Source organism: Xenopus laevis, chromosome 7L (assembly GCF_017654675.1).
Source record: "Xenopus laevis strain J_2021 chromosome 7L, Xenopus_laevis_v10.1, whole genome shotgun sequence".
Classification (NCBI taxonomy): domain Eukaryota; kingdom Metazoa; phylum Chordata; class Amphibia; order Anura; family Pipidae; genus Xenopus; species Xenopus laevis.
The window spans coordinates 135,943,129-136,087,307 of NC_054383.1; the positions used below are offsets into that span (position 1 = coordinate 135,943,129).

Genomic DNA, 144,179 nt, shown 5'->3' on the forward strand with positions numbered 1-144,179 from the left:
AACACCTCTATAATAAGAAAGGTATGACGGATACTGACTGTACACGGAGAAGTTAGGCAGTAGAGCTGTACAGACTGTACAAGGGTTGAATTCCAGCCAATTCCTGTCCGGCCTGGACCAACCCTGCACATTTTCCCACCCCCTGTGCTTTCTAGAAACTCATTCACACAGGAACAAAAGTTCTGGGTGCTATTTCCGGCCGGAAGGCTTTTAAAGGGTCCTGGCCGCGCCTTCTCTCCTACTTTTCCGCGCCCTGATTGGCTGTTGAGCCGGAATTCTCTCTCTCTCTGGTTGTGGTTCTGGCTCGCACTGTACTCGGCACGATGGCGACTGATTCCTGGGCCCTGGCGGTGGATGAGCAGGAGGCGGCGGCTGAGACGGTGAGATTGAGAGGGAGTTGAGGTTATTACTTTCCTCCTTCGGGTTTTACGTCTCCGTGCCCGGCACATGGTGCCAGGCTAATGGGCCCAAGCTCACCCGGGACACGGGAACTTTTGTTTGGGACATTTAACTATATTCTCTGTATTCTCCACTTGTGACAGCTCCTGTCATGTCTCTCCTCCTCCTAAAGCTCCTTCCTCCCTAGTCTTGCGCCCCCCCTCTGTTCTGCTCCTCTGAGGCCCTTACTTACCCCCCTCTGTTCTGCTCCTCTGAGGCCCTTACTCTCCCCCTCTGTTCTGCTCCTCTGAGGCCCTTACTCTCCCCCTGTCCCTCTGTTCTGCTCCTCTGGGGCCCTTACTCTCCCCCTGCGCCCCAGCACCCCTCTCTATTGGTAGGTTCCTCATACAGTGGCTACATTCAGGCTTTCTTTCAGCTTCCCTACCCCCTGGCACAACTTCCAGCCCATGCTCCTTACACTATACTGCACCTCGGCACAGCTCCTGCTCATATTCCCCTGGTAAAACATATTCTCCTTCCAGTAGATAAAAAAAAACAAACAAAAAAAAGAAGAATGTACCAGAAAACGCAGTTAGATAGAGAAGAATTGCGCTTAAAAAAGTAATATTTCGGGCTGATTTATTGAATATTTATGCAAAAACCCTAATAATCCCTCCTCTCCCTGAATTCCCAGGTTGTGCAAGGGAGGAGCCTGTGGCTCTCCGCTCACTGCACTGTAGGACAGGAACCAATCAGCAGCTAGCAGGACCTGATAGGGAACTGAAGCCTGTCTGTGCTTGTGTGACTGCAGGGCTGTGATTGGCTGTCCCCCTCCTACTGTGCTTCTGGCAGGGACCGTTACAACACGACCACCCCTCAAATTTAAGATATTAATTTGTATTACTGTGTAAAAGCAACACCATATATTACTTATAATTGCCTACAAGTGTTTTTTTCATTTATACTATATGTCTCCTTTAAAAGGGCCAGGAACATCCCCATTCCTTCTACGTCTGAGGGGTCGCCTGCCAAATTGTACCTCCTTTCTAGTCCTTTTGATCTCCGATCCCCCCCATCTCTTGCACTTACTGACTCTGTAGTATGTAATACAAGATTCCTTTATTTGTCAATACAGACCATATACAGTTATACATCGTATCAAAATCACTTCACTCAGCCCCCCCCCTTGTTCATTTACATAAAGAGAGCATTTGAGGATACACATAAGGTGACGGGTGCAGGGAACAGTTATTGTACAATATTATTGTGTTACACACTCTAATTGTTTGTGGGAAGAAGCTTTTGCAGTGTCTAGTAGTTTTTAGTTTGAATGCTGCGGAACCTTCTTCCAGATGGTGAGAGAGAGAACAGAATGAGACGTATGGGAGAAGTCTTTTGCTGAGAGATTTGCTCGGCGTATAATGGGTTTCCGGTAGAGTTTGGAGATGGGTGGGAGAGGTTCTCCTATGATCCTATACAAACCTGGCATTGCAGTTGGCAGTTCTCGGAGCAGTTGCAGTTGGACAGGGGAAGGTGTTTGTGTCGCTTCAAATGGCAAATATCGATCGTTTCCAGTGGAACTGTATTTAATGTAGAACATGTTGTCATGGAAACAGAATGTGATGGCACAAATGAGCCTGCTGGTCCACCAATTCTTTGCCTAATTCTAGTTTTGCTTTAGTTTCTTAAAATTGCTCGGCAATGATAGTGTGTGTTGATTTCCCGTTTGGATCACATGGGCTGGAAGGGACTGGGAACCAGTAGACTGTTGAGTCTGTACTGGGTAATAGCTGTGTGTATGGGTATCTGCATGTCTGAGGCATGGGATGCACCTAAATTATATAATGGGATGGGTAGGGGTCCCGCTGCTGCCTAAACTGCTTCAGCTCTGAGTGACAGGCAGCTCTTGGTTTTTGTTTTTTTTGGTGTGGGGGGTTCCGTTTTTTTCTGAATGAAAATACATTGTCATTTATACACTCAATAATGTTGTGTTCAGATAATTCTATTACAGTACCTCAAAACATATGAATGATTTCACTTCGTACCCAGATTGGGTCTCCTGGATTTCTCTCTGGGTGCCCATATCTGCCCCTCTTACTGATTATTATTCTTCTTCTCAGCTCGGCAAGTTAAACCTGAAAGATGAAAAAGCGGTGAAGCTAAAGCCAGAGAGCAATGGTAAGTGATTATTGTTTCATCCCAATAGATTACCAGCACATTATGTAACTGGGCTCAGCAATAATCAGTATTCAGAGCAGGATAACTATGAATCCGACCCCCTGTTAGCTTGTACTGTCCTGCACCCTGATGTTTGCAGCTTTAAAGAGTTGTAACCCAGCCGTAAACCAATCCCACGGCGCCCCCTAGTTTTCTATAGACGTTTCTGAAAACCGTAATTAGAGATGCAAGAAAATTCACCACTGAGAATTCTGCTGATCAAAAACGTCATTATAAATGCAAAAGAACTGACCAATGAGAATGCTGATTCCCAGCCCCATGTCAGGCATCTCGCTGTTATGTTACATATAGAGAGAATTAATTATTTCTTCATTATATGACACTGGAATGAGACATGGGGATAAAGGACAGACTTGTTCAGTGCTGGGAAACTGGGCTTAAAACTTCCAACTCCAGTTGCAGGAACCAAGAACATGGAGCCAGATTGATACAGATCAGCTGGGATTCTCATTGGAGGGTTTTAAATGGGTTGTTCACCTTCTAAACACATATTTTAGTTCAATTTCCCCAGAAATATTTTTTTTCCAATTCCTTTCCATTACGGTATTTATTTTTTCATAATCTAAGTGTAAAGTTGAATGTCCCTGTCTCTGGTGTTTGAGTGCCAGCTCAGTGATTCAGGTGCAGACTCTAAACTGTTAAAATTTAGCCGCATTTTGCAACATTCTCAGCAGCATCTCTGGAGTATCAGTAACTATTGTATCAAGTCTAACAGCTGCCTGTAATGAAACCCAGAGATTCTGCTCAGCAGGGACAAAGATAAGAAATGGATCAGCTAAATGTATCCATTTAGAACAGTTTACAGGGTCGGCGACCCCCCCCCTGAGCTGCCTTAGAAGGTAAGAAAATGACACTTTACACTTGAATATTAGAAAACCAGTCACACACAGAAAATAGAAAGTAATTGGAAAAAGTCTTTATATCTGGTGAACTATCTGAATCCAACGATGTGTTTCAAGATGAACAACCTCTTTAAAGCAGTCGCTGGCTGCGGAGATTTAGGGAACTTTTTTTTTTTTTTATTGTGCAATATTGCTTTAAGAATGCAACCCTGGTGTTGCTGGACTACAGCTCCCAGCATTTTTACAATTATACTTGAATACAGCTCCCAGCATGCCTCAACCTTGATTATGTTACATTATTCTGGGATTTGTAGTTCAGCAATAACAGAGTAAAGTTTGGTTGAGCAGTGCAGCAGGGTTTACTACCCCCGTTGAAATCCTCGTGCATCTAAACACCATTATATTAATGTGATTGTTGTTCCCGCCCAGGCACAGACAGTGTGGAGAATGCAGAGCAGACTGGCCGCAAAGATGGAGACAAGTCAGAAGATGATGATGATAAAGGTTAGGGGGGGAGGGATGAACCAGAGATTAAGCTACATATATTTTCTGAAATATCCAATTTATAGAAGTGTCTCGTCAAATATATAATGAGCAGGAGTGTGTCGGCTGTAATTCCTAATAACTATCTCACTGCATGGACTCAAGATTGGGTCTTTATATGCGTCAATTGCTTACTGGCCCATGGATGGAACGTAACACATTCAGAATCTCTGCTGCTTGGGTTACTTTCCGACCCCTGTAGGTTCTGTCCATGCTGAGGCTGCATATGGCTCTGTGTCGGGTTATTTACTCTTTCAGAGGCCAGTTAGGGGGAGATTTGGGGTGAGAGCTTATTTGTACCCTGGGTACCCCTGGAACTATAGCAGGGTGACACCCCAATGTTTCTATATATCTGTAACCTTGTTATGAGCTAAGGGGGCCCAGTCTGAAGGTCAGTTAGGGGGAGATTTGGGGTGAGTGTTTGTACCCTGGGTACCCCTGGAACTATAGCAGGGTGACTGTTACCCCAATGTTTCTATATATCTGTAACCTTGTTATAAGCTAAGGGGGCCCAGTCTGAAGGCCAGTTAGGGGGAGATTTGGGGTGAGTGCTTATTTGTGCCCTGGGTACCCCTGGAGCTATAGCAGGGTGACTTACACCATTGTTTCTCTAGGTGGCCCTCTTGTCAGTGCAGACATGTTGGTTATGTTTAGCTTCACCTCTGGTGGCAGGACAGAAAGGAAAGACTCTTGACCCCTCTCTTGGGACATATAGGTTGGCTCCACCTCTCATCCTCCCGTTATTGTTGCTTTCTACCTTTTTATTTTTCTTGCTAATAATACAGGTTTAAGGTACAATGGAGGCATGCAGAGCTTTCTCCCAACAAAATTGTGATTCCCCTCCTTGCTGGTATTGGCAGGAAGTGTAATGAGAGCAGAGATCATTGAGATTAGCAGATTAGGGTCAGACATACAGAGTTGCCTATACACCCTGAATACATACAGACCGTATGTTTTACATGGAGATGATACACAAGAACAAGACCAGACATAGAGCTGCCTATATATCCTGACTCTGTAGCCAGTGAAATCTACATCTGGGGACAGAGGGCCAGGCTTGCAGAGCTGTGTATATGCCCTACATTGTGCAGGGAATGAGACAGGGTGTCAGAACTGCAGTCTGGGAAAAAAGGGACCGCCATTCCCACCCCTATACTAAGTTAGGCAAACTGCCTTTCTCTTGCCTAATTGGGGGACACAGGCACCATGGGGATGAAGATCCTGCAGCTTGGAGAAGGACACTAACTTGTTAACTTTTGACTCCTCCTCCTGCTCTGGGCTTCATCCCCTGCCTCCTTCTACTATACCCAGTTTCTTTTAGTGTCCTCAGAGGAGAAGACACAGGAAAACTTGTGGCTGGAGCAGTGATCAAGGACCACGGTTAAGATCATGCCACAGATGGGGACCATTGATTACACTCACGTGTCCCACCAGCTGTTTAGGTTCCATCCTAAAAACTCTACGTGCCCAACAGCCTTTCCGCTCTACGGAGGTCTGCAGGCTTGCTCCCTTCATTCCCTGTAGCTGTGTTTCCGCTCCACGGAGGTCTGAACCAGCTTTTATAATCCATTTTCTATCACTGTACATGGATTTATGTTTATATCTACAGGGAATCCAAATAGCCAGAGGCACCCAACGGCTGGACGGATTGGGTGAGTAGTTTTGGTTCACTACTTCCGACCTACCCCCTCCCAAGGGCGCCAGCTTACTTTTCTAAGCGTTACTCACGCGGCGCCCCTTTTTTCGCTGCGTGCAGCACATAGGCGCGCACTTCCGGTTTCTCTCTGCTGGGCGCCATGCGTTGGTGACACGCAAGTCGTCACTGGCGCCAAAACTAGCGAGCACGCACTTCCGGTTCTTCGTACCTCAGCCGGCAATCTCCTGCGCTCCTCAGTCTCTCGGCGGCGGCGCTCCCACGGCAGCCACTACGGACTGGACCTACAGGTTGAGCGTTGGATAACCCTATTCTGCCGCATTTACAGGCGAGTAACTCCACCTGCTTTTATGCGCATTAGGCTGTAGAGTTTTCTTCTATGCTGCACACGTGTCTTGGGGAGTTGGGATAATCAACATCTCCCTTCTCTCTTGCAGGCTCTATTACTAAGTCCTGCGCCAGGATATCCCCTGCCCCTCCTTTTATACTTGTATACCTTAAGGAGTTTTGGCTGTATTGCCACTAAGATGGCAGACAAAACAGAGGAGCCCAGGACCTCAAAGTCCTCAGCACCTTCTCGCAAGGCTACACAAATATCTTACCTTGCATGTGCAGCGTGCAACACCAAATTTCAGAGTGTTTCGTCTGAATCTGTGTGCGCAGCGTGTAGAAACCCACCCACTCCACCTGTCGCTAACACAGCCAGCACTGCCAGCACATCTGACTCTGAATTGGTTCGTGCTCTCTCTCTCTCACTTGCTGGACTACAAAATTTATCCCGCATTCCTGAGACTTTAGATAAGGTTTTAGAGAGATTGTCTGACCCTGCAAGGTCACAAGACAGCAGACCTACTGCCTCCAAGCGTTCCATTATTTCCCCTCCAGACTCCCCTGGGGAACAGTTTAGCCCATCTGACGAAGAGGGACAAATCCCTTCAGGTGACGAGTCAGAGGATCAACCTGACCCAGATCAGGACACTCCCAGAACTCAAAGGGAGGTAGAGGGACTTATACAGGCTGTTCTTACAACGCTTAACATCGAAGACACAACTTCGACTGTGGAACCAGCTAAGAACATTTTTAAGAGACAAAAGAAAACCTCCTACATCTTCCCAGCATATGAGCAATTGGAGGAGATAGTCAAATCTCAATGGAAGACCCCCGATCACAGAGTGCAAATATCCAGGCGTTTTTCTCAAACTTATCCATTCCCACAAGATTGCATTGATCTCTGGTCATCACCTCCAGCTGTTGATCCACCAGTTTCCAGGCTATCCAAGGCCACCACTATCCCGGTGGCAGATGCTGCGTCCTTCAAGGACCCTATAGACAAGCGTCTGGAGGGATTCTGCAAGGCAACCTTTACAGCTTCCGGTATGGCTTTCAGACCGATCTTTGCTATAGCCTGGGTGGCCAAGGCAATGGAAGTCTGGGTAGAACAGACAGCTCAACTTATTGGGTCCGAAGACCCTTCTACCGACGCTCTTTTATCGCAAATAGCAGATGCCACATCTTATATCTGTGACGCCTCTTTAGATGCTGCAAAACTGGTGGCTAAGGCTTCAGCACAATCGGTAGCCGCCCGAAGATTCCTGTGGTTGAAGTCATGGTCAGCTGATCTCACTTCCAAAAGATCTCTCGTTAGTCTTCCCTTCCTGGGAAAACAACTGTTCGGAGCAGAGTTAGACAAGATTATATCACAGGCCACAGGCGGTAAGAGTACCTTGCTTCCGCAGACCAGAGCCAAGAGAACCACTTTTAAGAGAAGACCGTTTTTTCGGCCCTTTCGCCAGGGACAGCGGACGAAGCCCCCAGCAGACAAGTCCACCTCTAACTTTCGCCAACGCTACCACAACAAGCAAGGTGCCTCCTGGTCGTCCTCTAAGGGTCAGGCCAAGTCCTCCCAGGACAAGTCCGCCACGGCATGAAGGCGTACCCACCCTCGGAGGGATCCCCTTAGGCGGCCGGCTAATGTCCTTTCGAGAGGTGTGGAAAGCCCAAATAAGGGATCAGTGGGTCATTCAAGTGGTCTCTCAAGGACTGCTCATAGACTTTGTACGTCTTCCCCCCCGCAGATTTTTCGTATCCCGCCTACCCCTCAACGTTCCAAAACGGCACAAGGTCCTCTCAGTAATCCAAGACCTCTGTTCAGCAGGGACTATCCAACCGGTGCCTCCAGGGGAAAGAGGTTGGGGATACTATTCCAACCTATTCACGGTTCCCAAAAAGACGGTTCCCTGAGGCCAGTCTTAGACTTAAAGGATCTCAACCCATTCGTCAGGAAACTCCATTTCAAAATGGAATCCATACAGTCTGTCCTCGCATCCATGGAGGAAAACGAATTCATGTCAGTCATAGACGTCAAGGACGCCTACCTCCATATACCGATCCACCCCAATCACCACAGATTCCTCCGGTTTTATGTCGATGGCAACCATTGGCAGTTTGTGGCACTACCATTCGGACTTTCGTCTGCCCCCAGAACCTTCACCAAGGTGATGGCGGCGGCGCTGGAACAGCTCAGGCTCAGGGGCATCTCAGTACTACCCTACCTGGACGACCTTCTCGTAAAGGGCCCGTCTGCGGCAGTCACCCAGTCCCACACCTCGCAGACGCTCCAGGTCCTGGAAAATCTGGGTTGGATCATCAACTACAGGAAGTCCCACCTCCTTCCGACACAGACCATAGAATACTTGGGGCTGATTCTGGACTCCAAGCGAGCGACAGTCTTCCTTCCACGAGAAAAAGCCAATACCTTACAGAGCCGCATTCAGACTCTCAGAACAACCACCTCGGTTCCTCTTCGCACGGCTATGCGAACACTGGGTACAATGGTCGCCTCATTCCCGGCAATCCCATATGCTCAATTCCACACCAGACCTCTCCAACACCTGATTCTCAGGCATCAACGGCGGGACCGACGGAACTTGGACCGCCTGATTGTGATCCCAGAGAAAGTTCAGACTTCCCTGCTCTGGTGGACCCACCCTCTACGAGCCTCACAGGGAAGACCCTTCCCCAACCACGTATGGACGGTGGTCACGACGGATGCAAGCTTAACGGGGTGGGGCGGTGTACTAGGAAACAGAACAGCCCAGGGCTGCTGGAACCAGGAAGAGAGACGTCTGCAGATCAACCTGCTGGAGCTAAGAGCAATACTGTACTCACTACAACACTTCTCGCCATTCCTCCGGGGCAGGGCAGTGAGAATTCAGTCGGACAATGTGACCGCAGTGGCCTATGTGAACCACCAAGGGGGCACAAGAAGCCCTGCATCCCTACAGGAGGCCGCCAAGATCCTGTCTTGGGCGGAAAACAACATCCCAGAATTGTCAGCGGTGCACATCCCAGGGGTCGACAACTGGATGGCAGATTATCTGAGCAGGGAGACCTTAGACCACGGCGAATGGAGTCTGCACCAGGAGGTCTTTCAACTACTAGTAGACAGGTGGGGTCTCCCAGATGTGGATCTCATGGCATCCAGATGCAACCGGAAGGTGCAAAGATTCGTTGCCAGGAGCGCAGACCCGCTAGCTCACGCGACAGACGCCCTAGTAGTTCCGTGGGACTTCACCATGGCCTACGCCTTTCCCCCACTGGCTCTTCTCCCGAGACTCTTAAAGAAGATAAAGAGAGAGGGAACTCTGACCATTCTCGTGGCGCCATACTGGCCAAGAAGGTCTTGGTTCGCCGATGTGGTGGATCTGTCCATCGACGAACCGTTTCGTCTCCCGGACCGAGAGGATCTGCTGACTCAAGGGCCCATCAAACACCCGAATTCTCATCGCTGGGCTTTAACGGCGTGGCTCTTGAGACCTTAGTCCTTAAACGATCAGGGGTCCCCACGGCAGCCATCCCTACCTTGCTTCGGGCGCGAAAGCCAGTTTCTGCAAAGGTATATCATAGAGTGTGGAAAACCTTCATCGGTTGGTGCGAACGACAAGACGTCAATCCACAGAAGGCAACTGAGAGTGCCATACTCTCCTTCCTCCAAGATGGGCTCAGTAAGGGGTTAGCATTGAGCTCGCTGAAGGTGCAGGTTTCGGCCCTTTCCATTCTCTTCCAGAAGAAATTGGCGCTACGGAGCCACGTCAAGACTTTTTTGCAGGGGGCAACCAGGATCGTACCTCCTTATCGATGCCCAGTTCCCCCTTGGGATCTCAATCTGGTTCTCTCCGTCCTTCAGGAGGATCCGTACGAACCCATAGAGGCCGTGCCCCTGGCCACGCTTACTGAAAAGGTTGTCTTCCTACTAGCAATTACATCTGCGCGACGGGTTTCGGAACTGGCAGCGCTCTCTTGCAGACCTCCGTTCACCATCATCCACAAGGATAAAGTAGTACTCAGGCCCACACCCGACTTCCTTCCTAAGGTTGTCTCAGAATTTCACCTCAACCAAGACTTGGTAGTTCCTTCTCTCTGTCCGGTACCCCGGAATCCCAAGGAAGCTAAATTGAACAAGTTGGATGTGGTTCGAGCAATCAAGGCCTACTTGGAGGCTACTAAGGATATGAGGAGATCAGATTCGCTTTTTGTGCTCCCGAGTGGTCCTAAGAAGGGAACTAAAGCTTCCAAGGCTGCGGTGGCTAAGTGGATAAGATCCACCATCATCAGAGCTTATTCGGTGAAGGGCAAGGAGACTCCACTGCAGGTGAGAGCACACTCAACGAGGTCCTTGAGTACGTCCTGGGCAATTCGCCACCAAGCCTCCGTGGAGCAAGTCTGCAGAGCAGCTACTTGGGCATCTCCGCATACTTTCACGCGATTCTATAGGCTGCACACACAGGCCTCAGCCGAAGCCAGCTTCGGGAGGAAGGTGTTACAGACTGTGCTTGACTGAACACCTTTTGGGGTTAGTGTCCCGCCCTCAGGGGTTGCTTTGGGACATCCCCATGGTGCCTGTGTCCCCCAATTAGGCAAGAGAAAGAGAGATTTTTGTACTTACCGTTAAATCTTTTTCTCTTGTCCTATATTGGGGGACACAGGCCTTCCCGCCCTGTTGTACACTGCTGTGCAACGTTTTTTATTGTGTATAGTTGCTCCGCGTTGGGAGTCCTTGTTTTGAAGGTTATGAGGGGGTTGAGAGACTCCTTTTCTGTTTTGGGTTGCTTTATATCTCACTCCTCTTCGGTTTGAAACTGAGTATAGTAGAAGGAGGCAGGGGATGAAGCACAGAGCAGGAGGAGGAGTCAAAAGTTAACAAGTTAGTGTCCTTCTCCAAGCTGCAGGATCTTCATCCCCATGGTGCCTGTGTCCCCCAATATAGGACAAGAGAAAAAGATTTAACGGTAAGTACAAAAATCTCTCTTTCACAATAACCTGACCCATGACTACCTCATCCTCCTTAAAGGAACAGTTCAGTGTAAAAATAAAAACTGGGTATATGGGTTGTGCAAAATAAAAAATGTATCTAATATAGTAAGTTAGACAAAAATGTAATGTATAAAGGCTGGAGTGAGTGGATGTGTAACATAATAGCCAGAACTCTACTTCCTGCTTTTCAGCTCTCTAACTCTGAGTTAGTCAGTGACTATAAGGGGGGCCACATGGGACATAACTGTTCAGTGAGTTTCTAATTGATCCTCAGCATTCAGCTCAGATTCAAAAGCAACAGTTATGTCCCATGTGCCCCCCCCCCAAGTCTCTGATTGGTTACTGCCTGGTAACCAATCAGTGGAAAGCAAGAGAGCTGAAAAGCAGGAAGTAGTGTTCTGGCTATTATGTTACACATCCACTCACTCCAGCCTTTATACATTACATTTTTGCCTAACTAACTATATTAGATACATTTTTTATTTTGCACAGCCTGTCTATTTACCCAGTTTTTATTTTTAATTTCTTTAAAAACTAGTGAATGTAAAATTGATGAGGGGATTATTCTAAGCACTTTTGCAATGTGCATTCATTATTTATTTTTAATTCCAAGATATTAAAGGGTACATGTACTGTTAATATGAATGAATTGTTACAACAGCGCCACCTGCTGGTCATTTTCCCACCAGTCTGACCAGCAAGTAGTCAAGGAAGTTGTCAGGAGAAAGAAAGAGGCTGATGTTCTTTTGTTTAGGAAAGATGTGAGAAAGGTTTCTAATTTTATTCCTAAGCAGAAGAACATCAGCCTCTTTCTTTCTCCTGACAACTTCCTTGACTACTTGCTGGTCAGACTGGTGGGAAAATGACCAGCAGGTGGCGCTGTTGTAACAAAATTCATTCATAGTAACAGTACATGTATCCCTTAATATCTTGGAATAAAAACAAAATAAATAATGAATGTAAGTTACAAAAGTGCTTAGAATAGCCCCTTCATCAATTTTACATTCCCTTATTTTTAAGGTTTACTTATCCTTTAAAGGACAATGAGACTTTTAATACATTTTGTCTTTGTCTAATAGAGGGGCCCCTGAATGTACCTGATCAGTGAAATAATTTTTAACAAAAAACAATCCTGTCTCCCATAGTGCCCACTAGAATTTAACTCTATTTCTCCTGACCTGCTAGCGCCATGTTTGTTTCAGTGACATACTAAAGATGGCGCAGGCGAACTAAATGCGCATGCACCAACACTATCCCTGCCCCTGGATGCGAGCAGATAGAATAATAATAATAGAGGCAGAGAGATCGCAGGAGCTGCAATGAAATACACACGGATTATAATCTGTAATAAGGACTTGATTATCAGTGTGTTTTTGTTCATTAATTTCACATGTTACCAGTGAGAAGATCTGAAATGTGCATGCGCTGCCTATAACTTTACCAGTCTGCCCATGACTAACAGTCTTGGTCTTGATAAAATATTTTTTATGCTTGTGCCTTTACTTACGTTTTTTTTTTTTTTCAGTTTGGTGTACAAAAAGGTGTGGTTTTGGGGGGTCTGTAACTGTAAGGGGGTCTTGCACAGTCATATTTAGGGTAGTTTCCCATTGTACGTATGAAATTGGTTGAGCTAAATGTGGCAAATTACAATAATTTTTGGTGTTTTTGAGAAATATAAAAACCAATGTCTTTAGCGTATCTTTGCAGTATGGTAGTTTGGAGTAGAAAGACAAAATTACCCATTTTGGATTTGCCAGAATGAGTTCTTTTGAAACTATATGAACCTTTTTCAGCAGGATTCGTCCGAACCCTTCTGCCAGGCTGAGCCGAATCCTAATTTGCATATACAAATTAGACTCAGGGAGGGAAATTGCGTGACTTTGTCACAAAACAAGGAAGTAAAATGTTTTTCCCCTTCCCACCCCTAATTTGCATATGCAAATTAGGATTCGGTTCGGTATTCAGCTGAATCTTTCTTGAAGGATTCGGAGGTTCGGCTGAATCCAAAATAGTGGGTTTGGTGCATCCCTACTTTTACCACACACAACTGTTAGTGTGTTTATAAATGAGGGTAAATTTAAGCCATTAAATAAGTATGCACAAGGTAAATTTTGGGGTCTTTACATGCCATGTACTTCGATAAAGCATCAAACTGTTCATCGGAACCCAGGCATTCATGTTTAGGGTGTTTTATTTTGGCACCTAATGATGTGTAGGAGATATGATGCCGTAGACTGAAAGCTCTGAGGTCATTTTTCAAAAATTTCACAATTTTTTTTTATAAAAATCATAACTAGGAAAGAATTGCAACTTGGTAGTTTGGAGCGGAAAGATCTATTTACCCATTTGGGATTTGTCACAATCTGTTCCTTCCAGTATCTGTCGTTTTCTAGGGTAAACCTACAGTTAGTGGAATGTTTGGCCTTTGCAATCAGAAGTATTCCGTTTTCTATATTTATTTATATTTGTTGGCTGCTGTATATTTAGTTTATTCCTTCACCAGTAGGGGATTTCTAAGTTTATAGTAATTTGGTAGTGTACTGCTTGGAGTTTCTGACCTATACAAGTGAGAAATCTCCATAAAACGATATACCGTATATACTCGAGTATAAGCCGAGGTACCTAATTTTACCTCCAAAAACTGGGAAAGCTTATTGACTCGAGTATAAGCCTACGGTGAGAAATGCAGCAGCTTCTGGTAAGTTTCAATCAAAAAAATTGAGGGTTTCTGCTCCCATTGGAGGTGCCGGCGACCATTCTTGGACACTGGCGAATATTCTTGGAGACTATTCTTGGACGTCATCGACTATTCTTGGACGCCGGCGACTATTCTTAGACACCGGCGACCATTTTTGCGCTTGACCCGAGTATAAGCCGAGGTAGAGTTTTTCAGCATATTTTGGGGGCTGAAAAACTCGGCTTATACTAGAGTATATACGGTACTTGGTATTGGCACGTTCAGGAGACTTGGAACTTTCCAAATCTGCTGTTTTCTCATTCTCTGAGATATGTTTGTATTATGGAAATATGTTAGGTTTTTTTAGACACTTAGAAGCATGTATCTTTTTTCCAGTAGTGGAATTAGTCCAGAATTCTTAGGTTATTATTTTGAAAGCTTGCGTTATCCAGAAAAAAAAAACAAAGAAAAGGCCCCTATAGTGAGAGAGAGCACAAAATATTTCAAAAATGGTCTGGCGATAAAAGTACCAAATTGGCGAGCAGTGAATGGTTTGAAGAGCATTTTGCACTTAACCTAATAATGTAATTGTATCTTCTTTTAATTGCTAAAACTTCCTCCTGTTTTTCTCCCCAGAGGACACAGCTGCTCAGTCGTTGCTCAACAAACTTATTCGGAATAATCTGGTCAGCAACACCAACCAAGTGGAGGTTCTGCAACGGGATCCGAATTCTCCCCTGTACTCTGTCAAGTCGTTTGAGGAGCTGAGACTGTAAGTTCTCTTCTAAACACGGACCGTGTCAATTTCTCTCTCGCCACATCGCTTTTCTTTCCCTCCTTGTGGTGCAACGATGCTCCCACCGTAGGAGATGATGTGTGAGAGTGCACAGCACCAGGCTCTAATTACATTTCCTAGACAAATCTCTGCCTGCGTATCCACGGCAACTGCATCCAAGGAGCCCATAGTCTGAGCGCACCCCGGCACTGGCAGAGACTCTGTGTTGCTCTTTATTTCTTAGAACTGGCTGCCCTCTTATGCGGCTCTCTTGCGAGTGTGGGCGCTGGCACAGCGGAAAGCTGTCTTCACTCTGTATTTTATTTTAATTCCTGCAGACTGATCCTCTGCACCCATATCAATATATTGAAGGACATTGAATTGCAAAAAGCTAATAAAATCATGTCTTCCTGTTTACACACTGATCCTGTATAAATGAATAGCTAAGGGGGAATTTATTCTCCTCCTAAACCTCCGCATGTGATGGTCCATGTCTATATTGCATTTCTTCTGTATCTTTTTATTCCATATTCGTTCCTGCTGAGCCAGTCTCACTTGTGTCATTTCTAGGAAGCCAGAACTCCTTCAAGGTGTCTATGCCATGGGATTCAACAGGCCCTCCAAGATCCAAGAGAATGCTTTGCCGATGATGCTGGCTGAGCCGTATGTATTAAACTCACTATTGCTCTGTTGTTGGTTAGTGACTTCTCTCTACTTGGCCCCTCAGCACCACTGGGGGTGGGGAAAAGTAAGACAAGCACCTACTGATAATTAAATCTGTTGTAGCCTTAAATTCTCACCACAACTCACCCTTTATTGCATGGAAACTGTATTACAAGTAGCCAACATACAAGATGCACGGACCTACCTTATTGCCTAGCAACAGTCTTCAATTATCCACTTCGGTCTTTTTGAGACCAGAACTTTCACTAATAAAAACCTTTCTCCCTTTTTCTAGGCCTCAGAACCTCATTGCCCAGTCTCAGTCGGGTACAGGTAAAACCGCTGCCTTTGTTCTGGCCATGCTGAGTCGAGTGGATCCTGCAAATAAATATCCACAGGTGAGAAGCAGTCTCCTGGCCTTGAGGGTATTCAGTGATGGAGACTGAGGGGTGAATAATTTACAGCAAATCTAAGGCTGCCTCTGTATTCCATATTAAAGGTCAGCTTAAAGGGGAAATAAGCCCAGTGTAGGCTTATATGGCATTAGGTGAAGGTATGCACTACCACTGCTTCCTGATGCTGTAGAGGAGTCTTAAAGGGGAACTATTGCAAAAGAGATTTTTGTACTCCGTTAAATCTTTTTCACTTGTCCTATATTGGGGAACACGGGCACCGTGGGGATGAAGATCCTGCAGCTGGAGAATGGACACTAACATGTTAAATGTGACTCCTCCTCCTGCTCTGGACTTCATTCACTGCCTCCTTATTAAATTCAGTTTCTATCGAAGAAGGAGCAAAATAGGAGTACCTCAACCCCCTCAAAACTTTTTGGAAAACTTTTAAAAAAACTTATGGCTTTCTCTCAACATGGAGAAACAGAACATCATTTATTTGTGAACATCGGTGTCAATACAGGGCGGGAAGGCCTGTGTCCCCCAATATAGGACAAGAGAAAAAGATTTAACAGTGAGTACAAAAATCTTTCTCTTTCCTAATTGGAGGACACGGGCACCGTGGGGATGTCCCAAAGCTACCCAGAGGGCGGGACACTGTGACCCCAGTTGGTGTTTAACAGACTACGGCCTGTAACACCTTCCTCCCGAAGCTGGCTTCGGCTGAAGCTTGTGTGTGTAGCCTGTAGAATCGTGCTGAGACAGCGAGTGGATCGAGCTCTAACTCTTGATAGGTGGAGTTTTCCCTTTTACCGCATATGCTCGGATGATAGTGGAACGGATCCACTTGACCAACGTTGTCTTGGCTGCTCTAGTACCACGTTTTGGGCCGTTCGGAATAATGAATGGTGCATCAGTTCTCCTGATGTCCTTTTGTAGCTTGCACAAGACTTGATTGCCCGAAGCACATCCTGCTTGTGCAGTTTTGTCTCTAGAAGATTTTTGGGTTCTGGACATAGGGAAGGTACGACCATATCCTGGTTTAGGTGAAAATCCGATAACACCTTTGGTAAAAAGTCCGGAGTAGGTTGGAGGACTAACTTGTCCTTGCGAATGATGAAGGGCGACTTGCATGAAAGTGCAGCTAATTCAGAAACTCTCCAGGCTGATGGCCAGAGGAAACAGGCATGAGTCGACAGAGGAATCTCGTCTAACGGTTCATATGGGTCCACCTGTAAGGCCGGGAGTACCAGGTTAAGGTCCCAAGGTGGTACTGGGCAGCGATATGGTGGAACCAAGCGAGTTGTTCCTTGAAGGAAGGTTCTGATGTTGCTCTTCAGAGCCAGCTTCTCCTGAAGGAGAATGGACAATGCGGAAACTTGTACTATCCGAGAACTCCATGCTAAACCTTTAGTCCATCCCTCCTGAAGAAAGGCTAGGATCTCTTTCCTTTGCCCTCTGAGGGTCTGTACCTCTGCGTTCGCACCTTGAAATGAAGGTCTTCCATATTCTGTGGTAGACTTTGGCTGAAACTGGCTTGCGTGCTCGCAGCATAGTAGGAGCACCTTCCGCTGGAGCTCACAGATGTAAATTTGGGCGGGCAACTGGACCTTGGGTCACCTTGATTTATAGTTTCCCTGCTGAGATAGTCTATCCAGTTGTCTACCCCTGGGATATGTACCGCCGATAGCGCTGGCACATTGTTTTCCGCCTACTCCAGGATCACGTTTGCCTCCCTGAGGGCAGTGGGGCTTCTGGTGCCGCCTTGGTGGTTTATGCACGCTACTGCCGTTACATTGTCGGACTGGATCCATACCGCCTGCCCCCGGAGCAAGGGGGTCAAACCTTCCAGAGAGTAACAAATCGCTCTCTGTTCCAGAAGATTGATGGGAAGTCTTCTCTCCTCCTGATCCCAAAGGCCTTGGACAGTTGTTTGGCCTAGTACGCCTCCCACCCCCTTAAGCTGGCAACCATTGTGAGACCAGTCCAGAGGTGGGGAGGAAAGGGTCTTCTGTCGGCTGGGGTTGTGTCCACCAGGATAGGAAAGCTTTACCTGTTCCAGAATGGGGATCTGGCGATCGAGATCGTTCCGATCCTTGCGTTGTTGCAGCAGAATGGTGTGCTGAAGAGGTCTGGTGTGGAGCTCTGCATAAGGGATTGCTGGAAAGGATGCAACCATTGTACCCAGGGTCTGCAGGGCTGTTCAGAGAGAGAGACGCAGTTGGCACTCGTGAGCGTCCTGACCCGTCCCAGAAGGGTGTTGGACTTGTCTCTTGGGAGGAAGGCTCTCCCCTTCCTGGAGTCAAATATCAGTCCCAAGAATTCTATTGACTGAGTCGGATGGAGATGCAACTTGGTGAAGTTGATTGTCCACCCTAACTCTGTCAAGGTCTGTAGGAGCTGGGACGTATAGTGAAGACCTACCGTAGCCAACTAGCAGATCGTCCAAATAGGGGATGAGGGTGATGACCCTGATTCTTAGCTCCTCTAACGCTGCCGCCATAACCTTGGTGAAGGTGCATGGAGCCGACGACAGGCAGAAAGGGAGCACTACGAACTGCCAGTGTAGTCCGTTCAGGTGGAATCTGAGGAACCTGTGGTGGGCCGGGTGAATCGGTATGTGGAGATATGCGTCCTCGTTGTCTTCCATAGACGCTAAGACCGACTGTATTGATTCCATCTTGAAATGGCACCACCTGACAAAAGGATTGAGATCCTTTAGGTCTAAAACTGGTCTCAGGGAGCCGCGCTTTTTGGGTACCATGAAGAGGTTTAAGTAGTACCCTATTCCCCTGTCTCCTTGCGGAACTGGTTGAATTGTTCCCGCCAAGACCAGGTCTTGGAAGGCAGCGAGGAATTTGGTTTGGTGGGAGCTTAGCTTGGGCAAGCGGGATATGAAGAATCTGTGGGTGGCCTTTGAGTGAAGTCTATCAAAAGTCCTTGTGATACTCCCCTTCTTATATATATTTTTTCTTTCTGTAATAAATAAATTTTTCAAATCGGGTGTGCTATCCATTACTCTTATTTGCAGATCTATTTGGAGACCATTATGGGGAGTCACCTATGGATTAGCACCCCATAGGTTTATCTAATTGGGTGTGCGCCTTCTCTTTGTTTTGTATACTGCGCTGGTAGAGCGGGTGAGATGGGAAGACTACCTGGATAAGTGGGTAGTGTCCCTGTCGGTGGGAGTAACACAAAACCACACCACATAACACACACCTGCTGTATCTTGTGAGTGGGAAGGCTGTAGGGTAACAAAACTGAATTTAGTAGGAGGAGGCAGGGGACTAAGCCCAGAGCAGGATGAGTCACGTTTAACATGTTAGTGTCCATTCTCCAGCTGCAGGATCTTCATCCATTTAATAGTGAGCTCCAATACCTCTTCTAGGCAAAAGGAGACACCATATAATATACATTGGATGTAAGTGTCAATGATTATCTGACACCCAACTCTTGAATGAAGAAAAACAGATGCTGAGAGAGGAATAGTGAAGATAAACTTGATTATTTCAGAAACGCTACAGAATTTTTAATTCTGTTTAGAAAGTTTAGCTTATATTAAATTTTTTTGATAGTTCCCCTTTAACTATTTAGCTGATTTGATGACATCTCATTTTCAGTGCTTGTGCCTCTCTCCAACCTACGAGCTGGCTCTACAGACCGGGAAGGTCATTGAACAAATGGGGCAGTTTTCGAACATCAAATTGGCCTACGCTGTACGAGGAAAGAAGTGTGAGTATTCGTAAGCTGCCGTGGATATTAAGAGATTTGCCCAATTATTGGACCTTTCAGGATTTCTTGGCAATTGAGGCGCCTTCCTTTGGGACTACTGAACATGTAGTGGTTACAAGCAACCCTTGCACAAACACTTGAGTGGAGCTCCACCTGTTCCTGCTACCCCACATTAGGCTGCGAGTTTGCCGTAGATCACAATGAGTGGATGGGATTTATTCACCCTGATTGCACTCATCCACACACAGTTTGCATAGTGGGCAGCAACATATCTCCGAGAGAGATTTGTATTTCATCTTTCCTCTTATTCCCAAGCTGCTTGATGTTCATCTTTTGAAAGTTCACTCTGTGCTGGGGCTCCTCTCATGCGCAAGTAATTGTTTGTTTGTTTTTTGATGTCTTTACAGTGGAACGTGGGCAGAAGATTCCAGAGCATATTGTTATTGGCACGCCGGGAACTGTGCTTGACTGGTGCTCCAAACTGAGGTTTATTGATCCCAAGAAGATTAAGGTGTTTGTGCTTGATGAAGCGGACGTGATGATCGCCACTCAGGGACACCAGGATCAGAGTATCCGCATCCAGAAGTGAGTGACACACACAGCCCATTCCTAGAGTTTGTTGTACTGAAGGCTTCCAGTTTAGATTTAGTCCCTGGCTCCTTGGTTCTTCAGCACAATGCAGGAGAAGACATTGGGAGGCCCATTTATCAAAGGCAGAATATTTTTTTAAATATAATCACAATTCAACTGGGAGGTTATTAAAGAAAAAAAATTAATGTCTAATATTCTAGCGGTTCCGAAAATTCTAATCGTTTTCGATTCTTACAAATAGGGTTTTCTTCCGAAAAAATAGGAAGGCTATTAACATCTCCAAATGACCGCCGGAATTCTGCCATTGGCTGTAGGTGGTAAATATTCAAATTAGGACTGTTTCCATGGTCGAGCTGTGATACATTTCATATTTGCATTCGAATAGGGGATTAAGATTTGAATCTGTGAATTTTTAAACTCGAAAATTTTAATTTACTATTCGTCCCTTGAGAAATGTGCCCCTTAATGAGATTCTGCCTCCCAGTTGTACCCGACTGTACAATGAGCTCTTGCGCTACCAGCATGAGGCTATAGCTGAAACCATCTCCCATATCCAATCAGTCTGAAAGTGTCCCACACTCCGGTCCAGTAATCTGTGAACGAGGGGGTATTAAATCTAATATGAAAGTGTGGCCTCTCTGTGCAAATATAAAGTTTCTATGGATTCGCTGCTTTGCAGGATGCTGCCCCAGGACTGCCAGATGCTGCTTTTCTCCGCCACATTCGAAGAATCCGTGTGGAGGTTTGCACAGAAAGTGGTGCCGGAACCCAACATCATCAAACTGAAAAGGGAGGAGGAGACCCTGGACACCATCAAGCAGTACTACGTCGTGTGTAAGAAACGCGAAGATAAATTCCGAGCTTTGTGCAACATCTACGGCTCCATAACCATCGCGCAGGCCATGATCTTCTGCCATGTGAGTAAGGAGAGCGGAGCCGCAGGTTTGAGATCCTTTATATACAGCACACTGCAATTTCATAGGAGTCCACTATACCTATTGGTTAATTTTGGATTGAGGCGGGCCACCCCTCCCCCAAGCCCATAACTCAAGGCTGTCAGATTACATTGCTATCTTTTATGCTTTTTAGCTGTTACCGTAGGGTTTTTTGTTTAGCTTTCTTCTAAACAAACTGATAAAGAGGAACTTGGAACCCATCACCGTGTTTGTGCCAAGTTCTCCTACATGGTTGCCAACAATGTATCCTCCCACCACAGGAGACATTACATTATCCTGTTTACATTTAATATTGGGAGGGCCTTTATCTCTGTATAAATTGCTGTCGTACAGACCCGCAAGACTGCGTCCTGGTTGGCCGGTGAGCTGTACAAAGAAGGCCACCAGGTGGCCCTACTGAGCGGAGAGATGATGGTGGAGCAGAGGGCAGCCGTCATTGATCGATTCCGAGATGGCAAGGAGAAAGTGTTGGTTACAACCAATGTGTGCGCCAGAGGTGAGAATTTGTCATAGATTTAAATTCAAGAACCAGCAAAAGTTTTTGAATTTTTTTATTTTTTATTTTTGCATCCTGTCTTAATGAGGTCATTGGTTCGAACTGCTGCTAGGTGATGTCACTTCCATCACTCGCAAACTTTGTGCCTGATTACAAACCTCGGGCAGGGTTTACTGAACCTCCTGTTCTGTGTTTCCTCCAGGTATCGACGTGGAACAAGTGTCCGTGGTTATTAACTTCGACCTTCCCGTGGACAAGGATGGGAACCCGGATAACGAGACCTACCTTCATAGAATCGGCCGCACGGGGCGTTTCGGCAAGCGAGGACTGGCCATCAATATGGTTGACGGTGAACACAGCATGAGAATTCTGCAAAGTATCCAGCAGCACTTCAGTGAGTATTTGTCCTTTTAAATTGCTGCCTGCATATTTATGGCACCCCTGTAGAAGGGCCTGACCTGTGTGGGGTCCATTCTCCCTTCCTGTTCTAGATCTTCCTTCTTTGTATATCCCTTCCTGTTCTAGATCTTCCTTCTTTGTATATCCCTTCCTGTTCTAGATCTTCCTTCTTTGTATATCCCTTCCTGTTCTAGATCTTCCTTCTTTGTATATCCCTTCCTGTTCTCAGGTTCTGACTTCTCAGCAGACGTCTGTTATTGCTGTTTTAGTTTTTATTCCCCCCCCCTGCTCTTTTATTTATTTTTTTAACGTTTTTTTTTTTTTTTTTTTTATTTGTTGCATCTTCAACATACAAAATAAAGGATAATTTTACAATAATATTCATAGTGTACATTTAATTATTCACATGGTTTGAGAGACCCTTCACCTAAATGAGAGCCATCTCTGAATTAATGGTTTCCACAATTGAAGAACAAGCACTTGTTTTTTGTTTTATAACTCAAACAGGGGTGTGTGGGGGATTTGGGCCGTGTGGGCTTGTTAGTTCCCCCACTTTTTTAAGGGATACCAATATTTATCGGTAACAATTCCCAACATTCTTAAAGCGATATTGTCATTGGAAAAATTTTTTTTTAAAAAAATGAATCAGTTAATAGTGCTGCTCCAGCAGAATTCTGCACTGAAATCCATTTCTCAAAAGAGCAAACTGATTTTTTTATATTCAATTTTGAAATCTGACATGGGGCTAGACATATTGCCAATTTCCCAGCTGCCCCCAGTCATGTGACTTGTGCTCTGTGGGGAAATGACCAGCAGGTGGGGCTAGACATATTGTCTGTTTCATGTGACTTGTGCTCTGATAAACTTCAATCACTCTTTACTGCTGTACTGCAAGTTGGATTGATATCACCCCCTCCCTTTTTCCCCCCAGCAGCCTAACAGAACAATGGGAAGGTAACCAGATAACAGCCCCCTAACACAAGATAACAGCTGCCTGGTAGATCTAAGAACAACACTCAATAGTAAAATCCAGGTCCCACTGAGACACATTCAGTTACATTGAGAAGGAAAAACAGCAGCCTGCCAGAAAGCATTTCTCTCCTAAAGTGCAGGCACAAGTCACATGACATGGGGCAGCTGGGAAATTGACAAAATGTCTAGCCCCATGTCAGATTTCAAAATTCAATATAAAAAAATCTGTTTGCTCTTTTGAGAAATGGATTTCAGTGCAGAATTCTGCTGGAGCAGCACTATTAACTGATTCATTTTGGGAAAAAAAATGTTTTCGCATGACAGTATCCCTTTAAGGAAGGACCAAGCCAAAGCAGCAATTTACTGCAAAGTGCTTTTATTCACACAACGTATATTTTGTGTGTAGAACCTACAACCCCCCCCCCCCCCCCAAAGGGTTCTACACAAGAAACATGTAGTGTGAATAAAAGCACTTTGCAGTAACTTGCTGCTTGGGCTTGGTCCTTCCTTAATGCTATAGTTGCACTATTAACGTGTGGACGGGACGTGGAAGGAAAAGCCGTACGTACAAGTATAGCTGTGTATGGGCAAAGTTTTGTCTAAGGTAACAATTTCCAGTCTGCTTTTCTGCTAAACTATATTTTGAATCCGCACCTTTTGTTACTCATGAGTATAATGGACTACCACTGCCAGTTTTACTCAAAATACTGTCAAGGCAAGCTGGCAGTTGCGGGACCCATAAATAAAGTGCACTTTATTAATTGATTAACCTATAATTACTTGATCGTTGGTAGTTAGGGGGTCTACATCTTTTTTTTTTTTTTCTTCTTCTTCTTTGGAATCTGACTCTTACTGGTAATTACACCTCTGCATCATTCGAAAAGTGTTTTTTTTTTTTTTTAATTAATAGGGATTCCTTTTTATTACTAGATTAGGAGGTTTGGCGGTTGTGTATTTTGGGGGGCTTTTGCGTGCATGAAACAAATGTTGTTCTGCGGGGAGTAGATTTGATGTCCGTATAGTAGAACGGTTAATTCTCGGGAGTCGCATATGTACTTAACGGCCTTCTGTCCATTCGCAGGTAAAAAGATCGAACACCTCGACGCGGATGACATTGATGAAATTGAAAAAATCAGCAAGTGAAATGTATCGGCGTCTCTTTCCCTGATCTGCATCTCTGGTGTCGTCTTTCCAGAGGACTCTGGTCCTGTTCAGCCCAACGCCATCCCCACAACTCACATGAATCTCCTTTGTTTTTTTTATGGAAGCTTTTTTTTTTTTTTTTTTTTTAAAGGGGGATCTTTTTAAATCTTCAAACTGCTGCCTCTGAAAATCGGCTAAGCCAGAGTGTGGAGTTACAACTTTGCCCACAAACAAACTATTCACCCAGAGTTCTGCTGCATTGAACCCGCACCCCATTACTAAACTGGACCAGGAATGGCACCTGGATTGTCCCACTGCCCCAGATCTGTGTATCAGGCACTGGGTTGAGCAAGTATCTGATTGGACAGACGGCAGACAACGTATCGTGACTGCATCAAATGTGTTTTTTTTGGGGGGGGTAGGGATATACTAAACATTTTATCAGCGCTTCTCTTGCAGGATTAATTCTTTTTTTCCCTATTTTAATTTGTCTCCTTGAACTTTCATTTCTTTTAAGAATTCTGCTTCTAGTACAATCTGCAGAAGGTATTTTTTTTTTCTTTTTTAAATGTTATGTGCTTGGCTGGCTCCCCGGCTGGAGACTTCATGGACAGTGGCGTTGTAACGAGTGTGGCTTCTAACGAGTGTGGCTTCTCCTATTGGGGACACGGGGTGTAATGCAAAGTGTGTGTTGCAAATGGCTCCCAGGCAACTGCCGGCTGTTCATTGACAACAGTGAATGAAGGGGATGCCTCGTGAGGTGCAGTCCTGTGCTGTTTTATTGTACCTCCCACCAACATTGCTTCTTGCTGACTCTGCATTTTAACACTTGGTTTTCAATACGTTGCTTTGAAACGGAAGCACCATTTTACAGAGTAAATAAAGAAAATAAAAATGTTGATTGTTTTTTCAGATTTGCCTAAGATTTTTGGAAATGTGGACTACTTTACTTTAAAACAGCCAGGAAATCTGCACTGGAAGTGAGGCTCCTTTTTATAGGGTGTCCTGCTGCTCCTGTTCTGTATCTGCTTGTTTCAATAAAGCATCTGCGCCATAGATCACTGCATTTTGCCTTTAAACACCTCCATAGATAGAGGGAAATGTGCCCTTTATTTGCCCAGCTGCCATCTTGCATTGTACAAGGGTCTGTCAGGTGACTGGTCCTTAGGAGAGCTGACAACTCTATGACAACCAGTTGCCTATGAGTCTAATTGCTGGAAGCAAAGGTTCTGCTTTTTCCAGAGTGGACAGAGCCCCTGAGGCTTTTGAACCTCAAAATGTCAGCTCTGATGTGAGTCTTAAATACAGCAAAAGGCTGTGCCAAGTAAAGCAGAAAACTTCCATAGACTTTGCTTCTGCCCCATCGCTTCAGTGACATAGGGATTAGACCGAATCCACAATGAAAGATTTGCCAAATCCTGGGCTGAAAGGTTAAAAAATATATTTAATGTCCTTGTTTGTGTGACAGTTGCGTGGTTTTAAAGGGGAACTAACGTGGAAATGTCATATAAACCAGCATACTGAAATAAGAAACTTTCTAAATACAATCTAGAAATTCTGCATTGTTTCTGAAATAATCAAGTTTATGTTTGCTGTCCCTCTCTCAGCATCTGTTTCTCTTCATTCTGTCTTCATGCAGCAGTTGGGTGTCAGATATTCACTGACAGTTAGATCCAATATATCTTATAGGGGGGCTCCTTTTGCCTAGAAGATGTATTAGAGCTCACACTTAAAATCACCAGAAATCTTGTCTCTCTACATGCAGGATTTGTGCAAAAGGCAGTTATTTTGTTAGTGGAATCAGCTATTTGAGTGAGCTCTAATTCATCTGCTAGGAAAGGAGCCCCCCTATAAGCTATATGGTGAAGAGAAATGGATGTGGAGAGAGGAATAGTAAATATAAACTTGATTATTTCAGAAATAAAGCAGAATATTTAATTGATTCTATTTAGGAAGTTCCTTATTTCAATATGAAGAAGCTTGTATTAAATTTAAATTTTTTGTGATCATTCCTTTTAAGGATTCAGATTCGGTTTATTGAGCAAATTCAGGGGGCACTCCGGATAAATCTGAAGAACTTAATTGCAACATTAGGGTAACGGCATCGCCTTGCGCGTTTTGGGAAACACTCCCTTAATCATAGTCATGCCTATGATTAAGGGTTTGATTTCCTGTAAGGCAATGCCGTTACCCTAACGTTGCAATTAAGTTCTTCAGATTTATCCAGTGTGCCCCCTGAATTTGCTCATTGGATCTATATGACAGTCGGGACGCTGGTGGCTGAGCACACAGAGTTTGTGGAGCTGATTGGAGGGATGTGGTGGGGTGAGTCTAGAGCGGTCATATTCTAATTGACTTCAGTTTCAGTTTACCCGGCTGTTGAACTGAACCCTGAATTCAGGCCTGGACTGGGAGTCAAAATAGGCCATGTCATTCTAAGTACACAGAGGCCCAAATAGCTTTCTATGGAGCCGTACAGCAGCCCCTCTGGCATTTACCAGAACCCACAGATTGCCAGTCCGGGCCTGCCTGAATTTGTTGCAACCCTGGTTGACAGGTTGGTCTTGCGAAATGAATCACGTGACCTAATGTGTATAATAAAGATACAATTTGGTATTTATTTGAATATTTTAAGTGCAATGTTACAGGACAGGCACAAAATGTATACACGGCACAACAAATCTGCACGCTCAGGCTGGGGGGGGGCGGATCCTTGCATGAAGTACCGGCTCCCTCTTTGCAGGATCATACTGGAACAGTCCAGTAGAAAGGTTCAGGAAACTTTTTGTGGTGAAGGCATCAATTCTATTGAACCCAACCCATTAACAGCTGCCAGGCTCAAGCAGGGATCTGTTCAGTTAGAATTAGGGAAATCAATCACAGCCAGAAGGTCATACAATGAGTCCAACAGCACCGTGTGGTACCAGGTAGCCTGCCAAGCTCAACTTGGTTTTCTCTCATTAAGAAAGTTGGCAACGACCAGTAACAATCAGACAGCTGGATGCCAAGACCATCCAACCAGACTGTCACGTTGGGGTCTGAATAACTGGCAGGTAATACCAATGTCCTGAAAATGAGGCACCAACAAGAAAAATATGCATTTCAGCATGTCCCACTGGCTGCATTCAAGGATAAGTAAACCTTAAAAATAAGTAAATGTAAAATTGATGAGCGTCTATTCTAAGCACTTTTGCAATGTACATTATTTCTTTTTAATTCCAAGATATTAAAGGATACATGTACTGTTACTATGAATGAATTTTGTTACAACAGCGCCACCTGCTGGTCATTTTCCCACCAGTCTGACCAGCAAGTAGTCAAGGAAGTTGTCAGGAGAGAGAAAGAGGCTGATGTTCTTCTGCTTAGGAAAGATGTGAGAAAGGTTTCTAATTTTATTCCTAAGCAGAAGAACATCAGCCTCTTTCTTTCTCCTGACAACTTCCTTGACTACTTGCTGGTCAGACTGGTGGGGAAATGACCAGCAGGTGGCGCTGTTGTAACAAAATTCATTCATAGTAACAGTACATGTATCCCTTAATATCTTGGAATAAAAATAAATAATGAATGTACATTACAAAAGTGCTTAGAATAGCCCCCTCATCAATTTTACATTCACTTATTTTAAAGGTTACTTATCCTTTAAAAAGGGGTAACTCGTGTCTGTACTGAATGTTTGCATTTAATACTGTGTCCCTTTCTAAGCTTGTCCAGTCAGCATGGAAATGGGTTGTTATAGTTGGGGAGAAGCCTTGGGGGAAATTCTAATTGTCTGGCACTCTTGGTATAATACACTGTGTCTCAGCCCCAACAGATGCAGGAACAACACACAAATCATACACTGGCTTTTACCACTATTTCATATTGGTGGATTTAATTCATTCTCTCTCTGAATGATAATTAATCTGTTAGTACTAGCATATGTCTCAAAGGGCAAGCAAAGCCAAAGGGGAAAAAAAACAAATTATAGCCTTAGATTTATAAACCTTATTGTATCGGGGAGCTGTAACACTTCCAAAAGTGAGAGAAGTACTATGCCTCTTAAAGGGGAAGTATCATCATTTTATAAAAAATCAAAAATCTATATCGGATGTCTTTGTATCTGCCTGATCACCCTAGTTTAGCAATGTATATGTGCTACACCCCAGGTTGGGAAAAGGACGGCAAAGGTTGGGGAAGTGGGGAGGACAATTTGGAACTGTAGCTTGTGAGGAGTGTGGTGGCGCCATGCCAAGAGACTAATAAAACCAGTCTATGTCGAGTCTGTTTTTCTTACCCTTTAACTGAGACTTAATCCAGATTGACATTGGTTGTATGTGGCATGATCGGGAGAAGACTCTTAACAGACTGAAAAGGAAAGCTGTTCTTTATGTCCATCACTGGGAATCAGATTAATATAAAAGAAAATCAATTAAGCATATCAAAATACCAGTCCATACCAATTCATTGGGGGGGGCATTAATTTAAAAAAATCTGTCATGCACTAATGGTATGTAAATATTTGCTGCCACATCAATGTTTATATGTAATTAGGGGTATTTTGATACAAATACATTGTTAGGTCGCTATTCCGGGGTATTTAATAGATGCATGTTTATTACATATGGATGACACCAAAAGCGAGCCTGACCATATGGGTAATGGCACACCAATCATATTCTCCATAGATACAGGGATACCCAATCAGAGCATGATAGATCCGCTTTGAAATGTGTGACAAGAACTTAGCAGAGCTGGCAGAGCGCACGGGAGAAGTCCATAGAAACCAAGTCATTAGCTGGAATACACTATGGTCGACCCAATACAATATAAGGCAGAATATAAGATTGTACAATTAGTTAATATATTATATATAAAATTGTAGAATGTGTTATTTACACCCCGGGGTGAGCAAGGAAATGATTTGTTAAGGTAGGATTTTGAGCCCTTTGTCTTCCCATACAATCTACCTGCAGGATTCCTATTCAATTATGGGGCCGACAGAAGAATACCTGGGCACAGCGCTCGCTGGCTGGCTACCTGGGACTGAGTACCATTTGCAGTGGCATTAATATGATGCCGGTACTCACAGTGCTCTTTCCCTTTAGTCCAGTTCCATTTGGTGAATACAAAGAACAGACTTGTTAGGGATCCCACATTGCTGCAGGGTCCAGCTTAGGATGGGGAAGCTCCTCCGAGGCACTTCCATAGACTCAACACTACAATCCTTACAGGAGACACCGGTCTTCTCCTCGGCTGCAGCCAGGATAGTTAGTAGGGTGTCTGTAGGTCGGAAATATCTCTCAAACCTCTGGCCAGTGTGGGATCTAATGGCCAGCAAAAGAGGGGTTTCTTGTTCGGAGATCTCCTGTGGGTTCCCATGGATGGAAGGGTTGGAAATGCCCTGCGGCTTCTGATTCTGGGACGCCTCCCTATTATGGTCTACAGTCTGAGTTTGGTCACGATAAAATGCTTTCATTTGCCGTCCTTGTGAGTCGCCGGTCAGTCTGAGGGTGCTTGTGTGCTTGGCCAGCTCCTCATCATCTGCCCGCTCAATAGCCCCTGACATCCTGATGGAGGGTAGCACCTTATACCGGTTCAGTGAGGAGGAAGGTGGTCTGCATGGAATCTGATGCAGAAGGTCAGGAATATCTTCTGGGCTGATTCGAGAAGCAGGGCGGCTAGTAGAAACCCTCGGAGAAGGAGACGGCACATAGTTGGAATAGGCCTCAACACTTTGGGAATCATCCCTTGGGTTGGTCCGGGTACGGCCTTTGGCAGATTTAGGTCTTGTAACATGCATTCTACACAGGGGGTCTCCACTCCTGGGGATATTTATATTAGTTGAAGATAAGGCCATCTCCCTCTACATTACCTAGAAAAAACAGTACATTATAATATTAATTGCTGTCCATCACATGACATGTTTATCACCATCAACAGATCTTACTTACCCCAATAGACACGGGTATAACTGCACCTGTCTCTCTTCATGCAGGAGTCAGAATCGGATGGATAATTAAAGTGGACCCCACACATAAAAAGCTGTATAATGAAAGTCCTTTGCAAATTAAACATGGAACCCAAATTCTTTTTTTCTTTAAAATATCCATACCTTTTATAAACTCATTTAAAAGTCTCAGATGTCAATCATACATTGCCTACCCCTCGCATAGAGGCGGGGTAATTACTTACTTTTACTTTCCATTCAGTACTTCCTAGATATCACTGCACCCCTTACATTCCCTCTCCCTCCTCACGCTCTATAATTGCGTGGTATACCATGCATAGGCATTAAGCCCCCCATTCTGGAACATACACAAGATTTTGGGGTGATAAACAACTTGCTTTGTCACAAAATGGCACCTTCCTGCTCACTATGATTGTGAATTCTAAGACTGAAGGAAATACAATTGAAATACTATAGTTTAAGTAAATTTTATTTTGCTCAACTAACATGATAGAAAAGAATTTGGAATTATTTCTTAGGGTGACAGGTCCCCTTTAAGTGTAATCTATTATATTGGTCCCTTTTCCTAGAAGATGTATTAGAGCTCACTCCTTCCAAATAACAGACACAAAGAGAGACCGGTAGCTCTTGCACATCTTCTCGGTAAGCCCCTATGTTGTATTAGACATAAATGACATCATCTAACTCGGACTCCTGCATTATGAGACAAGGTTCCTGAGAGGGGACTAGAGAAGAAAGACTTAATCATTTCAGAAATTGTACAGATTTTTTAATTGATTAAATTTAAAAAGCTTAATATTTCTGTGAGATAAAGCTTAAGATAAATCTTCATTTTTTATTTTCACCATATGTCTATCTTGCATTATCTCCTGACTTTATCAGCCCACACAATATCTACTGGGAAACGTATTTTTGTAAATCAGCTGTAAATTCAGCTCCTTTACTGTATCCCACTGTTCCGCCACACTCCTACTTTTCTAGAATTGCTTCCTCTTTCATTATTTGTTATAATTCAGGCATTCTCTCCCTCCTCCCTTCTGTACATGTTAAAGGGGTTGTTCACATTTTGGTTAACTGTTAGTATGATGTAGAGAGGGATATTCCGAGACAATTTGCAATTGGTTTTCATTTTTTATTATTTGTGGTTTTTGACTTATTTAGCTTTTTATTCAGCAGCTCTCTAGTTTGCAATTTCAGCCATCTAGTTACTAGGGTCCAAATTACCCTAGTAACTATGCATTGATTTGAATAAGAGACTGGAATATGAATAGTAGAGGCCTGAATAGAAAGATAATAAAAAGTAGCAATAACAATAAGTTTGTAGCCTTACAGAGCATTTGTTTTTTAGATGGGTCAGTGACCCCCATTTGAAAGCTGGAAAGATCAAGAACTATACAAAATAAATAATGAAGACCAATTGAAAAGATGCTTAGAACTAGCCTGGTTATAACATACTAAAAGTTAACTTGAAGGTGAACCACACCTTTCCTAATATGTTTTGTTAGCTAAAATGATCTGTTATACAGATAGCTAGAATCTCAGCTGCCATAAAGCAGGACAGGACTGCTGCTTACAATGGGGATCAGATAGGATCTGTGCAGCCACTGGGACAGAATGCTCTGTTATACAGATAGCTAGAATCTCAGCTGCCATAAAGCAGGACAGGACTGCTGCTTACAATGGGGATCAGATAGGATCTGTGCAGCCACTGGGACAGAATGCTCTGTTATACAGATAGCTAGAATCTCAGCTGCCATAAAGCAGGTCAGGATTGCTGCTTACAATGGGGATCAGAAAGGATCTGTGCAGCCACTGGGACAGAATGTTCTGTTATACAGATAGCTAGAATCTCAGCTGCCATAAAGCAGGACAGGACTGCTGCTTACAATGGGGATCAGATAGGATCTGTGCAGCCACTGGGACAGAATGTTCTGTTATACAGATAGCTAGAATCTCAGCTGCCATAAAGCAGGACAGGACTGCTGCTTACAATGGGGATCAGATAGGATCTGTGCAGCCACTGGGACAGAATGCTCTGTTATACAGATAGCTAGAATCTCAGCCATAAAGCAGGGCAGGACTGCTGCTTACAATGGGGATCAGATAGGATCTGTGCAGCCACTGGGACAGAATGTTCTGTTATACAGATAGCTAGAATCTCAGCTGCCATAAAGCAGGACAGGACTGCTGCTTACAATGGGGATCAGATAGGATCTGTGCAGCCACTGGGACAGAATGTTCTGTTATATATATATATAAAATAATTTGCCGAAACTCCGCTTGCGCTCCTCTTCAGAAAAAGCGACACAGTGACGATCCAGCGCTCAATTTCTCCTCCCTGGCTATCTCCTATAAGGAAAACAGGGAGGAGAAATCGAGCACCGCACGATGGATTGCCCGATCGCTTTCTGAAGAGGAGAGCAAGTGGAGTTTCAGTAAATTATTTGTCTTGGTGGGGTTTTTTTTCCAATGTATACTAACTCATTTTAAAAAAAATGTTTTGATGTTACTAGTCCTTTAAAAGTAGCTTGCATATCTGTTAACCCCAAATGCTAACACTTTTATTGAAAGGACCAGTAACATCATCGTGCGGCACTCAATTTCTCCTCCCTGCCTTCCCTATAGGAGATAGCCAGGGAGGAGAATCGAGCGCCGTGCAACGGATCGCCCGATTGCTTTCTGAAGAGGAGCGCAAGCGGAGTTTCGTTAAGTTATTTCTTAATAAAGACTTTGCAATTTTAACGTTTAATTTGTCTTGGTGGTTTTTTTTTTATGTATAGTATACTAAAGAATTAAAAAAAATAAAAAAAAAATGTTTTATGGTACTGGTCCTTTAACACACCAGTATGTGCTGTCCCAACATGGATTCTATTGTTCTATGTAGTTTGTGTTATCAGCAGATACAGAGACATTCAGCCTCCAGGTTATTAATAAACATATTGCTTATTATTATTGAACACTAGACGGTGTTTTAACCCTTTACTTGCCTGAAAGCATAGAATATGGAACGGACATGAAAGCACCTTGCGCTGCCCGTGTGAATTCTTTGTTTCCGGGATGCGTTTTGCATTCTGTGCCATGCCCATTACGGACAAGAGATATGGCTAGCTCAAAAGGCGCTGGAGCACAAAGGGTTACGTTTACAAGAGGAAAGGGTTAATTCTGCTGCTACAGCCGTGAGTCAATCTAAGCACATGATTAGATTGTAAGAAACAAATGGCACAGTCCGGCAGATCCTCAGCTCACTCCATTCTCCTGCGGAACCTGATCTCTTACACACACACCTTGCTCTAACTTTCCCTTTACTGCTCTGGTTTCCAGCCTGAGACCGTTGGCCTATTTGTACAGGGAAATGTTACCTGCTCTCCTCGTTCCACTGCAGACAAGGGAAAGTCTGAGAATGTGAGAAATAAGGGCCCGGCTGTAACTGAGCTTCCCTCCCTCGGTTTCTATTTATTTAAATGATGAGGCCACTAAGGCTGAACATGTATTGACCTTGTGTAGCACTTACTGTGTAACCGACGTCCCTCTCAGTCTCCTCCTCCTCTAACTGAAATCTTTCCATCTTTGTATTATTAATATTTGTACAGAATGTCTGGCTCTGCTTCAAATTCCCATTCCTTCATACTGTACCCCAACTCTTATCCCCATAATGAACCCCCTTATTTCTTTCTTCACACTCTTCCCACCAGATATTTATTTTCCTCATAGTGTACCCCAACCCTGCCTTATCCTAATACTGTCCCCCCTTATTTCTTTCCTCACACTTTATCCAACCCCAGAGTTTTGCTTTTTCCTCATACTGTACCCCAACTCAGCCCTATCCCCACACTGTACCCCCTTGTTTCCTCACACTGTCCCCCACCAAAGAGTTTTGATTTTTCCTCATACTGTACCCCAATTTAGGCCTATCCCCACACTGTACCCCTTATTTCTTCCCTCACACTGTCTCCCATCACAGATATTTATGTTCCTCATACTGTACCCCAACTCTGCCCTTTCCCCACACTGTACCCCCTTATTTCTTCCCTCACACTGTCTCCCATCACACAGTTTTGCTTTTTCCTCATACTGTACCCCAACTCAGCCTTATCCTAATACTGTCCCCCCTTATTTCTTTGCTCATACTTTATCCAACCCCAGAGTTTTGCATTTTCCTCATACTGTACCCCAACTCAGCCCTATCCCCACACTGTACCCCCTTATTTCTTCCCTCACACACTTTCCATCACAGACCTTCATTTTCCCCACATTTTTCCCCCAAACTGTATCCCCCAGTTCCACTCAAACTGTGCCACCGCCTCGGTATGTGCAGGTTCCACCCCCAACTCCCTGTCCCCCGGGGCTGTCTCACCTCTTCTCCCGTTGCAGCGCCCGCCATTAGCCGCTTCTCTATCAGTTAGTAAACAACTGCGTGTCTCCCGGGGCAACCGTGCGCAGACCTTATTACGTCACCGCGTTTGAATCCCGCTGCGCGCCGGCTGGAAACTAGTTAAGCCGTATAGAAACGTCGCCAGTAGGAAGGAGTCTGCCATATTGATGGTGGGCTGGAGGAGTTCGAGCGTGGCATGCTGGGATAGTGTGAGCCGCATATTTGTATCGGTGGGAACTTTACTGGTTTCACTATAGTCCGTCAGTATTTCCCATAATGCCCTAAAAATGTGCCTTTTAGGGCCCACAGTTCTTAAAGCGACCAACTGCATGATGCACAGCATTGACTTGTCATTGACTTGCTGATGTTGGTTCAGTGAGGCCCATATAGTGGCAGCAGATTTGGGGCCCAGTCATTATTCACCTCTTGTGGCTGCAATAAATGTACAACTGGTTACAATCATCTAATGGATCTGTCACATTATACAAATGTAGGGCTGGTGCTAGAATAGTTCTTGCTGGGGGTCCAGGCGCTGGTTTAGGATGAAAGGGGATAAATATTAACTTATAGTATGTTATATAGATTGACTCATTCTAAGCAACTTTTCAATTTGTCTTCTTTATTTCTTTATCGTTTTTGAATTATTTGATTTATTCTTTCCAGCTTTCCAATGGGGGTCACTGACCCCATCTAAAAACAAATGCTCTGTAAGGCTACAACTCCTCTCACTCTATAGAACTTCTCTAGGAAAACGTATTCAGTTATTTGGACTTCAGGGCCACCTTTCTGCTGATTATACCCATATCTACATCTGTCCTTCTGTCTTTTCCCAGGGTACAAACTGCCTTTTCTGTTAACTCCTGGATGTGACAGCACCACCTGAAACTGAATCTCTCTACAACAGAATTAATTATATTTCCTCCCAACATCTTCCCCTGTAGCTCAGGTAATGACAACATTCCCCACTGTCACTCAGGTCCCACCACATCTTACAGTGTTCCACAGGTTCCACCAACATCTCCCCTTGTTCCTCAGGTCCCACCACATCTTACAGTGTTCCACAGGTTCCACCAACATCTCCCCCTGTCCCCCAGGTTCCACCACATCTTACAGTGTTCCACATGTTCCACCAACATCTCCCCTGTTCCTCAGGTTCCACCACATCTTACAGTGTCTCATAGGCTCAACCAACATCTCCCCTTGTCCCTCAGTTTCCACCACATCTTACAGTGTTCCACAGGTTCCACTAACATCTTCCCTAGTCCTTTAGGTGTCTCCAATGTCTTCCCCTGTCCCTCCGGTTCCACCACATCTTACAGTGTTCCACGGGTTCCACCAATCAAAGCCATGAGCTAAAGAAATAACAGTAGCTGGCACTGGTGAGGGTGTAGAATCACTCTGGGTAGAGATTTTGACTGGGCAAAAGGTATCAAAAAGAATTATCATTGGTGTATGCTATAAACCACCTCGTATAAGTGTCGAGTATGAAGCCCAGTTACTCTTGCAGATACAAGCGGCTTCACAGCTGGGTCATGTTGTTGCTATGGGTGACTTCAATTATCCAGACATTGACTGGGGTAATGGGGTTGCTAAGACAGAAAAAGATTAGTAAATATGCTGAATGACAACTTTTTATTCCAGCTCATTCAAGAACCTACTAAGAATAACTCTCTTTTGTACTTGTAATAACTAATAATACTGAACTCATCTCTGACATTTGTGTGGGTGAGGGGCATTTAGGGAATAGTGATCATAACATGGTCTCCTTTGAGATTCTGTTGCAGAAGCAATTCTATAAGGGACCAACTAAAACACTAAATTTCAGACGTGGAAACTGTGACAGTATAAGGGCATCTCTGCAACATATTAAGTGGGAAATGCTTTTCACAGGGTTAAACACAGAACAAAAATGGGAAGTCTTTAAAATGCTGCTAAAAAATATACGTCAGTATATTCCACTTGTAAGCAAGGAACGTCAAAACCTTTTTGGTTCAATAGAAGCGTTGGTGTTGAGGTGGGTAAGAAAAGACGTGCTTTTAAGGCTTTCAAGTTAGCTGGTACAGCCGAATCATTTATAAGGTACAAGGAGGCCAATAAATCATGCAAAGAAGCTATAAGGCAAGCTAAAATTGATAAAGAAAAGGATATTGCAGCAAGCAGTAAAAAGAATATTTATTAAATATGTTAATAGTAAAAAAATGAAGCAGGAAGGGGTGGGACCTTTACTATCAGAGGGGGGTCAGCTGGTTGATGAAAACAAAATAAAAGTGCAGATTCTGAACTCATATTTTTCATCTGTCTACACAAATGAGGAACCAGTAAGTGAAGGTTTCCTTCTTAATAGTCCCAATTCTAGTAAAACAACTAATGATGCATGGTTCACACATGAAGAAATTCAAAAGAGACTAGAACATGTTAAGATTAACAAAGGTCCAGGGCCAGATGGTATTCATCCCAGGGTAATTAGCGAGCTTAGCTCTGTGATTGCCAAACCTCTTTACTTAATTTGTCAGGATTCATTGAGATCTGGCATAGTGCAGAGAGACTAGCGAATTGCTAATGTGGTGCCTCTATTCAAAAAAGATCCCGTTCTCAGCCTTAAAACTATAGGCCAGTTAGTCTGACGTCAGTGGTAGGAAAGCTTTTCGAAGGGTTAATAAAGGATAAGATACTGGACTTCATAGCAAATCATAATACTATGAGTGTGTGCCAGCATGGTTTTATGCGTAATAGATCTTGTCAGACTAACTTAATTTCTTTTTATGAGAAGGTAAGTAGAGACCTTGATTCTGGGATGGCAGAGGATGTGATTTACTTAGACTTTGCTAAATCATTTGATACAGTGCCACACAGAAGGTTACTGGTTAAATGAAGGAATGTTGGCCTGGAACATAGTATTTGTACCTGGATAGAGAACTGGCTAAAAGATAGACTACAAAGAGTGGTGGTAAATGGAACATTTTCTAATTGGACCAGTGTTGTTAGTGGAGTACCGCAGGGCTCTGTACTAGGTCCCTTGCTTTTCAACTTGTTTATTAATGACCTGGAGGTGGCCATTGAAAGTACTGTTTCTATTTTTGCAGAGGATACTAAATTGTGCAGAACTATAGGTTCCATGCAGGATGCTGCCACTTTGCACAGTGATTTGTCTAAACTGGAAAACTGGGCAGCAAACTGGAAAATGAGGTTCAATGTTGATAAATGCAGGTTATGCACTTTGGCAAAAATAATATAAATGCAAGTTATACACTAAATGGCAATGTGTTGGGAGTTTCCTTAAATGAGAAGGATCTTGGGGTCTTTGTAGATAACAAGTTGTCTAATTCTGGGCAGTGTCATTCTGTGGCTACTAAAGCAAATAAAGTTCTTGTATAAAAAAGGGCATTAACTCAAGGGTTGAAACATAATTGTGTCTCTTTATAGGTCCCTGGTGAGGCCTCATCTGGAGTATGGGGGCAGTTTTGGACTCCAGTCCTTAAGAGGGATATAAATGAGCTGGAGAGAGTGCAGAGACTAAGTGCAACTAAACTGGTTAGAGGGAGGGAAGAGTTAAATTATGAGGGGAGACTGACAAGGTTGGGGTTGTTTTCTCTGGGGGAAAAAAGGCGCTTGTGAGGGGACATGATTAGACTTTACAAGTACATTAGAGGACATTATAGACAAATAGCAGGGGACCTTTTTACCCATAAAGAGAATCACGTACCAGAGGCCTCCCCTTCAGACTAGAGGAAAAGAAGTTTCATTTAAAGGAACAGAGTAGGGGGTTCATCACAGTGAGGACGGGGAATGCACTGCCGGGTGATGTTGTGATGCTGATTCAGTTAATGACTATAAGAGGGACTTGGATGATTTCTTGGACAGACATAATATCAAAGGCGATTGTGATACTAAGCTCTATAGTTAGTATAGATATGGGTATATAGAATTTAATTAAAAGTAGAGAGGGGTGTGTGTATGGATGCTGGGTTTTCATTTGGAGGGGTTGAACTTGATGGACTTTGTCTTTTTTCAACCCAATTTAACTATGTAACATCTTCCCCTGTTCCTCAGGTTCCACCACATTTTACAGTGTTCCATAGGTTCCACTAACATCTTCCCCTGTCCCTCGGGTTCCACCACATCTTACAGTGTCCCTCAGGTTCCATCAACATCTTCACCTGCCCCTAAGGTTCCACCACATTTTACAGTGTTCCACAAGTGTCACCAACATCTTCCTCTGTCCCTCAGGTTCCACCAACATCTTACCTTGCACCGTCATAGGAATACAGTCAGAGGGGGCCTCAAGATATGCAAAGGTCTGATTGCAGGCCATGAAAGTGGTGGCCTTGTCAGAGGAATGGGCAGGGTTTGGGTGGATTGTGAGTGTATTGAGTGTGGTGGGTGGAGATCATGGTTGTGGCCAGTAGCACAGTGCCATCCAGTTTCTTTTTTTTTTGGGCCCCATTTTCCTTAGGTGCCAGGACCCCCCCTCCCATATGAGCAGTAGAAAGGACTAACAACCCTTTAAGAATCAATACCAAGATTCTCTGTTTGCCTTTTAACTCCCCTTTAAGAGCACTTAATTGAAGGGGCCCTGGGAAATCTGCAGCAAAGTACCGACTCCCCAAACTCTGCCTTGTTGCTTATTACGCCGATCATTTACTCGTTCTTGATCTGACTTTGCTCCTGTCTTTAGACACAAGAAATGTCAAGCAATTATTGTAGATCTTTCCAGGACCTGAGTTCAGAATCTTAATTAAAGCGTAATTAACCTCTTTGTTCAGCTCACATTCACATAACGAGATACAGTTACATTGAAGGTCATTTCCCCCCAAAGGAACTGAATTCAAATCAGGTTAAACCACTTTCGTGGCCAAGAGACCTGCCGCAAATCATCCACCGTGTCCTTCTGTCCTCTGGGCCATTGCCGTCTGTTTGTTCCTATTGTGCCCCATTGGGGGAGTGGGTAAATAACACAGGAGGCCTATTTGTATAAGGCGGTATATTTAATTTCATGAGTCGGCCTGTGCTATTATGCGGGTTGGGGGAAATGGATTTTACGTTCTCCAATGCAGAGACTGCTCATTTGCACAAGTAGAACTCCATAAGTCCATAAATAAATCGGCAAGATGGCAGAATGCAGCTACATTTACGTCTCACATATAATTACGAAATAATAAAATAGTGTACTCCATGTTGCTGGATTTAAAGGGGGTGTAGAAAAAGATTTCCAAAGGGTGGGCTATTTATTAGCGATGCACCAAATCCAGTATGCGGCCTTTTTCAGCAGGATTCAGCCGAATTCAAGCGTCTGGATGAACCAAATCCAACTTCTTGAAAACATGTGAAGTTCATTTAGTAGATTTTTTTTTCCTGTATGGATCTTTTTAACCCTTCCTTGCCCTAATTTGAATATGCAAATTGAGGGTTCGGATTTGGTTTGGGATTTGACCATGACTGATTTGCGAATCCCAAAATAGTGGATTTGGGGTGCATCCCTTGTATTCATGCCCTTTAATATGTCAGTATATTTAAATAAAGTGATCATATTCACCTGTATCCCGTTGCAGTAGATTCTTGGTTAGCATTGCCGTCTCACTGTGTTGGTGTAAGGAACTTATCCTGGTGGTCTAGCGGCAGCAGGGTCCGCGCCACGTTCTCGGCGTGGACGCCGTCGCGTTGCTCCCTGCTCCATGCTGGTTCCGGTCCTCTAGGGCATGTGCGCATTATTTAAAGGTGCAGTCGCACTGGCGTGATGACGCCAGCGCGCAATTGGCGCGAAATTCATACAATTTAAAAGGGGAATTTGGTTTTTAGCAAATTGCCCGTTGTTAGGTTCAATTAGCTTGTTCCTGGGTGTTTGTTCTGTGTGATTCCTGTTTGATCTACTGTGTTTGACCCTTGCCTGCCTGCTTACTACTCTGACCTCTCCAATCCTGACCTTGCCTGCCCGAAACTACATTGTTCTCTCTCCAATCCTGACCTTACCTGTTCTCCGACTATTCTATGATCTCTAATCCTGATTCTGGCCTGTCTGACTATTCTAACCGCTTGTGCTGGCCCGGCCTGCCTGTTCCTGGTGGCTTCCTATCTTCCAGTATCCTAATGTAGACGGTTGTGCCCCATTGCCTGCCAGAACTTACGCCTTGCACCTCTCGTTAATTCCAGGTGGCATCTGAGTAAGTCAAGGTCTCCTCTCGAGGCCAAAAGCGGTCACTTAACTGGTGAAGTACGAGCCGAGACCAGGGTGCTTGGCATCTGTTCTGGTGTTGGGTGCCGACCGTGACAGTTGGGGTCCTGGGTTCAGTTCCAGCCGGGACACTATCTGCATTAAAATCTATGTTCATCCCGTGTCTTTGTGGGTTTCTCCTGCACCCCAAATACGAACAGGTTAATTGGCTCTTAATAAATCCAACCCTAGTTTGTGTGCCCCTTTCTGCACCTGGGTCCCAATACTGTAATACCGGGCTGATTCATAGCTGCAGGATATTGGGGTACATACATCATTTTAACAGAGGTCAGTGCAAGTACCCCCCTTCCAACATACCAGCGTGGAATAAATTGTGCTGACAGTAAGATATTTGTTTAAAAAGCAGAAGGATTTGCAATAAAATGCTCTTTTGTACTGACTGTTCTATCAGGGTCCAACCTCCGCATACATAAATGTCTCTTCCCGTAAGTCCCATGCGGTGGGTGGAGTGGGTTCAGCAGGTCATGACACCAGAGTTGGAAGGTTTCTTAACCCAGAAAACTGATTTTTTGCACAATAATGCAGCTGCAGTAACCACTGTCCTATGCCTCCCTCGGGGTCAAAACCTCTGTAGCAACCAGCACGCAGTATTGACTAGTCACATGTTTGAGAGCGATGGGTTACTAGACGGTGCAAACTAATCATGCAAAGACCTGAACTGTTCCAAATAATAACCCAACTGCTATAGGATCACCCGTGTCTTCAGGGCCACGTCCATTTAATGTATCAAGTCAAGAACCACAGAACTCAGTGTTCTTATATATACAGTGGTGTGAAAAACTATTTGCCCCCTTCCTGATTTCTTATTCTTTTGCATGTTTGTCACACTTAAATGTTTCTGCTCATCAAAAACTGTTAACTATTAGTCAAAGATAACATAATTGAACACAAAATGCAGTTTTTAAATGAAGGTTTACGTTATTAAGGGAGAAAAAAAACTCCAAATCTACATGGGCCTGTGTGAAAAAGTGATTGCCCCCCTTGTTAAAAAATAACTTAACTGTGGTTTATCACACCTGAGTTCAATTTCAAAGGTTATAAAGCCATTTCTAAAGCTTTGGGACTCCAGCGAACCACAGTGAGAGCCACTATCCACAAATGGCAAAAACATGGAACAGTGGTGAACCTTCCCAGGAGTGGCCGGCCGACCAAAATGACCCCAAGAGCGCAGAGACAACTCATCCGAGAGGCCACAAAAGACCCCAGGACAACATCTAAAGAACTGCAGGCCTCACTTGCCTCAATTAAGGTCAGTGTTCACGACTCCACCATAAGAAAGAGACTGGGCAAAAACGGCCTGCATGGCACATTTCCAAGGCGCAAACCACTTTTAAGCAAAAAGAACATTAAGGCTCGTCTCAATTTTGCTAAAAAACATCTCAATGATTGCCAAGACTTTTGGGAAAATACCTTGTGGACCGACGAGACAAAAGTTGAACTTTTTGGAAGGTGCGCGTCCCGTTACATCTGGCGTAAAAGTAACACAGCATTTCAGAAAAAGAACAGCATACCAACAGTAAACTATGGTGGTGGTAGTGTGATGGTCTGGGGTTGTTTTGCTGCTTCAGGACCTGGAAGACTTGCTGTGATAGATGGAACCATGAATTCTACTGTCTACCAAAAAATCCTGAAGGAGAATGTCCGGCCATTTGTTCGTCAACTCAAGCTGAAGCGATCTTGGTGCTGCAGCAGGACAATGACCCAAAACACACCAGCAAATCCACCTCTGAATGGCTGAAGAAAAACAAAATGAAGACTTTGGAGTGGCCTAGTCAAAGTCCTGACCTGAATCCTATTGAGATGTTGTGGCATGACCTTAAAAAGGCTCATGCTAGAAAACCCTCAAATAAAGCTGAATTACAACAATTCTGCAAAGATGAGTGGGCCAAAATTCCTCCAGAGCGCTGTAAAAGACTCGTTGCAAGTTATCGCAAACGCTTGATTGCAGTTATTGCTGCTAAGGGTGGCCCAACCAGTTATTAGGTTCAGGGGGCAATTACTTTTTCACACAGGTTTGGATTTCTTTTCTCCCTAAATAATAGAAACCCTCATTTAAAAACTGCATTTTGTGTTTACTTGTATCTTTGACTAATAGTTAAATGTGTTTGATGATCAGAAACATTTTGTGTGACAAACATGCAAAAGAATAAGAAATCAGGAAGGGGGCAAATAGTTTTTCACACCACTGTGTATATATATATATGTACAGTATATATTGATTTTTATCATACTGTACTGTCTAAGGCAGGAGCTCCCATACTTTACAATTGTGGGGTCTACTTTTAGTGATGCTGTCTCATTATGATTTACATCCATAAAAGCATTGTTAGCATTCTGTTCCATGGAAACTTAAATACTGATTAATGGGGAAATGTATATTGCTATATTTAACAAACATCTATTTCATATGTTACCTTAAAGGAGAACTAAACTTTAAAAATGAATGTGGCTAAAAATGCCACTTTATATAGTGAACTTATTGCACGAGGCTAAAGTTTGAGCTTGTCAATAGCAGCAATGATCCAGGACTTCAAACTTGTCACAGGGGGTCACCATCTTGGAAAGTGTCTGTGACACTCACATGCTCAGTGGGCTCTGATTGGCTGTTGAGAAGCTAAGCTTAGGGCTCGTCACTAATTATCCAGCAGAAAATGAGCTTCCCTGGCTGTAATATTAGCTGATGCTACAGGTTTGCTGATTATTCAATTCTGATGCTAATTGCACTGGTTTCTGTGCTGCCATGTAGTAATTATGTGTATTAATTACTAATCAGCCTTATATTGTGACATTTCTATTCTATGTGTACTGTATATTGTGAGTGGCTCCCTAAGCTCAGTAAGTGACAGCAGCACAGAGCATGTGAATCAGTGAATCAGCAGAAAAGAAGATGGGGAGCTACTGGGGCATCTTTGGAGACACAGATCTTTACTGCTAAAGGGCTGTGGTTGCCTTGGGCTGGTACAGAAGCACAAAACATCATGTACAACATTTCTACCTACTTCTTAGTCATTTCTTCTTCTTTATTGTAATAAATATCTGAATGAAAAGCATGAAATAGGAGGGTGTGAAATGTGGTGCTCTACCAGTCACTAATATATAACTATATCTATCTAAATACATTTTATTCTGCAAGTGTCTGAGCACTGTATTCCCAGTTCTGTTGGCTGTCTGACTATCTGACAGTTTCACTTCCTGGATTGTGCAAACAGGAAGCTAGCTGGGTGGAGACAAACATGGCTGCCCCCATGAACCACATAGTCTGTGTCAGATTTCCTCCATGTTCCTTAGTTGTGACAATTGTAACATATATACAGTATTTGTGAATGGGATGACAGGCAATAAGGTCGGCCACATGGCATAACACAAAATGTTAAAGTTAACTTTAAATTAGATTTTATTGCAGTGATTTTGCAGTTGGTCTTCTTTAAGATACTGGGTATATTGGTCTCTTTTTGCTTCCGACAGATTCTCCGAAGAACAGGGAGTGCGCCCGGCAGGTGTGTGAGTGCGACCGGGAGGCGGTGCTCTGCTTCAAGCGACACGATGATAAATACTCACAGCAGAACTCTGTGTATGGGAGGCATCAGTGTGTGGGACCCACTCCCCAGTGTTAGTGCCACGCAACCCTCATTTACTTTGGGACACACACACATTGCTTGTTATGTACTTTGTAATAAAGGAAAGTCATCTCCTCAATAAAGGAAATCATTTGTCAATTCAAATCAGGAGATGATCAAGATTTGTTACTCTGCACTCTGTCCAACTGTAATGACTTCATTGAGAAGCCCAATATACACTGCAGGAAGCCTGGGGATTGGCTGGACTCCAAACTCCATACAATCTTAACAGGTGTCACATGACCTGTGCCTTTATATGGTCACAGAACAACCCCTCAGTGACTTCTAATATCCTTATCATTTACAGTAGGGGGTACATAATCCCTTATAATACATGAGTGATACTCAGAGTTCCCTGTATAACTCAGCCTGCAGCCTTGTGCCTTTATATGGTCACAGAACAACCCCTCAGTGACTTCTAATATCCTTATCATTTACAGTAGGGGGTACATTATTCCTTATAATACATGAGTGATACTCAGAGTTCCCTGTATAACTCAGCCTGCAGCCTTGTGTCTTTATATGGTCACAGAACAACCCCTCAGTGACTTCTAATATCCTTATCATTTACAGTAGGGGGTACATTATTCCTTATAATACATGAGTGATACTCACAGTTCCCTGTATAACTCAGCCTGCAGCCTTGTGCCTTTATATGGTCACAGAACCCCTCAGTGACTTCTAATATCCTTATCATTTACAGTAGGGGGTACATTATCCCTTATAATACATGAGTGATACTCAGAGTTCCCTGTATAACTCAGCCTGCAGCCTTGTGTCTTTATATGGTCACAGAACAACCCCTCAGTGACTTCTAATATCCTTATCATTTACAGTAGGGGGTACATTATCCCTTATAATACATGAGTGATACTCAGAGTTCCCTGTATAACTCAGCCTGCAGCCTTGTGCCTTTATAAGGTCACAGAACAACCCCTCAGTGACTTCTAATATCCTTATCATTTACAGTAGGGGGTACATTATCCCTTATAATACATGAGTGATACTCAGAGTTCCCTGTATAACTCAGCCTGCAGCCTTGTGCCTTTATAAGGTCACAGAACAACCCCTCAGTGACTTCTAATATCCTTATCATTTACAGTAGGGGGTACATTATCCCTTATAATACATGAGTGATACTCAGAGTTCCCTGTATAGCTCAGCCTGCAGCCTTGTGCCTTTATAAGGTCACAGAACAACCCCTCAGTGACTTCTAATATCCTTATCATTTACAGTAGGGGGTACATTATTCCTTATAATACATGAGTGATACTCAGAGTTCCTGTATAACTCAGCCTGCAGCCTTGTGCCTTTATATGGTCACAGAACAACCCCTCAGTGACTTCTAATATCCTTATCATTTACAGTAGGGGGTACATTATCCCTTATAATACATGAGTGATACTCAGAGTTCCCTGTATAACTCAGCCTGCAGCCTTGTGCCTTTATAAGGTCACACAACAACCCCTCAGTGACTTCTAATATCCTTATCATTTACAGTAGGGGGTACATTATTCCTTATAATACATGAGTGATACTCAGAGTTCCTGTATAACTCAGCCTGCAGCCTTGTGCCTTTATATGGTCACAGAACAACCCCTCAGTGACTTCTAATATCCTTATCATTTACAGTAGGGGGTACATTATCCCTTATAATACATGAGTGATACTCAGAGTTCCCTGTATAACTCAGCCTGCAGCCTTGTGTCTTTATATGGTCACAGAACAACCCCTCAGTGACTTCTAATATCCTTATCATTTACAGTAGGGGGTACATTATCCCTTATAATACATGAGTGATACTCAGAGTTCCCTGTATAACTCAGCCTGCAGTCTTGTGCCTTTATATGGTCACAGAACAACCCCTCAGTGACTTCTAATATCCTTATCATTTACAGTAGGGGGTACATTATCCCTTATAATACATGAGTGATACTCAGAGTTCCCTGTATAACTCAGCCTGCAGCCTTGTGCCTTTATATGGTCACAGAACAACCCCTCAGTGACTTCTAATATCCTTATCATTTACAGTAGGGGGTATATTATCCCTTATAATACATGAGTGATACTCAGAGTTCCCTGTATAACTCAGCCTGCAGCCTTGTGCCTTTATATGGTCACAGAACAACCCCTCAGTGACTTCTGATATCCTTATCATTTACAGTAGGGGGTATATTATCCCTTATAATACATGAGTGATTTAATTCGATTTACAATTTACGCTTCCCATAATTTGCATAGTAAATATAGTTTGTGAAGCAAACACAGCAGTTTTACCAGCGCAGGGCAACATTGCATTATATTTTTATTACTTTAAACACTTTTATTTTTGATGTTACTATTCCCCCTCCCCAGATGAAAACTTTTGTGCCCATTCCACCTTCACTACCAGTATCTCCCAAAATGTTATCCCTCTAGAAGACTGGACTGCTGAATAAACACAGAACTCCCCACCCCCAAAACCCTGGGTTCTCCCCCTAGTGGCTAAGAAATAAACTGCACATAGAATATTTTATTGTTAATAAATGAATTTCTTGCAGGGAGATTTCTCTTCATCCCGAGGGACTTTCTTTTCATCTTCAACAAATCCTCCAACGCCTCTTCTTTCCACAATGGAACAACCCGCTTTTAGCTTTACCTTTGATTTTACACATTTTTTCTTGCCGAGCCCTGACCTTTAATTCCTCAGGGTTTATCCTCTGACAGAGGCAATTATTTCCAGCTCACAAGTTCCCAGCGAGAGTCACACTGTCTGAATCAAAGTGAGCGCCCCAGACAGCCGGAGGTCTCGTTGCTACATTATATTCAGCTTACTAATATGAGAGGAGACGGGACTGGACAATAGGGAGAGGCAACAAAAATGTCAGTGCTTTGGGGTTAATCACAAGGACAATAATATATTTGCAATAGTTCTGTTTACTCTGTCTCAGAGAAGATTTCCTATTTAAGCTCCGGAGATCCATTGTGTGCATCTATGGTCTGTCCCAAAAGTAAGGAATCCTAATGAGAGGGCGTGATATCTAATTGTCTATGTAGATTTGCACTGTTTCATTTTTGGAGTCTAATGAGCGTCAGCTTCTCAGTCAAGCAGTGTCAGCACCTCAGTAGATCTGTAGCTCATACTACTTGTAGTTCAGCAAGCAACGGCCCTGCTCTGTTTTAGGCTTTCACAATGTCTGATGGGAGATAAAAAAACATTGGTGGCAGGGGCCTAGTGAGTATTAAAATAATACATTTTTGTCTAGGGGTTTAAAAAAAACACACATTGGTGTTCAGTAGAACTGAACTCATGGCTTCAGGGTCGGCTCCTTTTGTGACTTTGGGTCTTATCTTGGCTTTGGGTCTTTTTGCAGCTTCGGAACTTCAACTTCGGCTCGTTTCGTGGCTTTGGGGCTTCAACTTCGGCTCCTTTCGTGACTTTGGGTCTTTTCGTGGCTTCGGGACTTAAAATTCGCCTCTTTTCGTGGCTTCGGGACTTTAAGTTCGGCTCCTGTCGTGAATTTGGGTCTTTTCGTGGCTTTGGGACTTCAACTTCGGCTCCTTTCGTGACTTTGGGACTTCAACTTTGGCTCTTTTCGTGGCTTCGGGTCTTTTTGCGGCTTCAACTGTGGATTTTTTTTTCGGCAGCTTCTTCGCGACTTAAGGGGAGCCCGGCAAATCCAGGAAGTGTTGCACCGCCGGGACCCCTTTCCAGCTTCAAAAACCACCGGGCCCGGGAACAGCTGTACCCCCTTGATCGCGGCCCTGCATACACTGTGAGATCCAATCATTTAGGGAGGTTGCCAAACAAGCAGATTTTTACCCAGTTTGATCACCATTGTGCTGAGCTAAATTAGGATGATCCAATAATTTGGCCCAACAATTCCAAACTAATGGGAGGACTAGGGAGGAGACTACAAATACATCAATAAAGTCCTCATCATTTCTAACCCGCCTGATGGATATGTGGCTGATTTTTGGCCAGACATTAGTTGCATGTGCCAATAGGAAGGCCTCATCCATGGGCCAATAAACTGCCTTATGGTGTTTAAATAGGCCCAGTGTGGAAATAAGGATGGCTTGATGGGAATTCTCCTTGGATGAGGCCAATGGGAGATCTCCTAGTAGCCCAGCCTGTTCCTGGCTTGTATTGCCCTGTGTATGGCCGTGTTTAAAGTTCAGCTACCAATGAGTTCTACTCAGCTCTACACAGAAAGCTGAATGGAGAAATCCCACAATTAACAACTTCTATCCCTTTTGATACTGGAGCATCATAACAGCAGCACATTAACCCTCAACGCTGCCATCTGATTGCAAAAGAAAAATAAATGTAATTTTATTTAAAAATATAATTTATTAAACCGTGTAGTGTTAAAGGAAAAGTTACCTTTAAAATAGGTGAATGTAAAACTGGTGAGGGGGTTATTCTAAGCACTTTTGCAATGTACATTCATTATTTATTTATTTTTTATTCCAAGATATTAAGGGATACATGTACTGTTACTATGAATGAATTTTGTTACAACAGCGCCACCTGCTGGTCAGTTTCCCACCAGTCTGACCAGCAAGTAGTCAAGGAAGTTGTCAGGAGAAAGAAAGAGGCTGATGTTCTTCTGCTTAGGAATAAAATTAGAAACCTTTCTCACATCTTTCCTAAGCAGAAGAACATCAGCCTCTTTCTTTCTCCTGACAACTTCCTTGACTACTTGCTGGTCAGACTGGTGGGAAACTGACCAGCAGGTGGCGCTGTTATAACAAAATTCATTCATAGTAACAGTACATGTATGCCTTAATATCTTGGAATTAACAATAAATAAATAATGAATGTATATTGCAAAATTGCTTAGAATAGACCCCTCATCAATTTTACATTCACTTATTTTTAAGGTTTACTTATCCTTTAATGCAAAGTGCAAGGCAGAGGTGCTGCGACGTCCCAGCATGCATGCCAAGTCTTGCATCGTCTCTCGGGGAGAATACTGCAGGGCGCAGGCAGGGCGCAGGCAAGGCACCGCAGGTTTGGGAAAGAGGCAGGCAAGTAATTACGCTCGCTGCAGAACAGAATTCTGAGTATGATCAGTCCAACTAAATCAAAACAGGAAAGTCCAACTGAATCTTAAATATTCAGAGCTTCAAAGGCCTTTACCATGGTGACCTGTGAGTTCTCAGCCTCTTGTCTGTTGTTTTGTGCCACTTTCCCCCGGCCCTCCTGCACCTTCTGACGGTGGCGCTCCTCCTGCCGCTTCTTCTTCTGCTGTCGCTGCTGATCTTTCCTCTGCTTGTTGCTCAGCTGAGGAATAAAATGACAGTCAGGTTTGTTGCATTCACTGTATTGAACCATGGCCGAGTTATGCTCAGCTGCTGAGGAATGCTGGGAGTTGTAGTTGGATTTAGCAGTGAGTTGGATCTGCAGGGGAAGGAATATCAGCTTGGTACATTGGGTATAAAAGGGACTTTGTATGGGTACAACAGGGCACTTTTTACTAGATGGACCCATTACAGCTTTATCCAAAACACAGAAGTGACTGAAAACAGAACAAATATGTGTGTCAGAAAAATAATAAGGCCACTGCTGGGGGGCACCAAATAAAATTCAAGGAAATCAGAAATACTAGCATTGATATCACAGAAATTTTGCATTAAAGGAGAACTAAAGAAGTAGATAGAAATGTTGTATATGATGTTTTGTGTTTCTGTACCAGCCCAAGGCAACCACAGCCCTTTAGCAGTAAAGATCTGTGTCTCCAAAGATGCCCCAGTAGCTCCCCATCTTCTTTTCTGCTGATTCACTGCACATGCTCTGTGCTGCTGTCACTTACTGAGCTTAGGGAGCCACTCACAATATACAGTACACATAGAATAGAAATGTCACAATATAAGGCTGATTAGTAATTAATACACATAATTACTACATGGCAGCACAGAAACCAGTGCAATTAGCATCAGAATTGAATAATCAGCAAACCTGTAGCATCAGCTTATATTACAGCCAGGGAAGCTCATTTTCTGCTGGATAATTAGTGACGAGCCCTAAGCTTAGCTTCTCAACAGCCAATCAGAGCCCACTGAGCATGTGAGTGTCACAGACACTTTCCAAGATGGTGACCCCCTGTGACAAGTTTGAAGTCCTGGATCATTGCTGCTATTGACAAGCTCAAACTTTAGCCTCATGCAACAAGTTCATGCCATTTTTAGCCACATTCATTTTTAGGGTTTAGTTCTCCTTTAAAGTGCATGTAAAGGGAAAAAAATAAAATCCCATTTTTACGTTCTTTAATGAAAGAAATGAAAAACCTGTCTCCAATATAATTAAAAATTCTTTAACGTTTTTATAAGAAACCTGACTGTATGCAGTGAAATTGTCCCTTCATTTACTGCTATGGATAGGAATTGTCAGACGGTCCCTAACTGCTCTGCAGGGAAACAATCATACTTATGAACAGCAGGGGGAGCCCCCGCCTTACTTCCCAGCCATGCAGAACTCAAGCAGCTTTGTTTGTTTCCTTGTAGAGCAGTCGGCGACTGTGTAGAGATTTGAATTGGATTTTATTTTTGCCTTTACATCCCCTTTACTGTTTCTAACTCCAGCTGCAGGGACAAAGATCATGGAGCCAGATTTAAACAAATAAACTGGGATTCTATTTGGAGGATTATTTTGCTGCAGCCACTGGTTCTGCAGAGTTGGAGAAAGTTTGTATTAAACAATACAAAAACTATAAAATCCACATTAGATTACATGACAACACAGGAGCCAGTGCAGTCTGTATATTCTGATTATTAATCAGTCTTGTGTATTGGCTTCTGGCAGATATTATTTAACTTGTGTTGTTTTGATCATTTATGAAGATCCCTAAGCAGCCCAGACCACACTGAGCATGTGCACAGTCTTGGTCTTGCAAAGATGTTTAACAACGTTTGGCTTGTGGTGCAGTAAGTTCACGTTTATGTTTAGTATACAAAATACAGCATTTCTAGTCTTATTCTATTTAAGACTTTACTTCCCCTTTAAGCACAAAATCCTAAGTAAATCCACCTATTGCTGCCCCAGCACAGATGGAATGTCCTGCTATTACCTTTTGTTGGTCTTTACTGGCTTTATTTTCTTGTATGCTCTTCCTGAGATCTACTCTGGTCTCTTCACTGAGGTCTGGCTTTGTATCCGCATCCCCAGTCTGCTGCTCGCACAGATCTAGGTTAGAGTTTAACATTTGTTCCGGCCCAAGACTGTCTGAATTGGCATATTCTCTGTGATCCAGAGATGCTGTTGTATAGGGACAGTTTGAGATGTTGGCAGCACAATCGTCATTATCTGTGGAAAGAAAAGGGTGTCATGTAGAATCAATGCCATAAAGCAAGACAGCACTGTGTATTTATGCTATGTAGGAAGTAGTCAATCGCATCAGTCGGAGTTGTGTTTATCATTGGCTGAGCTTAGTAGCAACTTCCTTTTAATATATAACATGTCTTATGGAAACGGTAGTATTTCAGCAGTGATATGAAGTTTATTGGATTAACAGAAAATATACACTATGGATCATAACAAAATTAGACAGGTGCATAAATTTGGGCACCCCAACAGAGATATTACATCAATACTTAGTTGAGCTCCTTTTGCAAATGTAACAGCCTCTAGACGCCTCCTATAGCCTTTGATGAGTGTCTGGATTCTGGATGTGGCTATTTTTGACCATTGCTCCATACAAAATCTCTCCAGTTCAGCAGGCCCGGATTTGCGGCAAGGCCACATAGGCCCGGGCCTAGGGCGGCACAAAATAGGGGCGGCATGCCGCCCATCCGCATTATGGGTACGTGTGCGTCCCCATTCAATTACACCAGCGTTTTTTTCGCTGGTACACTGGGAAGGGGAGGTGTAGGCGGGCGCTAGGACCGCGCGCCCGCCTGGTCAGACCGCACGGCCTAGGGCGGCCGGCAATGAAATCCGGCACTGCAGTTCAGTTCAATTTGATGGCTGCCGAGCATGGACAGTCGGCTTCAAATCATCCCATAGATTTTCCATGATATTCAAGTCGGGGGACTCCAGAATGTTGTACTTATCCCTCTGCATAAATGTCTTTGTAGATTTCCAAGTGAGTTTAGGGTCATTGTCTTGTTGGAATATCCGACCCCTGCAGGGTAACTTCAACTTTGTGACTGATGCTTGAACATTATCCTGAAGAATTTGTTGATATTGGGTTGAATTCATCTGACCCTCGACTTTGACAAGGGCCCCAGTAGTCCCTGAACTAGCCACACAGCCCCTGAACTAGCCACACAGCCCCTGAACTAGCCACACAGCCCCTGAACTAGTCACACAGCCCCACAGCATGATGGGACCTCCACCAAATGTGACAGTCGGTAGCAGGTGTTTTTCTTGGAATCTGATGTTCTTCTTCCGCCATGCAAAGTGCTTTTTGTTATGAGCAAATAACTCAATTTTTTTCTCATCAGACCAAAGCACTTTGTTCCAAAATGACTGTGACTTGTCTAAATGAGCTTTTACACACAACAAGCGACTGTGTTTGTGTTTGTGTGAGTGCAGAAAGTGCTTCTTTCTCATCCCCCTGCCATACACATGTTCTTTGAGAAAGGCCAGGCCTAAACGTCAGTCTGTAACTTCTAAAATAAATAATTTTTTCCTTTTAAGAAGTCCTGAGAGTGCGGAACTAATTGCATTTTGGTTTGGATAAATACGTGGGACACTGCACCCAGGCATGTAAACCTTTTTGTCGAGAGTGCTGGCAACATGGAGGATATATATATGTATATATATATATATATATATATATATATATATATATATATATATATTTTTTTTTTTTTTTTATATGGTCTTGGACCCCCTTGGTGACTTATAATATACTTATATTTTACAATAGGGGGTACTTTAATCTATATATATATATATATATATATATATATATATATATATATGTTCTTCCAAGGCAATGACACTTTACACAATCCCATATATAATATCTCTTTTAGACCTGAAATGCTCATCAATGTTTCCTGTAGTATGTAATATGATCTTTATATAACATAATATGTTCTTTATATAACAGACACTGGCATCAAGGGGAGACTATAGCTCAGTATCTGGCATATGTAAGCAATGTTTGTCTGTCTGTTACTGCCAGCCGCGTGCCTTTTGTGTTTAGACTGTAAGCTCCTCTGGGGCAGGGATAAACAGACTTTGTAAAGTGCAGTGTTATATATTAATGATAAATAAAGGCTAATAACAGTAGTACCTACCAAGCAGCCTCAGCTCCTCTATCTGTAATATGGAATGGATAGCGGAATCAACGTCGTAGCTCTCAGCCTCTAAGCTCTGCAGTATGAGACGGACATCCTGACAGCAGAAATTAGACTGTTAGCATCTTATTTGATTTCTAATTCCCTTATCATCCTGAACTTCTTCCCCCTCGTTTAAAGGAACAGGTTCAGTGTAAAAATAAAAACTGTGTAAATAGACAGGCAGTGCAAAATAATAAATGTTTCTAATATAGTTAGTTAGACAAAAATGTAATGTATAAAGGCTGGAGTGACTGGATGTGTAACATAATAGCCAGAACACTACTTCCTGCTTTTCAGCTCTCTAACTCTGAGTTAGTCAGTGACTATAAGGGGGGCCACATGGGACATAACTGTTCAGTGAGTTTGTAATTGATCCTCAGCATTCAGCTCAGATTCAAAAACAACAGTTATAACCTATATGCCCCTCTCAAGTCTCTGATTGGTTACTGCCTAGTAACCAATCAGTGGAAAGCAAGAGAGCTGAAAAGCAGGAAGTAGTGTTCTGACTATTATGTTACACATCCACTCACTCCAGCCTTTATATATTACATTTTTGCCTAACTAACTATATTAGATACATTTTTTATTTTGCACAGCCTATCTATTTACTTAGTTTTTATTTTTATACTGCACAATTCCATTCATGCTAATGCTCTTTAAAACAAGTATTCGCTCATGTGATTAGAGCCATGGCAGAAAGTAACACAGAAGAGGTCTCTGCCTGGCTCTAAGCAGTTTGTGGACCTTTGTAACCAGGATGGCAAGAACAATAACGGAGATTATCTGATCAGTCTATAGGTTTGAGTTTACTGAGCAAACACTGTGATCTGTGGATGTTCCGCTGTTTGTTGTTGAACCTGTTATGGGTTTCAGATAATCACTAGGCATGAGCTGTACTTTGGCACAGTCCAATCAAAGCCTCTGCCATTACATTTATCTGCTCTACATTTACACCTGATTTATGATATTGTAGCAAACATTTATTGTCATTCTCACCGCACAACCTGTGGCGTTCTGCACTTTCTGCACAGCGTCGTTGTGTAGTTCCAACCTGTCGTCCGATACATCTGGCTTCTGCCGACCCCTCTGGTTTGCTTTGTCCTTGGAAAGCATCTAAAAGAGCAAGAGGGGGAACTGGATTATACACAAGCACCTCAGCCATTTCAAACGTTTACGTATTTTATTGTGTATTCTAAGTGCCTTTTTGGGATATGTACTAGCTGGAGCCACGTCGTCTCCTCTCACTGTGTATTCGTATACTGCTGAGATGACAATAAAGTTTACTTTGACTTTGAGCCAATGATCCTTATGTTCTCCAGAGACTGATTTTTATATATAGCACCGATGCTTTTAGAGCTTTACAGGCAGATTTATAAGGGGTTGAATTGAAAATTCGTATTTCCGAGTTTTTTTTATTGCCAAAACTGTTAAATTCGACTAGGGAATTGTTAAAATTTGATTAGAGTTTTTTTAAAAATGTAATTTTCGAGATTTATCATACTCCAGCCCTTTAAGAACTCAAATTTGAATATTCGCCACCTAAAACCTGCCGAATTGCTGTTTTAGTCAGAGAGAGGTCCAGGGATCAATTTGGAGTTGTTTGCCGCCTTCCTGACATTCGAGTTTTTTTCGGAAAAAAAACTCGAATCAAGTTTGTTTTTTTTAATAAATTTCGATTGGTTGAATTTCGAGTTCATGGTTGTTTAGGGGAGTTTTAAAAAACTCCCATGAATTTGAAATTTGACCCTTGATAAATCTGCCCCATCATTACCATTAGTCCTTTCCCCATAGGAGTTAGAAATCAGGGATCTCCAGTGTTCCAGTTTTGGCTGAAAAAATCTTAGGCTGCTCCACCACCTGTTTCGTCACGAAAAATTCTAATAGCTGTAACCAACAACGGTGAAGGAAGCCTCAGAAGCAGGTCTTTGCTGCAATTAAATTTATTAAGTTGTGCCATAATTAAGTGGCACAACTTAATACATTTAATTGCAGCAAAGACCTGCTTCTGAGGCTTCCTTCACCGTTGTTGGTTATACCTTTCCCCATAGGAGCTTGCAATCTAAAGCTCTTGCAATCTAAATCCCTGGAGGGAACTCAAGAAAACACAGGGGAAACTTGCAGAATGCTGTAGGCTGCTAACTGTCAGCTACAGACTGCATGTCTCTGCCTAAAGCTGGTCTTACATATAAAGTTCTGCCTAACTAGGTCACCACATGGGTATGGGGCCAGGACTGGTAATCTGTGGGTCCTGGTAAATGTCCGAGGGACTGCTGTAAGATGCCATAGACAGGCACTTTTTATTGGGCCTCCGGGGGGTTGTTCGATCTCGGTGCACTTGAAATGCCAGGGCCTATTTTGAAACCCAGTCCAGGTCTGTATGGGCATATCATTGGCAGATAAACCATACTTGTGTGGCCCACAGCTTCATGGGGGGTCTATACATTGTAAATAATAATCCTGACAGGCCTGATACAATAGCTGAATAAGTCTGATCTCATATCAGTAGTGTAAATAGCTAAAAACAGTAAATAACCATTAAACCCTGTGCATGTCAGCTGGGGCCCACCTCTGTCTGTAGGTTTGCTGGCACCTCTGCATTGTCGTTGATTCGGCGAACGCTGTCGTAATGCTCGCCATATCGGTAAGCGATGTGCAGCTCCCGGGAATCGACCTTGTCGCTCCCTCGGATCTGAAAGGCAGAGAAACAAGTGAAATCCTCAATGATATTCTTGCCCGACGCCTGTGAATATTTTGCTTGGCAGAAATTTCAAAGTGGTTAAAAACGACAATTGTTAATGGGTGAGCAAACATTTACTTGTAGGGATGAGGCAATGAACATAATGTGGAATTGTTCTTGTTTAAATGGCCAGATTTCTGCTGCAGCCTTGTGCCTGGGAAAGCCAATAATTATAAATTAATATAGAACATTTCAGTAAAATAGAACAGCACAGCTATTCTGCCTGGGAGCCTTATTATACTGCCTTATTTAATTATCCATAGTGAGAGTGGGACCTGACATACCCCTTGTACATAAGAATTTTTTTTAGTGTGCCTTGAAGGGGAAGTAAACCCTGCTACTCTCCACTGCTCAGCCACACTTTACTCAATTGTTGCTGGACTGCATGCTGGGAGCTGTAGTCCAGCAACATCATGGTTGTATTCTTAAAGCAATATTGCACAAAAAAACTTTTCCCCAAATTTCCACAGCCAGCAATTACTTAAAAATGTAAAAAAATCCCTCCAATGAGAATCCAGCTGATCTGTATCAATCTGACTCCATGTTCTGCAACTGGAGTTGGAAGCTTTAATCCCAGTTTCCCAGCAGTGAACAAGTCTGTCCTTTATCCCCATGTCTCATTCCAGTATCATATAATGAAGAAATAAATAATTCTCTCTATATGTAAGATAACAGCAAGATGCCTGACATGGGAATCAGCATTCTTATTGGTCAGTTCTTTTGCATTTATAATGATGTTTTTGATCCGTTATTTGGGGGAAAGAGAACCATTTCCATTCTAGAGAGGTTTCATTTAAGGTAGAGTTGTGACATCCAAGTAGACATAGTGGACAGCCAGGAGGAGACCTGAGTTTAGAGTTCTGGATTAAGATCAGGAGAGAAGAGATAGATCTGAGTATCGTCAGCATAGAGGTGATACAAGTTGATTTTTTTGTTGAGGGAGGGAGTATAGAGAGAAAATAATAAGGAGCCCAGGACAGAGCCTTGAGGAACCCAAACAGAAGGAGGTAGGGGAGAAGATGATACTCCATTGTAAGAGACACTAAAGGAATGATTAGTGAGGTAAGACGAGAACCAGGACAGGGCAGTGTCACGAAGGCCAAGTGAATGGAGGGACTGGAGGAGGAGAGTATGATCCAATGTCAAATGCAGCCAAGAGATCAAGCAGTATTAGTTGCCTGACCTTTTAGTAGATCCACTGTAATGACAAAGGCCCCTGGGCACTTGGGCTTCAGATGAATGTGGTGCAAAATGAATAAAGGATGGTTTGATTGAAAACATTTACCCTCCCCCTCTGTGCAGAGAGGGCGAAATGAAGTGTTATTTTGAGCACTGACCTGCCACAAAGGATTGTTCAGTTGGTGAATGACAACGTTGACTTGATTATTCCGAGCAAAAGCCACAATAGCGTCATTTCCAGCAAACGTACCAGATTTCGCCAAGTTGGCAACTGCACAGAGAGAGAAACATTAAACAGATGCCGTGGCCCTGGAGTTCAGTAACCCGAGTCCTCTCATTAATATTACTCACCGTGCCGGTCAAAGGGCACATCATCCTCCACAAAGGGCTCAAAGTCATGCCGGTGTCTGATCATATACTCCACCGTCTCCTGCCGATGCCTTAAATGATTCCGCGAATGGCCTTCCAGTTGGTCACCAAAGGCTCGGAATAAGCAGTTCCTAAGGACAGAGAAAACGTTAATAACCGCAATATCAACGAGATTGAATGGGTAAAAATGCCACTGGCAACAGATGAAAAATCAGGGTATAATGGGAGCAATGCTTCCCCCCCCAATATGAATCTAACTAGTCCCCAACTGCAAGAATAGCAATTTCAACAAAGCCTCTAGAGGGGGCTGTTGATACTTAGGGAACAGGAAGGTGTCTATGTACATTGCTTTCCATAAAAGAGATGGGGGAGAAGAAGGGAGACTCTCGCAGCTAAAAGTAGCAAAGCAACTCCTCGTCCAACTGTCAGGACCAAAAGCTTCATTATTTATGGCGGACTGATCATCCTATAAAAGTAAATAATAGTAGGGCGTAGCCAGCCTAGTTGAATCCTGGGCTAAGAACAGTCCTCATGCAGTGCACTTCATATCTATGGGACTCAATTACACTGTCCTTTTTAATAGGTGCCCCCTGCTATCAATCACCCTGAATTGGAAGGGCAGAATAGAACCGCAGCACCCGTATTCCCACTGATTCATGGCCACACACTTTAGAGGCCTGGGAAGAAAATGCCTGTCCCAATGTAAACCCTGAGGGTATTGAATCATCTTTACACAAATGCCTTTCTAGCCCATACCTCCCAACTGTCCTGTTTTTAGAGGAACACTTCCGCTTTTGACAGCTCAAACCGCAGTCCCTCGTTTGTACTGGAAAGTCCCTATTTTCTCTGCACTGAACAGCCACCAGATGCAACTAAGATACTTTGTAACAATTTAGAGATAAGCAAATGAGTAATTGTAACAATTTAGATAAGGAGATCCCTTGGGATAAGTTAGACTCACAGCTTAAAGGGCACGTCACCTTCATTAGCAAAACTGAAATAACTGAAAAAAATGTGTTCAAACTTTCATAACCTGCCAAATTTTGTAATATGAACATGGTAATTAGGGGGGTGTGACCACAGACATGTGCGTGGTCAATTGGTGTCCCTCTTTTTATTTCCAAAATGTTGGGAGGTATTAGCCTACCCTAAAACCAGTAAATAATGGCAGGCAAAGCTCTGCTATGTCTCAATAAGGGTTCAAGAACCCAGCTTCTTAGCAAAAGAAGACGAAACGCCAGTTGCAGAGTTTCCAAGCTTGCCAATGAGAGTACCAACATGGCAGCGTCAGCAGGCAATACTATAAACTCGGCAATGAGAGTAGCAAGATGGCGGCGTCAGCAGGCAACACATTAAGCTCGGCAATGAGAGTACCAAGATGGCGGAGCGGTCTGTCAAAAACTATAGAGTATGGAGTAGTAAGATGTCTGCCTGTCCTCTCAGGCCTCTGTTACTGACCCGTCTCCTGGGACTTCCCGAACTCTGAGACCCAAAACTTGAAGCTGATTCGCGAAACTGACAAATTCCTCGGCGTCCGAGTTCTCCGCAGCCCGGTTCTTACGCTCATTAACCCATGCCCGGCGGGCAGCCCTCTCGTCTCTCTTCCGTTCTATTTCGGCTTTCTTGCCGGGCCGGCTCCGTACCACCTGCTTTCGGGACATGACTCCCTGTCTGAGGTACCGGCAGCCACTAATCAGATTAACGTACAACAGCGACCAGCACTTCCGGCATCAACTCCACCAGCCGCTGCCGGCCCCAGTCACGTGACACTAGAGCGTGCAATCATAGAGACGATAAGGAAGAGATACCAGATAAGCCACTTGTGATCTTGGAGAAGACTGTTAGACGTCATCATTCTCTCTTCCCTTATTTTCCTTCTGCCTATGGCTTGGGCACAACAATGACCCATAACTAGTAAAGAATTGTCTTTTTCCATTTACACAAGTAGGCAAATGCCCTGGTTCAGATGGTTTCACATCAAACTTTAATACAACTTTTAAAATAGCTTGAAGTAAACCTTAAAAATAAGTGAATGTAAAATTGATGAGGGGGCTATTCTAAGCACTTTTGCAATGTACATTCATTATTTATTTATTTTTAATTCCAAGATATTAAGGGATACATGTACTGTTACTATGAATGAATTTTGTTACAACAGTGCCACCTGCTGGTCATTTTCCCACCAGTCTGACCAGCAAGTAGTCAAGGAAGTTGTCAGGAGAAAGAAAGAGGCTGATGTTCTTCTGCTTAGGAAAGATGTGAGAAAGGTTTCTAATTTTATTCCTAAGCAGAAGAACATCAGCCTCTTTCTTTCTCCTGACAACTTCCTTGAGTAGATACAATTACATACGTTTACTAAATACACACATGAAACTCTGAGCTAAAATAGCCATAAATATATTTAAAGGGGAACTATCAAGAAAATGAAAATTTACTATAAGCTTCGGTAAACTGAAATGAGAAACTTTCTAAATACAATCAATTAAAAATTCTGTACTGTTTCTGAAATATAGGGATGCACTGAATCCAGGATTTGGTTTAGTATACGGCCAAAATTCGGTCATTTTTAGCAGGATTCAACTGATCCTTAAAATCATGTGAATTTTGATCACAAAACAAGGAAGTAAAAAAACATTTAGCCGCTCTCTTTTTCCCACCCCCTCAGTGATTTGCATATGCAAATTAGGGGTTGGTTCAGTATTCAGGCAAATCTTTCACAAAGGATATGTGAGTTCGGCTGAATCCAAAAAAGTGGATTCAGTGCATCCCTACTGAAATAATCAAGTTTATCTTCACTGTTCCTCTCTCAGCATCTGTTTCTCTTCATTCTCTCTTCATGCAGCAGTTGGGTGTCAGATATTCACTGACAGTTAGATCCAATATATCTTATAGGGGGGCTTCCTTTCCTAGCAGATGTATTAGAGCTCACTCATATAACTGATTCCAGTACAAACAAAATCTAACAAAATAATTGCCTTTTGCACAAATTCTGCATGTAGAGAGACAGGATTTCTGGTGATTTAATAGAGTGACCTCTAATACATCCTCTAGGCAAAAGGAGCCCCCCTATAAGATATATTGGATCTAACTGTCAGTAAATATCTGACACCCAACTGCTGCATGAAGACAGAATATAGAGAAACAGATGCTGAGAGAGGAATAGTGAAGAGAAACAGTACAGAATTTTTAATTGATTATATTTAGGCAACTACTTATTTCAGTATGATGAAGCTTACTGTATATAAAATTTTTATTTTCGCAATAGTTCCCCTTTAAAGTATAAGAGTGGATTTAATGTCAGATACAGTCATAGGCAGAGCAGATACATTTGGGCATTGAAGTCCAGATTCCCTAGAGCAGAAATGGATCATGTAGAAGAAGAATATAACCTGAATTCATCTTCATTACTGCAGTTCTTCAGTTAGGCAAGCAGAGGCCAGGGGAAAGCTTCCTCCAGGTGTCAGTCCTTGATGGAGCACAGGCTGATATTTCTAGCTATTCCTAAATAACATTTCATCTTCCTGGAGCAAACTATTACAAAAGGCAGTCCTGTAATTGACTTTACCTCATTCATGTGGTCCCTGTTCCCCGATTTTCACTAGAAGGTTTGTCCCTCAAGAACAGAACAGCTTTACGGGGCCTTGTTAATCCCCCAGACACATCCACCTGCAGAGAGAAGGCCAAAAAGGGAGTGAAGCCCCGTTCCAATCACTATATTACAGTGTGACTAGAAGTGGTCACTATCTCTAACAATCAAGTCAAAATAGGCCCTGTCATTTCAAGTACACAGTGACCCAAACAGCCCCATAAATAGTAAATGTCTATGGCATCTTACAGCAGTCCCTTTGTCCATACCTCCCAACAGTCCCTCTTTTGACAGCTCAACCCGCAGTCCCTCGTTTGTACTAGAAAGTCCCTATTTTCTCTACACTGAATAGGCAGAAAAAGAACCAATATTTCTAACTTAATTAGCTTTTGGCAGAGAGCCCAGAACAGCCACAGCTGCAGATAAGATACTTTTGTAACAATTTTGAGATAAGCAAATAAATAAAGGGATAAAAGTTCTCTTGGGAGAAGTTAAACTCACAGCTTAAAGGGCAAATCACCTTCATTAGCAAAACTGTAGAACAGAAATATGTTCAAACTTTCATAACCTGCCAAAGTTTGCTAATAGAACATGGTAATTAGGGGGTGTGGTCGCAAAAATGGGTGTGGTCAAAAGACATTTTTCTCCCTCTTTTTATTTCCAAAATGTTGGGAGGTATGCCTTTGGCATTTGCCGGAACCCACAGATTGCCAGTCCAGGCTTCATTACCAGTATCTAGGGAAATTAACTAGTAATGATTGAAAGCCATAGTTGCTATTAACCCCGTTGGGTCTGTACATAATGATAATAAAGCTGCTCATACAGCAAGAGTTACCAGTTATACACAGCTGATGGCAGTGTTACTCCACATTTCTTTTGTATATTGCCTGTTGGAGTCAGGGTTGTGCTGTATATTGTGCTGTATATATTCCATGTCAGTGTATGTTCAGCGGGTGTCAGTGTTCTACCACATTCCCACTCAATACTGCAGCTCCAACGTGTGAGTAATGTAGGATAGAGTCACTATATTGAGAATATTGCAATATATTCATAAAACGATAAAAAAGCTGAGCATGGCAGGTATATATCTACAGCTACTTGTGTTTATGTTGCCTGCCGACCTTTACCCACACCTGTTTTTTTGTTTTGGTTATTTTTTGGTCCTTAAAGAAATGAATCCTATGATTAAGGGGTGTTCCCTAAACGAATTAGGCGTCTTATGCACTCCGGCTGCTTTATAAAATGTTTTAATTTTTAACATCTAATGAAAAGTATATTTTACTCCAAGAGGCAGTGTGCCACTCTATTTTTGTTCCGAATACTTAAAGAAATGAATCTCTATGACAATTTGACATTGCTGCTATCCCGTAATACCATAGGGATAGAACAACCCACCAGGTCCCCTTCATTTCCATATCAGTCAAAGTTGACCAATCAAAAGACGACTTTCCAATCCATGTCAAAGACTGCCTGTCAACAACATAGCCCATGGCTATTATAGATTACCCCCTTCCATACAAAAGAATAGAAAGACCCACACCCATCTATCACAAGAGCTGTCAGTCACATAGCCCTTTGCCTAGACTCTATGACAATTTGACATTGGTGCTATACCGAAATAACATAGGGAGAGAACAACCCACCAAGTCTCCTTCTTTTCCATAATAGTCAAAGTTGACCAATCACGAGAGGATTTTCCAATCCATGTCAAAGACTGCCTGTTAACCACATAGCCCTTTGCCTAGACTCTATGACAATTTGACATCGCCGCTATCCCGTAATACCATAGGGAAAGAACAACCCACCAAGTCTCCTTCGTTTCCATATCAGTCAAAGTTGACCAATCACAAGAGGACTTTCCAATCCATGTCAAGGACTGCCTGTCAACAACAAAGCCTTTTGCTTAGGCTCTATGACAATTTGACATCGCTGCTATCCCGTAATACCATAGGGAGAGAACCCACCAAGTCTCCTTCATTTCCATATCAGTCAAAGCTGACCAATCAAAAGATGACTTTCCAATCCATGTCAAAGGCTGCCTGTCAACAACAAAGCCCTTTGCCTAGACTCTATGACTATTTCACATTGCCGCTATCCAGAAATACCATAGGGAGAGAACAACCCACCAAGTCTCCTCCATTTCCATATCAGTCAAAATTGACCAATCACAAGATGACTTTCCAATCCATTTCAAAGACTGCCTGTCAACCACATAGCCCTTTGCCTAGACTCTATGACAATTTAACATCGCTGCTATCCCGTAATACCATAGGGAGAGAACAACCCACCAAGTCTCCTTCATTTCCATATCAGTCAAAGTTGACCAATCACAAGAGGACTTTCCAATCCATGTCAAAGACTGCCTGTCAACAACATAGTCCTTTGCCTAGACTCTATGACAATTTGACATCGCTGATATCCCGTAATACCATAGGGAGAGAACAACCCACCAAGTCTCCTTCATTTCCATATCAGTCAAAGTTGACCAATCACAAGAGGACTTTCCAATCCATGTCAAAGACTGCCTGTCAACAACATAGCCCTTTGCCTATTATACATTACCCCCTTCCATACAAAAGAATAGGAAGATCCACACCCATCTATCACAAGAGCTGTCAGTCACCTAGCCCTTTGCCTAGACTCTATGACTATTTGACATCGCCGCTATCCCGTAACACCATAGGGAGAGAACAACCCACCAGGTCCCTTTCATTTCCATATCAGTCAAAGTTTACCAATCAAAAATCAACTTTCCAATCCATGTCAAAGACTGCCTGTCAACAACATAGCCCTTTGCCTATTATAGATTACCCCCTTCCATACAAAAGAATAGGAAGACCCACACCCATCTATCACAAGAGCTGTCAGTCACCTAGCCCTTTGCCTTGACTCTATGACAATTTGACATCGCCGCTATCCAGTAATACCATAGCGAGACAACAACCCACCAAGTCTCCTTCATTTCCATATCAGTCAAAGTTGACCAATCCATGTCGAGGACTTTCCAATCCATGTCAAAGACTGTCTGTCAACAAAGTAGCCCTTTGCCTATTATAGATTACCCCCTTCCATACAAAAGAATAGGAAGACCCACACCCATCTATCATAAGAGCTGTCAGTCACCTAGCCCTTTGCCTAGACTCTATGACAATTTGACAGCACCGCTATCCCGTAATAACATAGGGAAAGAATAACCCACCAAGTCTCCTTCATTTCCATATCAGTCAAAGTTGACCAATCACAAGAGGACTTTCCAATCCATGTCAAAGACTGCCTGTCAACCACATAGCCCTTTGCCTAGACTCTATGACAATTTGACATTGCCGCTATCCCGAAATACCATAGGGAGAGAACAACCCACCAAGTCTCCATTTCCATATCAGTCAAAGTTGACCATTCACAAGAGGTCTTTCTAATCCATGTCAAAGACTGCCTGTCAATCAAATAGCCCTTTGCCTAGACTCTATGACACTTTGACATCGCCGCTATCCCGTAATACCATAGGGAAAGAACAACCCACCAAGTCTCCTTCGTTTCCATATCAGTCAAAGTTGACCAATCAGAAGAGGACTTTTCAATCCATGTTAAAGACTGCCTGTCAACCACATAGCCCTTTGCCTAGACTATATGACAATTTGACATCGCCACTATCCCATAATACCATAGGGAGAGAACAACCCACCAGGTTTCCTTCATTTCCATATCAGTCAAAGTTGACCAATCACAAGAGGACTTTCCAATCCATGTCAAAGACTGCCTGTCAACAACTTAGCCATTTGCCTATTATAGATTACCCCCTAACATACAAAAGAATAGGAAGACCCACACCCATCTATCATACAAGCTGTCAGTCACCTAGCCCTTTGCATAGACTCTATGATGATTTGAGATCTCCCAATTTTTTCCATCATAAGATCTGACATTTCAACATATAGTCATATGTTGAGCTGTGCCACGTAAGCCTCAACTTCCCTATCCCTTAATAACATAGGGAGAGAACAACCCACCAACTCTCCTACATTTCCATATCAGTCAAAGTTGACCAATCACAAGAGGACTTTCCAATATATGTCAAAGACTGCCTGTCAACCACATAGTCCTTTGCCTAGACTCTATGACAATTTGACATTGCCGCTATCCCGAAATACCATAGGAAGAGAACAACCCACCAAGTCTCCTCCATTTCCATATCAGTCAAAGTTGACCAATCACAAGAGGACTTTCCAATATATGTCAAAGACTGCCTGTCAACCACATAGTACTTTGCCTAGACTCTATGACAATTTGACATCGCTGCTATCCCGTAATACTATTGGGAGAGAACAACCCACCAAGTCTCCTTCATTTCCATATCAGTCAAAGTTGACCAATCACAAGAGGTCTTTCTAATCCATGTCAAAGACTGCCTATCAACCACATAGCCCTTTGCCTAAGCTCTATGACAATTTAACATCGTTGCTATCCCATAATACCATAGGGAGAGAACAACCCACCAGATGTCCTTCTTTTCCATATCAGTCAAAGTTGACCAATCACAAGAGGACGTTCCAATCCATGTCAAAGACTGCCTGTCAACAACATAGCCCTTTGCCTATTATAGATTACCCCCTTCCATACAAAAGAATAAGAAGACCCACACCCATCTAACACAAAAGCTGTCAGTCACATAGCCCTTTGCATAGACTCTATGAAGATTTGAGATCTCCCAATATTTTCCATCATAAGATCTGACATTCCAACACATAGTCATGTGTTGAGCTGTGCCACGTAAGCCTCAACTTCCTTATCCCTTAATAACATAGGGAGAGAACAAACCACCAAGTCTCCTTCATTTCCATATCAGTCAAAGTGGACCAATCACAAGAGGACTTTCCAAACCACATCAAAGACTGCCTGTCAACAACATAGCCCTTTACCTAGACTCTATGACAATTTGACATTGCCGCTATCCCGTAATACCATAGGGAGAGAACAACCCACCAGGTCCCCTTCATTGCCATATCAGTCAAAGTTGACCAATCACAAGAGGATTTTCCAATCCATGTCAAAGACTGCCTGTCAACAACATAGCCCTTTGCCTAGACTATATGACAATTTGACATCACTGCCAGGGGCGATCCTGGCCCCTCCGCCGCCTGAGGCAGCAACAATTGCTGCTGCCCCCTCCCCCCCAGAAATTCGCTCTTAAAGTACCAGGAGCATCATTTTTGCTGCCCCTGGTACCTAGTGGGGCGCTGCTGCCTGAGGCGACCGCCTCAACTCGCCTCATTGGCGAAGCACCCCTGATCACTGCTATCCCCATAATACCATAGGGAAAGAACAACCCACCAAGTCTCCTTCATTACCATATCAGTCAAAGTTGACCAATCACAAGAGTACTTTCCAATCCATGTCAAAGACTGCCTGTCAACAACGTAGCCCTTTGCCTATTATAGATTACGCCATTCCATACAAAAGAATAGGAAGACCCACACCCATCTATCACAAGAGCTGTCAGTCACCTAGCCCTTTGCCTAGACTCTATGACAATTTGACATCGCTGCTATCCCGTAATACCATAGGGAGAGAACAACCCACCAGGTCTCCTTCATTTCCATATCAGTCTAAGTTAACCAATCACAAGAGTTTGAAATTACAAACTGGAGAGCTGCTGAATAAAAAGCTAAATAACTCAAACACAAATAATAAAAAATGAAAACCAACTGCAAATTGTCTCAGAATATCCCTCTCTACATCATACTAACAGTTAATTTACAGGTGAACAACCCCTTTAACCAGAGATTGTTTCCCAAACTTTTTATTATAAGATCCTTTTATTTTCGTTTGATAAGGGGACTTTTTAAAAAAGCAATGAAGAATCGAACTCCTTAAATATGAACGTCTGTAACTTGCAGGTACCGGCTCACCTGGAGGTATAGATCTGCCAATTGCACTTTTTAATATATAATAATAATTGTCCTGATCTCTTTACTATCGGCCTTATACCAACAAATACATCTCGGCCCATTCAATTGAACTGATTTCCTTGTTTTTGGAATTCAACATTCCTCTGTATTTGTATGGAGAGCTTTATGATGTGATTTCTTGAGTATCCCTTCTATTTTCCTTGGCATTTGAAGAGCTTTAAAGGGTTGTTCACCTTTAATTAACTGTTAGTATGATGTAGAGAAGGATATTCTGAGACAATTTGCAATTTTTAATTTTTTATTATTTGTGGTTTTTGAGTTATTTAGCTTTTTATTCAGCAGCTCTCCAGTTTGTAATTTCAGCCATCTGGTTGCTAGGGTCCAAATTGCCCTAGCAACCATGCCTTAATTTTAATAGGAGACTGGAATAAGGATAGGAGAGGCCTAAATAGATAAGTAATAAAAAGTAGCAATAAAAATATATTTGTAGCCTTACAGAGCATTTGTTTTTTTAGATGGGGTCAGTGACCCCCAATGAAAGCTGGAAAGAATCAGAAGAAAAACGCAAATAATTAAGAAGTATTGAAAAATAAATAATATGACCAATTGAAAAGATGGCCATTTGCTACTTTTCTGAAATAAGCATAAAACGTTATCTGTGATCTCAAAGGGGTGGTTCACCTTTAAGTTACCTTTTATTATGTTATAGAATGGCCAGTTCTAAGCAACTTTTCAATTGTCCATTATTTTTTTTTCTTTATAGTTTTGGATTTATTTGCCTTCCTTTTTGGAATCATTCTAGTTTCAAATGGGGGTCACTGACCCCATCTAAAAAACAAATGCTCTGTAAAGCTACAAATGTATTGTTATTGCTTTTTATTCCTCATCTTTCTATTCAGGCCTCTCCTATTCATTTTCCAGTCTCTTATTCAAATCAATGCATGGTTGCTAGGAGAATTTGTATCCTAGCAACCAGATGGCTGAAACTGCAAACTGGAGAGCTGCTGAATAAAAAATAACTCAAAAACCACAAATAATAAAACCAATTGCAAATTGTCTCAGATTCTCTCTCTACATCATACTAACAGATAACTCAAAGGTGAACAACCCCTTTACTTGGAATCGCCCAATTGAAATTAGTCAGGATGATGCAAAGTGTGTGATGTTTGATAAATCTGTGTTGCATGAGTAAGTAAGTAATATTGATATATAGTAAGATTACATAGTAGGGAAGATAGCTTTTTCCCAGGGCTCTTGCTGCAAATTTATATAAGTGACCATTCCTGGGATAAATGAAACATATTCAGACACGTTAATGCAGAATAAATCCACTTTTTCCCTTTATAGTGGAAGTTTATATTTAAATGAACTATTGAGGCAATCGATGATTAGGAAAATTTCCACTCCCCGCACCTCCATCCGCGAGGAGGAAAGAAGACGACAGATATTTTGCCCTTTAGCTTTTCCTGTAACTGTTTTTCCTTCTCCAGGATGTAACTACTTATATGAATCACGTCCTTCTGACCTTACTGTACATTTGCACTCGGTAATAAATAAGATTATTCACTACTGAATGATTTGTGACTTTATTCTTTTATGTTACACACACAGAGCTCTGCAGCCCTGACTCATCTCAAACCTCATTTTACCCCATCACACCTACTAATCCTTCTAATGTCTCTCTCCTCTTAGATTGTTAGCCCCTGTGGTTATTTCTCTGCAGAACTTCATCCTTGTTCCTTTTTATAAGTTACAAAGCAGTTACAATACCTTCCTGTTTTGCTACTCCTACATATAACCCTAATATATATCTTATCCTACATATAATCCTACTATAACTCTAGTCCTACATGAAACCCTACTACAACCCTACTCCTACAAATAAATGATGTACTAACAGGAATTCAGGCCCAGACTGGTAATCTGTGGGTTCTGGGAAATGGCTGCTGTAGGGTTGCCACCCGGACAGCCAGATTTTTTAAAGGGCTGTCCAGGTCAAAACTGCCTGTCGTTTTTCCAAATTAGGAAAACCAGGCAGGATTCCCTATGATTGACGAAGTGATCGACCAATCTCCGATCACCACATCATAACCCCGCCCCTGACATGTCACAGCTCTGCCCCATGATGTCACGGTCCACCCCCTGCCCGGAGTTGGGCCAAAAAGTGGCAACCATTGGATGCTGTAAGATGCCATAGACAGAATTTATAGGGCTAGTGGGTGTAGGCCTAAGTGTGGCTCACGGTCCGGGCAGGGGGCAGTGCCATGACGTCACTGGGGCGGGTCAGTGATATTGCAGACGAGGCGTGCTATGTCACCAGTGCTATGATATGGTGATCAGTGATTGGCTGATCGCCATGTCAATCAAGGGAGATCCTGCCTGGTTTTCTTGACCTATGCAACCATTCTGAAAACCGGGCTTTATGGGTCAAATCTGGACAAGTGGCAACCTTAAGTGGTGGTCTGTTTGGGCCCCTGTGAACCTGAAATGCCAGGGCCTATTTTGACTCCCAGTCCAGACCTGCAAACATTACATACTGTAGGCTTAATTAAGCTACTTTAGGAGAAATACCTCTACTCCTACTGCTACATCCTTGGGGCCCTCCTAGCTAAACTTTGGAGGAGGTAGGGGCTGCTCGGCTTCATGGTGGTTGATATTCGTGATTCCTGGACCAATTCAACATAGGATATAGACTCACCCTGGCTAAACCCCATTTATGGAGTCCCCTACCCTGGCTTACACTGCGGCTATAGTCTCAAACACACACAAGCCTGAGAGGAGCCTTAGGAGTCAATAAATTTGCCAGTATGGATTATGGGAAGAAACTGGAGAAGCCCAAGGAGAACATGCGGCAACTGAATCAACTCAGATCTAACTGTCATTCACAGAGGACTTGTGTTATTTTTCCTAGAAAAAAGTGATGCCTAGAATTGGCACTAATTACTATGACTGTAGCGCAGTGGGCTGAATGTTGTGCCAAAGAAATTAATGCTCCAGTGGACGGGATTAGAGAAACATTCCGTTCCATTACACGTAATTCCCATTCCATTAAATTTAATGAACATTTAATTTCTGAGCTGCAGCTCTCTGAACGAATGATACAATGCTTGGTGATAGTCCTCGGGCACATGTTATAGCCTGGGGCAGTTACAGGGTATTTAGGGCACGACACATGGCACACACAGAAAGGATGAAGGTTTGGCTTCTCAAATAGGAAGATATTATTATTATAATTATCAATATATTGCACACAGCACATTCAGTTGACAACCCAAGGGAGGGCTCATTTGAGGAGAGAGAAGCACCTGCCTTATGAGTAATAGAACCCTGGTAATTAGGAAGCAGACAAAGGTGCTGCTATGGGGGTAATGGATAAATCTTAATATGTTGAAGAAGCGTATAAACAACTTAATGTAAAGGCCCATTACAAACGAGATCCCATATTGGAGATAAAGCAAAACAATAAAATATTAGCAGATGAAGCATTTCATAATGGTACCATACCCAAATGTAAGGATTGAATGGACAGGAGCCAATGTGCTGTATAAATTTAAGTTTTTAAGAAGGGAAAAAATTGCACAAACCTCTGCAGAGAGATGTATCAAAGCAGCAAAACACAAGTCCAGGTTCAGGCCAAAAGTCAAGGGCAGGCGGCAGACAAACAGGTCAGGGACAGGCCAAAGGTCGGGACGGGCAGAGTACATGCAAGGTCGATAAACAAGCCGAGATTAATATCAAAGAGTACAAGGATCAGAAAGGAACTGAACAGGAACGGGGCTGGAACAAGACAAGATTACCAGAACAGGAGCAGGAACAGGATCAGGATCAGCAATTGAAACAGGATCTAGATTTCCATAAGGCTTGGAATCAGTGGTAAGGCCAACAATTCAGCTGGGAATCAGGCTTAAATAGCCCTTAAACAAGCAATTGCCCACAGCTGGGTAGAGGGTGTGGATTTGTGGAAGATGGAGGCAGTGTCATAGAGGATAATGTATTTCAGGCTGTCGCCATACTGCCCCCTGTGGCTCAAGCAGGAGGAGCAGTGCCTGGAATGTAACAGGTTCAAAACCAGGAGTTCCTAATACCAAAACTGAAAGGGACTTCCTCACTGCAGAACAGTGATTCCAAACCAGTAACTCGTGAGTAACATTTTGCCCTCCAACCCCTTGGATGTTGCTCCCAGTGGTCTCAAAGCAGGAGTTTATATTTAAATTCCAGGCTTGGAGGCAAGTTTTGGTTGAATAAAAACCAAGTGCACTGCCAAACAGAGCCTCACTGTAGGTTGACAATCCACATAGGGGCTACTAAATGGCCAATCACAGCACTTATTTGGCACCCCAAGAACATTTTTCATGCTTGTGTTGCTCCCCAACTCCTTTTACTTCTGAATGTTGCTCACGGGTTCAAAAGGTTGGGGATCCCTAATGTGGAACATCCACACACCCCGGTCCTGTACCAAAAACCGATAAATCATTGCATAACCCAACGGGTCGCCCAATCGTCCAGTCGTCTCATTAATTGGGTCAATACTTGAAATAAATGTCTTTACATCTGTAGCACAAAATGAGGGTATGGCACATAGGTATGCGGAAGGAATTTTTTAATGGAATTCTTGAATATCACTCTGTGGAATATTTATTCCACAGAGTGATATTCAAGAATTCCATTAAAAAATTCCTTCCGCATACCTATGTGCCATACCCTCATTTTCATGTGAAAAACATTTGTCTTTGGCAGCACCAGGGGACATCAATGGGGCAGCGTGAGCCCCTTTATTTGTAAATATCTTTTCTACAAATTTCAACTGAGTATTTTTCTCTTTATTATAGTTGCCCAATATCTAGTTGAGTACTGGGGGTATGTGGATGACGTATTGATCATTTGGGAGATGGCCTAGAGGAGTGTCAAGAAATGTTAATCCTGATGATCATCTAATGATTACGTTCACCTCTGAAATTACCCAGCACTCTCTCATTTTATTGGATTTGAGACTAACTCTGCCTGGGTCAGAGATATGAACATGTATTAAAAAAGATTGGACCCTTTTTCCTGTTGGACTGAATGACTATTGGAGAATTAAATGCTAACAACTTTTTCCTTCTTTTTCACATTTTGAAGCCTGCCCTAGCCTGTGTAGTATACGTGAACTATGGGTTGTAATTGACAAAAAGTGCCTATCAGATCCTATTTGGTTGGTTACATAATTTAGCTTTGTAGTGTTATTAGGTTGGCCTTTGCTCCGTGCAGTGCCTTTTTGTCAGTGCCAGTTGTGGAAAGGGACAAGTTAAATTTTTATGTAAAAGCTGCAGACCCGTTAACTAATCATCCAGATTATATGCCCCCTCAGCAGAAATATATTGATGTCTGGTACCACCCTAAGTGGACCCCCTGTGTTTGCAGGGTCCATCTGTGGTTCCTCATTCTGTATGTACCACTCACCTGCCCCTCTGTCTGGGCAGACTCCATCTGTGGTTCCTCATTCTGTATGTGCCCCTCTCCTTCCCCTCTGTCTGGGCAGGTCCATCTGTGGTTCTTCATTCTGTATGTACCACTCACCTTCCCCTCTGTCTGGGCAGACTCCATCTGTGGTTCTTCATTCTGTATGTACCCCTCACCTTCCCCTCTGTCTGGGCAGGTCCATCTGTGGTTCCTCATTCTGTATGTACCCCTCACCTTCCCCTCTGTCTGGGCAGGGTCCATCTGTGGTTCCTCATTCTGTATGTGCCCCTCACCTTCTCCTCTGTCTGGGCAGGTCCATCTGTGGTTCCTCATTCTGTATGTGCCCCTCACCTTCCCCTCTGTCTGGGCAGGTCCATCTGTGGTTCCTCATTCTGTATGTGCCCCTCACCTTCCCCTCTGTCTGCGCACGGTCCATCTGTGGTTCCTCATTCTGTATGTACCCCTCACCTTCCCCTCTGTCTGGGCAGGGTCCATCTGTGGTTCCTCATTCTGTATGTGCCACTCACCTTCCCCTCTGTCTGGGCAGGCTCCATCTGTGGTTGTTCATTCTGTATGTGCCCCTCACCTTCCCCTCTGTCTGGGCAGGGTCCATCTGTGGTTCCTCATTCTGTATGTGCCCCTCACCTTCCCCTCTGTCTGGGCAGGGTCCATCTGTGGTTCCTCATTGTGTATGTGCCCCTCACCTTCCCCTCTGTCTGGGCAGGGTCCATCTGTGGTTCCTCATTCTGTATGTGCCCCTCACCTTCCCCTCTGTCTGGGCAGGGTTCATCTGTGGTTCCTCATTGTGTATGTGCCCCTCACCTTCCCCTCTGTCTGGGCAGGGTCCATCTGTGGTTCCTCATTCTGTATGTGCCCCTCACCTTCCCCTCTGTCTGGGCAGGGTCCATCTGTGGTTCCTCATTGTGTATGTGCCCCTCACCTTCCCCTCTGTCTGGGCAGGGTCCATCTGTGGTTCCTCATTGTGTATGTGCCCCTCACCTTCCCCTCTGTCTGGGCAGGGTCCATCTGTGGTTCCTCACTCTGTATGTGCCCCTCACCTTCCCCTCTGTCTGGAAAGGTACAATTGGGTTTCTCTATTTCTATTTGATTGTTTACCTTGCCCTATGACTAGATGGGTACGTCTGTGCATTATTTAAAGCAGCATTCCAGATTTCTCACATTCACAGATAAGTCCTTATCTCCCATGATTAATATCTGTGCAATAGTTATAAAGCCTGGATAATAAATACACAGTGAGGCAGCTTTCTGTATCTTCATATCTCTTACCCCAGACTTGTACATGTTCCACCTCAGTAATTCAAACCCTTTGGGGAGTGGTAGCAGGACATTTCTATGGTTCAGTGTTGGAACATGGAACAGCAGAAAGTACCCAAAGTTCATTGAACTGTGTTATTATAGGGAACCTTCTGTAATGATAAGGTACCCCCAGAACCAAAGACCTGACCAGTGAAATCACATAATGACTGTCCCAGAGGGAAACACTCATTTAGCAGAGCCTTGAGACATAGCCAAGAGAGCGCAGGTAACAAGAAAGCAGCTAAAATTTCCATTATCACAAGCAGAGGAAGGGGGTAAAATCCAATGTTGATCTGACCCCAGACAGCCAGGCCTCAGCATTAGGAATGTTATGGCTCCCCACCAGAGATGTGATTATTTTAATGTACTGAATATCAGCCAGGCAAGCGGTACAGTACAATCTGCCAACACCACCCACAGAATGGAGCCTTCCGGTTCATTACCCGATTCCAAATTAATAAACCCTTCCTTTACTCGTGGGCACATTACACAGCTGGAATTATAGCAACGGAGCTGGGGAGAGAGAAACACATCAAGTGGCACAAACAGCAGAGACTGATTTATTGTCCACCATGCTGCTGACTCCATTTCCTATATATTCCCTTGATGAATTTAATTTCCTCATGCTGCTCTGCTGTAATAAAAATTGACCCTAGTGTCTGTGTGTGAATGGGATTCTTAGATTGTAAACTCACTGGGGCAGGGACTGATGGGAATGTGGTAGGGACCTTAGATTGTAAACTCACTGGGGCAGGGACTGATGGGAATGTGACAGGGACTTTAGATTGTAAGCTCACTGGGGCAGGGACTGATGGGAATGTGGTAGGGACCTTAGATTGTAAACTCACTGGGGCAGGGACTGATGGGAATGTGGTAGGGACCTTAGATTATAAACTCACTGGGGCAGGGACTGATGGGAATGTGATAGGGACCTTAGATTGTAAGCTCACTGGGGCATGGACTGATGGGAATGTGTTAGGGAACTTAGATTGTAAACTCAATGGGGCAGGGAATGATGGGAATGTGATAGGGACCTTAGATTGTAAGCTCACTGGGGCAGGGACTGATGGGAATGTGATAGGGACTTTAAATTGTAAGCTCACTGGGGCAGGGTGTGATGGGAATGTGATAGGGACCTTAGATTGCATATCCCATACCAATCAAAATCAAAATCAAGGACAGTTGGGAGGTATGGGTACAGAGCCCTATGGAGCTTTAGATATATCTCTGTATTTAATCAGTATCCCCCAAATCCCCAGGCCTGAGGGGACAATACAGAGGAGCAGTTAGGCCTGTGTCATAAATTCACTTCAGATCTATAATCCCAGGGACATGAACCTGCTGAAGTGGATTTGGGGATCCCAAGAATCACCCCATAAAACCAGTTCCCAGACCCCCCTTCTATATGGCCTTATTACTAATTACATAAAGCAGAAAAGGCTGGAAATGACTGAAGTTGGTAGATTTTTTTTTTAACATTTCCTGCTTGTTCACTATTTAATTGAGACCTTTGAGTAAAGGGTTGGTTCACGTTTTAGTTAAAATTGAGTATGTTATAGAAGGCCTGTTCTAAGCGACTTTTCACTTGGTCTTCATTATTTATTTTTTATTGGTTTTGACCCTTTCCAGCTTTCAAATGGGGGTCACTGACCCCATCTAAAAAAAACAAATGCTCTGTAAGGCTACAAATGTATTGTTATTGTTACTTTTTATTACTCATCTTTCTATTCAGGCCTCTCCTATTCATATTCCAGTCTCTTATTCAAATCAATGCATGGTTACTAGGGTAATTTGGACCCTAGCAACCAGATGGCTGAAATTGCAATACGTAGAGATGCTGAATAAAAAGCAAAATAACTCAAAAACCACAAATAATAAAAAAAATGACAACCAATTGCAAATTTTCTGGGAATATCACTCTCTATATCGAACTAAAAATGAATTTAAAGGTGAACATCCCTTTAACACGTCCTTTATATAGATGCTACCATCAGCCACAGGTGTTATACACAGCAGTCAGCCAATGTCATTCTCTAGGTTTCCCTGGTATGGAGACAATATTTTAGGCTGAACTGATACCCAACAATGGGTCCTAGGCAGAGGGAGGGGATGAGGTGGCCGGCCGGGTTGCCTAGGGCGCCCTGTAGGCTAATGTCAGAGGGGGGCTGCCATCAGGTGCAATATAGCAAGGATCACAATATTCCTCTATGAACTAAAGAATGCTATATTTAGACATTTCTATCTGAAGCTCTTTACTGGTGCACAAAGGACAACCTTGCCTAGTGCCTACATGAACCTAAAGGGAACATTGCCTGCAATATAATAATAGTAGTACATTCCTCTGGGAAGGCCTTGAACAAAGTTTATATACAGAGGGCCCATAGCACAAACTGTAGCAAATATAGTGTATAAACAACACTCCCATGTCTTTCCCTGACTCAGTCCCAATAGAATCTGTTAGGAGTGTCAATAATGTTTATGGAAAGGTCACTTCCATATAAATAGTTTTTTTCAGTGCTTTTTACTCTTATGAATTTTTCTTATGAAATTGCAGATTCCCGCTATTTACCAAAGCATTTTTAAGCTTTCCGTTGAGTAGTTTTAGCAAGCGCTTTTGTGGCCATAATTATTATAACTAATTAGGGAATCCTGGAAGGTTGATTTATTGTATTTATTTAATTCTTGAAAATACAGGTAAGGGACCTGTTATCCAGAATGCTCAGGACCTGGGGTTTTCCGGATAGGAGATCTTTCCGTAATTTGGATCTCAATACCTTAAGTCTACTAGAAAATTATGTATATATTAAATAAGCCCAATAGGCTAGTTTTGCTTCCAATAAGGATTAATTATATCTTAGTTGGGATCAAGTACAAGCGACTGTTTTATTATTACACAGAAAAAGGAAATCATTTTTAACATTTTTGGATTGCATAAAATGGAGACTAGGGGAGGCAGGCTTTACATAATTACATTTTTATTTGAATTTGAATTTTTTTGGAAATTGTTACCATTCTGCAACTTCAAGTTCAGTTTTAAAAAAAAATGCGAGGCCGGTTTTTGTGCCGTGATATTTCTGAATCTGGAGACATTTTTTTCCCCCAAGGGTACAGCCAGATCAAATGCAAACCCTTAAAGGTGTTGTTTATATTTTAATATTTCATGGAATGTCCTATTCATTTTTATAGTTGTAGTTTCTGCTTTCAGATGGGGGTCACTGACCCCAGCAGCCAAAAAAACTATTTATCTGCCAGGCTACAATTTTAGGGGCAGATTTATCAAGGGTCGAATTTCGAAGTAATGGGAGTTTTTTTTTAACTCCAATAACTTCAATATTCAAATTAATCTAAATGTATTTTTTGGGTGAATAGGTCAGTTTTTTTTTATTTAACTTGAATCAGAGAAAAAGAAAATAATTTTAAAAAGTTTGGATTTTTTAGATAAAATGGAGTCCATGGGAGATGGACTTATGTTTTTTTTTTACTTATTAAGCTTTTTATTTAGCAGCTCTCCAGTTTGCAGTTTCAGCAGTCTGGTTGCTAGGGTTCACATTACCCTAGCAACCATGCATTGATTTAAATCAATGGACTGGAATATGAATAGGAGAGGCCCGAATAGAAAGATAAGTAATAAAAAGTAGCAATAACAATACATTTGTAGCCTTACAGAGCATTTGTTTTTTAGATGGGGTCAGAGACCCTCCATTTGAAAGCTGGAAAGGGTCAGAAGAAAAAAGCAATAAATGTAAAAAATGAATGAAGACCAATTATGAAGTTCATTCTATAACATATTAAAAGTTAACGTAAAAGTGAACCACCCCTTAACTTAAAGGTCAACTACACCTTTAAATTAACATCACTTCTGAATTTCTATTTAGCTGAAATTACTGACTTTTTTTTTTTTGGCTTTTCATCACTTTTTATCCCGTTTCATAGCTTTTTAAGGAACTACTTTCAGTTTTTACCAATAATAATGAGTAGCAAAGCAAAAATGTTTTACAAATGAGAACATGTGCCCCCAAAATGGTTCCTATGGGTATGGGGAGAGGTGCAAGTGCAGTGGTTGTTCAGCCGTTGCATTGCGCCTGCAGATTCTCCCAATTGCATATGATGAATGCTGCACAAGTGAGGGAGGTGCATGTGTCTATGGGCGCAGGTTGCAACTACTAGTGCATATTTGGTGCAACTCGTTGTGCTGAGCACTAGGAATGTGGAGTAAGACACATGGGAGCAAATAAAAAGGTGATGTGAAACACTTTGCACCTTGATTCCCTTTGTCAGTACAAAATGTATATTGTGCTTTGGAATTCTCATGTGATCCCAGCTCTACACACGCAATCTTGCCTGTTCCTTGCAGCAAGTACAGTGGGTTATGACTCATGACTATGTGTCTTCTTGAGAATTCCACTTCAGTTATTCTGATTTATGACACGGCACTTACTGTAGGTTCATTGTTACTGACGTCCCATCCAGTTTATTGCCACTTACTGGGCAGCCCCATCCCTTACTGTAGTTAAAGTAAAAGCGCAAAGAGACAAGGGATCTTATCTAAGTGCAGTATTTAGTTATAGTTCAACATATCCCCGCATACAAAGTTACACTCACAGAATTCCCATCAGGTAGAGACTGATGGGAATGCGATAGGGACCTTGGATTGTAAACTCACTGGGGCAGGGACTGATGGGAATGTGATAGGGACCTTAGATTGTAAACTCATTGGGGAAAGGACTGATGGGAATGTGATAGGCACCTTAGATTGTAAGCTCACTGGGGCAGGGACTGATGGGAATGTGATAGGGACCTTGGATTGTAAACTCATTGGGGAAAGGACTGATGGGAATGTGACAGGCACCTTAGATTGTAAGCTCACTGGGGCAGGGACTGATGGGAATGTGATAGGGCCTTAGATTGTAAGCTCAATGGGGCAAGGACTGATGGGAATGTGATAGGTATCTTAGATTGTAAACTCACTGGGGTAAGGACTGTGACAGGGACTTTAGATTGCATATCCCATACTTGTAGTTTTCTATTTTATGCAGTCTGTAAATCTGTATTCTGACGAGGTCAATTCACAATCCTACAGAGGGGAACACTTACCTCCCAAACAAAAAAAAACCTTTCCCATGCGTATCGTGGTGAATTTTTTTTGGACTATGCCCATTTTATGGCCACACCCCCTAAATACCACATCCTTTTTAAAAAATTTGGCAGGTTATGGAAAGTTTGAACACATTGCTGTGGTTTTTGTGTTATTACAGTTTTGCTGATGAAGGTGAATTGCCCTTTAAGCTGCAAGTCATAGTTTCCCCAAGAGACCTGCTTATCTCAAATAGTAGCAATTGTTTCTCTGCTTATCTTAAATTGTTACAATTATTTCTTTGCTTATCTTAAGTAACTAAGTGCACCTGCCACATATTCTGGGCTCTCTGCCAAAAGCCAATTAAGTTTCAGAAACGTTGCGTCTTTTTCTGGCTGTTCAGGAAGTGATGTATGAAACAAGAAATCGGATTGGGATCTGCGAAATGCGTTTTATCCTTGCGCTTTTATTTTTAACTACAGATTTCTATACATTTGGAGCGGGAGTACTCCATTACCAAAAGCTGCAGAGTGGGAAGGGAATATTCTTGAAACAAACAGTGATCCCAATTAACGTCATCTTCAGGAGCGCCGCAGCAGTTAAATTGGTGTTTCCATCCCTTAGCGCTTCCAGCGTCGATTTGTGTTCAAGTAATGATACATAAACCTTTGTGTTCTTTTCAATTTACCGTTTAATCCAAAATTACCCTAAAACCCACTGTATATTGTGAATGTCTATTTAGCACAATGCACACACCTCCCAACATTCTGGAAACGGAGAAAAGAAAAATGTGCAGAATGGGTTGACCACGCCCCTTTCTGTGACCACCCCCCCTAATTACCATGTTCATTTTACAAAATTTGCCAGGTTATGAAAGTTTGAACACATGTAGTTTTTATGTTTTAATACAGTTTTACTAATGAAGGTAAATTGCCCTTTAAGCTGTGAGTCTAACTTCTCCCAAGGGACAAAACTGTTACAAATGTATATTAAGTATCTATTCTGGGCTCTCTGCCATCGGCCAATTAAGTTAGAAACATTGTATCTTTTTTGGCTGTTCAGTGCAGAGAAATCAGGACTTTCCAGTACAAACGCAGAACTGCGGGTTGAGCTGTCAAAAGCGGGACTGTCCCGCCCAAAACGGGACAGTTGGGAGGTGCAGCCAATAGCAACTATTGCTTTAAAGAGGTGGTTCACTTTTAAGTTCACTCTTAGTATGTTATAAAATGGCTAATTCTAAGCAACTTTTCAATTGGTCTTCATTTTTTCTATTTTTAGAGTCTTTGAATTCTTTTAGGGGGAAATGTAAAAACTCACGTGTCGCAATGTAATGTTCTCTGTTAGGCTTTTATTGCATTGCGAATCTTAATTGGGTATTGAGAAGCTTTGACACCTGCTCTGGAGTTTCTTTAAACTTTATCCAAAAGAAAAAAGTTTGCGATTACGAAATGTTATGACATACAAAAGCAGTTTGTTCACAAACTATGCGAGGAAGTCATTGAGGTCTTCATAATCCAAAAATGGCACAAACATGGTCGCTAACGGGCAAAAGCGTCTTTGCGGCTGTTTTTTGAGATAACAAAACATATTATACTCATTTTGTCTTCTTTCCAGCTTTCAATTGGGGGTCACTGACCCCCATCTAAAAACAAATTTCCACAAATGTATTTGTTTTATTTAAAGGGGTTGTTATGTTATATGTTATAGGCCATTTTTCAGTTGGTCTTCATCATTTATTTTTTAAAGCTTTTTATTTTTTTGCGTTTTTCTTCTGATTCTTTCCAGCTTTCATTGGGGGTCACTGACCCCATCTAAAATCAAATGCTCTGTAAGGCTACAAATGTATTGTTATTGCTACTTTTTATTCCTCATCTTTCTATTCAGGCCTCTCCTATTCATATTCCAGTCTCTTATTCAAATCAATGCATGGTTGCTAGGGGAATTTGGACCCTAGCAACCAGATGGCTGAAATTGCAAACAGGTGAGCTACTGAATAACAAGCTACGACAAACCATAAATAAGAAAAACTGCAAAATGTATGAGAATATCACTCTCTACCATCTACATCATACTAAAAGAGAATTTAAAGGTGAACAGTCCCTTTAAACAACAACCAGGGCACCTAAAGCAGTCCAGTGTGTTCCCATTTAGTAGCAACAATTTAGCTTGAATAACATTAAAGGAGAACAAAACCCCAAAAATTAAAATGGCTAGAAATGTCCTATTTTATATAGTGAACTTGTTGCACGAGGCTAAAGTTTGAGCTTGTCAATAGCAGCAATGATCCAGGACTTCAAACTTGTCACAGGGGGTCACCATCTTGGAAAGTGTCTGTGACACTCACATGCTCAGTGGGCTCTGATTGGCTGTTGAGAAGCTAAGCTTAGGGCTCGTCACTAATTATCCAGCAGAAAATGAGCTTCCCTGGCTGTAATATAAGCTGATGCTACAGGTTTGCTGATTATTCAATTCTGATGCTAATTGCACTGGTTTCTGTGCTGCCATGTAGTAATTATGTGTATTAATTACTAATCAGCCTTATATTGTGACATTTCTATTCTATGTGTACTGTATATTGTGAGTGGCTCCCTAAGCTCAGTAAGTGACAGCAGCACAGAGCATGTGAATCAGTGAATCAGCAGAAAAGAAGATGGGGAGCTACTGGGGCATCTTTGGAGACACAGATCTTTACTGCTAAAGGGCTGTGGTTGCCTTGGGCTGGTACAGAAGCACAAAACATCATGTACAACATTTCTACCTACTTCTTTAGTTAGGCTTTACTTCTCCTTTAAGCAAAAGAGTGACAGTAAAGATAAGCGAGAAATATAATTCACTATATGGCCAAAAGTATAGGGACACCTGTCTGTCCAACATCAAGGGGTTTAATATGAAGTTGCCCCTCCCTTTGCTGCTATAACTCCTCCTACTCTTCTGGGCAGGTTCCACTTGGGGGCAGATTTATTAAGGGTCGAATTTTTTCTATGGTCAAAACTCTCAAATGTGAATCCGAGTTCGAATTTCAAGATTTATTAAACTCTGGCCCTTTAAAAATGCAAATTAGACTATTCGCCACCTAAAACCTGCCGAGTTTATGTATAAGTCAATGGGAGAGGTCCAAGGACAAATTTGCTGATGTTTGTAGCCTTTATGATATTCTAGTTTTTTTTTCGGAGAAAAAACTGGAATCGAGTTTAGTCAAATTCTAATTAGATTCAAGTTTTCGAGTTGGTAAAATTTTTGCAAGTTTTATATATTCAATTTTATTAATAAATAACCCCCCAGTCGAATTTCGAGTATATTCGAATTTAATAGAGTTTAAAAAAACTCGCATGAATTCGAAATTCAACTTTTAATAAATGTGCCTCCCAGATTGTTGCTGGGAGTTGTTGCTGGGAGTTGCTTCCATTCAGCCTCAAGAGCATTAGTGAGGTTGGGCAGTGATACTGGGGATCAGACTCACAGTTGGGGTTACAATTAATTCCCCAGGGGTTCATTTCAAGGAAAACTCTTTGCACGTCTTGCCCAGGTTCGAATTAATCTCATATGCAAAAGTCCAGTAAATATCAGCAACAAGCAGGCTGATGGGTAATAGGGTTTATTACACCATATTATATTAATTAATAGAGAACCTTGTACACTATTTATTGCCCTGTTTTCTATTAGAGCAGATTTTGGCAGCAGATTTGGATAGAGAACTGTTATATTTGCATTATTAGTAAAAAGTAAGCTTAAACATTAAACTGCCCTGTGTGTGTGCCCTTTTCATCTTTGTTACCAAAGGCCTATGAGTGATTATACCAGGCCTGACTGTTCCTTCACCGGTATCTCTTATAACTCAGCCTGCAGCCTTGTGCCTTTATATGGTCACAGAACAACCCCTCAGTGACTTCTAATATCCTTATCATTTACAGTAGGGGGTACATTATCCCTTATAATACATGAGTGATACTCAGAGTTCCCTGTATAACTCAGCCTGCAGCCTTGTGCCTTTATATGGTCACAAAACCCCTCAGTGACTTCTAATATCCTTATCATTTACAGTAGGGGGTACATTATCCCTTATAATACATGAGTGATACTCAGAGTTCCCTGTATAACTCAGCCTGCAGCCTTGTGCCTTTATATGGTCACAAAACCCCTCAGTGACTTCTAATATCCTTATCATTTACAGTAGGGGGTACATTATCCCTTATAATACATGAGTGATACTCAGAGTTCCCTGTATAACTCAGCCTGCAGCCTTGTGCCCTTATATGGTCACAGAACAACCCCTCGGTGACTTCTAATATCCTTATCATTTATAGTAGGGGGTACATTATCCCTTATAATACATGAGTGATACTCAGAGTTCCCTGTATAACTCAGCCTGCAGCCTTGTGCCTTTATATGGTCACAGAACAACCCCTCAGTGACTTCTAATATCCTTATCATTTACAGTAGGGGGTACATTATCCCTTATAATACATGAGTGATACTCAGAGTTCCCTGTATAACTCAGCCTGCAGCCTTGTGCCTTTATATGGCCACAGAACAACCCCTCAGTGACTTCTAATATCCTTATCATTTACAGTAGGGGGTACATTATCCCTTATAATACATGAGTGATACTCAGAGTTCCCTGTATAACTCAGCCTGCAGCCTTGTGCCTTTATATGGTCACAGAACAACCCCTCAGTGACTTCTAATATCCTTATCATTTACAGTAGGGGGTACATTATCCCTTATAATACATGAGTGATACTCAGAGTTCCCTGTATAACTCAGCCTGCAGCCTTGTGCCTTTATATGGCCACAGAACAACCCCTCAGTGACTTCTAATATCCTTATCATTTATAGTGGGGGGTACATTATCCCTTATAATACATGAGTGATACTCAGAGTTCCCTGTATAACTCAGCCTGCAGCCTTGTGCCTTTATATGGTCACAGAACAACCCCTCAGTGACTTCTAACATCCTTATCATTTACAGTAGGGGGTACATTATCCCTTATAATACATGAGTGATACTCAGAGTTCCCTGTATAACTCAGCCTGCAGCCTTGTGCCTTTATATGGTCACATAATCCCTCAGTGACTTCTAATATCCTTATGATTTACAGTAGGGGGTACATTATCCCTTATAATACATGAGTGATACTCAGATACTCATCATTTACAGCACTTTTCTCTTTAAGCAAAGAAGCTAATAGAAGATGATGGTATCATAGTGCTCCTACCCTGGCCCTGTGCAGTTTCAATAACCAGAAGCACTGGCACAGGGATATAAAATAAGCACTTATAACGTAGCATTTGGCACCCTCAGTGATTTCACCTTTCCTTCTCATGTAACTGCAGGTTTGAGGAATTCTCAACTGGAGTGTGGGGTCTCAGAAGTGGCAGCCATGGACACCCCAGTCTCAAAACTGGTCCTGGCTTTTTTGGGTTGACCCTAACTCCAATTTGCTGAGAAGACATGGATGCATTTGCCTCACAACAGAGCTCAATGGAAATAATCAACTCTTGATACACTAAACCTTATTAGCGAAATTCTCCCAGCCAAGGTCACCCCTATTTGTATCACAGACAGGTTACCCCACCCACGGACAATATAATGCAGATAATTACTTTATTTCTATTGGTTATTTCCTGCTAAACTTAGTGCAGACAGGTGTGTGTATCTGTCTGTACATTATCTGCAGAAGCGCATGGAGATGAATTGCTCTCCTACTGTCTATATCAGTATTATCTACCTGGAAAGGAAGTGTAAAATACAGGTGAGGTGATTAGGGTTCTTCCAGTCATCTCATTCCACCTGCAGACACTGGTACATGGAACAGTTTCAGTTGGTTTACTCACCTACGTCCTTCCTCAATAAATACAAGATTTCAAAATGCCTAATATAGTGGATAACACCTGGGCAGAGAACTTCAGAAGGTTCTAGAGATACAGTTATATCAGACCTGACCCCTGCCAGATATACCACAAAACAATGCTACTTGTAGTAGGAAAGCTTATTGTCTACATTGAGGGCTTAATCAGATAAAGAAGGTAGGTAGTGCCAGAGATTGCAGGTTGCAACAAAACCCTGTCCTTACTACCTGCCCCATTGGGAAAGTAAGTGACCCCCTATGTTCTTATTTCTTCTAGTATTTAGGATGAACCATTTTGTATCATTCACCAGTGGCATAACAAAAAGGGGGAACATTCTAAGGTGCTGCTTTTGGAGGGGTGTCAGGCAGCTCAATGCATGTCCTTTCCATGCTGGGTTGCAAACCATCTACTGGGACACAGAAGACAATGGGGAACTTTTGGAGAGCAAAAAGCTAAGTACAACACCTTTATGACCTAATCACATACTGAAGAGGAATCAGAGGTGCGATATTACTTCCAATTAGGATTGCCACCTGACTGGTATTTTACCAGCCTGGCCGGTAAAAATGATGGTTGATCCCAATGTTATAAATAGGGGAAAAAAGATAAATATATAGGAAGGCCGGTATTTTTTTCCAGAAAAGGCGGCAACCAGGGGCGCTCCGCCAATGAGGCGAGTTGAGAATCTCGCCTCAGGCAGCAGCGACCCTTTAGGTACCAGGGGCGGCAAAAATGTCGCTCCTGGTACTTTAAGTGCCGAATTTCCAGTTTTCAAACAGGAGATTCGACTCTTCTAGTGCAGAGCGTATAATTGCTCTCTGCGCTAGCGTCCTGGCCGTCTCCACCGCCCGCACGGAACCCCCCTCCGGCGCAAAAAGTTGAGCGCACGGGGAGGGAGGGAGGGCGGCAGCAAGAGCAAGCTGCCTCAGGTGGCGGAGGGGTCAGGATCACCCCTGGTGGCAACCCTACTTGCAGTGGCCTTAAACACCAGTTACATCTTCATATGCGTAGGACCACCAGTTGCTACTGAAGGATCTTTCATACAAATTCTCTTACAGCTTGCAGCAAATTCACTAATTAACTCCAATATGTATGAATAGATACAGCAACCAAGGGCATAATTACAGAGGAAGCAGACCCTGCAGCTACAGGGGGCCCAGGAGATATAAGGGGCCCCATGGGTCCCTAAACAATGAGCAATTTCAACATATATTGGTAACAGGACAACCACTTGATATGTTGGAGGTCCAAAAATTAATTTGCTGTGGGGCCCAATAACATCTAGTAACACTACTAATATCTGTTTGAGATATTCATCAGTCAGGTACATGAATTGAAAAGAAAGCAGAGACTGCTGGCTGCATCTCGTATCACACTTCCTACATTAGGAGTAGTCATGGGCATAAAACTCTTATCAAACACCAGGTTAATGATTAAGCCTTGAGTGAAAATATACAATAACAGGCCAGTTAGAAGTCGTTTATTCTCAGCTGCTGCCTGTATACTCCACACAGTTCCAGAGAGAAAGAGGAAGAAGAGAATCCTCATTGAAGCTTTGTACTGACCCAATATGATGGATTCAGAAGATCCCTCTCCCATCACTGAGGAGAAATCGGTCTGTGATTGTGGCTCATCCAACATGGACTCACTCACAGTTTCCATGCAATCCACAGCTGATCCAAGCTTCATGGATCTTCCCTCTGCAAAACCAGCACATGACATTGGATCTGGTACAGAACTGAGCGGGTTAGTAGACCCAGAGAAACCACTAGCCACAAATTCTGTTGATCTGCTTCCATCTACTGATGTAGATACTGGTACATCCTATCTTACAGACATGGACTGTCCTGTCTGCTTCAGCAAGTACGATGTATACCGGATCCCCAAAGAACTGTCCTGCAAGCACACCTTCTGCATTGTCTGCTTAAAGCTACTGCTCCACCATGAGAAGGACACCTGGATGATTCCATGCCCAATTTGCAGATGCTCCACCGCTGTTTTTGGTGGGCTGATATGTACCTTGCCCAACAAAGACTCACTAATGGGCAGGTTGGAGGACTCAGGGCTTCCTCAAGCTTCTCAAGTACCCAACGTTTCTATCAACATAGAGTGTGGTTCGCACCATGCTGGGAATGAGGACAGTCATAGCAGTGTAAGAATGGCCGCCAAGAGACTCACCATCCTACTCCTAATCCTGCTGATACTCCTTATTATCATCCTACAGTTTGTGTCCACAGGGATTCTGAACTGGGTGCTTGGATTTATCCTAGGGGTGGTCGCTATCATTGCACTAGTGCTCTGCTTTGGTCCAGACTGCAAGATACAGTTACTAGCAGCAAGTGCCACCCGAGAGAAGGATAACTACACAGTGTCTGCTGTGTGACAGTCACGGATTGGGGCAGGACAATATACAGTATATATTGTTGTAGGCATCATTTTTATATGGTTCTACACTTTATTTAATATTTTTCACTTTATATATCCTTTTTAAACTCTGTTTTAAAGAATTATTGTACTGTACTTATTAACGCATCATTATGGTGGCAATAAACAGTTTGTATAAAATATGTAAAATAATAAAATGTGATTTGGCTCTTAACGTTACCCTTGAATTTGTTCAAAGCACTTGGGGTATTGTTATTTTTATGATTGAATCTGCCTGTGTACACAGGAATATTCTCTGCCTGTGCATGTGATGCTGCATCAAAGTGGATAGGTATTTTCTCTAGCCCTGTAGTAAATTAAAATAAACAGTATTTGATCCTGTACTGCCCTGGGTACCACCGGTTGTGGTGCTAAGAATATGTCTAGGATGCCTGCTGCCATAAAGCAAGACAGAGGTGCTGTTTGCCAGAAAGGTAACAGACAGGTCTCTAACAAAGAATATGGAATTATAAATCTCTTAACCATTGCTCATTGGTGGAAACTGTTAAGAATGTCAGGAATGACTTAGGAACACGTAGGTGCAGCTTGTGTTTACTCTACCCCTGCTTGGGCCAGATATAAAAAGACAGGCACCAAGTAGTAGTGAATTAATGACAGCCCCCTGCAGACACAGTTTGCATTGCAGTATTTTGTAAGCAAGAACCTTAGACACAGGGGTTCACTAAGGGCAGAGACACACGCTAGGATTCGGGGAGAATAGTCGCCCAGTGACAAATCTCCTCTTCTTTGGGGCAACTAATCTCCCCAAACTGCCTACCACCGGCTAGAATGTAAATCGCCAGCGGGATGGTAATTGGTGCACTTCGTTTTCTGAAGTCGTACTAAGTTTTCTCGTGAGGCGACTTCGGAAAATGAAGCACTCCTCCCTCCTCTTTTAATATATCCTTCTTTTTTCTTATAAATGTAGGGATGTGATCATTTAGACACCTTCACATAATATTGGTAGGCACATCCTCAGTGTTCTAGATGCCTAAATGGGTCCTTATGGGGACTTGTGACATAAGCCCGTGTTGTTCTCACAATGTACTGTAGATGGCACTGTGCTATAGTATAAAGGTCTAGGTAACCATGCGGTCTGGGTCCATTGCTTTAGCCCTTACCAAGCAGGCAGGAAGGGAATGGGTAGTGGAACCTAGGAGCTTCGGCCATAGTAAAGTGGATAGCTATACTCTTTCATAGATCAATCTAGGAGTGATAGATAGGTTATATAGTCGAGCAGCTCAAGGCTCTGAGTCAGAAGGATTAAGATCCCAGGTACTAATAACCCAGAAGTAGGGACTAAGTGCATAGACTGCATAGAATTTCCCATAGGTTCCACTTAGGGCACAGGCTGAAAGCTGGGGTACATTCTCAATTGCTGCTTAACTACTGCTGTAACTGTTCCCTTGCCAGCTGTTCTTTAGTGCTGTGATTATATGTGCTATTCCTTATGCTATATGTCCTCTGTACTCCATTGTGGACTGTGTTAAAAATAAACTAAGTTCCTGGTTAAGCATAAAACAACCTTCTTGTGCATAAGCACTTTGTTACAGTTGCACTACACCCTGCCTCCTCACCGTTGCAAGGGCTTGCACCCGAGAGAAAGGTCTCATCCATGGCACAATTATATTTGAAATAAGCTCATAAAAGAGACAGTGCCGATCAGTTTATTACAGCGCTACATAACATTTGTTTTTTATTAAGTAATTTCAGATTCCATGGTATCAAATCACATTAAAATCAGAATTATTACATATACATGTATGATATGATATCTTTTACTGCACATATATATTTGAATGTAACTGTATTAAATAAAGTCATGTACAGTAGTCCAAGTTTCGGAATCTTTTTTTGTGTATAAATTTGAGCTTTAAGATGGGTAACCTGCCACATTGGGTTGCTCATTATGTTATTAGATAACCAGGTTATACCTGCATTATAGGAACGTAAGTGTGATTAGAAAATAAACAAATTATAACAGTTTATAACAATAAATAATATTAAAATTCTGTATATGAGCTTAACCATAGTACAATATGAGTTGTTGACCAAGGCATCTAAACATTGTAGGATAAATGTGGTTTATAGTATATCCATCATGCATTCGGTTAATACCTTTATAATGACAAAGTAGTTTGGTTAACCCCTAAAGAATTGGTTTTTGATCCAAGGATCCCACACTTTTTTTTTTTTTTTAGTACACCGGTTAGTTTTTCCAATGTAAAGGTTGTGTTAATTCTCGGTTTTTTAAATCTCCCATCTGTAATCTTGGTGATAACCATGATTTTCTCTTCCTCTGTTTTAATTTATACTCCTTTGTCTGTCCCCTTCTTCTCTCCTGTTCTTTCACTTTTCCATTCCCCTTTTACAGTATCTCCATCTGTGACTTTTGGATACTCTATTCTTCCCTATCTTCTCATTGTCTCCCCTTCCTTTTACTCTCTACACTCTAACCCCTTCTCCTCTCTCCTTTAATCTCTCATCCCCTCTCCTTTCCTTTTCTCCCCCAACTGTTTGGCCTTAAGCTGGCCATAGACGCAAAGATCCGATCGTACGAATCATTGTACGATCGGACTTTCCCATCTCCCGACCTGTCACTAACCATTCAGATCAAAGTCTTACCATTCCGACCAAATAAAGTAGTTAAAGAACAGATCAGCTGATGTTCTGCCCCTGACAGCAATCGTACGATAGACAAAGCTAGTGACAGTCTCCCGGCAATACACGGCAGAGATATTACCCGCAGCCGACAGAAATTCTCTCTACTCCCTAACCCCCTTTCCCTTCTCTCCTTCTGTCTCTCATCCCCTCTCCTTTCCTTTTCTCCCCCAACTGTTTGGCCTTACTCTCCCCCATCCTCCCTCTTCTCTCCCCTTCTATATTTCTCCTCTCCCCCATTTGTCTCTCTACTCCCTAACCCCCTTTCCCTTCTCTCCTTCTGTCTCTCATCCCCTCTCCTTTCCTTTTCTCTCACAACTGTTTGGCCTTACTCTCCCCCATCCTCCCTCTTCTCTCCCCTTCTATATTTCTCCTCTCCCCCATTTGTCTCTCTACTCCCTAACCCCCTTTCCCTTCTCTCCTTCTGTCTCTCATCCCCTCTCCTTTCCTTTTCTCTCACAACTGTTTGGCCTTACTCTCCCCCATCCTCCCTCTTCTCTCCCCTTCTATATTTCTCCTCTCCCCCATTTGTCTCTCTACTCCCTAACCCCCTTTCCCTTCTCTCCTTCTGTCTCTCTTCCCCTCTCCTTTCCTTCCCTCTCCCAACTGTTTGGCCTTACTCTCCCCCATCCTCCCTCTTCTCTCCCCTTCTATATTTCTCCTCTAGCCCATTTGTCTCTCTACTCCCTAACCCCCTTTCCCTTCTCTCCTTCTGTCTCTCATCCTCTCTCCTTTCCTTTTCTCCCCCAACTGTTTGGCCTTACTCTCCCCCATCCTCCCTCTTCTCTCCCCTTCTATATTTCTCCTCTTCATTTGTCTTTCTACTCCCTTTGCCCTAAAGCCAACATATATTACAGATTCAGTAGAACTTTAATTGCAAGGGAAAGTGTCTCTGGGCAAGCTGAGAACAGTTAGGAGGCTCCTTGGATTTCTCAGGTGCTGTCCTTGGTGGTGATTGGAAATGGTAGGTACAATGCTCAGGTATTAGGCAATTGGACACTCTTTAATCGAATCAGCCCTTAGCAAATGGGGCCGCCCTCCGGCAAAAAACAAGAAGCCCCATTCTGTGGGGCTACAAAGAGTGGTGGTAAATGGAACATTTTCTAATTGGACCAGTGTTGTTAGTGGAGTACCGCAGGGCTCTGTACTAGGTCCCTTGCTTTTCAACTTGTTTATTAATGACCTGGAGGTGGCCATTGAAAGTACTGTTTCTATTTTTGCAGATGAGACTAAATTGTGCAGAACTATAGGTTCCATGCAGGATGCTGCCACTTTGCACAGTGATTTGTCTAAACTGGAAAACTGGGCAGCAAACTGGAAAATGAGGTTCAATGTTGATAAATGCAGGTTATGGGCTTTGGCAAAAATAATATAAATGCAAGTTATACACTAAATGGCAGTGTGTTGGGAGTTTCCTTAAATGAGAAGGATCTAGGGGTCTTTGTAGATAACAAGTTGTCTAATTCTGGGCAGTGTCATTCTGTGGCTACTAAAGCAAATAAAGTTCTTGTATAAAAAAGGGCATTAACTCAAGGGATGAAACATAATTGTGTCTCTTTATCGGTCCCTGGTGAGGCCTCATCTGGAGTATGGGGGCAGTTTTGGACTCCAGTCCTTAAGAGGGATATAAATGAGCTGGAGAGAGTGCAGAGACTAAGTGCAACTAAACTGGTTAGAGGGAGGGAAGAGTTAAATTATGAGGGGAGACTGACAAGGTTGGGGTTGTTTTCTCTGGGGGAAAAAAGGCGTTTGTGAGGGGACATGATTAGACTTTACAAGTACATTAGAGGACATTATAGACAAATAGCAGGGGACCTTTTTACCCATAAAGAGAATCACGTACCAGAGGCCTCCCCTTCAGACTAGAAGAAAAGAAGTTTCATTTAAAGGAACAGAGTAGGGGGTTCATCACAGTCAGGACAGTGAGGTTGGGGAATGCACTGCCGGGTGATGATTCAGTTAATGACTATAAGAGGGACTTGGATGATTTCTTGGACAGACATAATACAAAGGCTAGTGTGATACTAAACTCTATAGTTAGTATAGGTATGGGTATATAGAATTTAATTAAAAGTAGGGAGGGGTGTATGTATGGATGCTGGGTTTTCATTTGGAAGGGTTGAACTTGATGGACTTTGTCTTTTTTCAACCCAATTTAACTATGTAACTAACTATGTAACTATGTGTTGACAGGGGGAACGTGGCACCAAAATGCAAGCTTCAGCATTTTTGAACCACAGATCGTCTGTTACCACTTGTGTGTGTGCATTCAGTTGTGGGATTGTCATTCACTGGTAGGGCAAGTGGGAAGGAGCAGTGACAATACCCCCCATGTGCTTATGTGCCGGAGGCCTATTAATATAGTACCACATGTTTCACTTATCATATTGGGTTTTGTATCTTAATTCCAAGTTACAATCCACATTGTTGTAATATGTTAATTATTTCTAAAATGAATATAAAAAGGAAAATAAAAATATGTCAGCTATAACTCAGAGAACAGGCAATAATGGTCTCTGGATTCTGAAGGTCCCAATCTGCTAAATAGGAGTGTGTGTGCCCTGGGATTGTTTGATTTTACTGTGTTTATTTTTCCATGTAGTGACATATTTGCCCTTGTTCATTCAATAACATATGAACTAGGTATTTCTTTCTGAAAGTCATGGTGTTTACACAAAATAACTAAATTCACCTTGACTTCCATTCCCTTTCATTTGTTATCTGAGAAATAAGCTCAGGCCAGAGGAATTCTTTCCCCTGGTTGTTATTGTGTTTTATCTCCTAGAGAGACTGCATTACAATTTATTATATGACTAGCTTTTTGTACATAAATTATAATTATAGCATTCATGTGTGCTCGTTTTTTGGATTGTGTGGGAGGAAACCAGAGCATTTTGGCCTTTCTACTGCTGAGGAGTTCTCTGCACCTGCCTGCCAGAGGAGTTGGTTTGGGATTCTGGAATTTCTATTAGTCCTCTCTATTAGTTCTCTGCTTAGAACGAGAGCTTAGAATAAAGTACAAGAACTCTCTAGTAGTTTCTTCCTTGGCATCTATTCACCATTGATCACACAGTCATTAAGGTAGAGGCTTTGATGGACCTTGAAATGGGCAGAGATTTAATTGAAGGGGTAATGTGGTTCTGTGTAATCAAGACTAAGGATATGAGGATTGACTTAGAAGCCTTATTATAAAAGCTTAAAGGAAAACAAAGAGTAAAACACTGGGGGGGGGGGCAACATGTTGGCATAACCTCATGTACTTGCTTGTAGGGTGCATACACCTATGTTTTAAATATTTGAATTATTTTCATTAAAATGGGGTATATGGGAAATAACCTGTCCATAAATTGGAGCTTGCTGGAAAATGGGCTTCCGAATAACAGATCCTATACCTTTTTCGTAACAAAACAGTATGGGTACCAAGCATGAGTGCACAGTTAGAGAATATATTGTGCCGGGTACATACAGTAGCTGTGTGTGATGATATTGTTTATTTACAGTGCAAGATTTACAAGGACTGGAAAATGTTTCCTTTTTTTCATATTTTTAAAATGCTGGGCTTCCACATGGATGGAAATGAAGCAGTTAAACTTTATGCATTGCCATCTTTAGCCTCTCCAAACAATTAGTATTATTATTGAATTCACTACATTCCTATACTATACTTCCCTACTAGCCATGGGAATAAGCTGGGAATAAGCTGGCTAATGATTTATTTACCAGTAGGTCTTTCCAGCTGACACAAGGTCACCCATTCCAATTAGAAGAAAAGGGATTCCAGCTAAATATTGGGAAGGGGTTTGTTACAGTGAGAGCTGTGAATATGTGGAATTCTCTCCCTGAATCAGGCTGATACATTAGATAGGTACAAGGAAGGGTCGGATGCTTTATTCACCAGTAGCTCCTCCCAGCAGACAGGAGGGAGCCAATGAGATTAGAGGAGGGAAAGGGGTGTTACAGGGAGAGCTGGGAAGTGAATCAGTGGTACAGGCTGATACATTAGATAGGTACAAGGAAGGGTCGGATGCTTTATTCACCAGTAGCTCCTCCCAGCAGACAGGAGGGAGCCAATGAGATTAGAGGAGGGAGAGGGGTGTTACAGGGAGAGCTGGGAAGTGAATCAGTGGTACAGGCTGATACATTAGATAGGTACAAGGAAGGGTTGGATGCTTTATTCACCAGTAGCTCCTCCCAGCAGACAGGAGGGAGCCAATGAGATTAGAGGAGGGAGAGGGGTGTTACAGGGAGAGCTGGGAAGTGAATCAGGGGTACAGGCTGATACATTAGATAGGTATAAGAAGGGGTTGGATGGTGTTTAGCAAGTGAGGGAATACAGGGATATGGGAGATAGCTCATAGTACAAGTTGATCCAGGGACTGGTCCCATTGCATCTTGGAGTCAGGAAGGAATTTTTTCCCCTCTGAGGCTGGAGAGGCTTCAAATTGGGTTTTTGCCTTCCTCTGGATCTACTGGCAGTTAGGCAGGTTTTATATAGTCAAAAGGTTGAACTTGATGGACATGTGTCTTTTTTCAATCTTACATTATGTAGGGACCCATAGGGTTAATGTGCCCATATGGCTTTAAATCCATACTCTTCCTCGTTTTCCCTAGTTGCTGGGAAAAAGCCCATGGGGTATATTTATCAAAGAGTGAAGTTAGAGATCGCCACAGTCTTCTATCCATTCATTTCTATGGGATTTTGAAAGGTGTATTTATCAAAGGATTAACTTTCCCTTTCACCCATTGATAAGAATGACGAAGAACATGTTACTCACGAGCTACTGGTTGGGGATCACTGCCCTAGAGGGACCTGAACCTCTTGTGTTAAGCCAGGGGGAGGGACCCTGTGAATGAGGTTAGCTAGAGACACGATTAGATCTGTTATAGACTCTCTAGGAGAGTGAGACAGTGAGGGAAGAGAGAAAGAGCAGCTTTGTGCTCCATCAAGGAGGTTTAACAGGGAGAAGCTTCCCAGGCTGTAAGATTTGCCTTCAGTGAAGGGACACAGTGGATAGGGTGTGAGGCTTTAGCTTCTCCTCCCTGACCCCTCCACTGGGTGAGATCCAGACCACGTGTGAGGTACATCTGCCTGGAGGTGCTGCTTGACTACTTGACTACAATCCTCAGTTATCTCATCCACCTGCCCTAGTCTGCTGATTATATTCTGCCTGTGCCTCATATTATTGTAAGTAACCCTGGGCTCATTTTTTGTCTTCAACACATAAACTGTTTCATCTGTTTTCACTGCAAGAACCTCCCGGTGTCCATCATTTCCTATTTTATTGCACAGTAGCCTGTGGGAGTTGTAGTTATACTACACCACACCTTGAATCTTGCACTTAGCGAAGGCCCTAGCCTGAAGTGTTAGAGCCACGTGGAATCACTAGCTGGACATTAACCCCGTGTGACCTGTATAGCCCAAGTTAGCGTTACGTGACTACTATGTTACTATGTTACTACTGTATGTTACTATGAATAACTCCAGTCAAAAGACACAGAGGAGAGTATTTCTCTCAGAGATGCTACAGAGCTTCCTGGTGTCTCTATACTTATAGTATTTATATATATCATTAGCCATTACACATTATGTGGTTGGAGGAACAAATTGGCATCATTGTTTCAAGGCCAACTAAAGAGCAAAAATACAATCACTCCCACCGTGGAGCAGCTGAGCAAACGGTATAGTTGTGGCTGTGGGAGCAGGGCATGCTGGGAGTAGGTAAGTTCTCTGTCTCCGTGGCAACCCTTCGCAAAGTTCAAAGTCCACTTGCAGCTCACTACACACCTTACGTGCTGTTTGTATTCACAAAGGCTGCTTTCCTAATCTCCGCTCTTTGCGTAATCTCTGGAGCAGCAGAGGCTTTTCATTGCAGCACGTCAGTGGCTTATCAGCGGTATTCCTGAAGTGGAGCCTTCTCAGCGTAGTGAGAGAAAGAGATGGAATAGAAATAGGGTTGCCATCTTTTTTGGAAAAAATACCAGCCCTTCTATATGATCCATATACAGAGATCCCATAAAACTATGGCAGCATAGGTATTCCCTGTACTAAGCACAATTCAGCAGGAACAGTCCCCTAAGTTTGTTCATAGTCTGTACAGAGATCCCATAAAACTATGGCAGCATAGGTATTCCCTGTACTAAGCACAATTCAGCAGGAACAGTCCCCTAAGTTTGCTCATAGTCTGTACAGAGAGATCCCATAAAACTATGGCAGCATAGGTATTCCCTGTACTAAGCACAATTCAGCAGGAACAGTCCCCTAAGTTTGCTCATAGTCTGTACAGAGAGATCCCATAAAACTATGGCAGCATAGGTATTCCCTGTACTAAGCACAATTCAGCAGGAACAGTCCCCTATGTTTGCTCATAGTCTGTACAGAGAGATCCCATAAAACTATGGCAGCATAGGTATTCCCTGTACTAAGCACAATTCAGCAGGAACAGTCCCTAAGTTTGCTCATAGTCTGGACAGAGAGATCCCATAAAACTATGGCAGCATAGGTATTCCCTGTACTAAGCACAATTCAGCAGGAACAGTCCCTAAGTTTGTTCATAGTCTGTACAGAGAGATCCCATAAAACTATGGCAGCATAGGTATTCCCTGTACTAAGCACAATTCAGCAGGAACAGTCCCTAAGTTTGCTCATAGTCTGTACAGAGAGATCCCATAAAACTATGGCAGCATAGGTATTCCCTGTACTAAGCACAATTCAGCAGGAACAGTCCCTAAGTTTGCTCATAGTCTGTACAGAGAGATCCCATAAAACTATGGCAGCATAGGTATTCCCTGTACTAAGCACAATTCAGCAGGAACAGTCCCCTAAGTTTGCTCATAGTCTGTACAGAGAGATCCCATAAAACTATGGCAGCATAGGTATTCCCTGTACTAAGCACAATTCAGCAGGAACAGTCCCCTATGTTTGCTCATAGTCTGTACAGAGAGATCCCATAAAACTATGGCAGCATAGGTATTCCCTGTACTAAGCACAATTCAGCAGGAACAGTCCCTAAGTTTGCTCATAGTCTGGACAGAGAGATCCCATAAAACTATGGCAGCATAGGTATTCCCTGTACTAAGCACAATTCAGCAGGAACAGTCCCTAAGTTTGTTCATAGTCTGTACAGAGAGATCCCATAAAACTATGGCAGCATAGGTATTCCCTGTACTAAGCACAATTCAGCAGGAACAGTCCCTAAGTTTGCTCATAGTCTGTACAGAGAGATCCCATAAAACTATGGCAGCATAGGTATTCCCTGTACTAAGCACAATTCAGCAGGAACAGTCCCTAAGTTTGCTCATAGTCTGTACAGAGAGATCCCATAAAACTATGGCAGCATAGGTATTCCCTGTACTAAGCACAATTCAGCAGGAACAGTCCCCTAAGTTTGTTCATAGTCTGTACAGAGATCCCATAAAACTATGGCAGCATAGGTATTCCCTGTACTAAGCACAATTCAGTAGGAACAGTCCCTAAGTTTGCTCATAGTCTGTACAGAGAGATCCCATAAAACTATGGCAGCATAGGTATTCCCTGTACTAAGCACAATTCAGTAGGAACAGTCCCTAAGTTTGCTCATAGTCTGTACAGAGAGATCCCATAAAACTATGGCAGCATAGGTATTCCTCTGTACTAAGCACAATTAAGCAGGAACAGTCCCTAAGTTTGCTCATAGTCTGTACAGAGAGATCCCATAAAGTATGACAGCATAGGTATTGCCCTTTACTAAGAGCAGAGACTTCAGATCAATGTTCATTACATACACAGGACTTGACAAGGTTGCTGTTTGGGTCACTACCCGCTCTGCTCTGCTCAGTGACTATGTGTAAATCCATTTGTTCACAGTAGTATTAAATATCTGAAATTGCCTGGAAAATGCCAGAGTCCACTAAAAATGGTACATTTGCTGCAATTTCAGTAATTTATTCTGCTGAAGTGAACCTGAAAGTCAGTTTGCATAAGTATGTGCTGGTCCCAATCAGATGAAGGTATTAGTGGTCCTTGAGCACAGAGAATTGATTGTTAGTTGTACAGTTTTTAGCAAATCTTTGAATCTAAATAAAGTCAATGTTCTCCCCAGAAATTAAAAATGCTGGACAGGAAAACATTCAGCCAGGTGGGGGAAAAAATAAAGAAATATGTACCTCCCCAGTGTCTAAAATAATTGTTTTTACAAATAGTTGTTCAATAGGCAATGTGGGGTGGAGCGGGAATGAAACATTCCCACGCACGCGCACCAAAACGGACGCGCATCAAAACGGACACAGACACGTCAGAAAGAGTGACGAGAAGGGATTGGTCTAGGGTACGTGCCTGGCGCCCCCCAAGCTTTGCACCCCTAGGCACGTACCTACTCTGCCTACCGCTAGTTCCGGCCCTGCACAGCAGCTTGTTTATATAAACTATAGTAGTACTTATCTGTTATCTACTGTGTATCCTGTGCTTGAATGGCTGCCCCCATGGCTACACAGCAGCTTGTTTATATAAACTATAGTAGTACTTATCTGTTATCTACTGTGTATCCTGTGCTTGAATGGCTGCCCCCATGGCTACACAGCAGCTTGTTTATATAAACTATAGTAGTACTTATCTGTTATCTACTGTGTATCCTGTACTTGAATGGCTGCCCCCATGACTACACAGCAGCTTGTTTATATAAACTATAGTAGTACTTATCTGTTATCTACTGTGTGTCCTGTGCTTGAATGGCTGCCCGTATGGCTACACAGCAGCTTGTTTATATAAACTATAGTAGTGTTTCTGAAACAAATACACCAGCTTTATCAGTGCAGGGCAACACTACATTATATTTTTATTACTTTAAAGTGGACCTGTCACCCAGACACAAAAATCTGTATAATAAAAGTCCTTTTCAAATTAAACATGAAATCCAATTTCTATTTTTTATTAAAGCATTCATAGCTGCTGTAAGCTCATTTAAAAATCTCAGATGTCAATCAAATATTGTCTGCCCCTCCTCTATGCCCTGGGCATAGAGGCGGGGCAGACAATTACTTTCACTTTCCATTCAGCACTTCTTAGATGTCACTGCTCTCCCCACATTCCCCCGTTCTCTTTATCATTTAATTGTGTAGCCAGGACATGGGGATGGACATCAGGTCCCCCATTCTGGTGCACAAACAAGATTCTGAGATGATGCAAAGCTTTCCTTAAAAACAGTGTCCACAAAATGGCTGCTGCATGCTTGCTATCATTTTGAATTCCCAGACTAAAGGAAACAAGATTCAAATCATTTAAACGTGTAATTAAAGTTCATTTTGCTTGACTAATGTGATAAAATAGTATTTTGAATAATTTTTTTGGGTGACGGATCCCCTTTAAAACACTTTTATTTTTTTATGTTACTGTTCCTCTAACTACATGGCTGCTGTGGGTGGGTGGGTGCTAGTGGGAGTAATGTTGGATCACTGTGGGCTCCTGCACTTGCTTCTGTGGGATTTGTAAAGGACTATGTGAGGCCTATAGCATTTTTATTCAGTTTCAGACTTTACCCCCTCTTGCTTTTTGCGTATTTCATTGTAACACTTTTTTTCCAGGATCTGGCGTCCTTTTCTCTCCGTGACGGTGAGTTAATTTTTCCCAATGACATGGTTGAAATTTCTGACCCACAACAGTAGGTAGCCCTTCAATGTGTCAGTAACTATAGTGAAAACAATGTCACATTCCACAGCCCTAGGGATCTGTAGGTGATCTCAGAGAATGGGGAACAAACACAAATGTCAAATTGGTGTGTTTCTTTAAGTTACATTTATTCTATTAGACCCGTGCAGGACTGTACTATGGTTTTATTCATTTTTGTCATTATTAGTATTAACATGTATTTAATAATAATAAGAGACACATTAGAGAAACATTAGAGCTCAGTACCCAGGCACTATTCAACATCTGAGTTCATAAATAAGCCCTAATATGTGTAGCAATGTACATTTGTATTATTATTTGTATATCATTTGTATTATTTTGCACACCAATGCATCTTGTTGCACTTATGTGTGTTATTTTGCATAATTATGCATTGTTGTACTCCATAAAAATCTGTCAATCAAATCGGGACTCCAGCCAGGAATTGGACTATATTATGACTATTCCATGTGCCTCATGCTTTCAGCTGTATACTTATGGGAATTCAGTTATCGGAGTCTTTAGTAAAAGACTATGTTTATTTGACACAAGCTCTGTCTGATTCTGAACTCACAAAGAGTCAGAACCCTGAACAAAGGAATTATATATATATATCATTATAGACTTGGGAACGTATGACATGAGAACGTAGGGGTGTAAAGGGGACTTACTGGTGGGAGAGCATAGCGATATCTCTTCACAGCACAGATAAACAAAGAACTGTTCTTAAAGGGCAACTAAATTCTTAAATACAATAATGTTAGAAATGCTGTATTTTGTATACTAAATATAAACATGAATTTACTGCACCAGAAGCCCAATTAAACAAAAGATTTATGCTTTCAAAGTTGTCGCAGGGGGCTGTCATCTTGTAACTTTGTTAAACATCTTTGCAAGACCAAGACTGTGCACATGCTCAGTGTGGTCTGGGCTGCTTAGGGATCGTCATAAATTATCATAACAGCAAAAGTCAAAAAATATGCCTGCCAGAAGCCAATACAGCAAGACTGATTAATAATCAGAATATACAGACTGCACTGGGTCTGTAGATTCAAGTCTACACAGTTGTTACAGGGAAACAAACAAAGCTGCTCGAGTTCTGGGTAGTAAGGTGGGGGGCTTTAAGGTGTCGTTTGAAAGTATAATTGTTTCCCTGCACAGCAGTAAGGGACCGTCTGTAGTTTCCTAACTGCAGCTGTCAGAGCAAGTAAAACGAAGGGTGAATTTCACTACATACAGTCAGGTTTCTTATAAAAACGGTACACATTTTTTAATTAAAGTATATTGGAGATAGGTTTCTTTTTCGTCAATGAAAGTAATAATGGGATTTTATTTTTTTGCCTTTACATCCGCTTTAAGGTGGCCATAGAGGAAGAGATCTGCTCGTTTGGCAATGCCGGCAAATGAACGGATCTCTCCCCGATATGCCCACATTGAAGTGGGTGATATCGGGCTAATCCAATCATGGGCCCTAGATCATAATGGATCCGATACAAGTGGTCGGATCATGGGACTGCATACACTCATAGATGCGGTCGCAATCCAATGGGATTCTTTAAACTGCCCGACTTTCGGCCAGATATCGATCGGGGAATCCCGTCGGATGGCCCCACACACGGGCCAATCAGCTGCCAACTTTATTTTGCAACTGCGAGAGCTTTGTTATTCTGTTGTTCCATTCTTTTTATCTACTCTTTATAGTGTCCCCTGCTGGTTGTCTCTGTGTGTGCCAATCTCTGTGCCTGTCCTTTATATACTTCTCATCTGCCGTCTCTCAAAGAGGGAAATGAAAATCCCAAAAAGCAGACGCAATTATTTTGCCTACATGTTTAATGAGCCAGAATGGGAGCTCTCAGTATCAGCTAATGTTAAACGTCTGTGCTTGTGTCCAGGGAAAAGTCTCAGTATTAAAGCAAAAGAGGTGATGATGATGATGATGATACGCCCCCCCGATATCCCCCAATAGCTACTAACATGAACAGCATCTGTCACCGCACATACAGAGCAACCTTCCTGCAGTTATATGGGCAGCAGTTTTATACACTGGCTAACTTCACGTTTGCTACATAAAACCGTTCTATGAAGGCTCCTTGCTATACGATTTACAGTCGAAAATACTAAGATCTGAAGTGAGATGGATTTATGAATTATGCACTTGACGACTTCAGGGGTTAAATTCAGCTGCAATTTTTAAAATCAATTATTAAAATATCAAACGGATAAACCGCCAATCCATAGATCTTGAACTAATAAAGGTTTTCTTGTTAACAAGTAGGATTTAGCAACATTGTTTAGAGGAACTTAGTTTCTACCAGGAACTTTAACAAAGAATCAATTGGTTAGATATTAAGTATGTAAAACTAGACGTAATGTTTCCTGGATGAAAACAGTCACTGATTTGTGTATAGGATTTTTAACCTCTTAAACATATATAGATTGGGATATAATGAATTCATAAAGATTTATGATTGTATGAACTATTCTTGTAGTAATTACTGCCCGATATGGAATTGGTTTTAAATAATCGTGTATAAATGAACGTTTTAATTGATATGCTAATTTAATGGGAGCGAAAATTGGGGTTTAAATCCCATGCATGATCATTTGGGATGAGGTCTCTGAGGAAGTGCATTGACATGAAACGCATCAGACCTCAGACGATTGTTTGTATGTCAGATGTATAAATAAAATATATAACTTTTTAACTTGAATCCTGGACTTGGCAGTTTTCTATGGAGGTCCGGTGTGCAATGCTGTAACGATTGGTTACTGACCAGCAAGTAGTCAAGGAAGTTGTCAGGAGAAAGAAAGAAACTGCTCTGATGTTCTTCTGCTTAGGAATAAAACTAGAAACCTTTCTCACATCTTTCCTAAGCAGAAGAACATCAGCCTCTTTCTTTCTCCTGACAACTTCCTTGACTACTTGCTGGTCAGACTGGTGGGAAAATGACCAGCAGGTGGCGCTGTTGTAACAAAATTCTGTACATTGCAAAAGTGCTTAGAATAACCCCCTCATCGATTTTACATTCATTTATTTTTAAGCTTTACTTATCCTTTAAGTGCAATATTTGCTCCTGTGTTGACCCAGCCCCATACAGAGTGATAAGTGGCTCTCAAGCAGTGAGTCTTTGGTGAACCCCAAATGGAACCTTGGGGTTAACTCCCACGATGGCTTAAACCTTCTCATTGGCACAAACCATAGTTTTATTTCTCACCCTATAACAATGTTACACAGATGCACTCAGCAGCTAAAGCACTTTATCTCCATATTTCCTATACACAAAAGTAAAGTGGTAAATTAAAAGTTTTTGGGGAGCACTGTATGGAGGGAGCGCTGGTTATATTTAGTGCAGAGTATTAATGAGTACCTGTCTATGATGGCTTTATTTTTCTCTCCCACATATCTGTTTGTTCTCTTATAAAGACTATCTTGGTGCTAAACGATAGCCCGGAGGTGCCGGCCGGGGGAGTTTTATATCATAAGGTTTCATCTTGTGCCTGAGAAATTGTAGTGCTAATTGGTAGGGATGTCGCGGACTGTTCGCCTGCGAACTAATTCGCGCGAACATCGACTGTTCGCGTCCGCCGAATGTTCGCGAACGTCGCGCGACGTTCGCCAATTTGGGTTCGCCTTAGCTGGCGCTTATTTTTGACCTCTCACCCCAGAGCAGCAGATACATGGCAGCCAATCAGGAAGCTCTCCCTCCTGGACCACCCCCACACCCCCTGGACCACTCCCCTTCCATATATAAACTGAAGCCCTGCAGCGTTTTTTCATTCTGCCTGTGTGTGCTTGGAAGAGCTAGTGTAGGGAGAGAGCTGGTTAGTGATTTGAGGGACAGTTGATAGTAACTTTGCTGGCTAGTAATCTACTTGATACTGCTCTGTATTGTAGGGACAGAACTCTGCAGGGATTTGAGGGACAGTGAGTTTAGGTTAGGTAGCTTTGCTGGCTAGTAATCTACCTTCTACTGCAGTGCTCTGTATGTAGCTGCTGTGGGCAGCTGTCCTGCTGCTGATCTCTCATCTGCTGACTGCTGCCTGTAACCCAATAGTCCTTGTAAGGACTGCTTTTATTTTCTTTTTTGTTTTTTTACTTTGCTACTATAAGAGCCCAGTGCTATTAGTCTAGCTGTGTTGGGGAGTGGGACTGGTGTGCTGCTCCTCCTAGTAGTTCACCACTACCAGCACCAACCAGAGTCAAAATTGTTACAAAGTATCTTATTTGCACCTGTTAGCTGTTCTGAGCTCTTTGCCAAAAGCTAATTAAGTTAGCTGTTCAGTTCAGAGAAAAGAGGGACTTTCCAGTACAAAAGAGGGACAGGGGGTTGAGTGGTCAAAAGAGGGACAGTTGGGAGGTATGCAAGTGCCACCTAGCTGTGTGAGCTTTTTCACATTCTGTCTAAATAACAATAATAATTCTGTGTCCGTAAACATCACCTGAGTGATACAGCAGCAATAATATATTCCGTATCCACTACTGTATACGTTGCCCTTGCAGGCATTGTTTGCCCAGTCTTTAACCAAGTGCCACCTCGCTGTGTGAGCTTTTTCACATTCCGTGTCCAGAAACATCACCTGAGTGACGTAGTGTGATTTCTGCCCTTTACAGCACAAAACGCAGCGCTGTGTCAACAATGTATTTTTCAGATACATTTTTGCCCTTGATCCCCCTCTGGCATGCCACTGTCCAGGTCGTTGCACCCTTTAAACAACTTTAAAATCATTTTTCTGGCCAGAAATGTCTTTTCTAGCTTTTAAAATTCGCCTTCCAATTGAAGTCTATGGGGTTCGCGACGTTCGCGAACCGTTCGCATTTTTGACGCAAGTTCGCGAATATGTTCGCGAACATTTTTTCCGCCGTTCGCTACATCCCTACTAATTGGGATGGGTAAAGCAGAGCTGTAGGGAGTTTATTATCCAAGTCCCTCTGCCCACGTACTTATCATAGAGGCATCTGAAGAATACTGCTGTGTCTGCAGCTTCTCTTTACAATAAGGTAAAGTGTGAAGATTCTTTTTTATACCCTACTCTTTTCATGCTTGGAAACGAGGGGATCTTTGCCCATTTTGGTCACCTATGCGCGACTGAACCAATCCTGTGGCTCCCAGGCCAATGATGAAGACTTTTCAAGAGAGGACAGTATTGATGGGTCTTTGCAGCCCTCATCTGGCCGAATTTCTATATCTGCCTGGCCAATTTTTAGCCAGATAGTGAAGAGCAGACAACGGGGTTTGGAAAGACTGAATCCACTAGTTATATTAGGCCCTGTATGGGTCAGTAAAGTAAGTCAAACCTGCCTGCAATCTCCCCAACATCCAGCCCTTCTCTAGTGGTGTAACCTGAATGGACAAGGACAAAATATATTTACGAGGGGCCAGCACGTGCACGTCCTAAAGGTGGCTATACATGGGCCGATAAAAGCTGCTGACAGACAGGGACGCCCGGCTGTGCTGCACTCTTAGTTAGACGGGGCCCCCCTTAAGTGAACTGCCGCAGTCCCAAAAAGAGGCGAAGACCCGAAGCTCAGAGTACACGAAGCGCCAAATATCCAAAGCACCGAAGATGCAAAAAGACCCGAAGTTGAAGTCTTGAAGCCACGAAAGGAGCCGAAGAATCTGAAGAAGAACCTGAGGTAAGTTCCACTGAACACCAATGTGGTTCTTTTTTTATTTCATTAAACCCCCTGGCCACCAATGTTTTTTTTTAATATTCTATGGGGCCCCTGACCACCAATGTTTCTTTTTAACTTTTAAGGGGGCCCTGAACACCAATGTGTTTGTTTTTTTCAATTTATAGGGGGGGGCCTGGCCACCAATGATTTTTTTAACTTGTTGGGGGGCCCTAACCACCAATGTTTTTTTAAAAAAAACTTTTATGGGGGGCCCTGGCACCAATGTTTCTTTACTTTTAGGGGGGCCCTGACCACAGCTGATGTCTGTATGGACTTTTTACTGTGGAGTGGGCGGGATCTGGGGTGGGGCTTGGGGGCCGGGCTGGAGTGGGCGGGGACCGGGGGGACCAGAAAATTTTGCTCTACTGGGCCCTGTGATTTCTGATGGCGGCTTATTGGCCAGCGTTTGGGCCCTCTGACGGCTTTCCCAACTGATATCTATATATGTTAGAAATCCTGTAGGTTCAAGGACCGCATTGATGCATTCCCCAAGTTGTGATCCAATCGCTGGGCTCATGATCGAATCAGCCCAATATTGTCCACTCAAGGTGGGTACATCAGGGCAAGATCCACTCGTTTGGTGACCTCTCCAAACAACCGGGGCACTTTAAGGGCTTGGCCAGACACCCACTTGTTCATTTGTGGTGGGTGGTGAAGTATAAACTACAGATGGGGCTGGGGAGTGGAGCTGCCATACAGCAGACCCTGCAGACTAGGCCCCCCTGGGCTCTGCTAGTAGTTCTTGTCTCTGCTCTGCTGTCAGGGCTGTTTGGTGCCTGTGTGTGTTTGTACATGGAGCATATTCCATACATTTCAGTGGGGCTTTATATGCCTGGTAGCAAATAGATCAGTATATCTGTCGGCTGCATAGGTGAGAATTGCAGTTATAAATTATGTAAATCAATCACTTTTTTGTCCAAAAACTCTGCGGCTTCAGGCAGTCTCGCTCCACTCCAGGCCGGCTGGTTGTTGCTGTCTCAAGTCTAATGGAACTGGCTGCTCTCTATCCAAAGTGTAGCCCATAATTATAGGCATAAAAGCCTTTGATATGAGTCTATGGCACCGGCTCAGCAGCAATAAAAGAACCTGTTTGTTCCCAAGAGTTGCAACTGCTGCTCTTTATTCTTACAAATATTAATCTGCATAAGTATTAATTACCCTGGGCTTCCCTGGAGCGAGATGCAATTAAGCATGGAGGGACACTAATCAGCAGTACACACAGAAATATAACAGTTCTTTATCAGAGCAATAAATTGGATATGCCTGAGAGGAGCCGGAGAGCTGCTGTGCTATGGGGCCCCAATAAAGCTGTTATCTTGTTTACAGTAGCAACAGTTAAAATGGATTCGCACTATCATCACATTATCTTCTATAGCACAGCACTTCTTCATTCACGCGCTCCTTCAGGGCAACAGAGGTAAATACAAGCCCTTAACATGGAGACGGCATGGGCAACCAGCAATCAGACAGATCTTCTTAAAGGAACACGTCACATTGGCCCCACATACCTTACATCTGGGTGTTCAAGAGCTTAAAGGATCAGTAACACCAAAAAACTATATAAAATAAAATGTAATGTTTCCTACATTGGTGTGTTTTCTTCAGAAACACTACTATAGTTTATATAACCGTGGTGCTGTGTAGCCATGGGGGCAGCCATTCAAGCACAGGATACACAGTAGATAACAGATAAGTACTACTATAGTTTATATAAACAAGCTGCTGTGTAGCCATGGGGCAGCCATTCAAGCACAGGATACACAGTAGATAACAGATAAGTACTACTATAGTTTCTATAAACATGCTGCTGTGTAGCCATGGGGGCAGCCATTCAAGCACAGGATACACAGTAGATAACAGATAAGAACTACTATAGTTTATATAAACAAGCTGCTGTGTAGCCATGGGGCAGCCATTCAAGCACAGGATACACAGTAGATAACAGATAAGTACTACTATAGTTTCTATAAACAAGCTGCTGTGTAGCCATGGGGGCAGCCATTCAAGCACAGGATACACAGATCGTTCGATCGTACTATCTGCGCTAAATCCTTCGACTTCGATATTCGAAGTCGAAGGATTTTAGTTCCTAGTCGAATATCGAGGGTTAATTAACCCTCGATATTCGACCCTTAGTGAATCGGCCCCTTAATATGCACAATCATGCAAATTAGATTGGATCCATTCTCTAAGCTCTTATCAGTTCATCTTTTCCTCTTCACTTATTCCCAGTGCGCCTTTGGAATTAAAAATAAATAAATAATGAATGTAAATTACAAAAGTGCTTAGAATAGCCCCCCTCATCAATTTTACATTCACTTATTTTTAAGGTTTACTTATCCTTGAAGACAATTATAGGGGGTCATTGCTGTTTCATAGACAGAGACCTGCCACGTCTACCACATATTCAGCACTGAGTATGTTAGTCAGCAATGTATTAGTGAGGGGCAACAGGCACCCCCTCACCCACCCCTAACCTTTTGCCCATCATTCTGATGCTGCACTGAGTGGGCCCCTGGTCTAAGGTTTTTGGGTGGGCCCCTGGTGTCCCAGTCCGACACTGCTGCACTCAGTACCTACAGTCTGGATTTTCAATCTGGCACCGGGTGCATCATACCCTAGGGCACAAGTGCTTGTTACGTGGCTAGTAGCAGCAGGATTTTGTGCCCCTAACTGCTCTAACCCTTGTGCCCCAGAGATAAGTGTATGACCCCTGTAATGTTTCTAATATAAAAGCCCCTTGTCTGGCACACATGGATGAATGTCTGCATAGAAAATATGCACTTTTGCACAGTTCCACTGTATCATAGGTATAATAGGTATGATATGTATAATAGGTATAATAGGTATGATAGGTATTGACCGCTGCTTTCTTCCCCCACATGGCAGCAGAGGTTAAAGGAATTTTCAGTATAAAATAAAAACTGGGTTAATAGTCTGTGCAAAATAAAAAATGTTTCTATTATATTTAGTGTCAGACTGGCCCACAGGGATACCAGGAAAACTCCCGCTGGGCCCAGGTGTCAGTGGGTCTCTTGCTTCTAATCATTTGGCCTTTTTCATGGTCATTCCTTCATTTCTTTAAGGGATCAAAGAGATTTTATAATGGACAGTGTTGGACTGGGACACCAGGGGCCCACCCAAAAACCTTAGACCAGGGGCCACTCTCAATACTATTATTCTTCATCTCCACAATCAACCTCTATTCTCCTAGTCTGTTTTCCTTACATACTATAATCAATTATTCCATCTATTTAGCCTCTTTGTTCTCATAGAAATAGGGAATGATCATGAAATAGGCCAAAAGTTTATCAGCATGAGGGCCACTGATACCTGGGCCCACCGGGAGTTTTCCTGGCATCCCAGTGGGCCAGTCCGACACTGATAATGGAAGAATAGAGTATAGTATGTAAAGAAAAAACACTAGGAGAATAAAGAGGTTGAGTGAGGTTCCAATAGTTTAGAATATGGCCCCTCAGCCTCAGGTTTTCTGGTGGGCCCCTGGCATCCCAGTCCAACACTGAGTTAGTTAGGCAAAAATGTAATGTATAAAGGCTGGAGTGAGTGGATGTGTAACATAATAGCCAGAACACTACTTCCTGCTTTTCAGCTCTCTTGCTTTCCACTGATTGGTTACCAGGCAGTAACCAATTAGAGACTTGAGGGAGGCCACATGGGTCATATCTGTTGCTTTTGAATCTGAGTTGAATGCTGAGGATCAATTACAAACTCACTGAACAGTTATGTCCCATGTGGCCCCCCTTATAGTCACTGACTAACTCAGAGTTAGAGAGCTGAAAAGCAGGAAGTAATGTTCTGGCTATTATGTTACAAATCCAGTCACTCCAGTCTTTATACATTACATTTTTGCCACACTAACTATATTAGATACATTTTTTATTTTGCACAGCCTATCTATTTACCTAGTTTTTATTTTTACACTGTTCCTTTAAAATGCTCCTGTCTGGCATTAGCCTAAGTCTGAATTAGTGATGTGTGGGTTGACCAGAACTCCGTGGGGACCCATGGGTTTACTGCCAGTTGGGTGGGTTCCAGTTGAAATTTGGGTGACTTTTGTGGATAAGGGTTGTGAGAATAAGCGGGTACAGATTGGGTGCAGGTCCTACAATGGCAGTTGGTCATACACAGGCAGATTTTGTTGTGTGAAACAATTGATTTTGGGATGATCTGCTAAAATTGTCCAAACGTGGTCCGAACGATCGTATCGTTCCTATTAAATCCTCCCAATTGTCGATCGGAACAGGTTTAAAAAATTTTAATCTCGAACCATGAAATCCGTCATTGTATGAAGCGAACAAATTATCCTCCTTAAACGATCGTTCACTGTATTTGGAGGGGCAGGGCCAAACGAGGAAGTAAACAAACGACCGCTCGTTCCCATGTTTGTCAAGAAAACATACTTTCCAACTGTTCTGTTTTTAGAGGGACAGTCCCTCTTTTGACAGCTCAACCCGCAGCCCCTCATTTGTACTTGAAAGTCCCATTTTTCTCTGCACTGAACAGCCAGAAAAAGAAACAAAGTTTCTAACTTAATTGGCTTTTGACAGAGAGCCCAGAAAAGCCACAGCTGCAGATAAGATACTTTTGTAACAATTTCTAGATAAGCAAATAAGTAAGTGTAACAATATAAGATAACCGGTCAGTTGGGAAAAGTTAGACTCACAGCTTAAAGGGCAATTCACCTTCATTAGCAAAACTGTAATACTGAAAAAAAACACAGAAATATGTTCAAACTTTCATAACCTGCCAAATTTTGTAAAATGAACATGGTAATTAGGGGGTGTGGCCACAAAAATGGGTGTGGTCAGAAAATCACCCTCTTTTTATTTCCAAAGTGTTGGGAGGTATGAAGAAACTATAGCAGTCAATCCATAAATAAAGAGAAGACTTTTCTCGAAACACATTTATTTCGCTATATAAAAAACGAAAAGTGCTGAAATCACAGCAGCATATAGAAAATGTACTATGTGTAGTATTAAAAGAAAAATCACACATTGTTATGCGAATATCTTTTTAAAAAGAAAGGGTGCGTGCGCAAACATTGCAAAGTTTGTTACTGAAAAAAACGTCCTTTTTCCGGTAGCTTCATCACTTCCTGCTCCACCACAAGTAGATATCGCATCATAGATGTATAAACGCTCGTACCAGTCGACAACGATACGATGTAGGGTTGCACCTTTGCCGGTGGCTAAACCCCAACAATGGGGGCGGGGCAGATAGCATTGGGGTGGAGCAGTGATCTTGGGGTGGGCATGATGACATCAGAGGCAGGCACAATGATGTCATGGAGCTATGATGCTGGGTCTGGGTTATTACATCACTTATATGTAAATGGCTGGGTTTCTGTCTAGTTTTCACTATGTTTTAAAAGGGACAGACAGTCTATTCTGCCTGAGGAGTAAGACCAATGCTTTAACTACAGGTCTGGGATCTGTTATACAGACATCAGTTATCCAGAAAGCTCTGAAATACAGCAATGCTTTTTGATTGATTTCCTTATTTCTGTTTCTTTAATAACACAAAATTAACTGCACTTTATAATAACGAAGCCACGTCAAGGTGAGTATCTTGGTATTTAATTGGTTTTCATTTGGCCGGATTAATGTTCGGGTTACGCAAGGCTGAAAAACCGAACAGAAAGTTGAGACCAGAACCAAACCGGGGCCTGGTGCCAATGTTTTTCTTTAACTTATAGGGGGGTCCCTGGTCACCAATTATTTTTTTTAACTTTTAGGGGGGCCCTGAACACCAATGTTTTTTTAAAAAATTGTTATGGGGGGCCCTGGCGCCACAGTTTTTTTTAACTTATAAGGGGGCCCTCATCATCATTCTCTCCGTATGACCGTATGAGACACATTTATCATTGGTCGAATTTCTAATTCATGTGTTTTTTAAAAACTCCCATAAACTCCCATGAACTCGACATTCGAAATGTATTAAAAAAAAATCTAATTTTCTAAACTCAGGTGATTATGATCAACCCGAAAACTCAATTTGAATTCTAATCTAATTCGATTGGAGTTTTTTTTTTCCGAAAAAAACTCCAATGTCATGAAGGCTGCAAACAACTCCAAATTGATCCCAAGACGTCTCCCATTGACTAAAACAGCAATTCGGTGGGTTTTAGGTGGCGAATAGTCAAATTCAAGTTCTTAAAGGGCCAGTGTATGATAAATCTTGAAAATCGAATTTGAATTTTTAAAAAAACTCGATTTGAATTTTAACAATTCCCTAGTCAAATTTGACAGTTTTGGCCATAAAAAAAAAAACTTGAAAATTCAAATTTCAAATACGAATTTTCAGTTCAACCCTTGATAAATCTGCCTCTATGTGTCACATGGTATAAATGGATCTGTGAAGGCAAAAGCCTCCTAGATAGGAGGAGCATCTTATATAAGGCAAACGCAGTTACACATTACTCAGAATTACAAAAGGTTTTGTGTATATTTTTTCAGTATTTTGATGACATTGTCAGTTGCAGTTTCATATATGTCATATATTTATAGGCTTATATTTCCATACGTGCGCCATGCTCCTTTATTCAGATTTAGCTGCAGACAATTCTTGGAGGGATCTGAGTGGCACATGGCTTGTGTGGCTCACATATTCCTGCCTTCTGCTTTTAGAACCCTGTAAACATTTACTAGAGAAAAAAACATTCTCCTTCCATTCAAGCTGTTACATAAGAGAAGCCAAAAGTGTTACATAACGGGCAGAAATGTCAGAAAATGTTATTCTCGCTAATCTCTCTGGCTGGTTCAGACCCAGACTCACAACACGTGACTCATTGCCCTGGAGAGCTCCATGCCCTCAAATTAAACTGATTTATTTAAAGGATAAAGGTTTATTTGGATTGTGAGGTCCCGTAATTGGGACACTGTGGGGAGTTAAAACAGGATAATGTTCCCTTTAAGCTGCTTAAAGGAGAAGACAGCTCCTAAATTTTGGAAATGACATTGATCCCATGGTTATATTCGCTGCTCTATCCGCCCAATGCACAAGTATATTCTGGTGAATCTTTTCATTCATCCCAAGGTAATTGGAATAAAAAGTAAAACAGTAATTTGTTCTTTGGCCCAAGGGACATTCTTGACTGTAAGGGCAGTCAGGTTATGGGATTCCCTACCAAGAGAGGGGGAATGAGTGATTCATTGGTGGGGAGGAAAGGAGATCTCACCATCAGCATAGGAAGGGGTTCTTTACTGTAAGGACAGTCAGGTTATGGGATTCCCTACCAAGAGAGGGGGAATGAGTGATTCATTGGTGGGGAGGAAAGGAGATCTCACCATCAGCATAGGAAGGGCTTCTTTACTGTAAGGGCAGTCAGGTTATGGGATTCCCTACCAAGAGAGGGGGAATGAGTGATTCATTGGTGGGGAGGAAAGGAGATCTCACCATCAGCATAGGAAGGGGTTCTTTACTGTAAGGGCAGTCAGGTTATGGGATTCCCTACCAAGAGAGGGGGAATGAGTGATTCATTGGTGGGGAGGAAAGGAGATCTCACCATCAGCATAGGAAGGGGTTCTTTACTGTAAGGACAGTCAGGTTATGGGATTCCCTACCAAGAGAGGGGGAATGAGTGATTCATTGGTGGGGAGGAAATGAGATCTCACCATCAGCATAGGAAGGGGTTCTTTACTATAAGGGCAGTCAGGTTATGGGATTCCCTACCAAGAGAGGGGGAATGAGTGATTCATTGGTGGGGAGGAAAGGAGATCTCACCATCAGCATAGGAAGGGGTTCTTTACTGTAAGGGCAGTCAGGTTATGGGATTCCCTACCAAGAGAGGGGAATGAGTGATTCATTGGTGGGGAGGAAAGGAGATTTCACCATCAGCATAGGAATGGGTTCTTTACTGTAAGGGCAGTCAGGTTATGGGATTCCCTACCAAGAGAGGGGAATGAGTGATTCATTGGTGGGGAGGAAAGGAGATTTCACCATCAGCATAGGAAGGGGTTCTTTACTGTAAGGACAGTCAGGTTATGGGATTCCCTACCAAGAGAGGGGGAATGAGTGATTCATTTGTGGGGAGCAAAGCAGGAGGCAGTGAAATTTACATCCTATCAGGTAAGAGAACTCTCTGACTAGTTTGTAATACAAGAAAATTTACTGAGTCCCCGCCCACCTGGGATTTCAACTTCGGTCTTTTCGTGGCTTCGGGTCTTTTTGCTGCTTTAAGTCTTTTTGCGGCTTCGGGACTTCAACCTAGGGTCTTTTCTCGGCTTCGGCGCCGTTTCCGGCTTCGCCTCTTTTTGCGGCTTAGGCTCCGTTTGCGTTTTCGGGTCTTTTCGCTTCTTCTGGTCTATATTCGCAGCTTCAAGTCTTTTCGTGGATTCAGGACTTCAACTTCGGGACTTATGGCGGCTTTTGGGCTTTTCGCAGCTCAGCCTCTGTTTGCGGCACTCGCGTCTTTTCGCTGCTTCAGGACTTCAACTTCGGGTCTTTCTGCGGCTTCAGCTCCATTTGTGGCTTCTAGTCTTTTTGTGGCTTCGGCCCCGTTTGTGGCTTCAGGTATTTTCGCGGCTTCAGGACTTCAAGTTTCGGGTCTTTTCGCAGCTTTGGCTCCGTTTGCGGCTTCGGTACTTCGGCGGGGTCAAGGGTGGCCCAGCTAATTCAAAAAGTGTGTGTGTGTATGTGTATGTGTGTGTATGTGTGTATATATATATATATATATATAAATGCTGTGGTACAAGCAGGTTGGCTAGTCCAGGTCACAAGCATTTGCTGCCAGGATTGTGTCTATTGACATCCAGTAATTATAATGGGTTTATAACTGTTCTGCAGAACTATGAGGCTGCTAAAGGATTCCGCGGCCCCCATAACCCACTTCATACATTGCCTGTGCAGTGGGAGATCATATTCCTGTGCTTATCACAAGATTGTTACTAATCCCCCCACATGTGAAGGGGCCAGAGGAATGTTAGTGGGGGCGTCAGCATGCGGAGAAGTGTTCTACATTCAGTATCCACTCTAATGAGCTCATGTTCTTTTATCTGAAATAGTAATTACTCCATTAAGTGTGGATTATAGGTGAGTACTTTACCCTAATTGTTATGCCAAACACAGCAGCAGCCGTCTCAGGGTATTGCCTATTAAATACTATGGTGTAGGGGCTGCTGTATATTCTATGGGCTTGTTTGTAGCCCAGATTTAAGAGTCACCGTGGCTGATGGCACTGAACCCGTCTGGTTGTGTCTCAATCAGATTTCTCAAATGCCACCGGGTACAGAGGTTACTGTTCCCATGTCTATAGACCCTCAAGACAGACTGAAATTAATTAACCATTTCATTGCATTTAGTGTAACGCATGAGAACCCCCCACGTGTCAAGCACAAGGCTTTTATCTGTTGCATGTTCCATAGAATTGAATTATATCTGGCAGTAGACACGTTAAAGGGGTGAGTCATCTTTAAACTAACTATGTTATAGAGTGGTCTATTATAAGCAAATTTTCAATTGGTCTTCAGTATTTAGATTTTGTAGTTTTTAAATTATTTGCTTATAACTTTTCCCAGCTTTGAAATGGGGGTCACTGTCCCCATCTAAAAAACTATTTTGTCTGTGACTCTCATAGGGTTCAGTCTCGGTGCAAGAGTCATTTTTTTCTGCTTACAAGAAATGTCCCATGAATCGGATAATCTTTCTCTCACTCCCCATAACCATTAGTCTGTCTCCTGACTTTGCCGTGGGGTGGCATTGTAAGAACTGGGGCACCAGACTGGCACAGAAGTATGTCCTAACTAATAAATGTCAAGACGTTCCTGCTGAATTGTGCTTAGTACAGGGAATACCTATGCTGCCATAGTTTTATGGGATCTCTCTGTACAGACTATGAGCAAACTTAGGGGACTGTTCCTGCTAAATTGTGCTTAGTACAGGGAATACCTATACTGCCATAGTTTTATGGGATCTCTCTGTACAGACTATGAGCAAACTTAGGGTCTGTTCCTGCTGAATTGTGCTTAGTATAGGGAATACCTATGCTGTCATAGTTTTATGGGATCTCTCTGTATAGACTATGAGCAAACTTAGGGTCTGTTCCTGCTGAATTGTGCTTAGTACAGGGAATACCTATGCTGTCATAGTTTTATGGGATCTCTCTGTATAGACTATGAGCAAACTTAGGGACTGTTCCTGCTGAATTGTGCTTAGTACAGGGAATACCTATGCTGCCATAGTTTTATGGGATCTCTCTGTACAGACTATGAGCAAACTTAGGGACTGTTCCTGCTGAATTGTGCTTAGTACATGGGAATACCTATGCTGCCATAGTTTTATGGGATCTCTCTGTACAGACTATGAGCAAACTTAGGGGACTGTTCCTGCTGAATTGTGCTTAGTACAGGGGATACCTATGCTGTCATAGTTTTATGGGATCTCTCTGTACAGACTATGAGCAAACTTAGGGACTGTTTCTGCTGAATTGTGCTTAGTACAGGGAATACCTATGCTGCCATAGTTTTATGGGATCTCTCTGTACAGACTATGAGCAAACTTAGGGGACTGTTCCTGCTGAATTGTGCTTAGTACAGGGAATACCTATGCTGCCATAGTTTTATGGGATCTCTCTGTACAGACTATGAGCAAACTAAGGATGTTAATGATCTCCTGTTCTCAATTTCCATATTGCACAGCACAGTATTTATTATGCTGCAGTCAGTGAGTTAGTAAAACAATAAAACTCTTTTCTTTTTACACCTGGGCACTTTCGCACTTTACTCACATTTGGTGGTGATTATTACACCCCTACCTTAATGACACAAATACACAGTGTGTCCCAGCTTGTTGGTCCCCAGTGGAAGGTGATGCTGCAGATCGTTGGGAGTCACTGACCCGGGTTGTTTCTGGGTGGATTGATTATGGCGACTGCAGCTAATGCTTTTCATTAAATCCCAGGCATGCAGGGGATCATGGGGGATCATGATTCATTGTACGACCGCCTACAAACTAACAGGCTTCAGTGATACACAGAAAAGGTGTTAGACTTTAACCCATTCAGTGCCAGTGATGGCTTGGGTTCCTTTCATTTTTCATAAAGTAACGGGTGTTTTTTTCTTTTGGGGAACTGGTTACATTTTCCCAAAAGGATAAACAGTTGGTCAGTGTCTCCTCTTAGGTTACAGATCAGCAGAAACATTGCCTGGCCTGTCTGCAGCCACGAATACGAGAATATGCAGGGCAGCCATATCTTACCCTTTTTAACCCTCAGGCTGGGCTTGCAGGATTAGCTAGAAGAGCAGATAAGTGCTCCCATCTAGGGTCAAGGCACACAGGCAGATTCGGGGTGACTAGTTGCCCAGCGGCAAATCCCCTCTTCTTCGGGCCGACTAATTTCCCCAAACTGCCTTCGGCTAGAATGTAAACCGGCGGAGGGATGGCACTCGGAGCACTTCGTTTTCCAAAGTCGTGAGTTTCCTCGTGAGGCAACTTAGGAAAACGAAGCGCTCTGCATGCCATCCCTCCGGCGATTTACATTCTAGCAGGTGGGAAGTCAGGGGAGGCAGTTCAGGGAGATTAGTCGCCCCGAGGAAGAGGAGATTTGTCGCTGGGCGACTAATCTCCCCGAATCTGAGCGTGTGTGTCTGCCCTAAAGGTGAACAATCCCTTTACAATTGGTTAACCATAGGATTTGCTAAGAAATGATGATTGTATTTCTTTAATGGGGAAGAAAAGTATTTTATTTATCACAGAGCTCACGCCATCAAACTGCATCACCCACAATCCCCAGTACTTCCTCTACCCCCAATATCTTGTAATATACATAGTAATAATAGTAATAATAGTAAAAAACCTGTTCCTGGCTTCAGCTACTTTGCCTTTTATCACCAGGAATGGGAGAATGGTGCCATGTGGGGGTGTTGGTGGCATGGGAAAGGGGTGTGGGGCCTTTGAATGTATAAAGTACCTTCCCTCCACTTCATAGAAGGGCCAATTTGCAGCTCAGTGGCTGTTAGTGAATTACAACTGCCATCTGGTTGGATTCCCACCTGAGCGACTGTGTTCCCTTTATTAGGGATGTAGCGAACCGCGGAAAAAATGTTCGCGAACATATTCGCGAACATGCGTCCAAAAATGCGAACGGTTCGCGAACGTCGCGAACCCCATAGACTTCAATGGGAAGGCGAATTTTAAAAGCTAGAAAAGACATTTCTGGCCAGAAAAATGATTTTAAAGTTGTTTAAAGGGTGCAACGACCTGGACAGTGGCATGCCAGAGGGGGATCAAGGGCAAATATGTTTCTAAAAAATCCATTGTTGACACAGCGCTGCGTTTTGTGCTGTAAAGGGCAGAAATCACACTACGTCACTCAGGTGATGTTTCTGGACACGGAATGTGAAAAAGCTCACACAGCTAGGTGGCACTTGGTTAAAGACTGGGCAAACAATGCCTGCAAGGGCAACGTATACAGTAGTGGGTACGGAATATATTATTGCTGCTGTAAAAACATCACTCAGGTGATGTTTATGGACACGGAATTATTATTGTTATTTAGACAGAATGTGAAAAAGCTCACACAGCTAGGTGGCACTTGCATACCTCCCAACTGTCCCTCTTTTGACCACTCAACCCCCTGTCCCTCTTTTGTAGAGTTTCTAACTTAATTAGCTTTTGGCAGAGAGCTCAGAACAGCTAACAGGTGCAAATAAGATACTTTGTAACAATTTTGACTCTGGTTGGTGCTGGTAGTGGTGAACTACTAGGAGGAGCAGCACACCAGTCCCACTCCCCAACACAGCTAGACTAATAGCACTGGGCTCTTATAGTAGCAAAGTAAAAAAACAAAAAAGAAAATAAAAGCAGTCCTTACAAGGACTATTGGGTTATTACAGCAGTCAGCAGATGAGAGATCAGCAGCAGTGCCCACAGCAGCTACATACAGAGCACTGCAGTAGAAGGTAGATTACTAGTCAGCAAAGCTACCTAACCTAAAATCACTGTCCCTCAAATCCCTGCAGAGTTCTGTCCCTACAATACAGAGCAGTATCAAGTAGATTACTAGCCAGCAAAGTTACTATCAACTGTCCCTCAAATCACTAACAGCTCTCTCCCTACACTAGCTCTTCCAAGCACACACAGGCAGAATGAAAAAACGCTGCAGGGCTTCAGTTTATATATGGAAGGGGAGTGGTCCAGGGGGTGTGGGGGTGGTCCAGGAGGGAGAGCTTCCTGATTGGCTGCCATGTATCTGCTGCTCTGGGGTGAGAGGGCAAAAATAAGCGCCAGCTAAGGCGAACCCAAATTGGCGAATGTCGCGCGACGTTCGCGAACATTCGGCGGACGCGAACGGTCGATGTTCGCGCGAATTAGTTCGCGGGCGAACAGTCCGTGACATCCCTACCCTTTATGTATGTAGCAAATGTCAGTGACGAGCGTCTCATCATCTCTTTCCCTTGCAGGGGGGACTGATTGCTGAGCTTTGTCTACCGCAGCTCCTCGGACAGATTCAACGTGGCAGTTTTGCAGCCAGTGCTCTTAACAACAGGCGAATGGTTAATATGGACCTCTCCTGTGTGCTACGTGGCATTTGCATGTAAAATTGATGAGGGGGCTATTTTAAGCACTTTTGTAATGTACATTCATTATTTTTTTTATTTTTTTTAATTCCAAGTTATTAAGGGATACATGTACTGTTACTATGAATGAATTGTGTTACAACAGCGCCACCTGCTGGTCAGTTTCCCACCAGTCTGACCAGCAAGTAGTCAAGGAAGTTGTCAGGAGAAAGAAAGAGGCTGATGTTCTTCTGCTTAGGAAAGATGTGAGAAATGTTTCTAATTTTATTCCTAAGCAGAAGAACATCAGCCTCTTTCTTTCTCCTGACAACTTCCTTGACTACTTGCTGGTCAGACTGGTGGGAAAATGACCAGCAGGTGGCGCTGTTGTAACATAATTCATTCATATTAACTGTACATGTATCCCTTAATATCTTGGAATTAAAAAAATAAATATTGAATATACATTACAAAAGTGCTTAGAATAGACCCCTCATCAATTTTACATTCACTTATTTTTAAGGTTTACTTATCCTTTATTCTCGTCCAATACTAAAGTTCATCACATTCTGTTCTGTTCCAGTGTTAATCTTGCAACGGTTTCCAAATACCAGCCATTGGCAAGTAATTCTGTATCTAAAGGTTCCCTCCTCCTCGCTCATTTGTACCTCTCACTATTGGATGGCTCTTGTAAGAAATGAAGGAGCAGTTTCATGTTTCAAGTAGAATTCAAACTCAATTATTTCTAAATCCGCAACGCCGTCCCTTCCATATTTATGATGCTCATTACACTTTACCTGCTGCCGTCGCACTGCTGCAAACAATGTGCTTGGGCTCAAAGATCTGCCGATTGATCGGGGGGATCTGACCTTTTCATAAATCTCTATTAATCCCCCACGGGGTAATGATGACCGAACAACACATGTTCCGTCTCAGTTGTTCTTTTCTTGGCTTTATAACAGCAGGAATGGAACAGTATTTATTATACACAGAATCCCAGGCTGCTGTACACACAGAGAATCTGCAGGTAAAAGCATTTTCTAACAGTCAGTGGCTCTGCAGTACTGGGAGAAGGGTAAACAGCAGTTTTAAATGGGTTGTTCACCTTTAAATGAACTGTTAGTATGATGTAGAGAGGGATATTCTGAGGCAATTTGCAATTGGTTTTCATTTTTTATTATATGTGGTTTTTGAGTTATTTAGCTTTTTATTCAGCAGCTCTCCAGTTTGCAGTTTCAGCCATCTGGTTGCTAGGGTCCAAATTCCCCTAGCAACCATGCATTGATTTGAATAGGAGACTGGAATATGAATAGGAGAGGCCTGATTAGAAAGATGAGGAATAGAAAGTAGCAATAATAATAAATGTGTAGCCTTACAGAGCATTTGTTTTTTAGATGGGGTCAGTGACCCCCATTTGAAAGTTGGAAAGAGTCAGCAGAAGAAGGCAAATAATTGAAAAATAATAAAAAATGAATAATGAAGACCAACTGAAAAGTTGCTTAGAATTAGCCATTCTATAACACACAGTGCCCTGCAGTCGTCATGATGTCCTACTCTCTCCAACCTTGCCTTATGGACACTGACACAATTCTGTTAGTCCTCACTCTTCCTGCCTTATATTGAGCTGTTGCACATATTTTATACCCCTTAAAGGGGTGGTTCACCTTTAAAGGATAAGTAAACCTTTAAAATAAGTGAATATAAATTTGATGAGGGGGCTGGTCTCAGAAATTTTGTAATTTACATTCATTATTTATTTATTTTTAATTCCAAGATATTAAGGGATACATGTACTGTTACTATGAATGAATCTTGTTACAACAGCGCCACCTGCTGGTCAGTTTCCCACCAGTCTGACCAGCAAGTAGTCAAGGAAGTTGTCAGGAGAAAGAAAGAGGCTGATGTTCTTCTGCTTAGGAAAGATGTGAGAAAGGTTTCTAATTTTATTCCTAAGCAGAAGAACATCAGCCTCTTTCTTTCTCCTGACAACTTCCTTGACTACTTGCTGGTCAGACTGGTGGGAAAATGACCAGCAGGTGGCGCTGTTGTAACAAAATTCATTCATAGTAACAGTACATGTATCCGTTAATATCTTGGAATAAAAATAAATAAATAATGAATGTACATTACAAAAGTGCTTAGAATAGCCCCCTCATCAATTTTACATTCACGTATTTTAAAGGTTTACTTATCCTTAAAGTTAACTTTTAGTATGTTACTGAATGGCTAATTCTAAGCAACTTTTCAGTTGGTCTTCATTTTCTTTATAGAATTCTTTCATTTTCTTTATATGAATTATTTGCCTTCTTCTCCTGACTCTTTCCAGCTTTGAAACGGGGGTCACTGACCCCATCTAAAAAAACAATACTCTGTAAGGCTACAAATGTATTGTCATTGCTACTTTTTATTACTCATCTTTCTATTCAGGCCTCTCCTATTCCTATTCCAGTCTCTTATTCAAATCAGTGCATGGTTGCTAGTGTAATTTGGACCCTAGCAACCAGATTGCTGAAACTGCCAACTGGAGAGCTGCTGAATAAAAAGCTAAATAACTCAAAAACCACAGATAATAAAAAATGAAACCCAATTGCAAATTGTCTCAGAATATCCCTCTCTTCATCATACTAATAGTTAATTAAAGGGAAATCAACCCCTTTAATGCTGAAGTGAATGAGATCTCATCTTAATATACAAATAATTCCTTTTTATCTTTATTTTATAGTCCGTGAACCAATCGAATTCTCTCAAAGGCTCCGCATGGTCAGGGGGTACCACACGTTATCATCTAAAAACCTGTTTTTCGGTCGGCCGAAGGCGCTTGGGCTTTTACCCATTTATCTAGTTTTTCACAAGATTCAGCTAGTGAAGGATTATCCGGCTGATTAATATTCTGTCATGGTTTGTGCATAATGAATGCTAATTAATATTCAGGTAAATGCCAACATTTGCATTGCTGTACTCAGCCCACATGCACCTTCACCCACGGAACAGTTTCAAAGGATTGTTTCATCCCATAATGACTGCCTGGTGGGTATTTTCTATTAGTCATGTTTTATTTTATGAAGTTTAAACCTTTAGCGGTTTGTCCTGACTCGTCCACAAATACAGGGATAGGATCCGTTATCTGGTAACCCGTTATCCAGAAAGCGCCCATCTTGCATAGATTCCATTTATAGCAAATAATTCTATTCTTTTCCTCTTTTTTCCCTGTAATAAGAAGACAGTATCTTGTACTTGATCATTCCAGTATGTTATAGAATGGCTAATTCTAAGCAACTTTTCAATTGGTCTTCCTAGTTTTTCTTTTTCTTCTGACACTTTCCAGCTTTCAAATGGGGGGTCACTGACCCCATATAAAAAAACAAATGCTTTTTAAGTGTGCAGCTAATGTAGCTATCAGTAATACTGATGAAATGATATTTTAATCAGTTTAAATGCTTTTATAAGCACGTTTACCATCGGCTTCTGCATTATTTTAAAGGGGAAGCATCACCAAAATGAACTTTTTCTCTGTTGTTGAGAAACTTAAAAAAAAAAAATTGAATTGGCTTTATTAAAAAATTCAGAGACATAAGTAAGTTTAGACATTTACTAATGCTGCACCTTGATATTTATTCCTCAGTGCCGTCTCCATTCCTGGCTAGGGGTCGTACCACTAGAGTCGCCATTGATTTCCATATACAGTGTTGATGTGCTGCTGATCCTGATAGGCTTTCCCTCTGAAAGGAGGTGCCAGTAGGAGAGGGGTCTGTGTTTGTAGCTTCTTGTCAGAGTTTTGCCGGCCATAGGGGCCCAAATTTGCTCAAGGGGTTTTATCTGATATTCTGGGACAATTTGCAATTGGTTTTCACTTTTTATTATTTGGGGTTTTGACTTATTTAGCTTTTTATTCAGCAGCTCTGCAGTTTGTAATTTCAGCTATCTGGTCACTAGTATCCAAATTCCCCTAGCAACCATGCATTGATTTGAATAAGAGACTGGAATATGAATAGGAGAGGCCTGAATAGAAAAAGGAGTAATAAAAAGTAGCAATAACAATACATTTGTATCCTTACAGAACATTTGTTTTTTTGATGACTTTTAAAAAATCACAGATTTTTCAGAATTTATTAAATCCCGAGGATGGAAAAGTCCGAATCAGAAAATCCGGCTTCTCAGACTTGTCGAGGTTGCATATAAGTCAATGGGAGAAGTCCCAATGATTTTTTGATGTGCGCTGGGTTTCGTACCCCGAAGTTTTCAGAGTTTTTGTGCAAAAATCTGAGTTTTAAGGTGAAAAATCTGAAAAAAACATAAAAAACGGGTGAAGAATCCGAAAAAATCGGGAAAATCAGATTTTTTAAAATTTTCGGGAAAATGTAATAATAAATAAGCGCAAAAAATCCGAGCGGATTTGATCAGAGTTTGTAGCAGAAAATATTGAGATAAATTCTGACTTTGATAAATAAACCCCTAAAAGTTAATTTAAAGGAGAAGGAAAGCTACAGAGGCAGTTTATTGCCAATAGATTAGCCACAATAGTGCGAGCTGTAACACTAGATTTATTCTGCAGAATGCTTTACCATACCTGAGTAAACAACTCTAGAAGCTCTCTGTTTGTTTAGGATAGCAGCTGCCATATTAGCTTGGTGTGACATCACTTCCTGCCTGAGTCTCTCCCTGCTCACTTATAGGTCTGGGCTCAGATTACAGAGGAGGGGAGAAGGGAGAAGGAAGAGGAACAAACTGAGCATGCTCAAGCCCTAGAGGTTTAAACTGAAAACAGGAAGTCTGATACAGAAGCCCATGAGTACACAATAGAAGGAAAGAAATACTGTGTTTCTTTTGACAGAGGACTCAGAGGGTTTACTGGTATATTTAGGTGGACCTTTCTAATAAGGGTTACTCAGTTTTAACCTTTCCTTCTCCTCCCTGCACTTTTGCAATGTACATTCATTATTTATTTATTTTTAATTCCAAGATATTAAAGGATACATTTGGAGTAGATGGATTCTTTTTAAAGACCCTTCCGACAGGAAATGGAGGCTGGGCTCAAAAACTAGGAACCCACTAGAGCTACAGAGAACCCCCTTTTTTCCCTCTCCATGGTACATAACTAAGAATGGACATTAAAAGAAGATTCACTAAATGAAGCAGGGTACACTGGAACTAGCTAACAAAATATCATATGTTAACCTTGTACAACAGGGATCCCCAACCTTTTGAACCCATGAGCAACATTCAGAAGTAAAAGGAGTTGGGGAGCAACACAAGCATGAAAAATGTTCTTGGGGTGCCAAATAAGGGCTGTGATTGGCCATTTAGTAGCCCCTATGTGGATAGTCAACCTACATTGAGACTCTGTTTGGCAGTACAACTGGTTTTTATACAACCAAAACTTGTCTCCAAGCCTGGAATTCAAAAATAAGCAGCTGCTTTGAGGGGTTGGAGATCAACATGTTACTCACATGTTATATCACAACCTGATCTAACAAAAAAACTGCATTCTGGAGCTAAAGACTAGTGATGGGCGAATTAGTCCAGTCTCGAAAAGTTCGAGAATTTTGACGCCCGCGTCAATTTTGATGCCGACGCCGTCAGTGGTCATCCGAATAATGTTGACGCCGACGGTTTTAATGTGAGCGAGTATTCTGACGCGCATCCAAAATTTTTTGATGCAGGCTTTTTTTTACGCAGTTTCGCAAATTTATTCGCCCTCCACGAAACGTGGAAATTCACCGCAAATTCACGCCTGCCTGAATTTATTCGCCCATCACAACTAAAGACTACTGGGTGCCGTATATTAGCCACTGTATATCAAGTGGACACTTGTATCAAATGACAAGCATAATATAATTATATCCTGTAAGAATTATGTATGTACCGTTCCCTCACCTCCTCCCATCTTCTTTCTGTACCCCTTACCCTCCCCTTATTTTGAAATATTCAATAAAACTTTATAATCTGAAAAAAACAAAAATGCATTCATAGTAACAGTACATGTATCCTTTAATATCTTGGAATTAAAAAAATAAATAAATAATGAATGTGCACTGCAAAATTTTAAGCACTTTTGCATTCACTTATTTTAAGGTTTACTTACCCTTTAAAGAAATCTGTCCAGTCCAGCTGCAAATAAATAAAGGCTAATAGTAATGACGCCGCCTCATTTTCCTTCCCTGCCCCACTCTGTTTGGTTTAAACAACTTTCTGCAGCACTGGGCAGTAAAGCAAAGTCTTTCCATCCCTTCTGCCAACATTTCCCTTCACTCTCCCCACTTGTGTTTGTGCAGTTCCTGCTTTATCTTCTCGTATTTCCCCCAATTTTACATCATATCCTATGGGAACAAATTGATAAATAAATGATGGCTGCTGTCTTTCCCACAGATTAAAATGTCTTTTTAGGGGGAAACTTGCCCTTTATAAAAAGCACTCTATTCTCTCCGCTGCTCCGTTGTGATATGATGGATATGACATTCCCAATGAGAGCACTTTTTATTGAGCCTCTTCACTAATGTAACCCGACAGCAGAACCACTCCATGAATGCGCATCACTGACGCACGATATCCGTATTTAGAGTGTAACAAGGGAACTGCTGATTTAGGGGCTTTACAAACACTTTGCCAAAAAGCATTAAAGCCTTTCAGGGTTTTTTTTTTTTTTGCATTTATTGACGATGACTTTTTGCTTAGTGTTTTGCAGCCCATGGACCTGGATTCCCTTTCTTGATGCAGATTTCGGGGCAGAATATGGACTGGTATTCATTGTGCTTTATATTATAATATATATATATATATATATATATATATATATATATATATATATATATATATATATATATATAGGTATTGGATCCGTTATCCAGAAACCCATTATCCAGAAAGCTCCAAAATACAGAAATGCTGTCTCCCATAGACTCCATTATAATCAAATAATTAAAAAACGATTTCCTTTTTCTGTGTAATAATAAAACAGTAGCTTGTACTTGATCCCAACTAAGATATAATTAATCCTTATTGGAAGCAAAACCAGCCTATTGGGTTCATTTAATGTTAATATGCTTTTCTAGTAGACTTAAGGTATGAACAGAAAGACCTATTATCCAGAAACCGCCAGGTCTCGAGCATTCTGGATAACAAGACCCATACCTGTTTATGTCTTGTTTTAAGGCCCATGGCACACAAGGCATATTTTCACTTGACATGACAGAAGCCGGCAATTGTGGATGGGCAAACTGTCATCTTTCATGAATGTCAGACTGCCTGCAATCGCCCACTTATCTTCCGGCTGAAAAATACCATTGGAGAATACACCACAAGCCTTATATAACCTTTATTTTTATTTTTTTACTTCTTGACATTAAGAGGGTTATTTACTAAAATCCAAATTTATCTCGTTTTTAAAAAAAAAAAAAAAATTCCCATACCCGATTTTACCTTATTTATTATTTAAAAAGCTCTATTTGATTGGTTCAGGTAAAAACTCCATAAAATCAAGTGACAACCGGAATCGTACATTTTTTTTGGGGGGGGGGGTTTATTTGCCGAATTGCTCAATGTTTTCTGCCTTTTTCCAGAAAATTCATAATTTTGCCCAAAAATTGTCAGATTTTCAGGCTTATTCCAGCGCAGACCACAGAAACTTCCAAATAGGACAGGTACCTCTGCCATGGACTTTTACACAACCTCGGCAGGTCTGAGATGGCGGATTTTCGGATTCAGGCTTTTTGCAGTTTTGGGCTTTAATAAATCGAACGTTTTGAGTTATGCCCCAAAGAGACCGAGCAGATAAATTTAGAAATTTAATAAATTTAAGTTTAGCAAATAACCCCCTGAGTATTTTTTAAAAAATACAGTAATAAATATGAGTGATGCCCAGCCCTATCCGTTGTTGTACTATAGGTTGACAGTTAAAACCAAATCATCATGAAATGAAGTCAAAAGTCCATTATTAAAATTATGTTTTTTGCTCTCTGTTTCCGTCTGACATTTAGAGAAACAAGATTCCTCCATCCCTGGGGCTCAGTTCATTGGCTCAGTACATTGGCTCAGTCCATTGGCTCAGTTCATTGGCTCAGTACATTGGCTCAGTCCATTGGATCAGTCCATTGGCTCAGTCCATTGGCTCAGTCCATTGGGTCATGCCATTGGCTCAGTCCATTGACTCAGTCCATTGGGTCATTCCAATCGCTCAGTCCATTGGGTCAGACCATTGGCTCAGTCCATTGGGTCATGCCATTGGCTCAGTCCATTGACTCAGTCCATTGGGTCATTCCAATTGCTCAATCCATTGGGTCAGTCCATTGGCTCAGTCCATTGGGTCATGCCATTGGCTCAGTCCATTGGGTCATTCCAATCGCTCAGTCCATTGGGTCAGTCCATTGGCTCAGTCCATTGGGTCATTCCATCGGGTCATTCCATTGGCTCAGTCCATTGGCGTGTTTAGGTGATGCACCTGCAGTTCCTGCTCCAGGTCGAAAAGGTTGACGGAGTCAGCGGCAGTCACAGGTAGTCGGTCGGTGCTGTGGTCCTTGGAGTTGGGCAGGAGATGCTCATTGCCCAGGGTGGCCGAGTACATGGATTCTGTCTCCCCCCGCAAGGTCAGCACGTTCCTCAGCGAGAGACCCAGGCGAGGGGCACTGTTGGAGTTGCGGATAGATAGGGAGATGACACGGGAGCGTCGGCAGCAAGGCAGGTACTTACCCATCGCTCGTTTAAAGTCTCTCATGAACAGCGGGTAGATAATGGGGTTCATGGTGCTGTTACAGTATCCCAGCCAGGTAAGGACATCAAACAGGCCGGGGGGCACACAGTCACACACTGCCTGTATGGGAAATAATTCTTATTATTGTATCAATATTGTATTATAGTAGGTTCCTCCTGAACACATGAGCACAGAGAGGACACATTAGGCCAAGAGTGGGGTCAGTGTCAAACTCAGGTATTTGGAGGAACCAGGAACCAAACCTGTAGGCCCCTGGCAACCACAGTTGCAGCTTCTAGTCTCAGCCACCAACACTTTTCCTCCTCCAGTGCCTCCATGCGACTAGAGTCAGGCAGTGGGACTATCAGAAATGGCTAGGGATGTTTCCCATTATCCCATTGGACCGGTCTGACTCTGATCATGGCCTTATATAATTATTAACAGACTCCTACCAGTCTACAGAGTGGACCAGAGAGTCCTGAGTTTGTATAGGGCAGTCGTTACCCAACTGTCGGCTTTGCTCCCCTAGAGGACCCAAAGTAACGAGCAGAAGTGGGGAAGGGGACATTGAAAGTTCAGTTATATTGAGAATTAAAATGAATGATTATTGCATAACAAACGCCCCCTGCTATTGAGATGCCTGTCTGAAGGTTAAAGGGGAACTATCGTGAAAATGAAAATGTAATATAAGATTCAACATACTGAAATAAGAAACATTCTAAACACAATCAATTAAATATTCTGCATTGTTTCTGAAATAATGAAGTTTATATTCACTATCCCTCTCTCAGCATCTGTTTCTCTTCATTCTCTCTTCATGCGGCAGTTGGGTGTCAGATATTCACTGACAGTTAGATCCAATATATCTTATAGGGGGGCTCCTTTCCTAGCAGATGTATGTATTTCAGTCAGGGCCGGATTTACATAGTGGGCACCCCTAGGCTCACTGCTGTTCGTCACCCCTGTCCCCTCCCCTTTATTCGTGCAAATTTTCATCATCAAAAAACACAAATTGGTGTTCAGTAGAATTGAACTCATGGCTTTAGGACTTCAACTTTGCCTCCTTTCGTGACTTTGGGTCTTTTCGTCTCTTCAGGACTTAAATTTCAGCTGTTTTCGTGACTTCGGGTCTTTTCGCTGCTTCGAGACTTCGACTTCAGCTATTTTCTTGGCTTCGGGTTTTTTCTTGGCTTCGGGAGTTCGGCTTTTCGGCACTTCCGAATTTTTGGCTGTTCGGCTGGCCTTAAATCTTTGGCGCTCGCAAGGGGGGCACGGCTCTTTCAAAACTGCAGCACTGCCCCCCCCCTTCATTCCCGGGCCCAGGACACTTGTCACCCCTGTCCCCCCCTGATGGCAGCCCTGATCTCCAGTGCATCCCCAGTGTTTTTGAACCAATGTGGGTGTGGTTGGGCAGCATGCCCGGGCCTAGGTGGCCTTTCCACAAATCCGGGCCTGATTTCAGTATGATGAAACTTATATTAAATATTCATTTTCGCGATAGTTCCCCTTTAAGTTATTGTCTCCTGAAGCATCTTAGCTTAGCTCTATTGCTCACTGATATTGGAGGGACAGAACTGAGCAGAAAAGCTTCAGGAGACAGTTCCTGCATCAGTAGTTCAACTATAAATCAACAGTTTGGCTGCAAAAGCTGTGTATGAAATGAACCTGCAATAAAAGGTCCCAGAAGAGGAGCCTCAACCTTTCTGTATTCCCCGGTGCTCCTAATTCCTTGGAAGCTGAGAACCAAAGGCATCTTATTCCCTTACCTGGACTACATTTGCCACGAAGAAAGGTAGCCAAGCCACAAAAAACATGCCCAGCAGGATGCCCAGAGTCAGACTGGCCTTCAGCGCTTTCTTACTGTGCTTTGTCACAAACTTTCTGCTGTCCACCACCGGTAGCACCAACACCTGCCAATGACAAGAGAGCTGTGTGACGGCACATACAGGTACAGTAGGTACCCAAGCACTTCCATAGGGTATGTACAAATGTTCCTTGCATTACATCCTTTGCACCTTCTTTAATTCCCAGTTCTAGGAAGGCTACACCTGCTAAAATAGAGATAGAAAAGGAGCAGAAACCGGCAACCAAATTCATAAAGGGAATGAATCATTTAAGCTCTAAAGAAAAACATGTTATTTATATTATAGAGGTGCACTCAAGGCTTAGGTCACATTCTTCACCAGCAGAGGAGGGTCTAAAATTACTTAGTTTTCTCCAAAAAATAAAAGTAACAGAGAGAGGGTGAAGGTGGCAGCTGGGACAGGGAGTGAGAGGAATCTGTTCATAGCAGGAGGGAAGGAAATCTATAGTTGGCTATTTGTGGAATATACATCAGTGCTTTGCCTTGTAATGACACAAAGACACACACATGCCCCTCTGTACAACTCCAGGGAACAAATGTATTGATCCGCTAATTGCTCCTGTCGCTCTGCTGCCATTCTGTGATCCCATTGTGAGCGATAAGCTCCTACAGTCTCCATCTTGCCCTACTCTCTACATTTGTTCTACTTTTTCCATCTTGCCCTACTGTCTCCATCTTGCCCTACTATATCTATCTTGTCCTACTGTCTCATCTTGTCCTACTGTCTCCATCTTGCCCTACTGTCTCCATCTTGTCCTACTGTCTCCATCTTGCCCTGCTGTCTCCATCTTGCCCTGCGTCTCCATCTTGCCCTGCTGTCTCCATCTTGCCCTGCGTCTCCATCTTGCCCTGCTGTCTCCATCTTGCCTTACTGTCTCCATCGTGCCCTACTCTCTCCATCTTGTCCTACTGTCTCCCTCTTGCCCTGCTGTCTCCCTCTTGTCTTGCTGTCTTCATCTTGTCTTACTGTCTCCATCTTGCCCAGCTGTGTCCCTCTTGTCTTGCTGTCTCCATCTTGTCTTACTGTCTCCATCTTGCCCAGCTGTCTCCCTCTTGTCTTGCTGTCTCCATTTTGTCTTGCTGTCTCTATCTTGTCCTACTCTCTCCATCTTGTCCTATTGTCTACACCTTGTCCTACTGTCTCCCTTTTTCCTACTGTCTCCATCTTGTCCTACTATCTCAATCTTGCGATACTCTGTCCATCTTGTCCTATTGTCTCCACCTTGTCCTACTGTCTCCCTTTTTCCTAATGTCTCCATCTTGCCCTGCTGTCTCCCTCTTGCCTTGCTGTCTCCATCTTGTCCCACTGTCGCCATCTTGCCCTACTGTCTCAATCTTGCGATACTGTTTCCATCTTGTCCTACTGTCTCCCTTTGTCCTACTGTCTCCATCTTGCCCTGAGACAGTGTCATGAATGTCTAGGAGGAGCGGGTGGTCAACTGTGTCAAAGGCTGCAGAGAGATCTAGAAGGATTAGTATGGAATAATGACCTTTAGACTTTGCCAGTAGAAGATCATTGGTTACTTTGGTGAGAGCAGTTTCAGTCGAGTGTGTTGGGCGGAAGGCAGATTGCAGGGGGTCGAGGAGGGAGTTGTGAGTGAGATGTTGGATCAGGCGTTTGTAAACAAGACTTTCTAGTAATTTGGATGCGAATGGAAGAAGGGAGACCGGTCGATAGTTAGTGGGAGAGCTGGGATCAAGGGAAGGTTATTTGAGGATAGGAGTGATTAGTGCTTGTTTGTATAATGATGGAAAGGTACCAGTAGAGAGTGAAAGGGTAAATAGGTGGGTAAGTGCAGGAGAGAGACTATCAGAGATTGGATAGAGGAGGTGAGAGGGTATGGGATAAAGGGAGCAGGTTGTGGGTTTTGAGCAGGTTAGAAGATCTTCATCTGGTGTTGCAGGAGTGAAGGAGTGAAGGAGTGAAGGAGTCCAAAGTGGATGTGAGTTGACTCCACGTGAGTCTGAGATTGTTGTCGGACGTTATGTTCAGTCTAATGAGATTGATTTATTCATTAAAGAAATTAGCAAGATCTTGGGCAGTTACATTAATGGGTGGAGAGGGCCATAAGAGTTAAATGTGGCAAACAGAGTGGAGATTATAGAAGTGAAGGATTGTTCTTTAGTTATTGATAGAGCTCGGTTGTAGCAGGAGAACATGAATCTGATGTGGATGAAGTCAGGATCAGTTTGTGACTTTCTCCACCGTCGTTCAGCTGATCTACTACATCTTCTGAGGAACCGAGTTACACTATTGTTTAAATATATTTTATTTGATTATACATAAACAAGAAAAATTCATAGGACAGACTTAGAGAATGTGCTGCAATAAATACAGTGGCATGACATTTTCAAACATTAATAACATTAAGGGGCACATTTACTAAGGGTCGAATATCAAGGGTTAATAAACCCTCAAATTCAACCCTTGAAGTAAAATCTTTCGAATATCTAATTCAAAGGATTTGCCGCAAACGATCGATCGAAGTAAAAATCGATCAATCGCACGATGAAATCCTTCGAATCGAACGATTCGAAGGATTTTATTCGATCGATCAAAGGATTTTTCTTAGCCTATGGGGAAGGTCCCCATAGGCTAACATTGTACCTCGGTAGGTTTAAACTGCCAAACTATGTAGTCAAAGTATTTATTTAAAGAGACAGTACTTCGACTATCGAATCGTTCAAATCGAAGTCGTAGTTGAAGGTCGTAGTAGCCGATTTGATGGTCGAAGTACCCAAAAAAATACTTCGAAATGCAAAGTTTTTTTACTTCGAATCCTTCACTCGAGCTTAGTAAATGTGCCCCTAATTGTTAAATACAAAAAAATGTAACTAAACCAGTGGATGTAAAGACAAATAAAAAGAAAAGAAAGAAAAAGCCCATTGTTTCAGGCGAATCAGATTGTACAGTCACCATCCTAATTAGATTTGGAGAAACCTTGAAACTTGGTCTTTGGTATTAGAAACGCAGACTCAAAATAAGGAGACCAGATACGTTTTAAGGATTCTTGTAAGAAATGGGATCTGACAATGAGGGACACTATTTATGTCATCAAAAATTTAATGAAGCTTTTTTGGCAGAAGCCAAAAATAAACTTGTCAGTGTCTTTTTTTTTATGGGATATAATTTTTGGTTTGGAAGGTAAAGAAAAAACATCACGCTCCAAATTTAATAGAGCAAAACACGGAGATAATTGTATCTAAATTTTCAATCTATTATTCAAAAAATGAGTGACTTCCCTCCAGAATAATCTAACTTTAGGGCAGGACCACAAATTGTGGAAAAGAGAAACATTAGTCTCATTGCATTTTGGACAAAACGGGACAGGACTGGTAAACGTATCTTTAGAAAAAAATTTTCCATAACTTAGGTGCCCGTTTACTTAATTCGAGTGAAGGAATAGAGGAAAAATAGTTCGAATGGTCGAATATGGCTACTTCGATCATCGAATGGGCTACTTCGACTACGACCTTCGACTTCGAATTGAACGATTCGAACTAAAAATCGTTCGACTATTCGACCATTCGATAGTCGAAGTACTGTCTCTTTAAAAATTTCTTCGACCCCCTAGTTCGCCACCTAAAACCTACCGAGGCCAATGTTAGCCTATGGGGAAGGTCCCCATAGGCTTCCTAACAATTTCCTGATCGAAGGAATATCCTTTGATCGATGAATTAAAATCCTTCAAATCGTTCGATTCGAAGGATTTAATCGTTCGATCGAACGATTATTCCTTCGATCGTAGGAATAGCACAAAATCCTTCGACTTCGATATTTGAAGTCAAAGGATTTTACTTTGACGGTCGAATATCGAGGGTTAATTAACCCTCGATATTCGACCCTAGTTAAATGTGCCCCTTAGTGTACTAGCTTGAAATGTTGTAACCTCCAATGTTCTGCTAAGATTAATTTATTATAATTACTTAGAGACTTCACCAAATCAGAAGGGGATTTTTGAGATAAAGAGTCGATTGAAATCAATGAACGGAGTTCAATATATTCAGACAAATCCTCAGCAAGTTTGTGGTTCAATAATACTAAATTGTTCTTATTCTGTATCAAAGAAAGGCCCCATTGACAGGCACGATAATAATATCTGTCTGACGCAAGAAGAATATATTTTATATATCTGACCACGATAGTAGCGACCCTTTAAGTGGGTTGAATAAATCTTTTATCAAGACTAGTAGTTATTCCTTCATGGAAAATAAAAAGGAATCCTGTTTAAGAAAATCCGATGGTTTAAGCAATAAAGAGTTTGGGTATAGCTGTAGCCATGACGAGAAAATAAATGTTTCCACGCAAAAATAGAGTCTCGAAAGAGAGGATTCTTTTTAAAATCACAGGGAACATTACACCATGGGGCCGATTCACTAAGGGTCGAATTTCGAAGTAAAAAATACTTCGAAATTCGACCCTCGAATTGAAATCCTTCGACTTCGAATATCGAAGTCGAAGGATTTAGCGCTAAACGTTCGTTCGATCGATCGAAGGATTTTTCGTTCGATCGAACTATTAAATCCTTCGAATCGAACGATTCGAAGGATTTTAATCCAACGATCGAAGGAAAATCCTTCGATCAAAAAAAGTTTAGCAAGCCTATGGGGACCTTCCCCATAGGCTAACATTGACTTCGGTAGGTTTTATCTGCCGAAGTAGGGGGTCGAAGTTTTTTTTAAAGGGAAAGTACTTCGACTATTGAATGGTCGAATAGTCGAACGATTTTTCGTTCGAATCGTTCGAATCGAAGTCGAAGGTCGTAGTCGAAGGTCGAAGTAGCCCATTCGATGGTCGAAGTACCCAAAAAATACTTCGAAATTCGAAGTATTTTTCATTCGAATCCTTCACTCGAGCTTAGTGAATCGGCCCCCATGTGTTATATAGTACAGATAAAATGTCGGAACGGGATTCTTGAAAAACTTCAATTTCAGGATTGGTAAATGTATTACCCTGGGAGATCCATTCAATGAGATATCTGGTGAGGGCTGATAAATTAGTAATCAAATTATCAAATGCCTTTTCAGTGTCAATATTGAATATAGAGCTAGGAATTTTATCATAAAATAAAATATGAATCAAAGCCCTGATATTTTTGACTCCTGATCTATTTTTAATAAACCCATTTTGGGCCTCAGAAATTACAGAGGGAAGAATTAAAGAAAGTCTCTGAGCCAGGGCCTTGGATAGTATCTTAATATCTTGGTTTAATAAAGAAATTGGTCTAAAGGAGGAGGGAAGAGATAAATCTTTGTACATTTTTGGGATGACGCTAAGGGGCACATTTACTTAGCTCGAGTGAAGGAATAGAATAAAAAATACTTCCAATTTCGAAGTATTTTTTTGGCTACTTCGACCATCGAATTGGCTACTTCGATCTTCGACTACCACTTTGAATCGAACAATTCGAACTAAAAATTGTTCAACTATTCGACCAATGAATAGTTGAAGTACTGTCTCTTTAAAAAAAACTTCGACCACCTACTTCACCACCTAAAACCTACCGAAGTCAATGTTAGCCTATGGGGAAGGTCCCCATAGGCTTCCTAGACAATTTCTGATCAAAGGAAAATCGTTCGATTCGAAGGATTTAATCGTTTGATCGAACGATTATTCCTTCAATCGTTCGATCGATCGAATATCGCTAAATCCTTTGACTTCGATATTCGAAGTCAAAGGATTTAACTTTGCGGGTCGAATATCGAGGGTTAATTAACCCTCGATATTCGACCCTAAGTAAATGTGCCCCTAAGGTTTGAGAGTTCACTAGAGGGTAGTCTTTTATCAAAAAATAAATTAGTTAGAAAAGGTGATATTTTGTCTTTCATAATTTTGTAGAAAGGAAGAGTAAGACCATAGGGACCTCTTGCTTTTGAAGTTTTCAGATTCTTAATAATATTGGACACTTCTTCAATGGAGATTGGACTATTTAGGCTTTCCAATTGCTCCCTAGAAATTCGTGGGATTTTACAACTCTCAAAAAATGTTCCCATTTTTTCCAATTTTGTAATAGGATTAGAGTACGATTCTTTATAATAATTTCTAAAGATATCAACTATTTTATTAGGATCGTTCGTTAGCTGGATAATAGAGTCTTTAATCTTGATACGTTTTGCCTGTTTATTTTCTGCCTTAATCAGATTAAAAAGTAGATGGTTGTCTTAATTACTTAAATTATTAAGTTTGGCTTGTGAGTAAAATGCAAAAAATGTTTGTCTAATCTTAATCCAATTTTTGAGTTTTCTGTGCATTATCAAATGAGGGGTTCTGTTTAAATTGAAGATATAAGGCACTCTGTTCTTTATTTAACTCGAGAAAGTTTTTGTGAAATTTTCCAAAATAGTGGGACTTAAATGAAGATCTCTCCCCTCTGATCACCGCCTTCCACGTTTCCCAAATTAAGGATGGCTCATATAAATGTTCTTTGTTTTCATCATGAAATAAATCCCATCTGTGATGTATCGTCTCAATCAAATCAGGGTTTTTTAAGCAAATCAGGAGTTTTTGGGGGTAGGAGACTTGGAAACTAGGGGGCACATTTACTATTGGTCGAATATCGAGGGTTAATTAACCCTCGATATTCAAACCTCGAAGTTAAATCCTTCGACTTCGAATATCGAAGTCGAAGGATTTACCGCAATTCGTTCGATCGATTGAAGGAAAAATCCTTCGAAACGAACGATTCTAAGGATTTTAATTCATCGATCCAACGATTTTCCTTCGATCCCAAATTGCTAGGAAAGCCTACGGGGACCTTCCCCATAGGCTAACATTGTACCTCGGTAGATGGCGAAGTAAGTGGTCGAAGTTTTTTTTAAAGAGACAGTACTTCGACTATCGAATGGTCGAGTAGTCAAACGATTTTTAGTTCGAATCATTCGATTCGAAGTAGAAGTTGTAGTCCAAGTAGCCAATTCGATGGTCGAAGTAGCCAAAAAAAAACGTCGAAATGCAAAGTATTTTTTATCCTAATCATTCACTCGTGCTAAGTAAATGTGCCCCTAGGAGTGATACTGGAGCATGGTCAGATATGTCAATGTTTCCAATATCAGTCCCTATTGTTCTATTAATTAAATTATTGGAAACTAATATAAAGTCTATTCTTGTTCCCACGTTATGGGCTGATGAAAAAAAGGTAAAATCTTTCTCAGCGGGGTGGAAAAGTCGCCATAGATCATTAAAGGGATCCAGTCATCGGAAAACATGTTTTTTTCAAAACGCATCAGTTAATAGTGCTGCTCCAGCAGAATTCTGCACTGAAATCCATTTCTCAAAAGAGCAAACAGATTTTTTTATATTCAATTTTGAAATGTGACATGGGGCTAGACATATTGTCAATTTCCCAGCTGCACCCAGTCATGTGACTTGTGCCTGCACTTTAGGAGAGAAATGCTTTCTGGCAAGCTGCTGTTTTTCCTTCTCAATGTAACTGAATGTGTCTCAGTGGGACATGGATTTTACTATTGAGTGTTGTTCTTAGATCTACCAGGCAGCTGTTATCTTGTGTTAAGGAGCTGTTATCTGGTTACCTTCTCATTGTTCTTTTGTTTGGCTGCTGAGGGGGGTGGTGATATCACTCCAACTTGCAGTACAGCAGTAAAGAGTGATTGAAGTTTATCAGAGCACAAGTCACATGACTTGGGGCAGCTGGGAAATTGACAATATGTCTAGCCCCATGTCAGATTTCAAAATTGAATATAAAAAAATCTGTTTGCTCTTTTGAGAAATGGATTTCAGTGCAGAATTCTGCTGGAGCAGCACTATTAACTGATTCATTTTGAAAAAAATGTTTTTTCCTATGACAGTATCCCTTTAAGACTTGTGTCTATGCAAAAACTATGAAGAAGGTTGGAGTTCTTAATTGGGCTGTTTAATTTCCAATCAGATCTATCTAGTGAGCTGATAAAGGATTCATTAAAATCCCCTGCCAGAATAATATTGTTAGATGGAAACAAAGAAATTTGTTGTTTAAGCCAATTGAAAAAATCATTTTTAGAGCATAAACTGGACATAAGTACCATGTAACGTCATTAATAAGGACTTCTGTACATATAAATCCACCAGACTCATCTTTGATCGACTTAATAATTTCAACATTTCATTTGCGATTAAACAAAATAGCTACCCCGCATTTTTTATTAACAGCAGGGGAGAAGGTTAATTCACCTACTCAGCCTTTTTTTAACCATATATTCTCTGAGACATTAAGATGTGTCCATTGTAAAAAGGCAATATCACACTTTGTACTTTTTAATCTTTTAATGCTACTTGCGGTATTGATTTTAACCATTCACATTCCAAGAAACAAGGGATAATGTTCCAATTTTATGTGAGAATTTCAACATCAAGAGGTACGTTTACTATTGGTCGAATATCGAGGGTTAATTAACCCTCGATATTCGACTATCGAAGTTAAATCCTTCGACTTCGAATATCGAAGTTGAAGGATTTAGCGCAATTCGTTCGATCAAAAGGAATTTAATACATTGATCGAACGATTTTCCTTCGATCCCAAATTGGCTAGAAAGCCTATGGGGACCTTCCCCGTAGGCTAACATTGGTGCTCGGTAGGTTTTAGGTGGTGAAGTAGGTGATCGAAGTTTTTTTTAAAGAGACAGTACTTCAACTATCGAATGGTCGAATAATCGAACGATTTTTAGTCTGAATCGTTTGATTCGAAGTGGTAGTCGAAGGTCGAAGTAGCCAATTCGATGGTCGAAGTAGCCAAAAAAAAACTTTTAAATTCAAAGTTTTTTCCATTTGAAACTTTCACTCGAGCTTAGTAAATGTGCCCCCGAAAGTGAGTATGTGTAGATTCAGAAAATACATCATAATAATAATATCATCCACTGGCATAAACATAACTATACTAATAGTAAACCAGGTTGTGAACATTTAGACACACTAAATTAGGAATATGAAGATTTTCATTCATCCAGGTCATGGTAAATCTAGTATAGGTCAATCTAAAAACAACTGGACTTGCTGAGTAATCAATGAAGACGTTTCACTACTCATCCGAGCAGCTTCTTCAGTTCAATTGAACTTTACTACTCATCCGAGCAGCTTCTTCAATTCAACTGAACTTCACTACTCATCCGAGTTCAATTGAACTGAAGAAGCTGCTCGGATGAGTAGTGAAACGTCTTCATTGATTACTCAGCAAGTCCAGTTGTTTTAAATGTACCTATACTAGATAGTAAATTATGAAACTACAACAGTAGATCAAATTTAACAAATAAGGAAGACACTTCATTTTTTCCTTAAAGATGGAAGTCAAATAAACTCTCTCAGTGAGAGGTGTTAAACAGAGCAAGTATCACCCACTACAGGGTCATAAAGGATTAAATAAGATCAAATGACTTTGAGAGTCAAGTGTCAGAGATCAAGTCTCCTGTATTGGAATGTGAAAGACTATTAGCTCTAGGAGGACGTGGAGATCTGGATCTGGACCTAGATTTAGCTTGACTTTGTGAAAATTTTAAATCTCAGGTAACCCTAGATTGACGAGAGTTTTCATATCTCCGAATTCTTGAATCCTTAGCAGAAGGGCCATCTTATAAGCTGGATGAAGAATCTAAAGCGAAGTTACCATGAGTTTTCTTTTCCAGGAGCGAGACAAATGCATTCGCTTCTCTTGGATCACTAAAAATTCTGGCACCAGAAGGCATGAGATTTTTTAGTTTCGTAGGATACATCAGGGAGAAATTAATATGCAGATTTGCCAAAGATTGAGATGTTTTGGAGAATTCCTTCCGTTTTTGAGAAAGAAGTATTGAGTAGTCCTGGAAAATCAACACTTTTACTCCTTCCACTTCTAGTGTATTCAGTTTCTTGTAAGCTTGAAAAAGTCTATTTTTCTCAAATATTCAAATATTTCAAATATTTGACAATCACAGCTCTGGAACTCAAAGGTTGTAATAAAATTAGAAACCTTTCTCACATCTTTCCTAAGCAGAAGAACATCAGCCTCTTTCTTTCTCCTGACAACTTCCTTGACTACTTGCTGGTCAGACTGGTGGGAAACTGACCAGCAGGTGGCGCTGTTGTAACAAAATTCATTCATAGTAACAGTACATGTATCCCTTAATATCTTGGAATTAAAAATAAATAAATAATGAATGTACATTACAAAAGTGCTTAGAATAGCCCCCTCGTCAGTTTTACATTCACTTATTTTTAAGGTTTACTTATCCTTTAAGAGGACCAATTCTATGGAGTCTCTCTATCTTGAAGTCATAGCATTCTTGAGGGAGACCAAGCTTTTGTGGAATTGTTTTACAGATCAAAATATTTAGAGAGTCATTTTGATAAGATTCTGGAAAGTTTATGAATCTAAGATTATTTCTTCTCAACCTGTTTTCCATATCGTCGAGCTTCAGCTTCAGCTCTTGAGTTTGTTTCTCTAGAGACTCAATCCTAGTTATAGAGTCAAACGTTTCATCTTGGATTTGGGAAACTGAGTTCTCTATCACCCCAAATCATTTATCATTAGCAGAAAGTTTAACTGAAATGTCAGATATTTTAGACTGGAGTTTGTCTATAGCTTTTTCAATTGTAGCTTCAATGACTGGATTTATAAGCCTGGCTACTTCAGCTGCAATAAGAGAGTAGTCTTCAGAGAGTGATGGAAGTCCTGCTATCTCCATCTTATCCTACTGTCTCAATCTTATCCTACTGTCTCCATCCTGCCCTTTTGTGTCCCTCTTGTCCTACTGTCTCCATCTTTCTCTACTGTCTCTATCTTTCTCTACTGTCTCCATCTTGCCCTACGGTCTCCCTCTTGTCCTACTGTTTCCATCCTGTACTACTTTCTCCATCTTTCTCTACTGCCTCCATCTATCTCTACTGTCTCCATCTTTCTCTACTGTCTCCATCTTGTCCAACTGTCTCCATCTTGCCCTACTGTCTCCATCTTGTCCTACTGTCTCCATCTTGCCCTACTGTCTTCATCTTGTCCTACTGTCTACATCTTGCCCTACTGTCTCCGTCTTTTCCTACTGTCTCCCTCTTGTCCTACTGTCTCCATCTTGCCCTACTGTCTCTGTCTTGCCCTACTGTCTCCATCTTGTCCTACTGTCTCCATCTTGCCCCACTGTCTCCATCTTAACCTACTGTCTCCGTCTTGTCCTACTGTCTCCATGTTGTCCTACTGTCTCCATCTTGCCCTACTGTCTCCGTCTTGTCCTACTGTCTCCGTCTTGCCCTACTATGAGACTGTAATACCTGTTACTACTATAGATGCTGCTATGTTGCCTGCACAGCCAAGAAGTAAATTGGGGCTATAGAACTGGACTTCTCTACACTCTTGCTACAATCCTGCTTTGTAAGGACCCAGTGCTGTTTCTGTACAAATTCTTGTAGCCCATCCTGGCCCAGTAAATATTTTTAGAATTCTAAATCCCAGCTGGGCAGTGTGTTTGGGATTTGTACTGGTGCATTGTGGCAATAGCTGCATTCTGTTTATAATTAGTGCTCGGCGCTGGCCCAGAAATAGACGGCAGGGGGACATCTATATTTTATTCATGCTCTGTGGGCCGACAGCCGGGCCGGGCTACAAGCCTGTGATTGGCTCATTCAGAGCTGGAAATATATTCACTTGATTTGAGTGGGGGGTGAGTCACGGCCGACGGCTGTTCTGCTGTTTGCAAAAGCAAAGTAACTAAATATTTTATGTATCAATATATTCAGAAACAAATAGATGCCACAAGTTCCTGATTCAAATGATTATTACTATTTTTAGTATAATTTTTGCTATATGTAAATATTTACTATTATTATTATTTTCCAAGAGTAGTGGGAGGATGAGCAGGTAGAAATGTTCATTTCAGCTCATCAAGAGGCAGAACGCTTGGTCCACCTTCGGGTTAACTTTTAGTATGTTATAGAAGGGCCACTCTAAGCAACTTTTCAATTGGTTTTCATTATTTATTTTTCTTTATAGTTTTTGAATAATTTGCCTTCTTCTTCTGACGCTTTCCAGCTTTCAAATGGGGGTCACTGACCCCATCTAAAAAAACAAATACTCTGTAAGGCTACAAATATATTGTTATTACTATTGCTTTTTATTCCTCATCTTTCTAATCAGGCCTCTCCTATTCATATTCCAGTCTCTTATTCATATCAATGCATGGTTGCTAGGGGAATTTTGACCCTAGCAACCAGATGGCTGAAATTACAAACTGGAGAGCTGCTGAATAAAAAGCTGAATAACTCAAAAAACCACAAATTATAAAAAATGAAAACCAATTACAAACTGTTTCAGAATATCCCTCTCTACATCAGTGATCCCCAACCAGTAGCTCGTGAGTAACAAGTTGCTCATCAACCCCTTGGATGTTGCTCCCAGTGGCCTCAAAGCAGGTGCTTATTTTTGAATTCCAGGCTTGGAGGCAGGTTTTGGTTGCATTAAAAACCAGTTGAACTTCCAAACAGATCCTTCTGTTGGCTGCCAGTACACACAGGTGCCTTCAAATAGCCAATCATAGCCCTTACTTGGCACTCCAGGAACTTTTTTCATGCTTGTGTTGCTCCCCAACTCTTTTTATTTTTTGTATGTGGCTCTTGGGTAAAAATGTTGGGGACTCCTGCTCTACGTCATACTAAAAGATAACACAAAGGTGAACGGAGGATAAGTTGCCGGCGAATAGACCCCAAGAAGAGAAGAATGAAGAAGACCTTTAAAGATAAATTCCACTTTTTTTTGTTTTTTTTAAAAACCTGGCCACCAATGGTCTTTTTTTAACTTTTATGGGGGACCCTGGCCACCAATGTTTTAACTTTTATTAAAAATATTTTTTTTTGAAAAAACTTTTATGGGAGACCCTGGCTGCCAATTTGTTTTTTCATTTTTCAGGGGGGCCCTTGCCACCATTGATTTTTTTTTTACAAAACTTTTATGGGAGACCCTGGGCAAAAATGTTTATATTTTTACTTATAGGGGGGCCTTGCCACAAATGATTTTTTTTAACTTGTAGGGGCCCTTAATTTGGCTTTTTACACCTTGTGTGTGTGTTTAACGTTTTTAGTGCTGATGTTTGTGGCTTGGAGTGGGTGGGATCTTTGGTGGGCCTTGGGGGCTGGGCTATGGTGGGCTGGGACCAGGGGGCCTAGAAAATTGTGTTGTATGAGTCCCGTGATTTCTGATGGCGGCCATGTATATATGGCAAATTGGTGATAAAATTGAGCCCCAAGGAACGCCATAAAGAAATGATGTTGATGAGTCTACGCCAGTGGTGACCTGCCTGACCCAATGGAACCAGTCAAGCACTGTATCTTCTGCACCACAGAATGTTTCTAAAGTACTATTAAGATGTTATGGCCTCCAGTGTACAAGCATCAGAGAGATCAAGAAGGGTTAAGATGGAGATGTCTCTAACCAGTAGCAGATCATTCAGTATGAGAACCAGCGGGGCCTCTGTACTGTGTTTCCTTCTGAACCCAGACTGGAACATCTCTTTGTTTAAGAGTCTGGCTTCCAACCTGTTGGCACAGCCTTCTCTATTACCTTTCTTAGGAAGGGAAGGTTTGAGTCAGGTCTCTTGTTGAAGAAGTTATCTGGGTCCAGAGATTTTTTCAGTTAAGGCCTGATAATTGCTTCCTTAAAGGGCATGTAAAGGCAAAAATATAAAATCCCATTTTTACTTTCTTTAATGAAAAAGAAATCTATCTCCAATATACTTTAATTAAAAGATGTCTACAGTTTTTATCAAAAACCTGACTGTATGCAGTGCAATTCCCCCTTCTTTTACTGCTGTTGATAGGAATTGTCAGATGGTCCCCAACTACTGTGCAGGTAAACGATCATACTTTCAAAAACGATCATCCTTTCAAATGGCAGGGGGAGCCCCCCCACCTTACTTCCCAGAACTCGAGCAGCATTGTTGGATTCCCTGTAGAGATTTGTATCCAGAGACGCAGTGCAGTCTCTATATTATGATTATTAATCAGCCTTGCTGTATTGGCTTCTATGGCAGATATTATTTGACTTGTGCTGTTTTGATAATTTATTTATGATCCCTAAGCTTAACCTCCCAACTGAAGCCCAGACCACACTGAGCATGTGCGAGTCTTGATATTGCAGAAATGTCTAACAAAGTTACAAGATGACAGCCCCCTGCGCCAACTTTGAAAGCATAAATCATTTGTCTTATTAGGCTGCTGGTGCAGTAAGTTCATGTTTATATTTAGTATACATAATACAGCATTTATAACATTATTCTATTTTAGACTTTAGTTGCCCTTTAAGTTCTCCTGGAAATATGCCTATGTATCCAGAGAGCACTGGACAAGTTTATGGACTGCTGGGGAAATGTGTCCATATTTGCTAGTAATGGAACTGTAGGAAATGGGTCAAGGTCACAGGTGGTTGGGCGGAGAACTTTGAGAACTTTCACTATGTTTTGCTCATGGGTATTCCTGAATTTTGTCCATGTTTCTGGGAATTTGGGGTCTACCCTGCTGGGACTTGGGAGGGATACAACGTTTTCATCCTTAATTCCAGTTCAGATGGAAGTCACCTTGCCAGCAAAGTAAAGAGCAAACTCATCACACATCAACTCATCACACATCAACTCATCACACATCAACTCATCACACATCAACTCATCACACATCAACTCATCACACATCAACTCATCACACATCAACTCATCACACATCAGCTCAGCACACATCAACTCATCACACATCAACTCATCACACATCAACTCATCACACATCAGCTCAGCACACATCAACTCATCACACATCAACTCATCACACATCAACTCATCACACATCAACTCATCACACATTAACTCATCACACATCAACTCATCACACATCAACTCATCACACATCAACTCATCACACATTAACTCATCACACATCAACTCATCACACATCAACTCATCACACATCAACTCATCACACATCAACTCATCACACATCAACTCATCACACATCAACTTATCACACATCAGCTCAACACACATCAGCTCAACACACATCAACTCATCACACATCAACTCATCACACATCAACTCATCACACATCTCCTGTGAGAACCTCATTTG

The 144,179-nt window shown here is 42.2% G+C and overlaps 4 protein-coding genes across 6 annotated transcripts in view; 1 reads left to right on the forward strand and 3 right to left on the reverse strand.

Moving 5' to 3' along the window:
• The first annotated feature begins 228 nt into the window (after positions 1-228).
• On the forward strand, positions 229-24,823 carry ddx19b.L (DEAD-box helicase 19B L homeolog). Its single transcript, XM_018226551.2, has 12 exons — positions 229-380; positions 2,499-2,556; positions 3,888-3,962; positions 14,282-14,417; positions 14,991-15,083; positions 15,379-15,481; positions 19,099-19,210; positions 19,618-19,795; positions 20,481-20,718; positions 21,091-21,253; positions 21,456-21,647; positions 23,706-24,823. The coding sequence occupies exons 1-12, from the start codon at positions 324-326 to the stop codon at positions 23,765-23,767; spliced, it is 1,467 nt and encodes a 488-aa protein (XP_018082040.1). The 5' UTR covers positions 229-323; the 3' UTR covers positions 23,768-24,823.
• A 2,734-nt stretch (positions 24,824-27,557) lies between these two features.
• ubxn10.L (UBX domain protein 10 L homeolog) lies at positions 27,558-34,165 on the reverse strand. 3 transcript variants are annotated; one of them, XM_018224220.2, is made up of 2 exons: positions 34,069-34,165; positions 27,558-29,618 (listed from the first exon to the last, which is right to left on the reverse strand). In XM_018224220.2, the coding sequence occupies exon 2, from the start codon at positions 29,601-29,603 to the stop codon at positions 28,848-28,850; it is 756 nt and encodes a 251-aa protein (XP_018079709.1). In that variant the 5' UTR covers positions 29,604-29,618; positions 34,069-34,165; the 3' UTR covers positions 27,558-28,847. The 3 variants fall into 3 exon arrangements, with proteins under 3 accessions (XP_018079709.1, XP_041424252.1, NP_001106339.2); XM_041568318.1 differs by lacking the exon at positions 34,069-34,165 and adding an exon at positions 29,698-30,779; NM_001112868.1 differs by lacking the exon at positions 34,069-34,165 and having other exon boundaries at positions 28,586-29,618.
• Positions 34,166-48,222: 14,057 nt separating this feature from the next.
• On the reverse strand, positions 48,223-59,253 carry MGC83681 (protein). The gene is given in 8 exon segments (NM_001094424.1): positions 48,223-49,201; positions 50,985-51,220; positions 53,164-53,260; positions 54,202-54,318; positions 55,772-55,894; positions 57,280-57,392; positions 57,473-57,621; positions 58,949-59,253. Coding segments are annotated over 8 exon segments (1,212 nt in total). The 5' UTR covers positions 59,152-59,253; the 3' UTR covers positions 48,223-49,027.
• Positions 59,254-126,135: 66,882 nt separating this feature from the next.
• htr6.L (5-hydroxytryptamine (serotonin) receptor 6, G protein-coupled L homeolog) overlaps positions 126,136-144,179 on the reverse strand; it is a 23,398-nt gene continuing 5,354 nt past the window's right edge. Inside the window, exons 2-3 of the mRNA XM_018226550.2 lie at positions 129,025-129,168; positions 126,136-127,378 (exon numbers count right to left, since the gene is read on the reverse strand). Of these exons, the coding sequence (XP_018082039.1) occupies positions 126,980-127,378; positions 129,025-129,168 (543 nt within the window). The 3' untranslated portion in view covers positions 126,136-126,979. The remainder of the gene's footprint in view (positions 127,379-129,024; positions 129,169-144,179) is intronic.

What these genes read in the sequence shown, in the direction of transcription:
- ddx19b.L (XM_018226551.2), top strand. Translation starts at nt 324, where the DNA reads ATGGCGACTGATTCCTGGGCCCTGGCGGTGGATGAGCAGGAGGCGGCG. An exon ending in AGGAGGCGGCGGCTGAGACG is followed by an intron (nt 381 to 2,498) that starts GTGAGATTGAGA and finishes TCTTCTTCTCAG; the next exon opens with CTCGGCAAGTTAAACCTGAA. An exon ending in CCGATGATGCTGGCTGAGCC is followed by an intron (nt 15,084 to 15,378) that starts GTATGTATTAAA and finishes CCCTTTTTCTAG; the next exon opens with GCCTCAGAACCTCATTGCCC.
- ubxn10.L (XM_018224220.2), bottom strand. Translation starts at nt 29,603, where the DNA reads ATGGCCTTATCTTCAACTAATATAAATATCCCCAGGAGTGGAGACCCC.